This window comes from Pyrgilauda ruficollis, unplaced genomic scaffold (assembly GCF_017590135.1).
Source record: "Pyrgilauda ruficollis isolate IOZ18807 unplaced genomic scaffold, ASM1759013v1 scaffold55, whole genome shotgun sequence".
NCBI classification, from domain to species: Eukaryota; Metazoa; Chordata; class Aves; order Passeriformes; family Passeridae; genus Pyrgilauda; species Pyrgilauda ruficollis.
In genome coordinates, this window is record NW_024527155.1 from 6929565 (window position 1) to 7073743 (window position 144179).

A 144179-nucleotide genomic window follows, 5' to 3' on the forward strand; every position below is an offset into this window, starting at 1 on the left:
GTTAGATCAGAAGACAAGGTAGTTATTAGATGAGAAACCCCTACCTTGTATTATTTTGGGAAGAATTCTTCTTGGTTTGCATGCGGTTTTTCCCCTCTTTCTGAATCCCATCTGCCTCACCTCAGATAGCAGCAGTGATTTTTCCATATTGCTAACAAGTATTTTCCTTTCTGTCTCTGGTGTTCTCAAAACACATACCCAGTAATGCTTCATAAAACAACTGTGCTCTCTTTATGAGGAAATCCTCTGTGAACTCCTTTTTAACTGCAGATGGAGGTTCTCACTGTGTTGCTGAAGGGTCCTATGAACAACATTGAATTTCCAGTGCATCTCTAGGTAGCTACAAGGAAATTGAGATTCCATCTATCTGGGATGAGAAGACTACAAGTGGGAATGAAACCCATGTGATCTTGGACAGCAGGACCTGGGACCCTGGGTTTTGGTGCCTTCAAAGCCTGTGTGATTGGAAGTCCTACTTGCCTTCCAAGAACGCTTCCCCATTTTCCAAGACAAAACTGAAACTGTTAAGTACTGGGAGAGGAAGAAAAAGAAACATAACAAAGAGAAACCCCTCACCACCAATGAAAGTGGGAGGCTAGATAGAAAGTCTGGAGGAGATGAACACAGAACTCAGGCAAAGAGACAAGACATGGGCTCTTGCTACTGCTTTCTTTTTGCTAGACTCCAGAAGACAAGGCAGCACCTGGAGAATGGTGTCATTCTTTGAGGACAGAGAGAGTCAAGCCCACTCCCTTCCAGCACTAATGCTTTGTATGAAGTTGCCAGGGTCCTTTGTCGTAGATCCTGCCTGGAAGACAATGGGATCAGAAGGCTCCACAATCTCCTGAGTTCCTAATGTGCTGATATCACCCTTTCAGAGGGGGTGATGAGAGACATTTCCTCAGGATTTTTTCTGGGTTTTCCAGAAGAATCTCTTCTTGTGGCCTGCAGACCAAACAGCTCTTGCTTAAGAAACAAAATGGTTCCTGGGATCAGATAATACAGATCTCAATTTACTTCCAAGAGGGGTGTGGAAGGAAGCAAAAGTGCTGCTCACTGTCACTACTACTCTTTGTAGGGATACACAGTTAAAAGTTTCTTTCCTTCCTTTCTCTCCCAAGTACTATCAGTGGATTTCTCCACTGGAGAAAGTTTAATCTGTTCAACTCTGTCATCCAGTTCCACTGGATCTGCACTGCAGGCGCAAACTGAACCACAAAGTTCTAAGGTGACTAAGAATGCAGAAGGGGGTGGAAGTTTGACATGTGCAGTGTGACCTGGAATTGCCAAGAACTTTTAAGTAAGAATTCTCTGACAGTGTGTGCTTGTGAGCCTGCTTATGGGCAGCACTGACCCAGCACCAAAACTCAGAGCACTGTGACAAACAACACCTTGCATGTAAATTCCTGTCAGAATAATTGTCTTTCCAGTGCTTACTAAGAGCATATAAATATCTGCGGGGAGAGATCAGTATTCATTCTTCTCAGAAATAAAACCCTCTGTGTGATGAAATAAAAACTCCCTTTCGAGGCAGCTTGCTTTTTTGGTATGAAGTGACTTTAGATTCTCAGCCATAGACTGCCCTACAGTGGTGAAGCCGAAATCTGCAGCCTTACTGACTTTTATCCAGGATCTTTAGAATTCCTCATTAAGAAATAGTTTGCCCATCACTAGAAGGGACAGAAAGAGCCTGTGCAAACTACAGACCAAATGAAAAATAAATGAAACAAGGAAGATTTTATAGTTCAATGTAAATACAGTGTGCAGCAAAACGCCACTACTGACTAGTAATATTTTATCTCTTTTTCATAGGAAACAAGGCAGATTTGACCATACCTTGTATCTGTCTCCAGAAGTTATTTGCTGACTTCAGTCAAATTTAACTGCAAAAATAAAAATCTCAAAGACAGCTAAATGTCAACAGATTTTGAGAAAAGCAGTTTTTGTAAAAAGCTCAAGGAAACGTATGGTTCTAGTGTCAACATAGAAATTGTTGGATAACAAAGAATCCACAGAGGAGAGTGGCTTTGTATGTGCCCTGGGAGAAAACTCTCAGACACATCTTACAACGAACGTAGAGATAGAAATCCTTAGAAACCTGTACTAAAGCAGAAACTGGGGTTCATTTAATCTGCAGCTTGCTCTGTAAACTGACAAAACTTCCTTCTTGTTAGATCAGCTACCTCTCCAACTCCAGAGAAATCTGCTTTCCAATCAGAGTTTTGTAATGCTGAAAAAAAAAAACGGGGTTTCATTTTCTGCACATCCTTATCAGTCTAATAAAAAGGCAGAAATCTTATCTGCCTTTTAAGCTGCAGTACATTTGACAGTAACAAAAAATAGTGCCACCAATCCTTCAGGTAGCAAATATGACAGAACTGAGGTTGGCTATTGCCAATAAAGATTTCATTAATGGAGATAAAATAAACCAAAAGCTTTTTTTTTCACTACAACAGGTATGCTTTACCCTCATTGTACTCTAAGATGATTCAAGAGAAATTAACATCTTCCAGTTACCTGTTTCAGCTCCCCTTACAATACGATAAACAGGCACTCCTTTAGATTTGTCCTTTGTTGAGAGACAAATTAATATCAAAAATGGCTATTGCTTTTCATTTTCTGCAGAGGAAGCCTAGGATTACTAGCAAAGTGATGGGCATCTGTTTTGCAAATGTTGGAATTTGGAGAGCTCTTACTATGGTAGTAACTGTACATCCTGAAAGCACTGTGAGTGATCTTCATATAGCTGAGGGACTATTCTTTAGTGAAAATACATAATTGCAATGAACTGAGACAGTTCTAACATACAGAGCCCTGCTAAAGTAAGTTCTGGTGCTGAATTAGAAGTTTCTCCAAGTCATCTGAATAATTTCATGATCATCATTCACCTTTGCCTTTGTTCTGGCAGACAACAATCATCTTCCCTCCCACCTTATAGACTGGGTCTTCTGAACAGCACAATCTGATCAGATTTTAAGGAGCCAGGAGCAGATACTCCAAAAATTTAGGAAACCACATGACTTCCTATAAATTGAAAAAGAACTTTTCTTCTTTCTTCAAACTCAAACTCATCAAGACTGTATAAGAATAAGTACAAAAGCCGTGCTTTTTGAGATGTGCTTTTAATCATTCAGAGCAAAATAAGAGGATTTGGAAAGGACTCAAGAGGTTGTGCACTTGTAAGAATACAAATTTGTGTTCTTATTTTGCACACAAATAAATAGGACATAGTTAATTAATTAGAGAACAAACAGGATGCAGTTACTGGGAAAAGTAAAGTTCAAAAGATCCAAGGAAGCTAAGAACGGTTCACAGTCCTTTTAGTTAATAATGCCAGGGGGTTTTTCTGCCTTCATTTTGATGTTAAGCTGATGGCTCTCTTGATCCGGTTCAGAGTGGTCGCCTTGTCATTTTCTTCATTGTTCTGCAGCTCCTTGGACTCAGGCCTCTTGCATTCAGTGTCTTGACAGCTGCAGCTCTCCACGTAGATGTACTTGTGTGACACTGCATGCCCACCAGGGCATTTCAGAACCACTTGCTTCTCAGTGGTGCTTGTTTCTCTGCAGCAGGAGCAGCTGTGGTCCATAGAGTTGGCCTCAGCAGAGTATCTGTCAACATGCGAAATGGCAATGTTATTCAGTGCCAGGAGAGGGGGAAATCAGGCACAGAACTCCTGCGAGAAGAGCCACAGTTGTGGCTAATGGAATTGCTAAGCTCATCTGACAGAGCAGTGATTATAAAATGCCTAACTCAATCAGGGCAGTGTTAACACGAAGGGGAAGCAGCAGCTTTCTGTTCCCATCTCACTGCAAAGTATTTTTTGCAGTCTTGTGTTCATCAGCTTCCTAAGCACCATTCCTAACCTGAAGAATCTGTCAATATCAGGCTATAAAGAGTAACAAGATCCATCTTTTTCTTGTATTTGGTAGAAGCAACCACAGCAAGACCCTAAGATGATCAGGAATTTCGAAATACTAATAAAATCCCTGGCTTCTCAGAGTTCCATGTGATACTAAAGATCAGTTTTCATCCATGTAAGATGCACTGTGACAGACTCAGTGGTAGGCAATAAGTGACAGTTTCTTTGGAGAGTTAGAGTCGTTTTTCCAGTGTTTTAGTAGCTCACTACCAGGTGTCCTACTAACCATTTCCTTATAGCCAGTTTTTAGTATATTCTCTCATTTCAGAGAAAAATGTACAGTCAACTTACTCTACTAACACCACACTAAAGCATTCATTTTCTCATTTCTTCACTGTATAAAAATTGTGCATATTTGAATCTTCCTTTGAAAGATGTATGTGTATTTCATTTTAGCTGTTGACTGTTGAGAAGCAGCTTTTCCACTTCTAGTTGTCAAGTCTGGCTGCTCTCTGGGCTCCTTCTCATTACAGGAAATAATCCATGTTCTTTTGTGACAATTTCTAGCCTAGGTGGTCTGACTCAAAGCCGGCTCTTAATGGATGAATAGGCCTTATCAGAGCTGTCTGAATCCCAAGACAATTGAATACACTTTTCTGCTTTGTATTATGACAAATCAGCTCGTCAGTCACAGATTCCATGATTTTATGTTCGTGATTCATGAAGCAGATAGTTCCAGGTCTTCTATACCATTGTGTAGTCTACTATTTATTGTTCCTTTTATATAAACAAGCTCAGTGCCACCAGGACTTAAATCTCATTGTCTGGTGAGTTTACTTACAGCGAGAAGGTTCCACATGTTCCTTCACATTCAGTCAAGTCAACTCTGTCCACGGAGCGGCAGCCATCGTAGACGATAAAGTCTTTTCTGTGGCGCACAGAGCACGGTGTGCTGCTGTCCAGAGGGGCACCTACAGGGAAAGAGCAGAAAATACTTTCAGTGAAATAGCTCCAGAAGTCCCTCGCACTTCAGCATTCCCTGGGCTTCACTAGTGCACTCCAAGAATTGCCTCAAGTGGTCTCTCTGCTTCTGCTTAAACTTCTCCAGAGAGATAGGACAGTGAAGACTTGGAATGACAAATATAAACATAGAAGTATCTATTTAAATACAAATTTATCTGGAAAATGGGCTGATTTAAGACAATTCATTCTCTGTATTGTTGATTCAGATACACTGGCATACTTACATGTTTTGCAACAACCATTAGGTAAGAACGAAATAGTTCCCTAAAATAAAAAAGAAACAAAAAATTTCTATTATATTATTTTTCTATATTAAAAAGCCATTAAGGCAAAAAACTGGGGAGAGCAATTATTCAGTTGGCTGGAAATAACCAATGAAAACTAGTTATTGTATTGTAACATTGATCTAAATAAGCAGAGATAACAGCCTCTTCCCAACTTGAAATTTATCAACCTACAAAGGATTGTGAAAATACAAACAATTATTTGAAGAAAGTCTACAGTTACCATCATGAAATTTTTGCTCAGAAGCAGTTCCAATAAATGGTTTCTCAGAGACCTCTGTATTTGAATGGGGACTACACACAGTGTTACTGGCAGCCTACTTACTGACTGAACAGCTTGTGTTTTAACATTCAAGGAAACCTGGTTCTTGTTGAGACAGAACCCGAAACAAAGCAGTCAGCTAATATTCAGTATCTTGGTGCTGACCAGTATTTTGGCTACTGAGAGACAGCTACCAATTATAAACCTTGAATTCTCACCCAGGTATCTTATTTTATATACTCTATAGGGCTGTGCATGGATGCATCTAGAACTTCTGCCCTTAGGACTGAGAAATTATGATGAAAGGCCATCAGAGCTAGATTTTACTTTTGTTGTTAGTTAGATGGCTGAAATAAAATTAAGTAATCTATGCATGGAGTAGAGGGTAAATTTTCTGTTTTTACTTACAGGTTTGCAGCTGTCCTCATTGAATGCTGGACAGGTAATCTCAGATGTGGAAGCGATAAGCTGGTCGTGGATATCTACACAGCTATAAATGGTGCAGTTGTCGTGAGGATCATTTTTAAAGTCTCCAGGCTGCAAGTGAAATGCAAAATGTAATAAGGAAAGCTGAAGGGAGCTCAGACAGAAATTTTCTTGCCCTCTGATAATAACTTTCATCTTGTTTCCCAGTCAATTATTTTTAGGTTAATAGCCATTTGGGATACAGATCATGACATGTATTGCAATATGCCATACATGGAGAGAATTTCAGTTTTATATGGTATTTTCCTTGAGAAAGAAAGAAAAATGTCTCTAAAGTACTTGGAGTACTTCAGCAAAATCATCCATGCCAATGGATTTTGCCTTCAAAAAGCTAGATGTTTTAAGTTAATTAAGAAACACTCTAAACCGTCATCCTACTAGGGTAATAGAATTGTTTCAGATGCAGGCTTTAATAGTGTTTTTCAGTGTCAAATAACATAGAAAAGCCCAAGCTTCCAGACACTGGAAGAAAACCTCTTCCAATGGTATTGTTTTTCTCATTCCAGAAGGGTCTTACAGATAATTTTATTTCATGAGACATACCTTCTGGTCAAAAGGTTTTGCTTTAGATGAGATTTTGATCTTTCAGGTGCAAACTTATACTAAAGCCTTGTCTCTGGCAAGGAGATGTTTTCTTTCTGGAACTGGGAACTTTACAGATTTGGTGGAGAACTAAGACAAAGAGCATACTTACACTCAAGATGAGTTCAGAATTGTCTGCTGTGTGTATAATACACTTGGTCTGCACACATTTTCCACAGCATTCACCTTTCACTGGTTTAAGTTCATATCCCTAGAAATTAAAATTAAAAACAATAGCACTATGATTTTTGAGAAATAAATGAAAATATATTAATCCATTAATTGATTAGGCTTTGAAGTGCACTCAAGATTTGTGCCTTTTGTGTTCCAAACCAACAGGAGACAAGTAATAGAAGCAGGTTATAAATGGAATAAATCAAAGCACTAGAATAAATATGCATAATAATTAAATATTACTCCACAAGGTGGTCTACAGAAATTTCCCAGCTAATTCTGCCAGTGTGAACTGAATGCTGACAGTTACACAGTCAATCTCAGGCAGCAGATTGCTGAAAGAACAGTTGATATCCATGCTGGAGTTGGTCTCTGTGATTCAACTCCCTGTCCTTTGCTTAATACCACTCATTGATCAAACTGCTGTTCACATATATGGGTATTTTGGGGTCTTTGTTTTCTTTAAGTTTGCCACTTACTGGTTGACAGTATGTGTTGCAGGGGACATGTTCACAGGAGATGATATTCAGTTGAGTGCTGACGTTAACATCATTTGTGCAGACGCAATTCTGACACTTGTCAACAAAGACTGAGGAGTTGGGCTACACATTTTAAGGAAAAAAAATCACAAATCACATATTAATGAGTTACTACATGTTTAAACAGACATTTATAATTTTTTAAAATATCTGTAAATGAAGCAATGGAGAAGGAAAAAAAAATCATAAAGACAACTGGATAGCTATTTGGCTAGCCATTTAAGAAGACAACATTTTAAAGACTGAATATAATTTAATGTGTCTTTATTGAAGACCTCTATAGCAATGACAAACTCTGACATTAAAAGAAAGGTACAATTACTAGACCCAAGACAATTAGAAATCTAAATTTGGTTAGAATAATACTTATTTATATGTCTTTTAATATTTGAAAACAGAGTCTTAAAACTGCAATAATGTGCTGACAGTAAATGTGGACTGACTTTTTAAAATGCCAGTCCACTTAACCCAAATTCCTCTATGACACTGACATATATGCAGCTCTTCAATTTCTTTCCTACAAAGGAAACTTTTCAGAAAATATTTAGGCTTTGTGAAACTGATAAACTTCTGGTAGAAATCTGAAAATTTCTAAAATATTTGTTGTACTGGATAAACCTTTTCATAGCACTTCTGATCAAGTATACTAACTGGTCTTTTAAGCATTTTTAAAGACTGTTGAAATAGGAACTTACCAAGAACTCGGCATTCTCGTGTACGCAAACCCCCTTGGGAACTGTTAATAAGCAAAGAGTCAGAAGTTTAGATAGGAAAAATTAATAAAAAAATGTCTTCAACCCACTCTAATCCAGCTCATTTCTTCCACAATGAATCACAATTCATATGGTTATTCCCCAATTCTGGTAGCAGATAGGAGATGTATAAAGTATAAAAACTAATACTGCATGTGCAAGAAGGGAAAAAGATTTGTCCCAAAATACACAGTCCCGTTCATATCCAAGAATATCCACTTAACAGATACAAGTACTTCCTTGTTTCAGTTAGCAAGAACTGTAAATTTGCTAGATTAAGCTGAGACCATCATCCCAGTTAATTCTGTAGCTGTTCTTATGTGTACTTATAAGCAGGAAATTGAACTTGGGTCACCAGAACTGTATCTGATTTCCTAGTTTCATAATTACAACACTAATAGCCAATTTTAATAATAGTGAATTAGTAGAATCTGGCTGTGTTTAACACCTCTTTCAAAAGGCTATTGCATACAGTCTTATTAAGTGTAATGCTAAATTATGTAATAAATCAAACTATAAGGCTAATCATTGTAATATATTTCCAAGGGACTTACCACATTGGTATACAGGACAGCACTGACCACTGGGAATATAAGAATGAACTTCAAATCCCAGTGAGCACTTGGGGGCTTTAGCTGTGCACAAGCTTGTGTTGCATTCTGAGGAAAAAAAAAAAAAAAAAAAAAAGAATAAGCCAGAAAATACACTAAATCACAGCTACTAGAAATAAGCACCTATCAAAGCACTTAGGATGAACTTTCCATTGCTAGGAAACAGTCCAGATCCTCTTAAAAAAAACCCCCCAATTGCAGATAGGGAACACATTTTTCCTCATAAATTCAGGCACTGGATATGTGGTACTGTATTAGTTTATGAATTTTTTTCTACTATGCAATTATGCTGTGTTAATAAAGTATCACCATTCTATGCAAAGAAGTAGAGAACAACTCCTATTCTCTCCATGATTTTAGGCAGTTACTGGAAAATGAAAATCCACAGAGAATTCCATAATCTGTCTGCATTTTGCTTAAATAAAATGTGGCCCTGAACACAATAACTATAGCTTTAGTTATGTTGAGTCCCATAACTGTAAATTCAGTTATACTGAAACATTGCAACATTAAAATGTATTTTCCCTAGCACTGGGCAAGTTGATTTGAAAAAGCATGAGAAAAGATACTATTTTGTGACTCCCTGCTGTAGATCTCTGGTACTAAGGTAGTTCAGTCTCTTTTCCTTTCTATTTCCAAGAGGTATAGAAAGACTAGAAATAAGAGTATAAACTCACTGCAAGTGAAAAGAGGGCAGCAGGAGTCTTTAGGATTGACTTCAGTGACCTCATAGAAGCCTTCTCCATCACAAGTGACCTTCTTTTGATCACATACATGAGGCTCACATACAATGCCATGTTCACCTTCCAGGCAAATACAGTCCTGACAGTCCACTGTAAACTTTTCTCCAAACTGCCATTGAAAAACAATAAAATGAGTGCTTGCATAGTAACCAATTAAAAGGAACAGAAGTAAAACAAGGAATACAAAGTACAGAGATGACAAAACAAGGTTGTACCAGTGGAAACCACTCTCCTCTCCCCCCCCAAACTTCTACTTGAAATCCAAAAGCATATAGCATCATACCTCTCTTGGTATCATATCCACTCCAACACAGCCTGGAAAATACCAAAATAAATTTCCATTACCAGTCATATAATAGGAGGAATCTCTATTATACATTGTATGAGCACTGCATACAGTCAAATCTTTCTTGTGTGCATGGAAGGTAACAAAGAGGAAACAAACATGCATCCAAGTGAAGCAGTAAAACTCACCACAGGTTTTCACGCAGACATCCACACCAGAGTCATACAGCATGGTTCCATTAGGACAGAAACAGCCTTCCACTTGTTTAGTTGATGTCTCATTCTGTCCTCTGTGAGACAAAATGTTCAGAGGAAGATCATTAATGTCATAGGTACATACAGGAGGATTATGCCAAATAACCTTTCACTGAAAATACAGTGGCAAATGATCTGCACATTTGTGACTGGGGTTTGCAGTGTCTGTGTTTGATAAAGCCAATCAACAGAAACAGAAACAGTTCAGGCACCCAGATTTAGGGTCAATAAAATAGTGCTAATAAATTAGGCAGCTAGTTTAAGACATGAGAGGAGGTTGATTTTGCTCATTCACCTGTGCATTAGATACGACTGAATAGTTGTACAAGCTATAACTAACTGTGAAGGAATTTTTTACCTTGATTTGCAGGTCATCTCTTTAATAGGACCACATGCTCTGTATTCTTTACCTGAAGGACATTCATGAGCTGGAATGGAAGAACAAAATGGAGGAACAGCTCAGTAACAATATCGTGTAAAAGCCGCATGATCTTATGCCAAAAACTTAAACACTGTTTACTCATTTTCCTATGTACCTATGACAATCTTGAGAAGCAAAGAGGAAAAATTCCAGATAGACTTATGTCTCTAAATGGAATAATTTTGTGTAATTTAACCATAGAGATATTATACTGTACTTTACACTAAGGTGATAAAGCCAAGAGTCTACACCTTGACTACAATTTTTTTGCATAATTTTAGTCTCTTTTGCAAAAGTTCTCAAAGGGGAGTGTCATCCTTCCCTGTGTGCTCTTACTACAGATGAAAACTAATGTACATGTCACCAAATAGAGAGTGATCTGCTGATGCCTGCAAAGCTTATAACTTATGCAGGAGCATACAAAAAAAGTATGTACTGATACAGATGTTTCTGGCACAGTCAATACATGTATATTTTTGCAGGCCGATTTATCATTTCCATTGTTAAAAATGTTACCAGCAAAATTACTTAGGGAGAGCAGCTGCTGTGATTTATTGGTGTCTTCATTACTCTGAAAGCAGTATGACATTACTGCTGAAACAGTTCCACATAATCTTCCTTAATAATTCAAGATGAATTATTATGGCCAGATACTTACAGCATACTCCATTGGTGTGTTTTCTCCAGTCAATGCATGCGCCTTGATCAGCACAGGTGGCAGCATAGATCTGCAGACTTGAGCATTCCAGGTCTAGGTTGGGTAGTACACAGCTATCAAAAACACAGGCTGCATAGTACTTCTCAGGCTGGACAAATGCATGGCATGGCTTGAACACACTAAAACCAGAAATATTTATCATTATTTGTTACTGAATGATTCATATCTTTTTCAACGTGCTTAACAAGTTATGATGTGGCAACAGTGGGCATGGGAGATTAAGAAGGTGTGGATGTGGACTATTGATGAGATTTGTGCTAAGAGCACTTATCCAGATAGCAACGTTCCAACACATCTTAAAATATTCTTCCCTCACCTACAAAACACTTTGACACCAACATTTTGAGTCCAGGAGTTGTATATTATTGGGTGCAACCATGTGCTATCTCTTTAAAGCTATTTTGATTTTTTTTCTTTTTCAGTTCTGACATAGTGTTCTAAAAATTAAGATCTCTGTTTTCACTTCGACTCTGTTTTCTGCTAAGTAAATGTGGGAAAAGGCAAGAACATGGGACAGGGGAGGGCAGAGAGTGTAGAAGAATGTGGGAACATCAGCAATGGTTAATGTGGCAGCCAGAGGGTTGAAAGAAACTGTCAGCAAAAAATAACAACCAGAAAGAGAGAAAGGAGTAGAAGCAAAACATAAAGATACAAGAAATGGAGAAATAGTTAGAAACACCTTCCACTGGTAAATTAATCCTAAAATTTCCATTTAAATCAAAGACCAAAGGCCTGTAAAACCAAGAGGATTGTTACCTTCCCAAAAGAAGCTCGCAGATGGAAGATTCTTTGCAAGGCTGTGTTGGCGTTGTGCTAGGTGAACTTGTAGGAACTAGGCCTGGAGAGCACTGTGGTTTGGAAGGATCAACAACTTGCCAGTGGTCTGCCATGGTTTCACAGTTTTCTGCAATGTTTCCATTTGGCAGCATGCAGTCATCTGCTGTGTTGTTATTGCAAGTACCTAAGGGTGGTACAGGGAGAAATAATTCACTCACAGATTTGTTAGGAAACACTATTCATCTTTGCAGCAGGGCTGTCACTGTGGTTTTTTGAGAGTGTAAAAATTGGAAGAGTAAGCCTTACCACACTGTCCCTGGGTATTGTTGCCAAACAGGCTGTAGGGCATTCTGATAGAAAAGGACAAGCCATTGTAGGTCACATTCATTTTCAGCTCAGGAATTTCCACAACACGATTTATGCCTGACTCGTAGATGCTCACACCAAACTTCTTATAAGGCAAAGCCACGAGCTGGTTGTTTACTGTCACCTAACAAATAAAGGAAAACAGAAAAGAGGCATAAATTTAGTTTGACTTTTCAAAACAATCGACTGTTCCTTTGTTTTGCAGAGAGAATGTAAAGGTAAATAATACCCTTTTAATTTGTAACAAATGTTCCTGTGTTTCCTTTGTTATTGAAAAGTCAAACTTTTCTTCTCTGAGCCACAAAAAGCCCATTAACCTCTGACAAATGAGGTTATTCAAAGTTTAAACCAGATAAATCCCAACACTCAACAGACTTATTAGAGTGACTATGGCATCAAGGACTCCTTATGAAAGTGGAATATAAAATTCTCCTAAATTCATATGGCATAAAGTTTTTATAGGAAAATTAAATAATGGAAATAAGACTAAAACTGTATTATTTATTTAAATACAGTAGCCATGATATACCTGTGAAACTAATACTACTACTTTCACTCAGCAATCAGAGATTGCTTTAGAGAAAAAAATAGAGGTCTAAATGTTGTAAATTTTCAACAATATGTTGCAACATAACTTGTAATATTCTCACACAGTAATGTACAAAAATAAACCAAACAAACAGTAAAAAGCTAAGAAGAGCCCCACAAAAGCTTTGACATCCCATTTATAAATGGAATAAAAATATAAGTGCCCTACTCTGAAAAATTAAAAAGGTGACACAAGTCAAAGCTACTAATGGTGCTTTTAAAAAATGCTTCAGGCCAGCACTTTATTGTTATGTCTACCTTACATTATCTCCTTCTATTCCATGTTGTTTTCCTTTTTTATGTTATTGTTAATTATAAATTAACTTATTTTATATACTAAACTCTTAGCAATTTGTCCACATTTGTGTATTTAGGAGAGATCTGCAAAGATTTGAAATTAAAAAGACAAGAAGTTGTAGAATTTTTTCTCCCCCACATTCAGCATAAAAAATGCTTTGAAGCAGTTCTTTGAAGCCCTTTGAAGCAGTCTAATTTTATAAACTAAACTGTTACCGAATCTAAAGCACAGATTATTTTTTTTTCCCAAACCTTGTGAATATAATTATCCTGTTGATGCAGTATTAACACCTGAATCAAGAAATCAATGGTAACATTCTTTAGTACCTCTACTTGTAGAGTATTTGGTTGTGCTGTTGTTAGCCTCACTTCCTGGGTCTCATGTCTCACAATGAGTGTTCGAGGACAGGACACTACATCCCGTACATCACAGTGGTAGTTATCAATGTAGACACCAAAGTTGTCAACTTTCTTATTGATCTCTTCCACAAGGACATATGTACAATTTCCTTGATAGCTGTAGTACAGTCCATCAAAAGTCATGTAATGTGGATCTCCCCAGCCAGTGCAGTAGCCTAAAAAACATACAGTTAAGTTAGGCTCTTATGGAAACATACAAAATCATATCAGACTACAAGGAATATCTGTAGATGTGGGAAACATCTCAGTGAACTTTGCGCATTTTACTTTTAATGAAGTGTATATGTCAATGCATGAGCTCATTAGCTAGAAGTCATCAATAAAAAACAGGCACTTTCAATGCACAGTTCATCTGACATTAATGACAGACAACTGGGAATAGGATTAACTGTACCATAGATTTATCTTTACCAATAGTCTGAACAAGTAACAAGATATAAATATGCTTCTAGCCTATAAATGTCGGCATCTGCATTTAAATCCTTCTTTGGGAGACCGATTTACTCTACTAACACAACAGTTATGTAGAGATAATGGCAACTTAAGCCAAAAATTCAATTAGCTAAAAAGAATCAACAGAGCATTCTAACCAACACTAGAAGACTGAGTCACAGCTTTGCACAATACTTGTTCCCTGATAAATATTGTTGGTCTTGACATCAGTATTGTTTCCTCAGGAGATTAAATATTCAATAAAATATATACTTACAATCACACTCCCAGTGCCAACAGCATCCATCCTCATCCATGACTGGCACAGGAGACAGTCCATTGGCACAGGTGGGTTTTGGAGGTGGATTGCAGATTATTGGAATCACCTGGACAATGTTGTCTTCTATACATATAACCTTAGTGCAGTTACACAGCATCCATGAGTCACCTTGCTGTTTTTGAAGAGAGGGGGAGTGGCGAGACAGAGACAAACCTTTAGGAAGCAGTGAGACTGACAATAGTTATGCCTGAATATCTTCTGCAGGTTTCTAAAAAACCATATGTTTATTGACAAGTTTTCCCCTATCAGAAATCTGAAAATAGGATGGAAGTGCATCAGTCAGCACTATCTAGGTCTGCAATATGAGCTAGAACAACTGAGAGCTGCTAAATGGAAAGCATTACTCACAAAAATCAAGACAGTAAACCAAAATGAGAACCACCTTTTCTAGTTTCAGCTATCTAAAAGTGAGATGTCTCACCTAATCTTATCACCTTAATACCCTCTAAAGAACAGTGAAAGACACTGATCAATATGAATGACCAATATATGATCAATTCCCTTCCATGAATGCCTAGAACAGATTAACAGCTAAAGCTACAGTGAACACCAGCTGTTCAGGGAAAAATGTCCAAGGTGATTATGCTCATGCATTGTGACTGCATGAGTTATGAGTTTTCTTCTATCTTCTACCAGTTTCGCAGACATGTATAATTTTTATTCCTGCAGATCTACTGAGCAAGTTGGTAGGCATCTAAACTATGATGAGGCTTTAGAAATGTACAAGACACAAACTTGTCTGTGTCAAAGGCGGAGGGTTCAAAAAAAAAAAAAAAAAAAAAAAAAAAAAACTGAGTCAAACTTCACAAGCAGTGAATGCAGCGATCTGTTTCACAGCCCTCCTCTGAAACCAGACTGTGAACAAGTATGACTCATTCCAAATTCAGCCCTGTGGATTTTTGTTAGGCTGCAATGTAAACACACAAACAACTTTTACCCACTCTGGACTTATTCAAAAGCAGAAATGGAAAAGATAGCTTAGGACCACTCTGCTCTTGGTTTCCTCTTCATCAGAGCTATCCTACAACAAAGACAAACACTGAACTGTGATCTAGCTCCTTGCAGAAAGCTTTTTAAAAATTATCCTTGAAGAGCTAATTGCAATATGTAAGCTACCAATCCAAGTATTGTTGGAAGTCCTGCTGATGCCCGAGAAAACTAAAGAAATAGAAGAGACTGATACTTCCTTTCCTATCCAGATTAATGCCTACTCTTTATGTTACTAATATTGAAGCTATATGTCTGGTCTCCATCCAAAGCATAATGAAAGCATGAAATCTACTCACCTCATAAGATTCATTAGGGAAAATAGTACAAGTTTTTTTAGGAGTGGTTGGTGTTAGACCTGTAGTTGAACTTGAGCCATTAACTGGAGGAGTTGTGCTGTGTGTAGAACTTCCTGTAGTGGTGACTGCAGTTGATGTTGCAGTAGGCCCAGATGTAGTAGTTGAGACAGGGGGAAGAGTTTTGAAGGTGGTGGAGATGCTGGTTGTTGCATTGATTGTGATAAAACTACTAGAGGTGGTTCCTGAAGTGATGGTAAAGCTTTCTGTTGGAGTAGTACCAGAGGTGGTGGTTGACACAGGGCTGGTTGATGTAGGTGATGTTGTTGGAGTAGTAACAGTTGCAGAGGTTGTTGTTGGGGTACTTGTTTCTGTTCCTGCTGTGGTGGTGGGGGGAGTGGACACTGAGGGTGTGGGGCCTGAAGTGGTGGTCTTGGTGGTTGATGTTGTTTCAGTGAATGGGGTTGTTGATACAGGTGGTTGTGTTCCTGTAGGGCTGCTTGGTCCCGAGGTTGTGGTGGTGCTAGGGGTGGAAGTGGGGGTAGAGAATCCTGTTGGAGGGGTTGGGGTCCTGGTGGTAGTAGTCTCATGGATAGTTGTTTCTGTTACTGGTGTGGTGCTGGTGGATCTTGAGGGTGTGGGGCCTGAAGTGGTGGTCTGGGTGGTTGATGTTGTTTCAGTGACTTCAGATGTGGTAGCTGTCACTGGGCTTGTTGACACTGGTGATGTTGACTGTTGACTAGTGGTGCTTGCAGTAGACACTGTACTTATTTCTGTCGTTCTTGTTGTTGGCAGTGGGGTAACTGAAGGAGTAACTGGAGTGCTTTCTGTTGTCGGCGTCTCTGGTTCAGGTGTCTCTTTAAGATAGGAAGAAAACACAGTATTTTAAGTAAGGAAATTGCATTTTCTTCCTAATGTCATCTCATTTTCCACTAAGCATACATAGTTCAACAAGCCTAAGCATAGGATCTTTATATAGAAATAAAGCAGAAGTTTTAACGGTTTTGTTAATCACTGAGAGATTATTAACAAAGTATCCTGCCTCTTGCATAGTAGACATTGATATAAACACTCTATCAACAATCAGTGTCAGAGGGGACATCTTCCACAGTATTAAAACTTTATATTGCATGGAAGAGTCCAGCAATCCAAGATCCATGTGGAATCCACTGAGTAGATCAATGAACTGTGGTTAATACTGTATTGCTATCATACTATATTCTATGGAAAGACCATTATTCCCTGCGCTGCTTCATGTGGCACGTTCATACCACCACTGATTATGGACATTATGGTCATTTGACTCTACAGAAACGGAGCTGTTGCTGGAGCAGTCTGTGTTCCATTTCTAATGCCAAGGCCTTTAAGACTACTCACACACAAGCTATTTTGGAATGCTACAAACCCAAAATACACTTTTCTGCTTTTTCACATGGCCAGTTTTCATTATGATTGTTAATGGAGACTCCTTTAAGTCTCCTTCAGTTTTTGATTAGGATGTTAAAAAGTGTTTATGACTCTCACAGGCCAGCCTCAGAGCCATCTATTTGTGCTTTTATAGCATGCTATAAGTGACACATGGTAGAGAGAGAAGCACTGTGTACATAATAAGAGTGCAGTAGTAATGCTAGAAGAATTAAGATATACTGCTTCTGCCCAGGCAGTCCACAAGGACAGTCCTTCAATGAAAACTAATTTACATTTGGGTGGGAACAGGCAAACTCCTTCATGTACTTCATGCCCTTTAACAGAGGCAGATGAACTGGGACAGTAGGGGATATAACATTGCTGCTGAAAGGTCAGATGGGATGTTTTTGGAATACAATCAACTACATTAGTGCAGAGTTTAGAAACTAAAACACACTTTAAGCTGCCAATAAATCCTGCTTTCTAAAATCAGCAAAGAACATGAAACCCTGGGAATTACTTATTGCTTCAGTGGGTGGAACCGACTGGGTTCTGGTATTAATATTTTCAGTAATTGTGGTGGTAGTTGGAACACTGGTTATTGTGCTTGGAGGGCTGGTGGTGGTGGTGGGAGTCTCCGGTGACGTAGAAGTGGTTGTTGATTTTGGCGTGCTCAGTGTGGATGGAGTAGTGCCTGTTAGAAACAGCAGGGACAGAGAAAACAGACAAAGGCATCAGTGGGACTCAGGTGAACTCAACAGAAGCTGCACATCAGGAAGCAGCCACAGAGCTGGAAAGGTCAGATTATTCTAGCACCAGCCCTTCCTTTCTGGCCCCAAAAAGCAAAATATTTGAAATCCGTGCACACACAGGGTCAGGTCCCTTCCCTCTTAGCAAAGAGATGGTGGGGGAAGGTATTTCTTACAAAATCAGAGAGACCTACCAATAGGTAAGAGATGAGAAGGAGCAATGCTTTTGATCTTGCTGGGGCTTTCTATCTCCATGTCATTATCTAGAACACCACACTAAATCCTCAGGAAAGAGCTGAGATGGGAAGCTGTGATCAGGGAAGGAAGCATCCCCAGCAGTATTTTCCTGCCTGACTGGCATGTGGTTTTCTCAATGTCATCCTGGTAAGTGTCTTCTCAGAGTACTAGTGGATCTGATCAGCTAAAAACCACAGTTCCCAGAAAGTCACAGTCTGCAGAAAGAAACTCTTTCCAAAAGCATATCCTATCCTACATCTATAACAGCTGTGAAGAATTAGCACTGACAGTGCAAAGGAACAGGAGAGTGGGAGGAAGACTTACACAGTAATGTCCAATCAGTGCCTAAAATGCCAGTACTGAAAAACCAAAGCCATGCCACAATTGCACATATGTCCAGTGAATATGTTCTGGCCAGCTGAGGGACAAGGTCCAGCAGCAAAAAAAGGCAAGGTATCCCATCAGTTCAAGACCTGTATAAGCTGAGCATCAGTATGAAACACCTCCTCTGAGCCTTTTCGAATGAGGGAAGACCAGATCTTTTGCCCGGAACCACAAAACCTTTTTCCTTCTTCAATAGCCAGATGAAAGGCAAGTTTTAAGCAATGGTTCTTCCAGTGTTGCCCTGAAGTTATACCCATCCCTGATCCATCTGAGACGAACAATTTGAGGTGCTCATGTACCTTCAGGGCAACAGGACAGTAGCAAGCAACAGCACAGGACAGAGAAGTACCTGGAGTTGGTGTGGTGGTGGTGTATGTTGGTGTTGGTGAGGATGTGCTTGAAGTAGTTGAGGTGGGCGTTGGTGGTCCAGTAACAGTGGTTGTTGTGCTCGGAGGGCTGGTGGTGGTGGTGGGAGTCTCCGGTGACGTAGAAGTGGTTGTCGATTTTGGTGTGCTTGGTGTGGATGGAGTTGGGACTGTTAGAAAAAGCAGGGACAGAGAAAACAAAGGCACAAAGGCATTAGTGGGACTAATTAGTGGGACTCAATGTGAACTGAAAAGTAGCTGCAGCTGGCAGAGAGCTAGAGAGCTCAGCTTAGCACAGCAATGGTCCCTAGCACCAGCCCTGGATTTCTGTGTGTAGAAAGAAGAATATTTGAAATCAATGCACAGAAAGTATCATGGCTCTCCTCTCCTAGCAGAGACTGGGCATAGTGCTGGAAGGTGATTCTCACAAAATCAGAGAGACCTACCAATAGGTAAGAGATGAGGAGAAGTAACGCTGTGGTCTGGCTGGGGCTTTCTATCTCTGCCTCATTACCTGACTACTAACTCATTGAGTAAGAGCTGAGATGGGAATCTGTGATCAGGGAAGGAAGTATGTACAGCACATGCTCCTGACTGATTGGCATGTGGTTTTCTCAATGTCGCACTGAGAAGTGGCTTCTCAGAGTACTAGTGGATCTGATCAGCCAAAGATGCAGGTCAAAGAATGTCACAGTCTGCAGAATGAAACTGTTCTGAAAGGAAGGCAGAGGAATCTGTCTTCCTACATCTATAACCACTAAAACATTTTTGCACTAACAGGACAAAGGAACAGGAGAGAGGGAAGACTGTCTACATTCTGCAAGTTATGTACAAATAGTGCCTAAAATTCCAGTGTCAAAAAACCCAAAGCCATACAGTGACTAAATTCTGGCCAGCTGAAGGACAATGTCGAGCAGCAAAAAAAACAAGATTTCCCATCAGTTCAGCATCTGTGTAACAAAGGTCCAGCAGCAGCACAAAATTTTTCATAGCAGGCTCTCTGTCAGGGAAGCCAAGACCATTTCCCCAGAATGACAAAACATTTTTCTTTCTTCAATAGCCAGATGAAAGGCAAGTTTTAAGCAATGGTTCTTCCAGTGTTGCCCTGAAGTTATACCCATCCCTGATCCATCTGAGACGAACAATTTGAGGTGCTCATGTACCTTCAGGGCAACAGGACAGTAGCAAGCAACAGCACAGGACAGAGAAGTACCTGGAGTTGGTGTGGTGGTGGTGTATGTTGGTGTTGGTGAGGATGTGCTTGAAGTAGTTGAGGTGGACGTTGGTGGTCCAGTAACAGTGGTTGTTGTACTTGGAGGGCTGGTGGTGGTGGTGGGAGTCTCCGGTGACGTAGAAGTGGTTGTCGATTTTGGTGTGCTTGGTGTGGGTGGAGGTGGGGCTGTTAGAAAAAGCAGGGACAGAGAAAACAAAGGCACAAAGGCATCAGTGGGACTCAACAGAAACTCAAAAGAAGCTGCACATGAGGCAGCTGCCACAGAGCTAGAGAGGTTAGCCCACCCTTAGCACAGCAATCATCCCCAAAACCCGCCCTTCCTTTCTGGCCATATTAAGCAGAATCCTCGACATCCATGCACAGAGAGGGTCATGGCTCTCCTCTCCTAGTGAAGAGATTAAAGATGGTGCTGGAAGGTGCTTCTCACAAAATCAGACAGACCAACCAATAGGTAAGAGATGAGGGGAAGCAATGCTTTGTATCCAGCTAGGGCTTTCTGTCCCTGCCTCATTATCTGAACACTTTGCTAAATCCTGGTGTAAGAGCTGAAATGGGAAGCTGTAATCAAGGACAGAAGCATGCACATGATTGGCATGTGATTCCTTCTGTGTTGCAATGTCAGTCTGATGCAGGGCTTCCCTGGGCACTAGTGGAACTCATCACCCAAAAATTACAGTTCACAACAAGAGGCAGTCTGCAAAGTTCCCAAAAAGGCTGGCAGGAGAATCATTCCTTCTTACATGTTAAACAGCTGACAAGCACTAACACACAGTGGGTGCAGAAGGAGGAGAAAAGGAGGAAAGTCTACACAACTGAACCCAAACAGAGCCTGAAATGCACTTCCACAAGACCAAGTCCCTCTGCAATTGCACTCCATGGGTCCAGTGACTACATTCTGGACAGCTGAAGGACACGGTCCAAAAGCTGCAAATGCAATGTTACCCATTCGTTCAGCATCTGTCTAAGCTGGGCACCAACATGAAATACCTCCTTGAAGGGCTGTTGAGTCAGGAAAGACAAGACCTTCCCCCAAGAACCCCCTAAATCCTTGTTCCTTATGAAATAGCCAGCCCAAGGGCCAGATTTGGCCACAGGACTTTTCCTGGGACTCCCAGAAGTTACACCCATCCCTGATCCCACCTAGAGACACATATGGAGGTGTTTCATGGACCTTCACTACTCCCAAAGCAAGGCCAGACATGACAATAGAACTAGAGAATTATTTGTTGATTCTGTTCCTGGGGGCATAGGGGTTTTGATGAGAATTACTGCTTGTGGAACATACTTTGAGGAGTTGAGATGGTTGTTGTTGATCCAGAAACAGTGGTGGTGGTGCTCAGAGGGCTGGTAGTGGTAGTGGGAGTCTCCGTTGATGTGGAAGTGGTTGTCGGTTTTGGTGTGCTCGGTGTGGATGGAGTTGGGGCTGTTAGAAAGAGCAGGGAGAGAGAAAACAGACAAAGGCACAAAGGCATCAGTGGCACTCAGCTGGATCTGAACAGAAGCTGCGCATGAGGCAGCTGCCACAGAGCAAGAGAGGTCAGCCGACCTTTGCACAGCAAAGGTCCCTAGCACCAGCCCTTCCTTTTTCAGCCCAGAAAGAAAACTCATTGACATCCATCTAAAGAGATGGTCATGGCCCTCCTTTCATAGTGAAGAGACTAGGGCTGGTGCTGGAAGGTGCTTCTCACAAAATTAGGGAGACCTACCAGTAGGTAAGAGATGAGAAGGAGTAATGCTTTGGATCTGGCTGGGGCTTTCTATCTCTGGCTCATTACCTAAGCAACTTGCTAACTCATGGAGTAAGAACTCAGGGGAATCTGTGCTCCAGAAATGGATCATGCAGCAGAACACGTTTCTGCCTCATAGTCATGTCATTTTCCCAACGACACCCTGATAAAGGACATCACAGAGTACTAGTGGATTTGATTAGCCAAAGACCAGAGTTCACCGCAAGAGGTAGCATGTAGCCAAAAGCATGGGAGAGGAATCATTCCTTTCTACATCTATAACCAAAGATTAGCACAGACATGGCCAAGAAGGAGAAGAGAGGGAAAAAAGTCTATACAGCTGAGCCTAAAACAGTGCCTAAATGCCAGTGTCAAGAACCAAAGTAATTGTCCAACTGCACATCATGGGTTCTGTGACTATATTCTGCCCAGCGGAAGCACATGGCCCAACAGCTGCAAAAGCAGCTGAACATGTGTCTCAGCTGGGCAGGAAGATGAAATACCTCTTCAGAGCACTGTTGCATCAAGAAAGACAAGAACTTCTTCCTGGGACCCCTGCATCTTCATCACTTTTAAAAGAGCCCAAATGAACTTTGGGCACAACTCATTACCTGGAATGCCCAGAAGTTACATCCTTGATCCCACACAGAGCCACAAATGGATATACTCACAGACATTCATTACTGCCACAGCCAGGCCAGACATGACAACAGAACCAGAGAATTATTTGTTGATTCTGTTCCTGGGGGCAGAGGGGTTTTTATGGGAATTACTAGCACTGGGAACATACTTTGAGGAGTTGAGATGGTTGTTGTTGATCCAGAAACAGTGGTGGTTGTGCTCGGAGGGCTGGTGGTGGTGGTGGGAGTCTCCGTCGGTGAGGTAGTGGTTGTCGATTTTAGTGTGCTCAGTGTGGATGGAATTGTGCCTGTTAGAAACAACAGGGACAGAGAAAACAAAGACACAAATACATGAGTGGGACTCAATAGCAGCTGAACAGAAGCTGTACATGAGACAGTTACCACAGAACTAGAGAGGCGAGCCCACCCTTAGTACAGCAAAGATCCCTAGCATGAGCCCATCCTTTCTGCCCCAGAAAGCAAACTCCTTGAAATTTGTGCACACACAGGGTCATAGCCCTCCTCTCCTAGTAAGAGACTGGGGATGGTGCTGGAAGGTGCTTTGCACAAAATCAGAAAGACCTACCAACAGGTAAGAGATGAGAAGGAGCAATGCTTTTGATCTTGCTGGGGTTTTATATCTCTGCCTCATTATCTAGAACACCACACTAAATCCTCAGGAAAGAGCTGAGATGGGAAGCTGTGATCAGGGAAGGAAGCATGCACAGGAATATGTTCCTGGCTGATTGGCATGTGGTTTTCTGATGTCAGGAGTTCTCAGAGTACCAGTGAATTTTGTCAGGCAAAGACCATAGTTCACAGAAAGTCACAGTCTGTAGAGTGAAACTGTTTGCAAAAGTGTGGCAGAGGAATGCTTTCTTCCTGCGTCTATAATAGTTGAGAAGCAATCGTATTGACAAGGGAAACGAGCAGGAGAGAAGGAAGAAAGACCACACATCTGTGCCTAAAGAGACCTTGAAAAGCAAGTGTTACAAAATCAAGCCCCTCTTCATTAAACTCCAGGGACACCACTCTGGCTGGCTGAAAGACAAAGTCCAACAGCAGCAAAAGCTACTAAGTCCTTGTTGTTTCTGAAACAGAGATGAAGGGACAGCTATGGGCAAAGGCTGTTTCAGGGGCTGTCCAGAAGTTAATTCATTCTTGATACCATACAGAGGCAAAAAAATAGGTGTTCACAGACACTCAGTACTCCCAAAGGCAAAGAACATATGAGACTACAAAATCTAAAAGTACCTGGAGTGGTGGTGGTGGTGTATGTTGGTGTGGGAGAGGATGTGCTTGAAGTAGTTGAGGTGGGCGTTGGTGGTCCAGTAACAGTGGTTGTTGTGCTTGGAGGGCTGCTGGTAGTGGTGCCGGTGGTGCTGCCAGAGCTGGTGGTGGTGCTGGGAGTCTCCAGTGACGTGGTGGGCAATTCAGATGTAGGGGATGCCGTGCTTGGTGTGGATGGAGTTGGAGCTGTTAGAAAGAGCAGGGACAGAGAAAATGAAGCAGCTGCCCCAGACATAGAGGGGTCAGCCCATTCTTAGAACAAGAAAGGTATCTAGCACCAGCCCCATCTATTTCTTGCCCAAAAAAGCAGAATCCTTGAAATCCATGCACAGAGATGATCATGTCCTTCCTTTCTTTTTGAAGAGACTGGGGGTGGTTCTGGAAGGTGCTTCTCACAAAATCAGAAAGACCAAGCAAGAGACGAGGAGAAGTAATGCTTTGGATCTGGCTGGGGCCTTCTATCTCTGCCTCATTACCTGTACACCTCACCAAATCCTAGGGCATGAGCTGAGATGGGAATGTGTGCTTTAAGAATGAAGCACACACAGGAATATGTTCCTGCCTCGTTGTCATAAGAGTTCCACTGATTGGATGTCAGCCCAGTCAAGGGCTTCCCAGAGGATTAGTGAATCTCATCAGCCAAAGACCACACTTCAGAGGTAGTGACAGTCTGCAGAGTGCAACTGTTCCCAAAAGCCTGCCACAGAAATCCTTGGTTTCTACATCTATAAACACTGGCATCCACTAGTGCTGACATTGCAAAGGCAGAGAAGATAGTGAATAAAGTCTGCAAAATTTTTCCCAGAAAGCACCTGAAATTGCAGTACCACAAGAGTAATCCCCACTGTAATTTCACACCTTAAGTCCACTGACTACATTCTCAACAAATAAAGGACAAGGTCTGACAAGAACTCAAGGTTCCCCATCAAGTTAGCATCTAAGCCCAGCAGGAGTGCCAGCCTGAAATACCTTCTTAGATACTTGTTGAGTAATGGAAGCCAAGAGCTTCTCACAAGGAACCCTGAATTCTCATCACTTCTGAAACATCCAACCCAAGTTCCAGCTTCAGGCAAAGAACCTTTCATGGCATGCACAGCAGTTACAGCCATCCCCAGTTCCATACTGAGGCACAAATGGAGGTGCTAACAGATCTTCATTACTCCCAAAGCAAGGGGATACAAGATCAGGCAAGGCAGAAGTACCTGGAGTTGATAGGGTGGTTGAATATTCCCATATGGCTGTGGATGTGCTTGAAGTAGTTGAGAATGTTGTTGATGAGCCAGTAACAGTTGTTGTTGTTGTCTTGGGAGTGCTGATGCTGGTGGTGCTGCTGGGGATGCTGCTGGGGGGCATCGTGGTGCTGGAAGTGATGATGGGAGTTTCAGATGCTGTTGGAGTGGGAGTAGTTGGTGTTTCTGGTGGAGTAGTTGGGCTCGGTGTCTTCGTAGGTGGGGCTGTTAGAAACAGCAGAGACAGAGAAAACAGACAAAGGCACAAAGGCATCAGTGGGACTCAACAGAAACTCAACAGAAGCTGCACATGAGGCAGCTGCCACAGAGCTAGAGAGACCCTTAGCACAGCAATCATCCCCAGAACCAGCCCTTCCTTTCTGGCCATATTAAGCAGAATCCTCGACATCTATGCACAGAGAGGGTCATGGCCTTCCTCTCCTAGTGAAGAGAACCAAGATGGTGCTGGAAGGTGCTTCTCACAAAATCAGACAGACCAACCAATAGGTAAGAGATGAGGGGAAGCAATGCTTTGGATCTGGCTGGAGCTTCCTATCTCTGCTTCATTACTGGAACACCTCACTAATTCATAGGAGATAAGGAGAAATAGGAGATAAGAGTGGAAGCTGGGAAGGAAAGCATGCCCAGGAGTATGTTCATGCCTGATTGGCATATGATTCCCCCTGTATTTCAATGTCAGACTCATGAAGGGCTTCCCTGGGCACTAGTGGGTCTCACCAGGTGAGGTGTCAGCCAAAGACCAAAACTTCACAGCAATAGGTACTCTGCAGAGGGAAAATATTCCCTCAAGGGCTGGCAGGAGAATCATTCCTTCTTACATGTTAAACAGCTGACAAGCACTAACACTGAGAGGGCATAGGAGGAGGAGAAAGGGTTGAGCCCAAACAGAGCCTGAAATGCACTTCCACAAGACCAAGTCCCTCTGCAATTGCACTCCATGGGTCCAGTGACTACATTCTGGACAGCTGAAGGACACGGTCCAAAAGCTGCAAATGCAATGTTACCCATTCGTTCAGCATCTGTCTAAGCTGGGCACCAACATGAAATACCTCCTTGAAGGGCTGTTGAGTCAGGAAAGACAAGACCTTCCCCCAAGAACCCCCTAAATCCTTGTTCCTTATGAAATAGCCAGCCCAAGGGCCAGATTTGGCCACAGGACTTTTCCTGGGACTCCCAGAAGTTACACCCATCCCTGATCCCACCTAGAGACACATATGGAGGTGTTTCATGGACCTTCACTACTCCCAAAGCAAGGCCAGACATGACAATAGAACTAGAGAATTATTTGTTGATTCTGTTCCTGGGGGCATAGGGGTTTTGATGAGAATTACTGCTTGTGGAACATACTTTGAGGAGTTGAGATGGTTGTTGTTGATCCAGAAACAGTGGTGGTGGTGCTCAGAGGGCTGGTAGTGGTAGTGGGAGTCTCCGTTGATGTGGAAGTGGTTGTCGGTTTTGGTGTGCTCGGTGTGGATGGAGTTGGGGCTGTTAGGAACAGCAGGGAGAGAGAAAACAGACAAAGGCACAAAGGCATCAGTGGGACTCAATGTGAACTCAACAGAAGCTGTGCATGAGGCAGTTGTGCTGGGGGAGGTTTAAGTTGGATGTTAGGAGGAATTTCTCCAGAGAACAAATGATTAGACACTGCAATGGACTGCCCAAGGAAGTGGCAGAGCCACAGTGTCTGGTGGCTTTTAAGACAAAAGTGGATGTGGCACTTAGCGCCATCATCTAAGTGACATTGTGGTGTTCAGGCAAAGGTTGGACATGATGATCTCAGAGATTTTTTCTGACCTAACTGATTCTGTGAATATATTCCTGCCTGATCATCATGTGATATCCCTGTGGTGCAATGAAGGCGTGATGAATGACTTCCCTGGGCACTAGTGAATCTCATGAAAGGCCACAGTTCACAACAAGGGGCAGTCTGCAGAGAGAAATTGTTCCCAAATGTCTCGCAGGGGAATCCTTCATTCCAACACCTATTACAACTGACAACTGTTAGCACTGAGAAGGCGAAGGGGAAAAAACTTGGCACAGCTGTGCCCAAACAGAACTTGATACGCCACTGCCAGTAGACCAAGCCCTACTTCAATTGAACTCCATGGATCCAGTCGTTCCATTCTGGCCAGCAGAAGGATGGCCCAAAACCAGCCAAAGCAACATTTCTCATCAGTTTAACATCTCTCTAAGCTGGGCACCAGCATGCTCTACCTCCTTAGAGCCTTGTTGAGTCAGGTAAGCCAAGACCTTCTTCCCGTGACCCCTATATTCTTGTTCCTTATGAAAAAGCCAGCCCAGAACACCAGGTTAGGAACAGCCCATTTCCTGGAATACCTGGGAATTATACCCATCCCCGATTCCATACAGGGGCAGAAAGGTGATTAGGGACCTTCAATACTCCAATAGCAGGGAAACGTGTGAGAGCACAAAATGTAGAAGTACCTGGAGTTGGTGTGGTGGTGGTGTATGTTGGTGTGGGCGTGGATGTGCTTGGAGCAGTTGAGGTGGGTGTTGGAGGTCGAGTAATGGTTGTCGTGCTCGGGGTGCTGATGCTGGTGGTGCTGCTGGGGGGCATCGTGGTGCTGGCAGTGGTGGTGGGAGTCTCCGGTGACGTGGAAGTGGTTGTCGATTTTGGTGTGCTTGGTGGGGATGGAGTTGGGGCTGTTAGAAAGAGCAGGGACAGAGAAAACAGACAAAGGCACAAAGGCATCAGTGAGACTCAATGCCAACTCAACAGAAGCTGCACATCAGGCAGTGGCCACAGACCTAGACAGATCAGCCCACCCTTAGAACAACAAAGGTCCCCAGAATCAGTCATCCTGCTCTGGCCCCTGAAAGCAGAATCCTTGACATGCATGCACACAGAGGGTGATGGCCCTCCTCTCCTAGGTAGGAGACTGGGAATAGTGCTGGAAGGTGCTTCTTACAAAGTCAGAATGACCTACCAATAGGTAAGAAATGAGGAGCAGTAATGCTTCTGAACTTGCTGGAGCTTTCTAGCTCTGCCTCATTACCTGAACACCTCACTAAACACGGGAGTAAGACCTGAGATGGGAACGTGTGGTGAGGGAAGGAAGCATGCACAGGGATATCTTGCTGCCTGTTTGTCCTGTGATTTTCCAGTATCAGCCTGATAAAGGGCTCCCCAGTGTACTAGTGGATCTGATCAGCCAAAGACCACAGTTCACAGCAAAGGGTAGTATGTAGACTGAAACTGTTCCCAAAATCCTGCCAAAAGAATCCTTCCTTCTTACACCTAGAGTAGCTGAACACCATTAACAGTACAAGGGTAAAGGAGGAGTAGAAAGGTGGGAAACTATACACAGCTGTGCCCAAATAGAGCCTGAAATGCAAGCGCCACAAGACCAAGTCCCACTCCAATTGCACTCCATGGGTCTAGTGACTACATTCTGGCCAGCTGAAGGATTAGGACCAACAGAGGTAAAAGCAAGGTTTCCATTACTTCAGAATCTGTACAAGATGAGGCACCAGGATGAAATACCTCCTGGGAGCACTGCTGAGTCAGGGAAGTCAAAACCTACTCCCCAAGACCCCTAAATAATTGCTCCTCCTGAAACAGCCAGACCAAGAGACCTGCTTTGGGCACATGACATTTCCTAAGACATCCAGAAGTTACACCCATTCCCAATGCCATCCAGAGCCACAAATGGAGGTTCTCTCAGACCTTCAGTACTCCCAGGACAAGGTCAGAAATTACAGAAGAACCAGATCATTATTTGTTGGTTGTGTTGTTAGATACAGAGGAATTTGGTGGGAATTACGACTGCTGGGAACATACTTTCAGGAGTTGAGATGGTGGTTGATGATCCAGTAACCGTTGTTGTTGTTGTTGTTGTTGTGCTTGGAGGGCTGGTGGTGATGGTGGGAGTCTCCGGTGACGTGGAAGTGGTTGTCGATTTTGGTGTGGATGGAGTTGGGGCTGTTAGAAAGAGCAGGGACAGAGAAAACAGACAAAGGCACAAAGGCATCAGTGAGACTCAATGCCAACTCAACAGAAGCTGCACATCAGGCAGTGGCCACAGACCTAGACAGATCAGCCCACCCTTAGAACAACAAAGGTCCCCAGAACCAGTCCTCCCTTTCCGGCCATAGAAAGCAGAATCCTTGACATGCATGCACACACAGGATGGGTCACAGCCCTCCTTGCCTTGTGAAGACACTGGGAATAGTGCTGGAAGGTACTTCTCACAAAATCAGAGGGATCTACCTATAAGCAAGAGAGGAGGAGCAGTAATGCTTTTCATCTACTGGGGGCTTTCTATCTCTGCCTCATTACCTGAACACCTCATTAACTCATGAAGTAAGAGCTGAGACAGGAATAGGTGTTCAAGGATGGATGTATGCACAAGAGGATCAAGATCACCACCGCAGAGGAGGACATAGAGCCCTGTATTCTTGCTCCTTACGAAACAACCAGCCCAAGGGCCACCTCTGGGCAAAGGCCATTTCAGGAGATATGCAACAATTAGCCCAATCTCAGATCCCAGAGAGAGGCACAAATGGAGGTGCTCACAGACCTTCAGTTCCCCACAGCAAGGAAACACATGAGTGCACAGATCAGAGAAGTACCTGAAGTTGACGTGGTGGTGGTGGTGTATGTTGGTGTGGGCGTGGATGTGCTTGAAGTAGTTGAAATGGGTGTTGTTGAGACAGGAGGAGCTGTGGTTGTCTGTGAGGTGCTGCCACTAGTGGTGGTGCTGCTGGGGGGCACCGTGGTGGTGGTGGTGGTGGTGGTGGTAGGGCTGGGAGTCTCCACTGCTGTTGACGTTGGAGCGGTGGTTGATATTGGAGGGGACACACTGCTTGTTGTGGGGGAAGATGTCGAAGTTGTGGTGCTCGTGGTGCTTGGAGTTGGAAGACACTCTGGTTTGTTGGGGGTGCAGCAGACACTGATCTCGTAGTTGAGGCAGACTGGCATTGGTATTATACCTCCTATCTGCTGATCTTTATTGTTGCAGATGAGCCCTACATTAACGTTACATTCCACTTTCTGCCCTAAATCTGCAATGGAATAGCTAGGGAATTTCTCTGCTCGGCATGAAATATTCTCAACTTTCGCACACTCCCAGGAGGGGTATTTCTTCAAAATGTTCTCAAAGGTTTCGTAGTCACCACCATTCCTGTCAGAACCATCTGGATAGCTCACATCGATCCAGTCCGTCCAGATGCACTCACACGCTGAGAGGAGACAACAAGACGGACAGTTAGAAACAGACAGAAGAGAGACAACAATACAGGGCACCAGCAGCACACACAGGTGGTGCTCTGGGCATCCCCAGGCAGTGCCCCTCAGGCTGCTACTGCACTAGCCAACATGGGCATAAGAAAGCTCAGTGGTGTGGCCAGGTCTCTCCTTCTTGGCCCTAAAAACCACTCCTGGCCCGCGTCAGGACACAGGCAACGCATGAGTTACGTGTGTGTGCCCCACAGCTGGGGCACACTGCTTTGTATGGACACTCGTCTGCAAAAAAACATGCACATAAGACCCATACAGGAGGCAGAGTGGGTCTAAGCAGAGACTCCTGCCACTCTCTCAGCTTCTTGGGCCATGCACATCACCTCAGTATCTCATGGAGAAACCAACCACTGGGAAGGCACCTGATGACAGGGAAAGCAGGCACAGGACACAGGTTGCTGACAAAACCTCAGCTGCTTCCCAGCAGTGCTTCCCAGTGCTTCCCAGCACCACACAGATTGCCACAGACAAGCACCAACGGGAACGCTGGTAGAATCCAGCCGCCCAGAGCTTGTGTCTGTCAGAAGTGGCAATCTGAGCTCTGAAACCAATCCTCAAACTCTGCCAGCAAAAGCCGTGGAAGCATCGTACAGCCCAAACAGCTGGTAAATAGCAGCAATGGCCACAGAAACAAAACAGGAGAGAAAGGAAAGTAGGTCTGCACAGCTGTGCCCAAACAGAGCCTGAAATGCCACGGCCACGAACTTCACCCCCACTCCAGCTGCACACCTTGGGTCCAGTGACTACATTCTGGACAGCTGAAGGACAAAGTCCAATAGCAGCAAAAGCAACATTCCCATCACTTCAGTATCTGGGCACATGTGTGAAATACCTCCATGGAGCACTGTTGAGTCAGGGAAGACAAGACCTTCTCCCAAGGTCCCCTAAATCTTTCCTCCTTTTAAACAGCCAGAACAAGGGTCAGGTTTAGCCACAGGTTGCCCAGAAATTACACCCATCCCTGATCCCTTCCAGAGCCACATATGGAGGTGCTCATGGATCTTCACTACTCCCATAGCAAGGCCAGAAATTACAACAGAGCCAGAGAATTATTTGTTGGTACTGCAGCTGGAGGCACAGGGCTTTGGGCGGGAATTATTTGGTTTTGGAACATACGTGCAGGAGTTCTGATGGTTGTTGTAGTAGTTGTTGTTGTTGTTGTTGGTGTTCTGGTGGTGGTGGTGCTGGTGCCGGTAGTGGTGGTGGTCGTGGTGCTGCTGAGAGTCTCCGCTGATGTGGAAGTGCTTGTCAATTCCGATGTAGGGGATGCTGTGCTCGGTGTGACTGTTGGAAACAGCAGGGACAGAGAAAACAGACAAAGGCACAAAGGCATCAGTGGGACTCAGTGTGAACTGAACAGAAGCTGTGCATGAAGCAGCTGCCCCAGACATAGAGGAGTCAGCGCACCGTTAGCTGAGCAGAGATCCCTAGCACCAACCCTTCCATTCTTGCCCCAGAGAGAAAAATCCTTGAAATCCATGCACATAAGTGGTGATGGCCCTTCTTTCCTAGCTAGGAGACTGGGGATGTTGCTGGAAGGTGCTTCTCACCAAATCAGAGAGACCTACCAAGAGGTAAGTGATGAGGAGCTGTAATGCCTTTTATGTCGCTGGCACTTTCTATCTCTGACTCACTACCTGAACACCTCACAAATCCTTGCAGCATTCACCTTTGTGGTGAATTCATTGTCAGAGATGAAGGTGGGAAGAGGAGTAAGTTCATGCCTGACTGTCACAAAATTTCCTTCTGGTGGTATGTCAGCCTGATGAAGGGCTTCCCAGAGTTCTAGAGTCATCAGTTATCTACAGCTTCCCAGAGTTGCAGATGTCATCAGCAAAAGGCTACAGTTCACAAGAAGTGGCATTTTTTAGTGTAAAACTGTTTCCAAAAGTCTCCCAGTGTAATCCTTGTTTCTAAGATCTAGAACCATTTTCATGCACTTGTACTGACATGCCAAATAAGGAGAAGAAAGGGAAGAAAGTCTGCCCAGCTGTTCCTAGAATGAGAGTGTTGCAGAATAAAGCCCCACTCCAATACCCCTCCATGTGTGGGTCCAGTGCCTATGTTCTGGCCAGCTGAAGGACAAGGTCCAACAGCAGGAAAATCAAGAATTTCCATCAGTTCAGCACCTGTCTAAGCTGGGCACCAGCATGAAATTTTACCTCGGAGTCTTTTGAATCAGGGAAGCCAAGACCTTCACCCTAGGATCCCTAAATCCTTGTTCTTCTTAACCAGCTGGCCAAAAGGCCACCTTTGACCACAGGGCACTTGAGGGGATGAACAGTAATTCCTCCAATCTGCAATCCCATGGAGACACACTAAAGGAGGGGCCAAGGCACCTTCATTTCTCCCATAGCAAAGGAACACATCAGAGAACAGTCCAGAGAAGTACCTGGAGTTGGTGTGGTGGTGGTGTATGTTGGTGTTGGTGAGGATGTGCTTGAAGTAGTTGAGGTGGGTGTTGGTGATCCAATGGTGGTTGTTGTCGGGGTGCTGGTAGTGGTGGGAGTCTCCGGCGTGGAGGGAGTGGTTGTCGATTTTGGTGTGCTTGGTGTGGGTGGAGATGGGGCTGTTAGACAGAGCAGGGACAGAGAAAACAGACAAAGGTACAGAGGCATGAGTGGGACTGAAGAGGAAGTGAACAGAAGCTGTGCATGAGGCAGTGGCCACAGAGCTAGAGAGGTCAGCTCACCCTTAGCACTGCAAAGTCCCTAGCACCAGCCCTCCCTTTCTGTCCCCAGAAAGCAGAATCCTTGACATTCATGCACAGAGAGGGTCATGACCCTCTTTTCCTAGTGAAGATATTAGGCATAATGCTGGAAAGTGCTTCTCATAAAATCAGCAAGACAATGTCAGCCTGAAGAAGGAAGCCTGTGCAGTCCACCCAGATAATGCCTCTAGCAACAGGAGTTTGAAGCATGGCCTACTCTTTTCTCACACAGCAGGTCCTTTTGGGAATATTCTCTCCAGCAGAAACTTAAAAGTCGAAACTCTCCTAAGTAAGGCTTCCTTGCAGACCAACATTTTCTATGATTGTGACCTGCCTTCAGTAGCCAATAGCCCTATATTTCTCCAAAGGCAAAGATCATGGAGTATTTTTCAGTTAAATATCTGGAGATGTTGAAGTTAACAGGGTGAGGACTGATGGTGTATACTCACGTGTTGTGGAATGGACGTGTATGGGTGTGGTGGTAATTTCTGTTGTAGTCCTGGTTGTAGTGGTGCTGCCTATTGTTGTCTTGGTGGTGGTTGCAGTTGAAGCTATAGTAGGTGTAACTGTAGGCCCACAAGGAACTTCCTGCCACTCACAACAGTTTACCCTGATTTCATAATTATAGCAGAGTGGCCACATAGTTACATCTTGCTCATCATTTTTACAGATTAGCCCATATTTAACATTACACTCTACTTTCTGACCAAGTTCTTCTAAGCTCACATCAGGTTTATCCTTAGCCCTGCATTCAATTTTTTCAGGAGCTGTACATATTTTGTTTCCATGTTTTCTTATTTCATCGTATGTTTCATAGTCACCACCACCTTCTTCAGGTTTACTAACATCAAACCACTCAGTCCAATCACAGATTAGTTCTGTGACTACGCATGGAGCTGCAAGAAAAGACAGAGGTTTCAGTCTTTGGAGAGAACATCCTGAGAAGATGCATTTTTTATTTTCTTCCATTAAGGACTAGAGGACTGCATTGCAATTTGTAATCTTTCCAAAGAAAACAGTTCTAAAATCAGTTCTTTATTACTCAGTCTTTGAAGCGGAAGTTGTGCATCAAAATAAAATCACCAAGCTGAAGCCTTTAAAGGTCCTTCTTCTCTCTATACTAATGGCACTTTTGAAATTATTTTTTAAAAATTATTCATTTTTGTTTAAAATATATTTTTTTCTGTATTGATTGTCTTTAATTTACTCTTCCTTTAAATATTCCTTTGACATTTTTAACAACATTGTTTTGTATTTATAACTTACTTGTAGTGACTGGGCGGCTTGCAGTGGAAACTGAAATACAACAAAAAGAGATTATCATTTCAAAAGAAATATAATAGTATTTTTTTTGCTGACACTCCTAACATTATTTCTCCTATCCCATTAGGATATTGAAAATCTAACAATTTTTTTTCAAAAATAGGAAGACACCCTATACATTTATACTTACAATTTTTTTCACGAGAAGTAAATCAACTCAAAATGCTAAAAGTCTTTCTTAGTGTGGTGTGATAAAACAATCCATAAATATTGCTCTGTGTCAACTACAATCCCAGATAATTGTACATTCTATATTTAAAATATTTTCCTTAAAGAAAACAATTTTTTAGATCTCATCTGTATTGATGATTTACCTGCGGTGGTGGTGGTAAGAGTACTGTGAGGGGAGGAGGTTGAGATGGTTGTAGGTGAAGATGTTGGACAAGGATAGACTTCACCAGGAACTACAGAGCCATTTGCTGCACAAATGTATGTTATACATATGTCGCCGTCCTGTACGTGTCCCACAGTAGCACCCTCTTCATAACTCGTTCCATTGATGACACAAGGACACCCTGCAAGAAAGAGCTTTACTGTGCAATTTTTCTACCACCATGTAAGAGGCAGAGGCAAAATACTTATGGACAAGAGAGCATTTACATGAGTCATGCATGTTTTTCAGACCTGTACCTGGAGCTTAGATCTACTATATTGTGCAAATTTATCTTTACATTGAAAGCAATGTTAGAACATATTTAATCAACTCCTGAATAAAATGCCTGGTGGTACAACTTAGAAAGCAGGTTTTAAAATGTTCTAAGAGAAGTAATAATTGAAATTTACTACCTGAACACTTTTATATTAATAACTACATGTTCAGGAAGTGCAAACTCATAATGAAATCCATTAGTTTGGATATGGGACATGGGGAGAAAGACTGAAAGGGCATGAGAAAAAGGTTTAACCAGGAGTACTAACAGCAAGGTTCAACAAAAGTGCTGCCAAATTTTCTTTAGTCACAACTTTGACTGCACTGGAAAGAATTATTCTAAATCAATACTAAGCCTTTGTAAAGTCAGACAGAGCAGTTCTGTGCATTTTCTTTTCTTTTTGTTTCCAGAAGAACCCAAACGTTATTTACCTGGGACTGGTTTACACTCTATGGATCCTGATGGGACACAGACACTAAAAGAAAAATTTTCAAAAATTAAAATGTTGCTGATGTTTTATGACACCTGTTAGCAGAGTGAAGAGCACAGAAACATAGATATTTGTCACTTGATCTTCATTCACACTACTAGATATTTTTCTGGGTATATTTTCTAGTATTGCTTACCATTTTTCTTTCAAAGTCACCACTTGCAGTTTAATTGCAAGTTGCAATACTGCAATAACAACTGTTTTGCAGAGTGAACTTTCAGCTAAATCAGATTATTTTCTGGTCACCATGTGGAGCCAGAGGTGTAAGTGCTGTCATTGCTAACACTCTAAGCATGAACAGTTAGGACTCAACTATCTCTTTCAGGGCAAGAGTATTGCAGACTACAGTTTTAAGTGAGAATGCAAGGCAGAGCAGCCCCTCTCTTCCCAAAGAGCAGTGAGAATTGAAAGGTTGTTTTAGAAGTTCATTGAGGTTTCATTATATAATTGATGACAGTTGACAGGTATAATTAATTAATTTGCTGATACACTTATTATAATAACACTACCAACCTGAAATCTGGCTTATTAAGGGTTTGGAAAATTATGAAATGCAAGAATATACCAGCTCTTCAGCTGAAGCTGCATCTCTGTTTGAGGCCCAGTAAAGTAAATTAAGGACTCTGTATACACTAATTATTTTGTGAATTACTGCAAATAATTTTTATATACCATATTGTACAGTTTTCTTTTGTAACTTCTTGCCCAGGGAGTACATGGGTTCCATCCTCGAGGTAACATCCACATTGATCTTCAGTCACACATTGCTTTGTCTCTTCATTATAAATAGGCTTGTCCTTAGGGCATCTGGGGTAGCAACCTATTGATGACAGGTAGAACAGAATAAAGATGAAGAAAAAGTACAAAAAGTTAACTCAGTGATATGTTAACTTCTGAAGGTAAACTATTCTCACTGAATCAAGCATAGTGAAAAAAATCTAAAACTTCCCATTCAAATCAAACTGCGGACAATTAGTCCTTCCAAAAGACTTCAACAGTTCTCATTGATAATACTGGTGTGAGGAGGATTAAATAAGTTTTTTTATGAACACTAGTGAAGTTTCTTTCTCTTAGTTCAATACCTTGGAGAAACCCCTAATTCATTAATTTCTATGGGCAACTAGTAATTTTAAGACAAAGAAACACCCCAATTTTTGTATAGATCACTTTATCAATAATACTTTTGTGCAGAATATGGAAGCAGATTCACTAACAAAGAGGTTTTTCACTACATTTCTTGGAATATTAGGCCTTGTTTATATGCCTAGAACACACCAGGTATCTCTACCTCAAACAGATAATTTATCTGTGTTTTTCTTTACCCACAGGTACTGATCCAAACTTCACTGCAAGGGATTAATTGACTGTCAATTGTCATTCCATTTTTTATGTAAATCTACTTAAAAATATTATTCTGTTGTTATTATTATTGTATCTCCTTCCTCCAAATAACCTCTTATTAAGTCCAATTATTAATGACATGAAGTTCTGTTTTTACTGTACTGGAGTTCTAAATAGCCTTTAAACTGAAGCACCATGTAATTAACTGGTACTTAAAAGTCACTTTACACTGCCAGACTGTGTGCCAGACTGTGACTTAAGATGTCATAACAAAAATAGGTGTGTTCTATATTACTATTGAAATTAAGCAACGAAAATAATTCAGAAATATAATTGGATATATAATAATCTGCCTTCTGACACTTCCCAAATCTTATCTATCTAATAATATAAGATAATTTATTTTAAAATTCAAAGGCTTGTTGGGTTTTTTAAAAATATTTTAGTTAGGGATTTTAGTTGATTTTTTAAGTAGGGTTTTTTGGCGTTTTTTTAGGGTTTGTTTGTTTGTTTGTTTGTTTGTTTGTTTTTTGTGGTGGTGGTGGTGTTTTTGGTTTTTTTTTTTGTTTTGCTTTGTTTGGTTTGGTTTGTTCTGTTTTGTTTCTCTTGAGTTTTGGTTTGTTTGATTTGTTTCTTTTAATTTTTTTACTAGCAGTTCAAAGAAAATTCAAACTCAAGGCATTTTGTGCCGATCCCTAAACTGGAGATAAGTGCTTCCAATACAGACCAAAAAGACTTTATGGCTAAAAATACAGCTTCTTTCTCCAGCTTTACCATGTGGTAAACCAGAAGATACTTGTAAAGTCTTTCACATTCTTGGATCATTGCAGTCCTTTTAATGTGAAGTTCCTGTTCCATTATTAACCACAAGGACTGTCGCCTACTAATATCTCATCTACAAAGGAAACAGAATCTCCAGTACAAATTCAATATAAAGCAGCATCAGTGTGTCTGCTATGAAAGATATTTTCCAGTGTAAAGGTAGTTGAATATTGCAGACTAATCTAGTAAAGGAAAGATGATCTGGTACATGAAAAATTATAAGGTTAAAAACACCCAACTATCAGTGACTTGATTCTTTGCCATATCAAAGATTTTCCTGCTTTTGAAATACTTTCGCATGGAATTCAAAATAACTATGATGTAATAATAAGGCTTGTTTCAGGATATTATTCATTATAATAATAATGCATGTTTCAGGATATTATCCAAGCAGAGAACTAGTTTTGTGGCTGACAGCAATGTAACTATCACCCATTGATGTTCATAAATAATAGATTACATTATAGGAAACACTTATCTAAGACTGGAGGCAAACTCAACATAGAAGATATAGGAATATCTCATCAAGTTGACTGACTAGTCCATAATTATTAAAAGACATCTGAAAAAAGTTATACAACACACAATATAAAATGGCAAGGAATTTATTACCTTCCAGTAGTGGTACTGTAAAGTTGGTGCTGACATTATTGATCATCCTGCAGGTTGTGATATTACTGCCACAAGGCTCGTAGTGCCAGTCACACTCATTGCGAGGGTTGTAGTAGTCACAGAATATCGCTGATGAGAAAAGAGAGAAGGTGATTAAATACTTGGTTGCCAGAATGCACTTCTGAGTAGGCATTTAAAGGTACAAACTACATTTGGCCAAATTCCTCTTGAGGTACAAGACCTGGACTTTCTGCTACTCTGCTTAAATTTAGGATACATCAAAATACTGGTGCTCAAGACTGAAATTTTAAATATTCAGGCCACTGGGTAACAATGCTTCAAATCATAAAGAACTATTTTTTAAAAATTATTTTAGTTTAAAATTAAAGATATATTTCTGAGAGTATTTTTTTCTTCAATAGCTACAAGCAAACTCCTAAATATTTTTCAGTTTCATACAAAATAGTTCCATCTTGCTGTATCACACAGGCTGAAAGTCCAAGAGGAAGCATATGAGCCATTATGAATACAACTTAAATTCAGCTTAGATGACTACAGACAGAGGAAGGAGCTTCTATTAACTTATATATCAAAGCTGAATTAAACTTACAATTTTTTGTTTCACTGGCTTCTTACACTTAAAAGCTCCAATTAGTCCAAATTCTGAATCTGAATGAATTTTCAAAATTAAAAAAAATATATATTTCTGCTACTTAAAATCTCAAAATTTTGATTTGAGCACTTTTTGGGTAATATTAATTTAAATACTATTTTACATTAATTTATGATGTATTGGTATGAGTAGCACCACTAATGGACACTGCTTAATATACATAACACTGATTAGGTTCAGTGCTAAAGCATGGGAGTTCTATATACTTTTTGGTAAAATCAAATTCTGAGTAATTTTAACAACTGAAAGAGGAAAGAGGAGAGAAGGGAAGAGAAGAGAAGAGAAGAGAAGAGAAGAGAAGAGAAGAGAAGAGAAGAGAAGAGAAGAGAAGAGAAGAGAAGAGAAGAGAAGAGGAGCCAGGCTGAACAGAAGACAGTTGAAATATACAAATTTACTAGCCTGTTTGTTCCCTGATATGCTGAGAAAAGGTTTCACCAAGCAGCCAGCATGACATTGCAGTGACAGTACTAATGATTTATTTGACTGGCTTTTTGACAGCAGCTAGAAAGAGACAGTTGTGTTTATCTGTTACTCACGGCAGATATCAGGAGTTCTCCAGAAAACACAGGCCTCAGCCTTGATGCACTCCTGGGCATACGCTGCAACTGCAGAGCAGAAGCACTCGCAGTCCCCACCGCTGTCACAGGAGCAGGCATCATGAACACAAGCCTCATAGTAAGGAAGTGGGTCCACCTGTCAGGGGTAAAAATGATGCTCCAATTCATCTGCAAATTAGTTTTCAAACAAATATGTTTGAGAGCTCTTGATATATGGGAATTGAACTAGGAAGGAATGAGACTGTGTCTAAGAGTTAGTTACCAAATCACAAACACTTACAGGCTTGAAGCTGCTCAATATGTTTTGGGGAATAATAGACTTAAAATAATATAGTTCCTTCATAAGTTGCTATGACTGAAAAAAACAGAGTCCCTAGCAGTGCTCATATTTTCTAATAGAGTTCCATTTTAGCGCTCCCAAAACCAAGCTGAATTGATGCCAGTGAAGTCTTATCTTCCAGCATGCTTTGCCAACCAAATGGTGAACAATGTCAGAAAGGCTGCATTCACAGCAAATACGAAGCATGCAATTTTGTGCCTATCAGTTTTTGGAGTTAATCCAATGACATGTTAAAAAAAACTTTTTTTAATTTTTTTTTTATTTGAGACTGCAAGAGGAGAAACTTAGACTGGATTTTTGCTGCTGAAGTAAACCACATGGAAATATATAACAAATTAATTAAATTAATAATTGTTTGTGACTTTTCCACTGTGACTTAAGAACAAATTGTTGTTCATATTACCATGCATCAGGAAAGAGATGGGAAATAAAGAGGAGTGCCCTCTGTGCACTGTACTCTGGAAACTGTGGGCTGGCAGTGTTTGCTGTGACAATTTGGAGGCACAGTACCAGCAGCTGTCTGTCTAAACAACATGATGTCAGTGGTGTCTAAAAAGATCCTTTTGTGGATTAAATACTACAAGAAGTAGTAGCCTCTTCAACAGCCACCTTTCATGTTTAATATGAATTTCCATCAGGAGATGGATCTGATGACTGTAAGGTCCTTCAGTACTTGTAATGCTGACTGTCTCTCAACAAGAGATGGTGCAACTGCAGCAAACATAACCTGTTCAGGATACATTTCTGAAGCTAACTTGCAGAGTAGTAGCAGTGAAACTGTAGTGATGAATATGGGTTTGTACAGCTGGGGCTGCCACCACCACTGACACAGTCCCATTGCCACAGAGACTCAGACTACTCTGACTAAGGCCACATGAAAGTTCTGACAAGACTTAATTGAAGATCAAGCTATTTAACCATCTCTTCATTCATTTCATTTCTGACAGTCTTTTTGGTTCTGCATTATCAGAAATGCACTGTGCTGTCCCATCACCTACTGTCTTCTACAAACCTTGGAGTGACAAATTTTGAAGACTTCACTCTGGATGATGCTGCATTCTTTCTCTGCCCAAGACTTCCGGTGTGGTTTCAGATCACAAGGCTTAATCTCTTCTGTGACATCTGGGCACATGGGAGATTGTTTCCAGGAATTTCCAAAATTCAGAGGATTATTGTCCTGCAGTCCACTCCTTGTTGTAAAGTCATTGTTTGCCTTGTCATCAAAGTTGCCACACAGACCACACACTTTGCCCTGGAAAAGAAAATTGAGTTTTTAAATATACCATGGAAATGAGAAACAGGCTCTGGCAAAGTAAGAGCAAAACACTGACATGAAAAATGACAGATGACTGTCTGTGTAAATGATGACTTTCTTCTTTACTGTCAAATCATTTGTACAGAAAATAAATTTTTATTTGTCTGTCTTCTGCAAATTACTCAGCTGCCATATCTTTCCTCCTTGAAATCCTTAATATCTAGTGTATTTCCGTATCTGTCTCCATATCCAACTTAAAACATTAAAGAATGCCCAAGCTTCTTACAGCTGAGAAGAATAAATTATTCTCCATTCTCAATTTAACATAACTCACCTGTTAATATAAGCCTGAGATAATTAATTTCTGCTCAAAGCTGTTTTTATTAAAAGTTTCTAACATAATGATCACCATTTCTTCATTCATGGAAAAGAAATGACAAGGACTCATTTTTCTTGAAAGAAAATGTATCAATCTGCCTTCAATGGTGAATTTTTGGTACTGTTATTTAAGGCCCACCACTCCCCTCAAGTAACAGTATGTCACTGTTTGTACAATGCCTCAGTATTCTTCAATTCAGCATGCTGAATTTCAGGAACCAGAACCATCGCCATACATTGCACAGGGAGTTTGGTTTTAACACAGGGCTGAGTTTGCATGTAGGTTTCCAAGCACATATGTCATCAGTCCACATCCCCTAAATTATCTGGCTGTCAATACTCACAAAATCAAGAGTATTGCCTGAGGTGTTTATCTCTATTGGAATAACATCCTATGCATTCTGTGCAATGCATTGTGATATACTGTAAGAAGCCCCAGAAGAACTTCTGCAAGCTGTGACTGCAATAATGCAAGCTGACCATTAGTGCACAGAGGATATAGGAATTAGACATGGAGTCAGAACAAAAGAACATTTATGTTCTTTTATGTTTCCTTGTCTATTCACAATACTACCTCAGAAGAAGACAGACAGGCACTAACCTTGTAATCAGGGCTCAGCTTGATGAAAACAGTAGTCTTCTTGTCCCAGATCAGCATCACACCATTGCTAGCCTCAATAACCAGGTACAGGCCAACTGTCCTGTTCCAATACTGCACATCATCACCAACATCTCGCTGAATTTCTTTGTACTCTTTGTTCTCCAATTTCAGTTCCGTTTTCTGAAAGACAAAAGAGAAGTATTGTAATGCTAACTTCTATGATGAGACAAAATATTAGACACTTGTAACAATGCAACTCATTCTGTAACCAGTAGCTCAGACTCTGGGATGACTTCCAAGATAGCTGGGAGTGGTGTAGCACTTCTGTTTGAGAGAGTTTTCACCACCTGAGAACCTACACCTTTACAGAATAACTTGATAGGGTCTCTAATGCTTGTTACAGCTGCTTTTAGGGGCATGACTTTAGAGCATCACATTTTTGGTAATACTGATATGTACTGACTGTCATCACTCACCCCTAGGAACATTTTGATAGCCTTAGAGCAGGTGACTCCTGTAGTTCCACAAGGGACATTCTCTGTGATGATACTGAATGAGCCGCTGGAGTTTTTGTCACCGCAGAAGTCCTATTGGAAAAAAAAAAAAAAAAAAAAAAAGAGCATAAGAAAATTAGATAGAATATTTCATTGTAGTTCAATCTCATAAGAATTGCAATCATTTAAGTCTTCACAATGTATAAATAGTTACTACTCCTTGAAATGTGAGATTTTACACACACATATTTTTACAGATGTATAGCCATATATGCATACTTCCATGCATACATATAAGCAGTTAACACAGCCTGGGAAAAAGAATGGGACTATAAAACAAAGTGAGGAATATATCTTTAAATAAAAGTTTTAAGTTTCCGAGCTTGGAATTTGGATTTATTTCACAAATTATAATTAGCTCTCACTGTAACATAGTTCTGTTGTATGTAATTTATGATATATATATCTGACAAAAAAAAAAAGAGCCACATTCACACAGTTTGCCTGCACTGAAAATACACAATTTATCCTGGCAGAATGTGTGAACCCCTTGGAAACAATGATGACAGGCAATAAGGAATGACAAAACCAAAGAGGAAAGTAGATTTTCAAGGCAATCAAATTATTTTTCAGCCCTCCTGATGAGCATTACCTGAGTAGCCACATATTCACAGCTGCCATCAAAGTCATAGAACTTCCCATCGAAAGTGTTATAATGGCCACTTCCATATATCATACAAGTCCCATAGCACACGTCATCAGTGCATTTCCAAACCCCTTTCTGGCAGGTGCTAGAAGAGAGCAGAGAAGTTCAATTTTCAGATCTCACCAAGAGTGTGTGGTTTGAAAAACTGCAGAACAAACCAAGCAACTGCCTGATATAATCTGATAATATGCAAAATATCCAAGCCTCAACTTCAATTGATAAGCCCATTTTTAAACCTATAACATGATTTTTACTCTGTTGAGCTACAATCTTTAGATCTGATAGCATTTATTTTCAAAAAATGAGGGAGTTTTCCCAATAAGAGATGCCTACTGAAAACAGAGGTAACTACCACCTCCATACTTCCAGCAGAATCTGTATTTTCTGAGATAGCAATAAATATTCCTGAAAATTAAGGATGATACTTCCGGCTTTTGCAGCTACTAGTACATAAACCTAGATATGACTATGAATATACTGCATAGAATACATCCTAGAAGAGAGTATTCATTTATAACCCACCAGGTGTTGCAGTCCACTTTTATCTTGTCTCCAGAAGAATACCACTCATTGTTGTGAATGCACGGGCAATCTTTTTGCTCAACACAGCCCCCTCTGCCATCATCAAATAGACCTTCAGGGCACACACAGCCTGAGACACACTCTGTCTGGAACTAAGGAATATAAGGAGAAATGGTTACCTTATGACAAAGTGCTGCATCTTAATTCCACTTCTTCACACTTTAAAATCTGCATTTAAAACCACACAGTCTAATACTGATTAGTTTTATAAGGTTCTTGTTTTCTAGGTTTCTAATGTTTTTCTTTTCTTTTTGGATTGTCTAAGTACTCAAATTCTTTTTTGCTTGGAAATTATGACTCTACTGAAGACACAGTAAAGAGGAGAGGGTAACCATTGTGAAAATGGCATCAGATTATTATCATGGGGGGAAAAAAAGAGGTAGATTAAACCAAAGAGAAATAAACTGCTAATTAAAACTGTATTTGCTGTGTAGCACCATGTCATTTAAGAATACAGAATAAAGAAAGACACAAAGAAAAGTTGAATACATACATGATCAGTTTGAGGAGTATGACAGCTAAGTTGCAGAGGTGTTTGCGAAGTCCACTTTGAGAATGCATTGCAGTCAAAGTATGTCTTGCTAGAAGAACATTCGTTTTCACCTGAAAGGTACATTGTTGCTTTAGATCAATCAAGGCAAAAGAAATGTTAGTGAAAGGTGGTAGTTTCTCAGACAGAAATCTCAGTCTATCCTTATGAAAAAAATAGGCTTACTGAAGAGAGAACAAAGTGAAAATCTGTTACTGTCCTACATAAAGAGGAAAAAACATGCAAAACAAGTAAATGGAGAATTCAAAAGGGAAGTAGGTTTGGGATGGGAGGTTGGCTATGGATTTTATTCTAGTTTAGTTTATAGAACGTCACTTACTTTTCATTCTTATTTTCACTGAAGTGCACTGGATCTTTGCATTTCGGCAAACACTAGAAAAGTGAAGTAAGTAGAAATTTTTTTTTTTAAAAAAAGCAAGCTCAATATCTTCAATTTATGTCTAAGGACTTATTTATATAAATTTGAGAGCATTTATTAAAGATATCCTGCATAATTTCTACTGAAATTTCAAGACACATTCTATTAAATTACGCTCATTTTTTCTAATTCAGTTACTCAAATTTTTTCGCTGGAGAAAAAGAGTAGCAAGATTTTAGGCATAATACACAGAAAGGTTTTGTTTTAAGGAATGACCGATATTCTATTAATCTTTAATACTGTGTCTTATGACAACTCAGGAATTAGATAGTAATGACACAGATAATAATTATAATTTAATTAAAAGCCTCCATTTGGATACACAGTGTATTTTCACAAGTATTGAATTTATATGCTGCAAATTTGTTGACCTATATGCTTCTGCTGGATAAGAGAAGGCATTTCAGTTTGTACTGATGACTCAGGCAGCAAGCTGTTGCCAGGGACCATGGGAAAATATAAAAGAATCATAAATGTTGTTTTCAAAAGCCTGTGTTACAGTGAATACATATCAAAGGGACCTTCCTCCAGTGAAAAACACAACCATTCTGTGTCTGCTAGAAAAGCAAACATAACACATAGTCGGCCTTTTATCTTTCTTTTACCATTCTGCTTAACAAAGCCTTATTAACACTGCAGCTTCAGAATAACATTTATCTGTGAAGGCAAATATTCATACCTCCAAAAAAAGCTGCACTTCTCAATTATTGATAAATTGCATTGCAACAGAATAATGCTTTGCTCAGCACGAAGATGTTTACAAATTACAAATACTCATTAAAGTACCAAAAAACCTAAACACCTTACATCTAACAAGCAATTTTTAAAGAGCTTTTTCCTCACACACAAGAAGCCAAAGTAAAACATACCAGCGTTCTCCATCTTTTGTGAAATACTGCCCAGGTTCCAGGTATGATCCCTTGTAATAACATGGGCACTGGGAGATGGTAACACAGTTATCCTGGTTATCCAAGTATGTATTGGATGGGCAGCCACAGCCATCCACAGGAGCAAAGTCTTGCAAGCAATACTTTTCACCATCAGCAAGGGAGCGACAGGTTTGCTGGCACATTGTAAGGTTGTAAAGGAAGACTTGATTTCCTGGGCAAGAAGATGCTTCGCTGCCTGGAGAGAAAAAAACCAAACTGATAAATAAGGGATGCAGGATAGACAATTTGGCCTTGACATTTCCATTTTGGTTTCTTTGGCTGTGCTGAATGTAGTGATAAAAACATTCCCTTAGATCTTATTAAAGTACAAAAATATCAGAAGTAACAAGTAACACTAACCTATCTTCACCAGTTGAAGACTTACTTTTAACTGCTACTAATAGTTTCTACTTTCATAGCCCTATTTGTTTCACATAATCAAATAGTGAGCACAATATAATAAATTGCTAGTCTCAAACATATTGAACTGTTGATGTAGAGCAAGCAAGATCAGAAACAATGACATTGACAAACAAATGCACAGTAAAAGCCCTGATGGCTGGGATTCCATTAGTAAATGCAATTTTATTAGCTAGACTGGAGAAAGAAGATGAAAGTTTAAAATATTGCTTTCTACTTTTAAGTATAAAAATTTCAAATTACATCTGAAGAATATAACATGAATTAGTAAACATTATCAGCATTGCCTCTTTTTGGTCCATTACACATTTCTAAGATACTCCAAATCCCTTAACAGCAGGATAGATTACTGACAACCAAATTCAGAGAGAGCCTGTTTATTTCTCATGGTTAATCATTTCCACAGGGATTACTGTTCCATTACTTACTGCAGACACTGTTTCTCCAGTCTCCCAGTATGATCCCTTTGAAAGCACAGGCTCTTGAGTAAGAGGACAGGGCAGCACACAAACATTCTTCGTTGTCTTCACAGAGGCAGGTGTCATATTTACATTTCTGAAAAAAAAGAACAAAAGGGTCAATAAGTCCACAAGGAATCAATGGGCAATTGCAACTTGATTGCTACAAAATGTCCTGTCTGCTTTTCCTGATGTTTGTATTAATTCCCATGACAGTGAAAGAGAACAATGAAAAGAATGGACAAAGATCAGAGAGTTAAAGTGCCACTTCATTTAATCCACAATGAAAATATTTGGATGCTTATTCTAACCTAAGCCAAGCCTCTTGAACCTTTAAAAAGTAGTCAGCTTGCTAAGAACACATTTTTCAAAGGATATTGATACCATTCATTCTCAGTTACTAATTAGAAATGCAGAGATCCACAAAAACTAGAATAATAAAGGCAAAATATTAACCAGGTCTATGAAGACCTTTACAACATTTGAGCTCACTCTGACTTCCAAGCAAAAGCAACGATTTTAGAATTCCTTTTCCTCAGGTGAGCCTCCGTTGCTGCTCAACAGAAATGAGCACGGGGGAAAAGAATTCATGGAGACTCCAGCATGAAAATTATTTGGTGTTACATTCCAACCAATATACTGTTAGAATTTTTCCCCCCACTTTATAGAAACTAATGCTTCTATACTTAAGCTGTGCACATCTGCAATTCTTGAGTCTTCTTTTCAGTCCAAATATCCAAGCCAATAAACATGTCACAAAAAATAAAAAAGCAAAATAAAAAATGTACATTTTTATTCAGCAGCAGCCCATAAAGATCTCATCATATGAGATACTTTGGATGCTATGTTGCTCGAATCAGTCGATTCATTAATTCAGCATCTCTTATGGACAAGTTACTCACTGATGTCTCAAATGTTCAAACAATGATAAATGTCTAAAGTTAACCATTTGAAATAATGCAGTACTAAAAGAGTGCAAAATTACAATACCTTATAGTATTCTGAAGGATCAATGGCCATGTGACATCTTGCAAAAGGACCCTTTGGGTTTCTCAGCAAAGAGCACCAATGCTCAGCATAATTTGCTGCAAAAAAAAAGAGAAATTCATCACATTTCCTTATCTTCCTTGTGCCATGCCTAGTTATGCTGATGCATAAATGCAGTGCAGAAATACAAATGAGAGAACTTGTGCATTTTGGGAAGTGGAGAAACTACATGCTATCACCACACATGTATTTCTAATCCTTGATTCAGAGACATGCAATCATAAAATCAAAAACTGCACCGTACTTTTACAATTTGTACACAAGGAATTGTGACAGCTCTTTCCATTTGGGACCATAAAGTTAAGTTAAACATAAGGATAGATAATGCTAGAAGATACAAGCTGTCTTTGCAGATAGTACAAATTAATGACTGTTTTTCCCATTCTACCACCTTAGGATTCTTTTACAATCACTCTTTAAATTTTCACTTCAGTTTGATGAAGTGCTTGTATGTATACATACATGCAGATATTAATTATTAATGTTACAGTCCTGTAAAAATCTTCAATGCCCCACTACAACTCTTACAGGCCTGTTGCAGTAATGCACAGCAGACACTGCTCATCCTGGCAGAAGCCAACACTCTGATTTATTAATGTGCTTACCACTTTCAATGCTGAGACTGCAGGGGTCTTCCAGCTTTTCTACCTGGTCTGTGCAGGTGGACTGAGCTTTCCACGTGTTAGCAAAGGCAGATCCTGTAGCCTCAATCAGCCCGCTGGTTGTTCTGAAGTCATCACCTTCCATTCCATTGAAGTTTCCACAAAGACCTATTTGAGAACAAGGTAAAAATTTCACATAAGCATTATTTATTCTCATACTGAATGATCACAGGAAAGGGACAACTGATCACAAACATTAGAAACAGCTGATTATTCCACATCAATTTAATGCATACTGAATAAATACTGAAGTTTTAGAAGCCCTGGTTTAAATCTTCAACATCTTCAAGAATAGTAATCATGAAGATATCTGTGCTTCAAGAGATTACTACTCTAACCCATATTTTTTATGCTTTCTGATGATATTGAAAGCACAAAATACACTGAAAACCTGGTTTTGTAGATAGTTTAAAATTAAACTAAATACAAAAGTAAGGAATATTCTAATACCTATGTACTGGCAACAGAGTGATATATAACTTCAATATCACAAAATAAAACACACTTCTAGTTTGCTTGAGTCGATTTTCTTTCCATTTTCTCCCCTTGAATCAACAAGTAGCATGAGTTATCACTCATATAAAGGATACATGATTATTCAGCTGTGAAACAGCATGACTTTGCTTCCCATTTGCATAGACACTTGCCTTGAAGTTTTCCTTTAAGTGATTCATCCACAGTCACAAACAGCTGCATGACTCTAAACAGCTGGATCTGCATCTGAAGCCCAAAAGGAGTTTGTACAACAAAGTAGTTGGAAGATGGCTTGAATACTGAGAAGCTGGCTGAAAAACAAAACATGAACTGTTGTAATGAATCAATGCATACAGGCTGCCAAAAGAAACACTTCTTATTAGATTCTCATGTATCACGCAGCATGAAATCTCTGAGACCAGGATCAAATTAATATCTTTTTTCCTTTAAAAATCACTGGCCAACTAGATATGATGCTGGTGCTTACAAACTTAACAAGTTGATTACTTACAAAGATGGGTCTCTGGGATTAGAAACAAATGGGCATGCCCACACCAGCCAGGTTTGGAAAATGCTAAATACCCCTCCTCCAGTTTTGCCTCTACAAAAATACATCCCTACATGAGAAGCCAGGTGTGTGACACTTGACATACAAGGCTGCGTCCCTTACTTGACACATGAGGCACATTCACTGTCATCTCGTTCAGGAGCACGCTGCCATCTGATCTGAAAACCACCACCTGTGTAACAGCAAATGGAATCAATGAGGTTCCAGGGACTGAGGAAAACGAACTAATACAAAGAAGATTAACAGCAAGGACATTTTACACATTTAGGCTCTGTCTAGAACTCCAAATTTTGAAAGGAAAAATCTGTCTGAAAACTGAACATGGCAGCAGCCCTATAGGTTACGCCTATGGTTTTGTCTTGCTACTCAGTGCTTCTCTTACATCTGCCTACAATAATTCATACCAACAATGAAAGGCAAAACTCCTTTATGTTGGGCATTTTGGTTTCAGCAAGTTGAAGAAAATATTAGGTCTTCAGGATCTGTGGGAAGTTCTCATTCCTTATTAAAGCATGTGCTACAGCTTCTGTGTGATGGTTAATATGATTCTGACATGGTAAGAAAGCAGTTTATTAAACTTCCTCAAAAAACGCTACTCTACATACACAAACATAAAACTATTGGATTTTGATTTGGTTTTCTTACATTCTAGTAATGCTGGCAAGGACATGGAAGCCCATAAATATGTGAGGAATATCATGTGTATATGTATGACAATTATGTACAGAGATAGTCCATACATTCTCATAAACAAAGAGAATACTAAAGTGAATATTTGAGAAGGTTGGATTGCATCACCATTCAAAGACAGGATTTATTCTGAAAAAGACTAAATTAGAACTATAAAATTATATCTGAATGAAGAAAAAAACTATGAGGTAGAGAAGAATAGGTACCCTTCCTTCCAGACACCTGGAATCCTGTGAGAAAAATCATATCACACAGAGCAGAGGAAAGAAGAGGGGGAAATGTCAGTTGTTTTGAATCTCATATTTTCTTAAGTTTAGGTTTACTTTGAATTCTCGAGGCAGACACCTGAGCTGTTTGTCAGCCTGTCTGAGGTTCCTAATCTATCCACAATAATGACTCCAGAAGAAAAAAGTATTCACCCACATTAAGGGAAATATGTTAATTTTCAACATATTTAGTAGAATCCACAGAACAGCACTTACATTCTTTTTGTTATCCACTAACAGCACAACAGTCTTCAAGCAGGTCTGTTTGTCTGTGGAGCCACAGGGAGCCAGCTCTGCCAGGAGAGCATAACTCTCATTTGCAGTACCCTACAATCACAGGGAAATAAATGTCCATTAGTCATATTAAAACTCTCGTGAGAGTATTTCCACAACAAAGACTAAATTCATCAGTTACAATAACTTTCCTAGCTCAACAAGATTTTCTTCATTCTCTAGAAGAATGGACACCAGATATTTTAGGTCAGCACAGCTGCCTACCTCTTTTCCCTACCTGACTTTGTCACTGTGACTTAGAAATATTACAGAAGTGGACAAGAGCTTCTAATCCTGAGACCTTTTGATTTCTTACATACAAAGGACTCCACTGGATAATGACAGCATAGGCAGTCTTCTATCTCACTGAGTTAATTACCCATTGCAATAAGTCCTCAGCTTCCCCTTAGGGCTATTATAGCTAAATCCTGACTTTTCTGGTACAACTTTCAGCATTTCGGTTTCCGTCACCCTATGGAAGTGGAATAGAACAATAACTCCCAGCTGATATACACATCAGCCCACAGACACTGTTTTACTCTACAAGAGAAACAACCCCACTGTGCACAGTACCTTGGCCAACACATAGTAGCAGTCTCCATGGAAGGTGTATTTCTTCCCATCAAAGGTGGTAAAATGGGAACCTCCTTCCACTGAGCATGTGCCTGGACAGGGTAGATCTTTGCAGGTCCATCTGCCTGAATTACAGGTGCTATAAACAGACAAATAATACAAAAAATGCTTGTAGTTATTACAGGAGCTGAGAGCACTGAAAGTATCTGCATATCTGGCAGCCAGCAAGCTATCCCCAGGTGTTTTAAAACTGTATCCTTGACCATTTCCTTGAGATTTTCCCTCTGACATATGCCATAGAATCTAACATATGCCATAGAAACTTACCAGAAATTTTGTTCTATAGACATGCAATATAAACAATAAATTCAGAGAGTTTTCAGAACACCTCCTGTGTTCAAGTGGAAATTTGAAAAATGCAGGCCCATTAACAATCATTCAAAGAAAGGTGTACAACAACCAGGATCCTTACCATTCTTCACATTCTTTGGAAATGCTTTCTCCAGGTGCATATGCCTTTCCACCAAGTTTGCAGTGGCACTGGCTAACAGGGATGCAGCCTTTTTCACTGATATCATCATACACAGTTCCTATAAAACACAACATTAACTATTCCAGCTCTTTTTCAAATAAGCAATTTCCACAGAGGAAAAACTAATTTTCCACATAGGCTGAGATTATCTAAACTTTGAAGAATACTGGCTCTACTTTTTTGTAATATAAGACAGATGGAAAGCACTTTTATTCAGCTTTGAAAATCCAAGTCTGTTCATTTATATAATTATACACAGATAAAAAGGTTATTGCAAGCATATAAGAACAATCTGAGAATGTCACATGTTTAGATTCTTAGTCTTTTTGGCTGTGAAGACTATCACTGTAATCTTCTTTTCTAAGGCTGACATCAAGCCTGAGAATTTCACTCACTGTCCCTCACTGCCACTCTCTAGGCAAGTGATGTCCACTGTCTCAGAACTATTCAATTCACTGAAAAGCATGATTTACTGTATAGTATCAAAAACCCACTTGTTGAGAATTAAAAGGTAGGTCTATTATCTGTCACTGTGTTAGTACGTTTGAACTATAAAATAATTTATTAATTAATCAATTACTACCTCCTTAGAAAATTTTACAGTTATTTTCCTCTAGGGGGGGAAATAATGAGTAGCACTACCCTTTCCCAAGATATAATTTGACTAGATGTAGTATTTTCATAAGACTTCCATAGCCAGGGCTCTTGCTTTTGTCCCCGATGCAACACCTAGAATAACACTTGCCTTCAGGGCAGAAACAGCCATCCATGTAGTGCTCCTCACAAAGGCTGCTGATCTGCAAGTGTGAGCAGGTATCCACACAGGGTGAGCTGCTTTCTCTATAGACCATGGTAGCAGGACAGGTCTTGGCTGAAAGAGTAAAAAAGACACCAGGAGTCATTTGAGTGATAAGTTCATCATTCCTGAGAAACCCCAGATCATACACCCTACTCCCTTCAAGTCAGTGGTGTCTCAAGCCAGACTCCACATGGCACAGCATGTTTATCTAAATCTGAAGTGCTTTCCCTGGTTTTTGTATTTACTTCTTTTGGTTTCAAATAGATGAAATTATTCCCATCTCCTGCAGCATCAAATCTCAGGTTTTTTAATGGGAACAGAATTTGCTGAAAAGTATTTCTTAATAGTAAAAGTAACACAAGAAGAAAGCAGAGAGACCGTAAAATTTTTAGCACTACTGGGATGAAATTTGTAATACATGCCAACAGCTTTGAAAAGAAGTAATGAATTTAAATTTCATGGCACTACAAGCATGAAACCTTTGGATGTTTGTAAAATTTGTGTAGCTGCTTACGGCAGAAGCTCTGTGTCCTCCATTCTCCCGGGCGGCCGCCTGCATGTGAGCACTGGCGGGAATACTCGGAGATGGTGCTGCAGAGGCAGAAGGAGTCGTCCTTCCCATTGCAGGCACACTTGTCCTGCATGCAGGCTTGGATGTACATTTCCAAATTAAGACGCAGCCGACAATCAGCAAACGCAGCGGAAGTCAGCAACTTCTGACACTCGTCACGCTGAGGAGGAAGAGGAATAAAGTTTAAGAGATTTACAGGTATCTGAGCTTCTGGACATTTCTTATCTTACAATAAAAACTGTTGTCTTTTGAACAGCTTTTGAACATATACCCTGGAAGGGACAGTCCCCATCTCCTTGCAACTAACTCCCTGTTGCACAAGGATGTCTCCATGTGTCCATGTGAAGGAAGTTTGCCACAAGAAGTACTTACATGCTCATTACAGCTTGGAAGAGCCTGAGTTTCATCTGGATCTTCACATTTGGAATTGGGTTTGCTGATCTTCTGCATATTCCCATATGTAATTGAGTTGTAGCTTGCATCTATGAGAAAAAAATAGAAAGAGAACTTGCTGAGCCCCAAAAATTGACAAGGAGCACCTGATTCCTGGAACTCTACTGATCAAGGGAAACAGTTACTATGGTATCAAATATGCCTGTTAGACACAGGTACCTGCTCTGAATGATGTCTAACTGTGCTTTAAAATGTAAAGGGGAAACAGGAGAAGAAGGCTAGTAAAGAACAAAAAGATTAATCTAGAACAGAATACATTTAGAATGCAGGAATTCCAGCACCGGAACTTAATGTTTAGTCTGGGGCAATCACAGAAACCTCTCAAGTGAAATTTGCTCTCCTGTGAAGTTTCTGTGCACAGGGCTTGCCAGTCTATCTCTGGGGACAACCGTCAGTATGGTGGGATGACGCACCTCCCTTGATGAACTCATTGTAGATTTGAATGCCATTGTAATCCCCACAGAGACCACAGGTATGGTTATTAAATTTGCTGTCCAGCTCCACCTAAATAACAAAAAGGAAAAACATAAAAGAATTATCTTTTTCTTCTTCCTTTTCCCCCTCCCTTTTTTCCCCTACTGAGACAGAGAAATATCCCAGGAAACCCAGTAAATACCCATTAAAAATACTTTGAGCATACATACCATCAGGGCATCCTGCTGGTTCCACATCAGAACCATGCCTAATTTGGCATAAATCTTGGTGTAAATTTCATTGCTCTCAATGAGGACACCAGAGGTGTAGTAAGGTGTCTTCACACTAGGAAGAAAATCACAGACTTTTCATTAGTTAGGAAACATAAGGGCTGACATGAATGTCTGTAATAAGCCAAATACCCAAGGAATAGAGAAACTAGTCTGACTACCTCATTCTAACTGCACAGGATGCCTTGTTTTAATGAGGCATAAAGTCTTCTCTTTCTGACACTCAGGACAATAACTCATTGCAAAAACTCATCTAAAAGGCAAAGCAATTTCAGAGGAAAAGCCTACCAAACACTTTGGGCTCTTTAACTTCAAAAATACCAAAATGTCAGATGTCTTCAAATTAATCAAAGAAAAACCATCATCATTGTGGTATTAACAGAGGTTATTCAAACACTTACTAATAATTTACATCAATGAAAGGAGCTACAACATAATTTACAGTGTTTCTTTACCAAAATATCTCATAACCATTTCAGAGAGAATTTATGTTCCATTGCAAGGAACTGCCTCCTTAAGAGAGAGTTCAGAATGCACAGGCAGTTATAGGGACTGCCAACAAAATTTGTAAAAGAAAGGAGCATGTTAAGAGGAATTCAGTAGCTCTTTCAGTAGTTAGTTACTTAGTTTTAAGTGGACAGGACTGAGCCTGTTAATGGTGACAGAAGACACTGCAGAGGGCTGAGCATAAATATTTTTGTGTGATAACAATTCATGTCCGTCTTACAAATAAACTGAACTGCTGAATTTCATTCAGCAATAAAAGAATTGTGGCAGGCAGTCTTATCCTATAAAATCCAGAGAACTAGAGTCTGCTCAAACAGAAGTAATGTAAACTGGAGTCCAGACAAAATAACTGGTTCATTTTCTACAGATTTATCAATGTAATTGTTATCCATCAAGATTCATGCATGTGTATGTACATCTGTTAACTAGTCTCTTGACTGGGAGAGCTTTATCTCCTGATTTTCTGTCACTGGGGTTTTTACAGCTATTTACCTCAGGCATTTTTTAACATGCACAAATGACTTACACATCTAGGTGCAAACTCAAGAGATCATTTTTTCTGCTTTTGACTGCATTGCTCATCAATAAACAATGAAATCTTGAGGGATTATGCTTCTTGAGGGGAAGCATAAAATGTTGGACATCTTCTCAGCTTTTAGCTTTCACTGCATGGAATATTTATCTTTTTTTCTAATAGTAGGACATTCAATCAAGCAGTGGATCAGGTACCTGAAGGCTAATCCATACACTTTTCTACTTTACAGTTTTCACTTCAGCACTGTGAAATGCTATTTTACATGACAATAGATTTACATGACAATTTATCATTTCAGGAGCAATATGGAAAATTAAGTTCTACCAAAAAATTTCTACAAGTTGCAAAAACTAGTTTGGCAGGGATCTGTTGTTTTATGACAATAAAGTCTATCTAAGACAAAAATAGCTCAATTTAAGAGAAACAGTTTTAAAAGTACTTCTAACTTGTTTTTCATGGAGTTCTTTTTAAGACTTCAGTACACAATAAAGAGCTTTTTCAATTTGAGGCAATAATGCATTTTTTTCTAAATTTCTGTCATTTTCTTATGCATTCTAGTATGATCTTTGGAAAACTGAATGTTACTTTCAATCCTTGAACATGTTTTCATTGCAGCGGCTTCCAACCTTTAGAGCAAAAGCTGAATTCTGGGCAAAAACAAGTTCTCCAATGACAATTAAAAGCTTTTTCAATTATGCTAAAACATACTAATTAACTTATTAGTTACTTCACTTGCTTCAGAGTGTAAAGGCACATACTACAAGGATAAGCTAATGATAGGAAAGACTAGGTTAAGACACTACTTAGCATCAGTAATGGTGTCAGACGAGTTTTTTGTGTAATCATGTTATAAGAGGAAAAAAATAACACTGCTTAGTCTGCAAAAGTACACAGTGGCACAGATAAATTATTGTGAATTTTGACCTGTGTTATATCTGTTAAACTCCCTTTAGGAATGCCATCAGATCTTTAAGAATTATTTATGAAGATCAGAAAAAACTACCTCTCTTCTGTCAGAAAACAAGAGGAGAAGACCCCAGAGAAATGCATTTCCTTTTCAAGAATTTGCTAGACCATCTGCTAAGGTAAACTCAAGATGATGCCATCAAACAAATGAAGCTACATCATTTTAAGCCAGTGAAAAATCTGGCTAATGAGCTGCACTATTTTCTGCACAAGTGGAAGAACAATTCACTCAAACCTATTCCTGACTTGTATTTAAATAATCCCTTTTGACAGTGTAGAAATGACAATTATTACTAAAGCCGCTCCTCAAAGCAATTTTAATGTTGAATTTCAAAAGGCTTTTTTGTTTGTTTATTTGTTTGTTTGTCCTGTGGAAATGCTTTGCAGCAGTTTCTGTAATGGTACACAGACCGTTGTGTAAAGAATCAATCCTGCTTTTATCTTCCCAGCACATTTCTCTGAATACCATTATAGTAAAGGAACTTACATCCGCCCATCCACCACAACCAGGTTGGGTTTGAGGTAGACCATTATATCCTTGACTTTCATCAGAATATACTGGATCTCAGGATGGCCATTGCTGTCGAGAGCACGCTGGATGTGGACAGAGAATTCCTTGTAAGCCTCCCGGCAGTCAGAAACAAAATTATACTCGCAAGTGCCAGGGAATTGGTAGACGTCTCCATCAAAAGTCTTGAAATGGTTGTTTCCCCAAGTGCTGCAGACATAGTGGCCATGGCTTCTTGTCCTTCCTGTTAAGTAATGAAAAAGAAAAAGAGATGAAAACAAGTGCAAGAAACGATCTAGTGTGAAAAATGGTAAATGTTCAATTTTACAGTAGGAACCACCTGCAATTTTGTTCACAGTGATTCCATGGATTTCAAGCGGGATCAAGTATCTGCCAGGTCAGCAGAAAATATGGAATGTCTCAAAAGCAGACTAAGATGTTAATAAATAATTCTGAGACCAGGGTATATCCTATAATCTTCACTGAGGTGAAGGAACTTACCTGCATGAGGTGGGGAAACTTAATACTGACCACTAACTTGGCTTCTGTGCCAAACATATGATTTTATTCTGAATCACAGTATGATTTTTGTCAATATTAACTTTTTCCAAGAACTATCTTCTTTCCTGGGGCAACATGTACTAGAAACAAAACAGGTAGGAAATCAAGAAAGTACTACCTACTCTGGAAGGCCACCAGTTTAAAGGTTATGAAAGGGCTTATGCATAACAGGAGATTTCAGTGAAATATTTATTTTCCTAAAAGCAGTAGTGATTTCTATTACTGCAAGACAGAAATTTTTCAGAAGATAGCTCAGAAATAGCCATGGTAGGAGGGAAAAAAAAGTTTTTGTAATAGCAAAATATGAAGATGATTTGTTCCTTCCCCTGCCATCTACACCAACAAAAAATATAAATTAACAACAATATCTGATCAATCTCCAGATACTGTAGATTAGGGGAGAATCATAAAAGCTGAGCATCCTTGGGAATCTTAACATTCCACAAGATTTTCTTGCAGCATTTAACATGAGAATGCAAAACTGCTAAGAAAATCCCTAGGTTACTGTATTTTGATGGTATCAGTCATTCCAGATACATCCAACCAAGCTGGAACACATCCCTCCCCAGAAGGAAGGCTGCACAGAGGTCCTCCCAGAGCTCACAGATGGAAGACCAAATGCAAGGTAAGGTTTTCCTCCCACTGCTGAATTCAAGACACAGCAGACCAAGCTCAATAGCCCAAACCTGATCACTGGACACATTTAATCACCTATTCCTCCAAAAAGCAGTTTTCAGTACGAGCACTCCATTTCATCACTTCAAATTTGATAGCAAATACAGTAAGTTAGAGCTTTTCGAAAAGGGTTAAAAATGTCCTAAATGACAAAATAAGCTTTTTTCAATGTTATTACACTCATTTTTGAGGAACAATTTATGTTGTTCCAAAGCAACAGAAGACACAATCATCCACTTCCTTCATTACTTTAACAATAAACCTCTCAAAGTCCTACAGTTTCTTTCTTGCCTTACAGTTCCTTTCTTGCCATATCTAGTAAAGATTCAATGCACAGAAAGAAAAGCAACACTGAAAATATTTTCCAAGCACATCAAACTAGAAATCAGTGCAGTAGAGATAGGCACTAATCTCTCCAAAGAAAGTAGGATAAGTAGGATCTACCAGTTTTGTTCAAGCAATGCAGCCTCAATATTTGAAAGCTTAAGTGATTTAAGGCATCCCAAAACTCCAGAGCATTATTTAAATGCACAGCCTCCCTCTAGCTCCACAGCAATATTTTAAGTCTCTCCCTCCTTTCCAGGAGGCAATCTGCAACCATTTCATCTCTAGAGCTTACCTTTTTTTATTTCATTAGCAGAGGAGAGAGCCAGCCAGAGGAGGAAGAGGCTGGCCGCTCTTAGCCCCATGGTGGCTAAGGTGGGTGAATGGGAGATCCACTGGAAACTCAGCTTTTTATAATACCCACTGAGGCAATTGATTCTGTCACAGGGGAGGAGATTCAAAGGGAGGAGGCAAGAGGAGGGGTGAAAAAACAGGTGTGATATTTGCAGAAGATAAGAAGTAAACAGACAATCATTTTTCACCATAAATGAAGGAATTCAGCATACAGGAAACTGTAATATTGATTCAGTAATCATGTAATTTTTTATTGCTCTATTTCATCTACAGGATGCTATGCTTTTAAATCCTTCAAATGCTCACACCAAGTTTAACCTTCAGCAACTCCCATAACAAATAATGAATTTTGGGGTGGCTGAACAAAGAAATCCCTTGAAGAAATTTTAAGGTGAGACCCTAAAATAAAGGCTTCAAAACCAAAAAATTTTTCATTTTTCCTCATCACATAGAATGATTTCTGTAAAAAATTAAGTGATGCTTGTGAAGTACTTTGTAATTAACAGTAACCCTTACAAATAAAATGGCACATCATGTGTTGTAAAATTATTTTGCAGGTCATTATTGGATTTCTTTAATTTTTACAGCTCTTGGGGACGTCTAAACCAAAATACTGCTCATACTGCATATTTTGCCGAAAACATGTTTGAGACTGGGTGACACAGTAGGTTCAAGGATTTTACAGCAAAAGAGGTGCTCTTTCAAGCCTTATTATGGTGTAACAGAATGTCCATCAAAGTTGTAGAGATTCTCACATAATATTAAGCTTTAGAGAAAAAGTAAAAAGAAGAAGGGTAAATGGAAAAACATTACTGTTCTTAATCCCCCTAAGCATTCTTGCTCATTCTGGCTTACTTTCTACATGAATGATAAAATTACAGTCTGCTTTCCCACATCAGATCCTACAAAAGCTATAGGGGCAGCTTTGCTTTGTGCAGAGAAAGAGGTTCCTTGGGAGAAGAAGAAAGAAAGCAGAAAACAGAACCAGGAACCAGTTCAGAATGTTGCTTCAGAAATACAGGATTTCCCCATGCACATTATATTGTGCTGAAAAGCTCCTTTTAGAAGGTCTTTCTGCAACTCTCTCCAGAAGACAAAACACAGGCTCCTTGAGGTAAAAGCACACTTCCTTCAAGACATCTTGTAACACATCTGCTTCCAGTCTCTGCATTTCCTCATCAAAAAATTTTCAATGCAGTGACCAGAAATCTGTAATCCTCTTGATCGTTTATTTCTTACTTTCATTGATCATATTATAAGTAGAACTTTTATGTTTTTCAAAACATCAAGGAAACTTTTTACTTGGCCCTTTTGACTGCTCTAGTCAACTAGAAACATCCTCTTATAATAAGAGCATATTCTTTAGCTGCTATTTTTTATTTAATAATTTTATCTCAACTATAGCCTAGACGCTATCTGAACATCTTCCTGTTTTTCCTCAATACATCTCAAAAGGTTTTAGATTTTTTCCTTTCTCTATTTCAGAATACAAATTTGCACTTCTCTTACCTGTACATAGTGTACCACTCAACAATCCTGTCTGAAATTAAGTAGGACCCCTTTTCTACCTCCTGAATCTATCACTGGAAGAATATAACTTTATTTTCCTTCTTGGAAAATAAAAATAAACCCAGTAATAACCAGCTGGAACCAAACATTCAAAGAAAACAAAGCAAAAACACAGTCTACAGAGATTTTTGCTCAGTGGTTACTTAACCATCTTACTTTACTTAACTACTTAGGATACCTCAGAGACATCTCCTCACTTGGCATTTTATGTCTTTTATGCCACCAAAACTCTTCATTTGGAAATGGTTTCTAAAATTACTGAGGAGATTCCCAAAGGACTGGATTTTGAGGTTTTCTTTACTTGCCTGTGTTTTTCTAGGTAGTCTCGTGGCTAGAACTATCACCTCAGAAGAAAAAGGGTTTCCATGACTTAAATCCTGTAACAGACTTTGCAAACTGCAACAGCAACTCCATGTACACAGCAAACCTGACCCCTTTTTAGATTAAACTGGATATGTATGCTGACAGGTGTAAGTTGGAAACTTGCATATTTTCCATTCAGCTTTCTTTGCCATAAAACTTCTACATCTCAATGGAATCAGTCTCATCCATTTCTTGTGACTGGGAAAGATAATCATCCCTCAATTACAGTTGCACCATGCCTCAGTTCAATATGCTGGTATTTTTATAATTTTAATATATTCTGTGTAGGAGAAGAGCTATTTTTAGCTAAGCACTTCCAAATTTTAGAGACTGATTTACTCTGCTCCAGCTTTGTCCTGCTTGTACAAGGAGCATGATTCCTTCTTGAGCTATGAAGTTACACAGGACAATTTTCCTTCTGCAGTCTTTGCTTGCCAGAGTGACCAGCAACTTCCCATTGTCCTTTCATCTGACATATATGGGGCTTGCTGTGACATCCCTAACTGGAGAATAAGGGACACCAGCATGCCTTTAACCACTGAGACCACTCTTACAGAATTCACACTTGAGCTTACATGGCTGTGATGATCTGAAGAGAAATAAATACAGATCCTTATCTCCAAAAGTCCTAGGCATTTGTACTTTTGCTAGCATTAGAAGGTGTCCTAAACAATACTGTCTCTGTTTCCTTATTGACAGAAGGGTAATGATCCTGTCTACCATCTGTTTTATATGTTTTTCAGAAATAATCAGTCTTTGAGTTAGACATTAGAGCCTGGTTTATTTCTTGCTCAGCTACCTTAAAGATTTTTGGACTATATATTTTAACCCAAAAGAACCTTATTGGTAATGTGCAGATAATATCTCTATATAGGTATTAATTTATTTACAATAAATTGTTTGACAACCTGAACTAACCAATCATTTTGCAACAAAGTTAACTCCACTTTATCATTACCATCTTTCCCCTAAGCTTACATAAGTTATCTATACCTGAGGTGACCTTTCTGTGGAACTTTGTGCCATTCCTGCTCCTAGTCAGCTTATTCAGAAGTCACCTTCCTCTTTCCAATACTGGTCAGGTGTTCAGGTGCTTTTACTACCAAAGATACTACTTATAATTGTGCATGCTGTCACTATGCAAGCGGCAGCAGAACTAGTGACTGAAGAAGAAGAAGGATTTTAATGTTTAGGTTCCACAGTTGAGTATTAACAGAGATTTTTTAAACAGAACTTTTAAAAAGTTCCTGAAGCCCATGAGTAGCAGTACAGCTTCCCATAAGCTTTCACTATATGCCTGACCTAGGAGCCCCAACACCAGTGCCACAAAAATCACTGCTAAAATCCAAAGCATAAAAAAGAAAAGTTGGTTGCATGGCAAGTGTGTTTGTTGTAGCAGCAGATGCAGAAGCAGAGATAAAAGATGTGTTTTGAGTCATGGTTATGTCATTGCATTGTTTCCCTACCCTTAAACTTTTATGAGACTATTTCCAATCGTTCCATCAGCATAGCTAACTTTTAATGTTCATTTACTTACAGGGTAAATTTATTTTGCAATATACTTGTTGTTAAAAAGAGAATCTACATGGAAGATTATCTTCATTCTGAATCACACTGCAGAAGAAAAGAGCCTATATGTATGATTTACATAACTTTAAAATAAAATTCAGCTGAGACCTGGCTGGTTTTATTGTTTTAGGAAGAATAAACAATTTTTCAAGAATGTGGGGTCTGTTTCTATCAGTTAACATATCAAGAAGAAATCCAATTGCAGTCTTGCCACAGGATGACCACTGTACAAATACCTCAAAAAGTACAATTACACTTGGTGACTGAGGTCTTTTCCTTATTTGCTTTTGTAGTCCTGACTTGCTAATTGCAGGCTGCCAAAACAAGCAGCAATGTTCTATCACTAATGTTGTTCTGCAGAAGTGGCCATAGGATTTTGTTCTCCTACTCTTCCACCTGCCAGAATTTCACCAGAGCACACAGAGCCTTACATATGACCATACAAGTGCACATCACTCCTTTAATTTCAAGCACAGAGATCATCTGAACTGGGTTTCTGGAACTCCCTTGGCAGCCATTCTAAAATAGCTCTGGTAAAATCTAGTCAAATTATTAATTCAGAGATATAGTGTAGCATATACAATCACTGTATTTCCTTGACTGAGGCATTTAAGCCTTCTACAGCACATCTTGACAAAAACTTAACAAGCAAGAGAGACTAGCAGCAGAAGGCTGAACAGTGCAAGTTGAATGATAAGTGTTGAACGCAATGACATAGAAGTAATGGGGCTGAATTTCAATTTGACATGCATGCTGCCAACAGATTAATCCAAAATTATCAACACAAAAGGAGCCAGCATTTAGATGGATGTAAAACTGATATAGAGTCAATTTCATCACTGTAACCTTGAGAAGCCTTTGGGTTATGTGCATTACTTTTCATTCCAACAAATACAATATTGTAAGGTATCTCCTGATGCTGGCTGCAGTGTAATGTTCTTACATGCCCTTCCTTAATTGGTTTGGCATAAAAATTTCAAGAATAGCATCCATTTTCCACTCATAGTACTTCCTTCTTTGGAAGTTAGCAGCTCATCCTCTGAGACTAAAGTTGCAAAACATTTCCTTCTCTTCCAGTCAGGTACAAGTGGGGATAAACATGTGACACACAATTAGTGAAGATTAGGAAGGGATGTAGGAAATAACTTCAATAGTAAGCTTTCCTACTAACACTCAGCTTCTGGAAAATTTTAGTCTGCAAAAAGCCTCTGCACAGCAGCTTCTACATCAATATACAAGGAAAAAATGCTTGACAATTTAAAATAACATTAGAGCAGTTCTCCTTTGCCCAAGCATCTGTGGGATTTACTACATGGAAACGGACTGTGAGATTTACTACAGGGAAAGAGCCAAGAAGAGATAGCATGGAAAAGGCACCAAGGGAACGGCACTTCACATACCTTACTCTGGTAATACACATACCACACTCTGATAATTTTACCCCAGGGGACTGGGATTTTCCAAAGCTTTTATTTTTTGTGTAGGAAAAGGTGGGAAAAAAATATTGGCGAAATGTGCTTTTTTTTTCCTCTGTCCTCTGGAGAGGATTGTTTCTGAAAATACAGTTCACTTAGATGCTAGAAAATATTCCAAACAAAACCTGAGTACCTAAACCTGTGCTCTCTCAATGGAGCTCACATATCAAGAATTTGAACAAGAAACGAAGTGAGCATATTTGTTTTAACTGCAAATTTCCTCTACTAATATTTTCTACCACCTCCTTGTCCCAAAATTCATATTGACACTGAAGGTGGAATGGAAGTAAATTTGCATTTATTTAATACTTTTATATGGGAAATCAGACTCACTGTCACAAAAATTGGAGAGCAAACCCTTGGCTCTCTCTTTGCTTTTTGCAGCAGTGTATCAATATTGCCTCCAAATCAACATTTGCTATGAATTATTTTTTAGCTTTCAATCAAGAATTTACAAAAGACATTTCAAATATTACTGCTCAACACAGTATATTCTTGTATTTTTCAGCACAGCCAGCCTAGTCACTTGGCTGATAGATTAAGCTTTTTCTGTTTTTCCCCAACTCTTAATGGAATGGCTTAGTTTATGGCCTGTAGTCAACAGCTCTACTGAAGGGACAGATTTTCATAAGTTTAAGACTTGATATCAAGTAGCTGAGATAAACAATATTCTGAGTCATTGTAAAGGTAGGGTGATGGTTCCACAGGACATTATGAAAAGTTGAGTTCATTTGAAGTAAGAATTGCTAAGAATCTTTAGTCTTCCTCTTCTTACCACCTGGTATAATTTGCTGTGCTTGCAGAACTTGCCTGAGTTATGGTAAAGTTTAACTTTTTTCCGTTATGCAAGTCAGCAGTTACGTAGTTAATAGTGCCTTCTGTCTTGTAGGATGGGGAATAACTGCGTCAAACTTGAGAATACATCTGACTCGAAACAAGTCTTCCAGCTGCCATGCACATTTCCTAACATTACTTTATAACCAACACCTGAGTCATCAAAAAGACAATATTGTCAATACAGCACATTACCAGAGCAACATTGTGAATATAACAATGTATACAGAAGAACACTTTGTGAGCTGATGAATTAGACAACCTGAGAAAATTTTTCCTTTACACACTTCCATGATATTTTGCACCATATATTGATTTTCCATGCACTTTCAAAATTTGAATCAGAATACTGTCAAGGTGTCTTCTGAAAGGGGACAAAAGGAAAGCAAAACTAAAAAATACTGTTGAGCATTCCTTCCTCCTTCTCCTTTTCAGTTGCTGCTTTTTCAAATGTCAATTCTCAGAAGACAATTATCTGCACTATACAATGCCAGTAGTAAGACTGACAGTCCATGCCGTTCAGCTCATTACATCTATGAGGTCTACCTACATTCAAATTTTCTAAGGGCTGGATAAAAAATGTTTGGAATAAAAAATCTGATTGAAACTTCAAATTGTGGACAATTAATGTTCAAAAGAACTGTTACCCACAGCGTCAGAATACCTCAGAGTTTTGATATATGCATCTCTACAAAACTCCTGTCCCAATATGTATTACACATCCAGCATTCTAAACAAGGAGATGCCGGCACCAGGTAAGAAAACTCTGGAGAGACCTTAAAGCACCTTCTTGAAAAGGGACCTACAAGAAAGCTGGAGAGTGACTTTTTATAAGAGCATGTAGATAGGATAAAAGGGAATGATTTAAAGCTGAAGGAGGGCAGATTTAGATTAGATATTAGAAAGAAATTAATTACTTTAAGGAGTGTGAAAAACTAGGTGAGAAACTGGGGCAGGTTGCCCAGATAATCTGTGGATGTCCCATCTCTGCACGTGTCCAAAGCTAGGTTAAATGGCAACCTTTGAGCAACCTGGTCTAGTGGGAGTTTTCCCTGCCCATGGTAAGGGGGTTATAAGCAAATGATCTCCAAGGTTCCTTCCGACCCAAACCATTCTATGATTCTATAATTTCCTGTGAGAATACAGTTAGACCAGATGTTTGTTTTGGATCCCTTATAACAGATCAATTCTATTTTAATACCTGAATCTTTGGGCTATAAGGCCCTCACCTAATTTTGAAACACTTCAGTTTTGCACAGAATACTTTCTTTTTTCACTTTTCCAAAGACCAGGTAAGTAGGAATGATCATGATTTTACAGAATGCAGAAATTAGAGAGAATCTAATTTCACTGATGAGAAAAGGGAGAAGAGATGTGACTGTATTTAGACATTTGATACAGGAATAAAAACTTTGGTATGGATATAAGACCAAATTTTTTAAGGCTATCTACCTTTAAAGAGCTTTCTCAGTTTATGGAAAGGAAAAGATTATAAAAAATAAACATGAATTCTTAACTTGACATGGAAAGTAAGACTTAGCTGAACATAACACAGCAGAATATTGCTGATGTGAACTAGCATGAAGAACAGGGACAACAGAGTACAATCCCCTTTCTCTGCCCAGTCTGAAGAACAGTTATTTTTCTGGCAATGCTTACGTAGGTTAGAAACATTATAGAGGAAAAGTATTTCATAAAACTCTGTAAGAGATGTTTGCTGAAGGCAAATAGCTTAATAAAAATGTTAAATCAAAAGCAAGTCCGTGAGATAAGTGATAATATCTTATCTGTACTTTCCCAAGACACAGACTGGAGAAAAGTTTCCAGTTCAGAATAGTGCTTCACCAATGTTGCATTAAGTGTTGCTGTAGTCTGGCAAATCTGTAATTAGACACAAAGAATCTTCATTTTTCCAGCTGTGATGGGTTCAGCTTGGTTGACTGCAAACCCTCAGCCAGCAGTTCTCTCACTCCCTCTCCTCAACAGAACATTTCTCCCTCCTCTCTAATTGCTACACAGCATTTTAGCCTTTCTTAAATATATTTCCAACCTTTCTTAAATGTATTTCCAAACACATAAATGTATTCCCAAGCCACCAGTGTGTCTGATGGGCTCAGCTGCATGCTGTGCTAGGTCTGGAGCCAGCTGGCCAGTCTCTGTGTCTGGCACAGGGCTGTCCAAGCCTCTTCCTACAGAGCACCCCCCTGCAGCTCCCCTGATACCAAAATCTTGCCATCTACCACACACCTGTACATAAATTATTACAGAAACATCTCTTCACCATCTCAGAGGGCCATATGATTAATAAAAGATCTTTTTCTGGTATTTTAGGCCACACTGAACATGCACACCGAACATAATGCAATTAGGCATTTACTCTGAAGGTATTGAATCCAAGCACTCTCTGACAAGAGGGGAACATTCTTCTGTAAATCATCCATCATTCAGAAAAGGTGTTTAAAACAAAAAAAAAAAATCATAAAAAAATGGTCAGATTTTAATGCAGATTTATCACAAAGTGCTCAGGATATTACAGACATTGAAAGACTGAGACAGGCACATGAGTTCCTGAAGAAGAGTATTATAATAAAATAAAATGTAAATCACACTTCTAGGCTTCACCTGAAAAATTAATGTTTTCTGTTAATGTTACGTGTATTTGGGAGTGGATTTTACCCTTTCTTTGCAAGAAATTTATGGTGATACAGATATGACAAAGAAAAGCCTGTTTTTCAACTCTTTTGTTTAATTTCCTGTATTTGGGATTTTTTGTTTTGTTTTGTCATCACAGAATGTTTCATATTGAGTCATCCAAAACAAAGCAAAAAATACTCCTGAATTGACTGATGTTATACTAGATTTTATTTTGCTACTACTTATACAAATGACAGTATTTATTATAAACAGACCTATGTCAAACACACACAATATGAATGGAAATACAGACTACAAAACATGGATTATCTGAGTTTTAATAGGAGCTACTTTGTAGCTATCCAAGAAAAAACTCCCTCTTTGGTTGGAAATGCCATTTTCATGTCGTGACCCTGGACTTGTTAGGTCACTCTCATGTAAGCTAGTTCGTGGAACAGAGCCAAAATAAACTGCAGACACAAAAAGAATAATTTTTAACTGAGCGACTGTACTTGAAAAGGGCAATTCACCTCATCTTCTATTGGGATGACTAGATGACATTTTCATGAAAGGTGCAGGCAATAATTCAGTAATTTTGAGCTAAAAGAATTTGATTTTATGAAGCTAAACAGTATTTATATAATCCTTTATGTTATCTTGACTCCCATTATATAAATAATATTAAAGTAGGCCAGCAAACAAAGCACACCTGGATGAACCTGGAAGTGATTGATGCTTAACTTACAGCATTTACCTTCATAATAAATTCTCTAATTGACTAAGGAGGTGTATCCTCTTTGTGACTCCTGAGAAACTCCCATACAATCTGGCAACTCCCATCTCACAAAGTAAATGTAAAAAATATAAAAGGAATCTGATGTGAGCAGCAGATTAGTGTATGCTACTGAGTCATGAGCATGAGTTAGGTGAGACTACATGCACACAGTCTACATGAGACTTAAGAAAAAGCTTTCTAATTTGATTAGCTTTGAAGAGCAAAATAGAGACAAGAATACATAGTTAAATTAAATACATAGTTAAAATTAAAAGAAGACTTCAGTTTCTAACTGTCTACACAATCCATGTCAGATATTTGCATTCAATCCAAGATTTGTATGTCAGAAAAAGAATTGCCTAAATACTGTCATTTGGATTCTAAAAAAATAAAAAAACCCCCCACTTTGTATCTTTCTTTGCCACCATTCATATTCTCATTTATTATTACCCCATGTAGTAATCAAATGCATCTCACAAAAATGCTTCCTGTCTGGAAGTGTCAATACAAAAATCACTAAATACCATGAGTAAATTTTGCAAAAGGACAGTAAAAAAAAAAAAAAAAGGTATTAAAAAAAAAAAAAAAAGTAAAGAAAAGTTCAGTACTTTTGTAAAATGTCGTGAACCAACAGGAAAGCAGGACTACATTATATGCAATGGTCACTTGGCAAGACAAAATGCCTGCTGCACTTTAAATGTGCCCCTCCATTTCTTCTTCTTCCCCCAACTTCACATTACTGAGCACAAAGCCATATAGTGGAATATCCCTTTGGTCAGCTGGGGTCAGCTGTCCTGGCTGTGGCCCCCACAACTCCTTGTGCACCCCAGCCTCCACGCTGATGGGGTGAAGAGCAGAAAAGACCTGGACTCTGTGGAACCCCTGCTCAGGGTTAACTAAAACATCCCTGTGTTATCAACTGTTTTCAGCACAGATCATAAACACAGCCCCATACCAGATACTATAAAGAAAATTCAGTCTATCCCAGCCAAAACCAGCAGAGTTTCCTGGGAATCTTGATTCTGTGAAAAACCTAATAAAAAGACTCACAAGATCATGAGCATTGCTAGTCACAAACATGTTTCTGTGAGACAGAGCCTGATCTCTCTATGCCTCCCCAGTTCCATGACTGAGTTTGTAATACCTCTGAAATAGCTCACAGAGACACAGTGTTAGAAAGGACAATGAGACCTAGAGCACCTACGGGCCCAACACCTCTTCTACACACCAAATTAAGGAAGCTGATACAGCTTTCTCTTACCAGAAAGGCTTATCCCTGTGGGGTGCAAATTGTTCAGCTACTGAAACAGCAGGGTCAAGGAGGCATTTTTAGCTACATTATCAACATTTTTTAGAAGTTACTTTTCTTGATGGATAGATTCTCAAATTCTACAGCAATACATTTACAGCAATGACAATTTATTTTTCTTTAATTGCTAGGGTTTGGGGTTGTTTGGGGAGATGTCTTTTGTTTTGTTTTTCTTGCCCATGGACATTAGGTAAGAACAAAATTTTCAATAAGTCAGAGACTACCAGAACTACAGTGTTGGAAGTCTGAGTATCAAGCACAGAGAACTGGATCTGAAATGTGTTTTTGTGGAGACTTGCCTGCTATATGTAGGAAAGGAGATATGAGATGCTTTAATAAAGCTTTAATGTACATAATTCTACATCTGTGGGAGTAATAAAGCCATTAATAGCAGATTAATATTTAACTTTAAAAATGGGAAATGCCCATGAATGAATCAAACAAAATAAGGAGTGATCTCGTGATCTCTGTTTACAGGAACCATACTAAAAGCTCAAATAGGTGACTAGTACAAACCAAAACAGACTTAAAAGCACTAGGAATGAAAACAAAAATCAGCATGGCCATGCACAGCAGTAATACAGACAAAATAACATATTAGTCTGAAAGAAAGAAAAAGAAGATTTTAGAATAAATTGATAAACTGAACAGTAAACAAACTTCCAAGACTGGATGTCATTCCTTAAATATTCTAAAGAAGCTCAAGTACAAAACTGCTACATTTCAACAGTAGTTAGAGGGCAAGCTCCCATGGGTAGTCACCTCCTGCATCATCAAGTTTTCTAGATATTCAAAGAAGCTGTAGGAAAGTCAGTTGTCACAACAGACAGAAGTAACTGATGGGGTCTCTCAAGGTTTAAGAGCGGTGCACTGCGAAGCCACACCATTTGTTAAGATCCAAGATTATCCAGGAGAGCCAAAACAAAACTGAAATACAACTGCAGAACTAGCTTACAATGCTAAGAGGGTTAAAAACAGCAGATAAAATTCAGTAACTACCTATATGAAGTGTAATTCTAAAGAAGAATTCCACTGTCCCCACACTGTTTTCCAATCCTTCTTTCCTTTCTAATCCTTCTATCCTTCTATAAGACTGTCTTCTTTCCTACAGACACATAAAAGGCGCAATGATATTTACCAGCTGTCAGGAAAAATATCTTGAAACCAATGTGACAAGTACCAAATAATATCATCTAAGTGACCAGTGACATTCAAAATGTTCATATAGTGGTATTAAAGGTATAGAGAATAAAGCACGAAATAACATTGTAATATTTTATATTGCATTCATGGAGGGAACACATTTTAAAATAAACCCCAAAGTTCTTATTCTGGTCATTCCATTCCAAGAAGCATATTTTCTTACTATAAAGGTCAGAATGCTTACCTATAAAGTTCTAGTTCTGTTAACCACTTATAAGGACCTTGGATATCTTCAAATGCCTCTCATTGATTGAATATGAACAGCTATTGAATATGGACACTATGGGTGACTGTATTTTCCTACACCACTTTCTCCACTGCTAAGTGTATATCTTCTATATGAAGTGCCACTGAGTGTGGGTTAAACCATTAAAAATCACTGATTTTCAGAATTAGACCCAGAAGTACATGATGGTGGTAGGAATGTGAATGTATATGAAAAAGAATGTGTATGTGTGTAAGCATTGGAAGAAGTGGCAGAACCAGGATTGAAAGAACAGCCCAAAATTATGATTAAGATCACTGTTTCCATGATGCTGCTACAACAGATAAAGTGGAATTTTGTTGTTTGCATTCAGAAAAAAAAAGGCCTGCACTCTGCTAAGACGAGAGCACAGATGACTTCTCAGTGGAAGACCTGCATCCCAAGATCACGATGGAAATAAGTAGCACCATGTCACATATTATATTCCTCTTCCATTAGTTCACCAAGAAAACTAAGAAAGCTGAAATAAGCCATATTCTATGGAAAATGGTCATGTCATAACAGCCAGAGACTACAAAAGGATCTGTACAAAGTAGTCTGTCACCACCAACCAAGGAAAACTAATAAATGCAATGAGCGTTGACAGCAATGTCTCTTGTCCTCTACTTTGCACACCAACAATCCTGGCTAAATCTGGTAAAACTTGGCAACCCAAGCTTGCAAAATGTGGCTGTGAAAGGGCAACTGAGTGAAATTCAGGAGAGAAGGAATGAAGACGATAAAATAGACTCATTTAGAAGTTTTGTAAATAAGAATCTCTCTCCTTCTCCAGAATACTCCACACATAGTTTTATTACAAATAGTTTCTTGCAGGGGATATGCCACTGAGTACTAAATGACTGGGCAGGGTGGGGAAGGACATGAGTTATGAAGATCATTTTTATATTTGATACAGAGGCAGAAAGATAAGCATAATTGTGCACATCCTTAATATTATTTATTCACTACCTAAAGCTAAACTACACCTTCAGATTCAGTTTTGAGTTTCTTGTGCTTCCTCTGTTTTTTCTCATAGTTGGAATATGCTTTCTAGAATAAACATTTAAACCCATACTTGAGGTACTAAAGTGGAAGCTAAGTAAGGCACTATTGAAGGGGATATGGCCATAGTTCCTTTCAGACATTATTATCTTTCACTTCTGATTAAGAGTTTATAAATATGGTGCAATTTACCTAATGACTGTCATCTCTGACTTACAGGAGAAACAAACATACAGTAAGTGACTGACTATCAAGAGGAGGAAATCAAGCAGTTTTATGCCTGGTAAATATCCTTAATCACATGCTTCTATATACATCTGAATATACAACCAGCAACATGCACACAGAAAGGTTCCTTGTTATTACAAGTATTTATACATTCCCCTGGTCCCTGTTACATACCCCCAACCTTTGCCCTGGCCATGGTGCTGAACACAAACACATGCTTGGGCAAATCATGGACTCACAGAATGGATGGGTTGGAAGGGACTCAAAGACCATGTACTTCTACCCTCCTGCCATGGATAGGAATACCTGCCAATAAATAAGGTTATTTAGAGCCCCATCCAGCCTGGCCTTCAGCACTCCCAGGGATGGGAAGTTCACAATGTGTCTGGGGAACCTGTTCCAGTGCCTCAGTATCCTCACAGTAAAAAATTCTTTCCTATTATCTAATTTAAACCTACCCTCCTTCAGCTTAAGGCCATTCCACCTTGCTCTATCATGACATATCCTTATGAAAAGTCCCATTCCAGTCTTCTTCTAAGGCCCCTTTACCTACTGGAAGGCTGCTATCAGGTGAGTGCAGTCCAGTTCCACAGTTGTCTGACTGGCTTGAGAACACACAGACAAGGTGAATATGTTCTGGAAATAATGTCTTGTCAGCAAATCATTTTTTCAAAAGGCCTTAAAAGGTTTTTGCATTTTGGGGGTGGGGGTGGTTTTTCTTCCCAGGTTTGTGCTTTCCAGAGTCCATTTCAGCATCTTTGAAAAAAAATTGTGAGAAAAAAAAGAACCAATTCTTTTGAAAATTGAACTGCTGTGCATCAGTACTGTTAAGCAGACACATATTCTGTTCTCAAAGCCATGTCTTCTTTCTCTCCTCTTCCTGACTACTTCCTCCACTTCCTACTTTTCCTATGAATAATCAAAAGTGCACTGAGACCTCCTCTTAACATGCAACCAACATTTTCCCTAAAGTAGGATGGGATTTTGAGTCTATAGCTACTACAGTGATTTCTATTAGCATAGTGATTTCTGCTCAGTTGTAAACACTGCTCAGTGCAGAGAAAAGTACAATCTGAATTGCTGTTTTGGATTTAAAGAAAAACAATGTATTTGTAGGAAAGGAAAAATACATCAATATTCAGCACTTTCTCCCAGGATTTGACTTGTGAAATGAAAGTCCCAGTTAGCTTCACAATTTGAACACTAGCTAATCCTCTCAGTCTGAAGGCTTGACTGTTTATTCCTGTCTCTTCCACCTTTACAGAGAGATGTTATGGAAGACATGGGTACTTGGTAGCCTTCTTCTACAGGGTTCATTTCTTAGACAAGACTTGTCCTCTCACCTCTATTTACCTGCTTTATTTAAATGCATCCTTTTTACAAACTAGACTGCTTATGTACACAATCATTTTATAGACACTGCTGCTAGATCCTTCTTACATAAGAGTTGCTTCAAATGGTTAGAAAAAAAGACTCTCTGACAAATACAAGCCACATAAAGAAAGACTGACTATAAAACTGTATTTGACCAATTAAGCACTTATTCGTAATTCCTGTCCAAGAATACAGACAAATGTGATTGAAAGGTATTCTGTAATTTATCTGAATGTGGAAGCACACAGCTCTTTTCATCATCTCTGCTTTTTGCAAACATGATTACTTTCTGAAGTATACTTTTTATTTTCTTAAACCTAGATGTGAGTTACTCAAATGATAGCATTTCCAGGAGCTTGCACTACATAGTCACCTTCTCTTACTTTTGCACTCTAGAGAAAATTTGTATTCCATTTCATGACATCTATAGGCTTTGGGAAAGTGTTACATTTCCATTGGTAAAAATCTACAGCTCTAATTTTTCCTTATTCATAAGTTATCCACAGTGATACAATGAATAGTTATGCCTTTCTTAAATGCATGCCATCTTTAGGGTGTAATAAACGCACATATTTTGACAGTAGCAAATAACATATATTGTTAACACCTGTAGTGCAATAGATTTTCAGGGACAATCTAATATTCCCTATCAAAGGGAAGAGGAAATGTGATAATGAATGAGCTACAACAGGATAATTATTATCAGAAAAAACCCCAAACATATATGACACAGAGAATGACTCATTTGGTATCACTAATACCAGGTGTCTTCTAGCACTTTGTACTGTCCTCAATTTTTAAAGTAATAATTGAGTGGGAGGCAGAGTTTAAGAGGTAATAAATAAGAATTTGTCATTACAGCATAGTCTTTTCCTCTTTCATGCCATCCTGAAGTCATAGTTAATTCATCACACACAGTTTGAAAAGAAACCTTCACAAATAACTGCAGCTTTCCTAGTGATCAGACAAAGTGAGAATGATTGGTAAAAGGGTAAAACTCTAATACTGAGAAGGGGAAAAGGTATAAAAAATATAAATACATAAGAAGCAAAAGCATGAAGACTGAAAAAGGTGTCATGGTTTGCACAGTACCACACACTTCAGACCATTAATTTTCTTAATTGTTAATGGTACTTGGATCTTTTTTTTTTTTTTTATCTTGGCCAGAAAATGAAAAACAACTGAGATAATGGTACTGAGGTTAAATCTCTACAGCTTTAGCAGTATGTATATTCTGTTGTAGAAATGAAATAGAAAGTATTGTATTCTTTCTAGTGTCTACAGGCAGGCATTCGTCTGACACAAATCATCATCAAATACCTCAATAATTCATATATTTTTTCATTAGTGCCAGTGGTCATTCTGCAACAGCAAAGCTGAGATGAGACAGTGTTGAAGCACAAACAGGCACTGACTGTGTTGTATCAGCTACGTGGTTATATCAAATGCTTTATACCCCCAAGCATCAACATTGATCCCACTCCTTAAGTACTGAAGTAATTTTTCAAATGAGAAATGCATATGCCACACCATGTTTCAGTGCACACACTTATTTTCAGAACAGTGAAAACTAGAAAATAGTTACCAACTCTGTTCACTGAGTGTTCTTTTAATCTCACAAATACAGCCTGTTGCTTGTAAAACTACCTCACCAAACACTGTAACTCTATCCTAAACAAAGGATTTCTGCCTTTTAGAAATGTACTGTAATTAGCTGCTTGAGCATGCAGCTCAAGGGAATGATATTTTATTCATCACAACATAGATACATACTTTCAGTTTATTGGACATGCTTATTTTTCATTTACTGGATCTGTGGAGTAAAGCATCTCTAAATTGGATCACTTTGGTACAGAAAACTCAGACTAGCTTTTGAGAACAACAGTGAGGAGAATCTGAATGTTCTGAAGTAGTTTTAAATTCTACAGATGCTGCAGATGCTGTAATCCTGAGATTCTGAAAATGAAAACTCTTTTTACAACACAGAAAGAGCAGCAGTCATTAACGAGCTGCCTGGCCCAAGATAAACAGCCAGTAAAGACACTCATTATTTAATCTCTGCCCAGTTTCCAAAGGAACAAACAATACACGTTCCAGGAGGAGCTGAAGAATTAACAACAGCTGCATGCCACAGCTGATAAAATAATAACAATTATGAGAGTACCTATATGTGGAGTTTGCACCCATCTTTACGTTTGTGACTTGTCTTATGGCAAGTTCCTGGTTCAAGGAAAGGAAGTTCCGGTTTTCTAAAGAAATGCTCTTCTTAAAACTCTGACTACATGACTCTATTAAGAATTCCCTAAGAAAAGCAGCCTCTTCCTGTAACTTAAATAAAGACAGTCCTCATACATGCTAATATGTCATGTTTGAATGCAGCAGAGCAGGTCAATTAATTTTGCCTGTGATTGTAGGTAAAATGCCACTTACTCTGTTGCACAGGGTATTTTGTTATGACTATCACACTGAAATGAAGTGACCGTTAAAGCATCTGGATTGAATGCAGGGCTACAAACAGAATTTTAAAACATGTAGGAAAAAAAAAAGCCCAAACAGTATTGTTTAGCTTCTGTTCAATAATATAATGCATTGACCACTTAAATATATCTTACTTTAATGCCTAAGTTAGGCAAATCCTTCAAAGAACATTCAAAGATTCAGTTCTCCCATTCTGTAGCAGTAGCACAGAAGAGTTCACCCACACATGAACCTGTTGTGCTAAGCAATGAAGAACCTCTCCTTCAATTCTTCAACTAAATCATTTTTAAACTCAATGTTAAAGTCAATGACATTATTGCAGGGGTAACATTTTCATTAGAAATGTGAATTTTTTAACCTTAAAGCAACTATCACCACTGTTTAAAAAATTATTTTATACATTCCAAATAATGGAGCAAAAATCTTATCTTTTTAGAACAAACTAACTTACCCAAATTGGAGTGAATGCTGTATTTCAGTTAGATCTAGCTAATGCAGTTTAGCTGTTGCAGCCAAGACTGACAGCTGAGAAAGTCCACAGAAGATTAAAGATGAATACAGCAAGAGAAGAAAACTGGAAATCTAAGGCCGTGTAAGAAGCTGTGGTAGAAATCTCCATAACAAAAATATAGCATGTTTTGAAACTTCTCACATTTTATACAAAAAGAGGATTTGGCATTTTGGGTAGTAACTTTTTTGGCAACAACAGATTTTCTTGACAAGAAAATTGACACTGATTCAATTCCACAGATACCATTTTGTTTCACCACATTAAAAAAAAATCAAAACTGTTTGTGTCCATTTCAAATCATTATTCAGTAGAACTTGGCTTGAGATGGCATAATAGAGAATTAAAATCCTGAGTGTTTGCATGCAATGTAATTAAATACCCATCAAAAAGAGCCAGAGTAAAATAAAATTTACTGTTCCACAGCTATAGCTCTGTTGAAGTTCCACTCAGGTGGAACACAATTGTTTTTAATCATCTGAAAATCTAATGGTAAACACAGAGATTTAATATGATTAAGAAATGCATTCAAAGTTATTTACATAGGAACTAAGTTTGCATAGAAACTCGGAGATTTATTTCAGATTAGTTTTCATCAATCACAATGTTGATGGGTTCACAGGCACAATAATCAGAAGGCATTAGATAAAATAAAAAATATAAGCCTTGTGTTCAGGGTTTCTCACTTCCAAGCTAACTGGGATCCCTCTTTCCTATGAGAGCTCCCTCTGGGGTTAACTTGCTGACTTTCTCACAGTTATTTAGCCTCAGCAGGAATGGAAGGATTTACACCACCACATTCCCACAATTTTGGTGGTGAGGACACTCTCAGGTTTATGTTTAAACCTTCTTGGGCTGCAGCAGAAAATAGGAGTATTGGCTATGCAAGGATTTTATTTTCTGTGTCAGTTCACAGAACTACAGGGTACTGTCAGCTGACCTACTGAAAACCTAAATCACAGAACGTTCATGGATAGGATTTTTAGTATCTCTTTTGATCTATCTTTAATGTGCCCAAGTCGCAAGTACTCAAACATGACATGGCAGAACAAAAGACTCTCCAAAATACAGAGAAATAAGGGGATTTGTAATTCAATAAAAGAGCAAATAAAATTATGTTAAAGGAAGTAACCTAGGTTACAGAAAAGTCTGCCCTAGAATTCAGGGTAGCCAAGCTACTGTTAGTCCCCCACTCTGTCACCTCCCAGTTCCCTCCCGCTCAAATCCCTGTTCTTTACTTTTCTGTTCACTTTACCCCACTCCTTCATCGCCCCAAATTAACTATATATGCTGTAGCTTCCTGCTTCAGCTCCAATGCATGCTCCTCTTATGGTTCTCGAACTTCAAAGACCATCCTGCAGGGCCTAGGGATGAAATGGTGGGAGACAGCTTTGTCCCTCAACTACAACCAAGGAATCTCCTCTTCCTCTTTCTCTTCCTGATAGTACAAAACTGAGCATATGAAGAAGCCATGGAAATTCTGATCCAGTTTCAACCATGTGGGCAGGGAGGATTATCTTTCGTCTTCTGCATTAATCCTCTTTTCTTCTGCAGGAGGTTTGACAAATACTTTCTCTGCAGCATACACCTGCCTAAAGACTAGTCTGTTCATTAGAAGCATGTCACATATGCCACGTGCAGCCCCAACCAGGTGCTTCTCTCTGGAGACAAGGAAGGAGGAAAGCTTTCAATTCAAACAATGTCACGCAGCAGCTGCAATCTGAGATCTCTCAAGATCTGTCCACACTGCCATCAGCATAGGCCTAAACTAGGGAGGGTTCTTTGCAAATTCTGCCATGTTTCCTTTCTCATCCTTCCTTGAACTTCAGTAGAATTTACTACAACTTGGCCTGTAATTGCCAAAACCCCAGCAAGCCAGAATGATTTCTCTCTAGACACCGGTGCTATTTACATTCACCACCTTATCATATGGATGAGATTTGTACGTTAATGAAAAGCTACAGCTTCCTCTAATCCACAGCATTTGATATTCAACACTTAACCAATGTCCAGACATCACACATAGCACTTTTTTGTGCAGAGAAGCAATTTATAATATTCCATTGCCAACCAAAACACACCATTTTTCATCCAGCAGTTAGTGAAGGTGAGCAACATCAGAAATACTGTTCTCTTTTTCTGAGTGAATGGTGTAGTATCACACACCCTTCAGAGCCCCTCTGTGGTTACTCATGAAAAATTATTCCCATAGCCTTCAAAAGGCCTGGGCTTTTAACCATCAGCCTCCTGCAACATACATGAAGTCTGCAAAATTAAGCAAGGTCAAACCAGGAAATTTTCTCCATCTGTCTCCTCAGCTTCAGCAGTTTTATGAAAAGAGGAAAAAGAGTATCATTATTTTGTGTTCAGAAGACAAAAAGCAACAAAGCCAAATGGTGCTATATTAAAGCAAAATATGTTTCAGATAAGGAGAAAAGGCTGTTTCATCAAATTTATCCATTTCTTTTGAATATAGATATTATACACTTTCCTTTCAATGTTTCTCAGCATCTGCTAGTCATCTGTGAACAGAATTTCAGATATTCTCAGGTGAAACAGTTCTCCGCTACATTCACAGTTGGTGGTGGAAGTTTGGGGACTACTTGGGGTTTTCTTTTTGTTTTGTTTTCGTTGGGGTTTTTTTTGGTTTGGAGTTTTGAGCTTTTTGTTGTTGTTGTTGTTGTTGTTTTGGTTTTTTTTTTTTTTTACTTTTCCTACATTTCCAGGAGTTGCACTGAGTTAACACTTAATATCTGGGGAAATAAGCAAAATGGGGTTATAAAACTTATCCAAGAAATGAGTTAAAGTTATTTTACATAGGGGCAGTGGATTGAGAGGAAAGATTTAAAAACTGAGTCTTGTGACTAAAGTGAAGCCAGTCTCGAGAAGTTTCCGTCAAATTAAGAAGAGGAATATGAATTGCTCTTCCAAGCTAAACTAAGAGAAGTGCTAGGAATAACCTGCCAGATATGGCATTAGACCATTAAAAGAGTCAGAGAGACATCAGTGTTTTTTCTGTATCTTTCTAGACAATGGCCCAGGTCAGGGGTATCCAAGGAGTACACATTTCAAGAGCAAAGAAGAATGTGTCAACTGGCACTGAATCAGTATCTTGTTCTGGTATCCCCACCCTTGTGAAGGAGAAACATAGTCCTAACATTCCCAGACAATATTTTAAGGCATTCATTCATGAACTAAGCATTAAAACACAGACGAGCTGGGTCTGAGGTACCAACTGTCTCTTCCTGTTGGCTCTATTGTTTAGACCTCTGACTGAGATTAGAGGACCTGAACATTTTTTTTTTTGTTGTGAAGGTGGCAATGAAAAGGAACTCCTGGTTTACAGAAAAGGCATAAATTTCTTTCCTGTTTCATAGGAAAAAAACTGTTTACTGATTTATTAAATTATAATGAGGATCACATCATTAATGTTCATTAAACTCCTTTATTAAGACAAGGCAAATGGATACTTGAAAAGAAAACTTTCTGTGTAGATGATTTTCTGATTCAAGCCTTCCTAAATAACTCATAGACCTCACACAGAAATAATTGCCTCAATGTGTTGAAGATATGGCCAAGATCAATGAATCAAGCACGGCGGGGAAGAAAGGATTTGTAACTCATCAAAGGAACACATCAGCTTCATGAAGAAAGCACCAGAAGCAGCCTGTCCTCGTCCTCTGCCAGCAGATGGCAATATTACTTCTTATTAGGGAAAGGGATCAAGGGAAAAGATCTGTGTCATCAACAAAAGCTGTGGCCACTGTGTAGATATTTTTGCTCTTTTATTTTCGCATAAAAATAGAATGCTTTGCCTAAGGTGCCATGTTGCTGTTCCAGTGGACGGATAAAAGCGGCGGATAAAAGTAACCCTCTGACCACACCAGGAGGCTGAGAGAAAGAGACAGAAAATACTGAAACTCACAGATCTGGTAGCTTATGCCTGGGAAAAAGGTTCATAGACAATGTACAGAAAGAGATCTGCATCTAATTCAGACCCTATATAAATTGATAGATACTAAGTAATTATTAATAATGCTTTTGCATACAGAAACTACCTTGATTACTTTTTTCTTTAAATTCCCCTGTGCAGATGGACTCAGGCCCTGAATCACAATACTTGTAAACAGTTCTTCTATTTCTGAAAATAGATGGCAAGTGATGAAACAATTAGTGAATAATCCTATTAGACATAACTACAATCCCTGATAATAAATAATGGTATGAAGCTGTGTCAAGGGACATTCAGATTGGATGGACATTAGGAAAAGGTTCTTCATCCAGAGGGTAGTGGGGCACTGGAACAGATTCCCCTTAATGATAGGGAAAGATTAAGAAATATACCATTATCTTTGTAACCAATGGTTAGGGAAAAACAAATTATCTGTGAGTTAGCATCCAGAAAAAAAAAATTAAGGCCCCTTTTCTTTTCTGCTCATATCTCCACAGATTTTGCATCCAGATTTTAAAATCCAGTCCCTCAGCTGCTTTATTTATTTTCAGCAACTCCCACATTTACAGAGCACCAGCTGACATTTTTTCCTTAGATCCTTAAGATTTTCAATGCTTTATCCTATATCCCAGTAATGACAACATAACTTTACCAACCCAAACACTGGGAATAACTGATGCCTTACTAGGGATGTAGCCTCACAATATTGCTGCAATACCCAGGAGTTGTTCCATAGCATTGCTTAAATACCAAACATACATTTCTGCTTCTTAGTCCACTCCATTTCCAAGAACAGAATCCAGTGGAGATTAACACCCCTTTTACTATCTTATGTTTAATTTCTCTCTATCATAGACTGAAGGGAGAAATTACTGCAATTGAGCCTGCGAAAATACCCAAAGCCATCCTGAAATGACTGATTACCAACACTGTTCTGAATTTTTTCAAATGTTTGGTGAAGAGGTGCTAAGGTCTCAGCCTTAAAAATTCTCTGAAAGATAGAATAAAAGCAAACTAGTAAGCCAAAAAAAAGGATGTGGGAGAACTCTGAATTTATGTTACACTCTTCAGAAAAGCATTTTATAATAATGCTTGTATCAGATCAAATTAGACCTGATACAAACTAACAGAGAGCTCTGTTTTTCAGCACTGAAATAACTTTCCAACTGTACAATACAAAAAAAGTCACATTCATGTGCTGCAGCTGAAGTACTGTGCTTCCACAGCTGGATGCACACAGCTGCAAAGAAGCTTTTTGTTTACTATGTCTCAACATTGGGTGGGGCCAATAAATTAGGCTAATACCAGGGAAATCATACTTTTTTTAAGATTAGCTTCTTAATTACCTTTTTTTTTCCTTTGAAAATGTGTATGTATATGTATATGCACACATATTCCTGCAGAGGTGTTCAACAAAACCCATTTACATACTTTAATGCAAAGTATCTGATTTTGTCCAATACTACATCCACTACTTTCACTCTGGCATATCAGGTAACTATCAGGAATAATTCTTGCACTCTAAAGTTATTATTTACCCACCACTGAAGCACAGTTAGACCTGGTATGAAGTGTAGAAGCTACTTAAGCAACAATACAAAACAGTTCTGGCAATTACATGAAAATGTACAGTCATATGCAGAAAATTAGCCTGATTGAAGAACATAATGCCCCAGAAGATGGAACCCTATCAGGCTTTTTTTTTTTTTTTTTTTTTTCCTTCAGTACCCTGGGACACGAATTTACTACTCAGAGAGAAAATATGTTATTTGTGATGTTTAAAGATCATCGCAGGCCTAAGGTGCTTGAGCAATCAGTTCCGTCTGTCTCCGCATACCAGATGGGGAGATCTGCAGCTCCTCAGACTCCCGGCTGCAGAGACCCTCCCAGACTCCCAGTCCGAGCTCTCCCGCAGCCAACCCTAATTTCTCTCGGCAGCCGGAGAGGACCCGCTGTGCAGGTGGCGACGGGAGCTGGGGCTTCCAGTTGTGCTGGATAGGAACTCCAGATCCCTCAGCGGCGGCGCTGAGTGCAGCGATCTCCAGGCGCAGCCCATCCCCACGGTGATTCACCGGGACGGGCTGCGCTCGGCTCCCTGACTCACTGCGGCACCGGCTCTGCTGCAGCAGCCGCTTCCAGTCCCTCTGCGACGGGGACCGCTCCACACGCAGCTCTTCAGTCACGACTTCTCCATTGTGCTCTCTCACTTGTCCCCCCCACGCCATTGGCAAAGCACAGATGCTAGATGGCAGGATAAATTGAATTGGTGAAGCTGTGGTAGCTGAATGATGGAAAGGGCAGGTAAAACACAGTAATTTATACAGTATTGTAATTTATACAGTAAATCCTACAATTTGTCTGTTATTTTATGCTAATCTCTTTTATATTGCATTGCCTAGGAACATGATTTTCAAAGATCAGCTGATGTTGGCAAATGCACTGTTGCTAAAATTATAATCTTATTTCTGAAGTGTAAAATTAGAAGAAGGAAGTTGTCCTTCTCAGCTTGGCACCCAGTCTCCAAGAACACAGGTCAAGCAGCAGCCACCTAATGCACTTCAGGACTCAGTGCTGGCAGCTCCCTACTACTTTGCTTTGTACATTTCTGTCTCAATAGATATGAAGAAAGTGAGCACATGAAGCGAATGAAGATGGATAAAAAGGTTGACTAGAAGAAAACAAATATCAAAAGCATCACCATAGGCAGAAGTCACACAGCAGAGGGTTGGCTATGTCAGCCATCTGGGGATAAAGATGGGTAGTCAGAAGAGGAGGAGCTTGAAAAGATTATTCTAAGTGACTGACCGAGTACCTCCATTTTTCTGAAGAAAAGGGAAATTCCTTTGCTAGGAACCATTTCTAGAGACAGTTTAGTACAGAGCTCTCTCTCTCTAGCAGTTATGCCAACAAACTTTGCAATCATGGATGACTCACTTCTCCATTTTCTGCTGCAGCAAAACTAACACCATTTGCCGTCCCAGCCTTGTGAGAATTTGCAAGCAGCAGACGACCTTTATACTGTGTTCCAAAGATGAAACTATTTGAATAAACATCAAGCAGTAGTATTCTGTCAAAATTCACTGGCAACATATGGCGGGGCTGAAAAAATAAAGACATTGCACAGGAAATGGAAAATAGTAAGAAGGACCTTTCCCTGGTAGGAATTCATTGACCAAAGAAAGGGGCAAAGGACATGAAGCCTGCAAACAGTAATACCAGTCTCTCTTCATTATCGTGTTTGCTCCCTTTATTCCCGGGCAAGCCCAAAGAATACAGACCAAACTTGTTCCCACAGGAGGGTGACAGTTGCCAGTCTCATGCCCTGTGTGACCTCTAATTAGATCCTCTGTCAGCCAACTGTGCTGTCCAAATTCCAGAATACAGGGCGGGGGGGGAAAAAGCAATAGACCAGTCTGTGACCTCTGAAAGTTTGCTATTTACTTTCCTACAGTAATGTGCTCTTCTACATGAGCTGCTGGTTTCCCATTGGCTTTTGACTGCATATATTCTAGCACACTTCAAAGTGGGCACTCCAAACAAGACACTGGAACTACTTCATTGTAAAGCACGCACCGTGATCCAGGTCACTCACAATAAACCAACCTGAGGGCACTGTAACTTATTAACCAACTTTCTCTCCTGGCATTGTTCGCAGTCCTTACAGCCGCAGACAGAACTGCCGGGAGCCTGTTGCAATCCCCAGCAACCTGCCTATCTCAGGAAGTTACTCATGGGTAAAGGGAAAGCTGATTTATGCAGAGTTCCTTGAAATTACTAATAAGAGAAGGGGTTCAAATATGGCCTATTACTGATCCAAAATTAAGCTTTGCAGACACTTCCCCATACAACTTATCTTTCATATTCAAGTGTCATGAGATACCTCATTGGTGTTCACTGAGAATTCACAATCTAATTTGTTTTCTCAATTTGTTTTCTTTAAACTGCAGTATTTAAGTCAATCCAGTGCATTTTTGCTCTAGAATTATGGAAGGATAATGATGACTAGAAGACTTTAAATTTCTCCTTCTACCTGACACAGCAGGCAGAAATACAGAATAACTGTTTCCCTGGAGAGGCAAATACATCTTAGGGAAAAAAAAAAAAAAAAAAAAAAAGAGCCATCAAATTTTAAAAGCTAATAAGCTAATAATCCTGGTTGTGAGAATCTTGTGATGCTACCATAATGGTTAAAGGTGAGACTGATTTTGCTCCAAAACAGGAAAGAACTGTTACTCCCAGAGGGAAGCAAGCACAGTGTTTGCTCTCTGGAATCATGACAGCAACACAATGACAATTCCAAAAGGGCAGGAACTCTACTTCCAGCCAATGAAGTTATAATTAATACCCATGAGAAAATCAGAAGCAATGTGAGCACACAAAACTGACTCAGAGAATCAGTATAGCAGGCAGCCAGACAACTGATCTTGAATGAAGATGGAAAGAAAATTACACAAAGACAATTTTCTACCACGCTTTAGCACGCGCTGCTTTCCCTGGTATGTAACAGGTGGAAGTCACAGATACCAGGACTATTTAAATAACACAGAACCAGATAATATATTACACACAACTAGCTGGAATCAGTTTTCCCTTTCTGTCAGCCAGTAAAATCTGCCATGACACAGAACTGCACTGATTTCATTACACAAGCCACTTAAAATATAACCTCACATTTCAGTTTTCTGAGGTTCAGATTTGGGAGGAAAATGCACATAGAAGTAAACACTGCCTCCATTTAGACCAGTCATTGCATAAAAAAAAATTTGTGTAAGCATATTTTTCAAGTGATTGGCTTCAGGATTTTAGCATTGAGATCTGTAAGCATTTAGCACTTTGGTTTTGCAAAGGTCTGTAATGATCACAGCATTACAGCCAAGAATCTCTTTTGAACCCTGCTCATGAACCTCCCTAGTTTGGTGCTAAGCTAAGTCCACTAGAACAGACAATTTAATCCTTTTTAAACTGCACCCAAGTATTTGTGAAATTATAATAATGCTGGTAACAATGTAACACAGCTAATTCCAGAATTACTCCTGGGTTTAAATGACAGCATAACATAAAATTACTGAGCTAGAGTTTTTGCAGGGCCTAACACAGATATATTTCAGCCTCCCAGATGAATGCCCTATCCCAGAAGCTAGAGGGCTGTGATCCTTCTCATTTGCTTTATTTCTCCTCCATGAATCTTGCTGCACTGTGTCACAGCATCAATAAGACTGTAAAAAGGAGCATTTCTGCACAGACTAGGAGGCAGTTTAATGGTGATCCGTGCACCCCGGTGAACCATAAGAGACATGGGTTTGTACTCCCACAGACTGAGGAGGGAACAGAACTGTCTGATTAGCTTATTAGAGAAGACAAGAGTTCCTCAGATTTGTTTTCAGCCACAAATCATTTGGTAGGCAGAAAATATTCAAGAAGCATACTGAGAATTTATCTAATGCCAACATATGTACAGTCTGGCAATTGCAAATGACAAATGTTCCCATCAGGAAAAAAAAAAAAAAAACAACACAGTTATTCCATGCCCCAGAACAGATTGCCTGGTATTGCTTGACACTATGAATAGTCATTCTTCTTATCTACTGGGGTAGTTAAAGTGACTACAGAAAATTAACTTTTCTGTCTGTTCCTGCATTCTCTTCATTATTCCTAAATCTTCATCACATAGAAAATAAGATAAGATGTGGATTACTGACCTTATTAAGCAACAAACAAGCATAGCAGAATATTGTTACTTCTATGATTTGGAGCTAAAATCTTGTTCAGCTGAGCTGAGGTTAGCATCAAAATGGTTTCTAGTCAATAGGCAATAGCACAGTTCTTAGCTACAGTCTACATTTTCCAGATGCTGTAAACTATCCTTTCAAAACATGCTAAAAATGCAGAGTATCTTGCTTGATTCAAAATGAAACTTCCCCATTTATTTCATGCACATGCAACAGACTGAGAAAAGTGTTAACACCCATCTGTGATCTATCTTCTAGGTGCAGTAAGACTGCTCATTAAACTGAGTTTGGGAGTTCCTTGCTTTGAATGCCTTCCCCTGCATTCCCAGCTCTGATAAATGAGCAGGTTATTTGTTGATCTGTTGTACTGCTAGGCAGGGGAGAGCCTGTTCCTTTTTTCCACAAAAGTGTGCCACAGAGAGTGTGCTCTATATGTTGTATAATCACTCCAACTCTACACACAGCAAGAGTTTGTCCATAAAACTTTATCACTATGAAAACAAATCCAGTTCTTTTATTTTCCTGGGTGTTTTTTGTTGGGTTTTTTGGTTTTTTTTTTCCCTATACATTAAATCAGACTTTGTGGGCTAGATGGCCTGGCTAGCGACGGAAAATTAAAGAATCTTATCACATTGGATTCCAAGATTACTGAATGTTTACTCTCTGTTAAAGCAACAGAAATAAACACATGAGGAAGAGGTTAAAACCCTGTCTCAATATCAGCTCCAGATACCTAGTGTTAGTGTTGTTCTTAAACTCTTGAAATGTCAAATAGAAATTACCCACCCATGAGACTACTAGCATATTTAAAACAAAAACCCCAAGCAGTATTTGTAGATGACATGCTTCATGCATTCATGTAAAAAAACCTTTAATATATGAACAAGCAGGTCCTCAATAAATATAACACTATTATTTTAATGATAAAAATATACAAAGATATTTATTTCAAATTCAATCAGATGTTGGTAGTGAAATAGACATCCCACTACTGTGTATCTTTTTAGCATTACTAGATATCAAAATACAAAATTTATATTCTGAAGTATTTTCTTATTGTTTATTGGCATTCTAGCCTCAGCATCTTGTATTTGTGGTGGCATATAATCTTGGATTGTTATTAACTGGGTTTTTCTGTATGACTGGAAGATTTTTCATTACTTTTAAAGTTACCTGTCTCATTCATGACAGCATTTTAAAGATGTTTGCTAAACATTTCAAAAGTAAAAATATCCAAGATATGAATGGAGGAAAATGTTTTTGAAGTAAGGTCATTCTCTTACCAATACCTTTGGCAAATTTGGATCCTTTGTTTCTTATACTTGCTACTTCCTCATTATGACCACCATTGTCTCATCTTTGCTATAAATTTAGTTCTCCTTCTACAGCAGTGGGAAATCACACTGGATTATATTCAGTTTGAGAAGGTATTGGATTTGTAAGAGAAAATTATGTTCATCAACAGTTGAAAAATTGTGCATCAACAGCTGGGATCTTGTCTTGGTGGGTGCCTCCTCTGGTGCACTCCAACCATGTGACCTATCTCACCACACTTTCATGACCCCAGTGAGGTGACAGCTCTGCAACTACTCTAAGACTTTTAACTTGTGCTTGTTCCCCACAATGCATTCATTAGTGTCCAGGCCTTCCAGAGCAGCGCCCAGGAATGCTGATTCCTCAGAAAAGGCAACAACCTAAGGGATCTGAGTCATCCTCAGACCCTTCCTTCAGTGACAGAACCAAGCTGAACACCACCTCCATCCCCAAAAACTTCCTCACTGCCCCAGTGCCCTTCAGCCATGCCTGATACTCCTCAGGTCACCCTTGCCCTGGCAGTATTGTGGCTGGCATCTCAGAGAATTGCCATTTGATGGCTTCCTCGTCCTTTCAGATTCCCCATAGCTCATGGACCTCCTCTCACAGCTGTTTCACTTGGAGGCACAGCTCACCAATGATTTCACAGCTTGGGCAGGCCAGACACTCCAGGCTGCCTCAGACTTCAGAAGCTGCATCCTCCTTTGGCAGTTGTCTGGATCCAAAAGTCCAATAGCAAAGAGGCAGTGACTACAAAACTTTAATTTGGATGTAAACCAAATCTTGATTCATTGCTTTTAATCTTTCTTTAAAAACACCAGATAAAGAAACATGAGGATATTAAGAAGGCTTTCAGTAAAATCATAATTAAAGGTCACACTAAATATAAGAAAGATCTTACAAAAAAAAAAAAGAAGAAGAAAAACAGTCTTTCACTGAAATTGTGTATTTGCTTTTCTTAGAAATAATTAAAGAAAAAAGAAAAAATAATTTATTTGATCTCCCTCACAGCTATTTATTTCCTTTTCCACATGATTAACAATGGATACTTTTACATTAAATGAGGCAAACTCAATTATTTCATACTGAGATTTCTGCAAGTAACTTCCTTGCTCATGTATAAGCAAGCATTCAGAAAAATCCATGCACCTATCACTAGACACACCTGCTCCTGCCAATAGCACACACAAAACCTCTTGCTTACTACTTATCGGGACTGTACCAGTCATGTTTGTGCAGTTCTTACATCAACAAATATAAATATCAACATGAATAGACATATTTTTACAAATAGATAAATGTTATTGTGTGGCACCTGTGTAAATTCAGGGAAGGATTCCTATAGAGCAGTAGATTTTGCCTATGTATGTCAGGTCGAATTTTTTCCTGTTCTGTGTAAAGCCAAAAGGGAAAACCTGTGAAGGTGTTTTGCTAAATAATTAATTTGTGTGCAGATCAAAGAAGAATTTTTCGCCTTTCAAACTCAGAAATGCCCAAATCACTTTGCACAATTGCATATAAAATATGGACTGTGCTGCTACTGTGCTGTCAAATCTGACAGCCATTCTGTACTCAGCAATATATCACACACCATCCAAATGCAACCATACAAATGTCACCTCATGCCAGTGGAACTTTATAAATGAAGCAATATTAATCAATTAAGGGACAGTGGAGTGTATGCAGAAGAAGCCAAGTCTCCCTGAGGATTACAATAGGGAGTTCTGGGTGGGCAATCAAGTTTAAACTGCAGAACTGCCAAGGCACACGGATTCTCTGTATGATATAGCGGATTTCCGGTCACACACTGAGGGAAGCCCAGAGGCTTTTGCCCATGGACAGACAAGAGTCAATTTTGCTGTTACACCACTTATCTATTATATGCTGTTATACCATTTACCAAATCTTTTTACTTCTGTTCAAATAGATTTCTGTGATTAGGTATTAGGGAGATCATCCACACATCCACAGTATGAAGGTAGCAATTCTCAAGGTAGCAATTTCATATGAAATATCATGACATGGAGTGATATCCCTCTTATAGGCTGCTTGGGAAGGGAGAGTCCTGTCCAAGCCTCTCAAGCAGAAATGGAGACCCCCAAACACACAACATAAAGAGAATCTGAAAAGTCACTAGTACCACTTTAATTACCTACTTATCTAGTAGCAAATAGACCAGAAGAGTAAAAATACATCTTGCCCTTTTATATTTTATGTGTTTGCTATGCTTAATGCAAGAATTTTCTTTCTAAATTACCTCCTTGTTCATCACATCAGATTTCCTATACCTGCAGTTTTAGGAGATTCCATTTTCACAGAGGGGAAGCAAGTGCACAGTATTGCATTCTCCTCAGAGGAGATGCTTTTCACAGGGCGCAGTGCACACTAAATCGATTTCTTTCCACCTTTGGCTTCATATACTATAGGGGTTTATACATTGTGTACTGCTCTAATGATGCCAACCTTTTGTTATAAACCAGCCCCAAAGAAACACAATAAACACTCCTAAATTTTGCTGTTCAGAATGGCTGCCATAGTCCTTAACTTCAAAGGGGCCAAAGCTCAACATGGCCAGCACTTCCTCAAAGTTGTTGCCACAGAGGAAGATGTTGCAATTACCTTCCAGGAGCACAAAGTTGTTCTCAGGAGAAATGGCTGCAGTTCTGTGGTACTTACTCAGCCTGCACAAAGGCCTGCACAGCTGAGACTGCAAAGCCACATGGAGTAGGTGACAGAAGCGGACCACTCAGAGATGTCTGAGTTTGAAGAAGATCAAGGTTTGTCTTTGGCATTGATAAAGCAGCCAGTCACTCAGATTCTGGAGGTGAACAAAACAACCATAAACCCATATCTAATTTTCTGTAGCACAGACTGATACAAAGGATGTGTCAGTTTGTGCTGGTGAATGGTTGTTAAGGGTACCCTGTTTATAGCTCCTGCTATAAACCCTTGTCAGCCAAACAATCAGTAAAGGCAGATCTAGTTCCAGTGCTATCTCTATCTCTCACAGTATCCTCATCTTTGGATTGGCATAAATAATTTTCTTCTTGCCTGGCAGAACAGTGTTTACCACACCCTTTTTAGGAAGTATAAAGGATCAGTACCAGTGGAAGTAGGCGTTAATGGAAATGGAGAATAGTACAGATTGAACAACACCTCCCTTACCCTAAAGCACAAGTCACCTTGCTCTGCAACTCAGGGAAGGGCAGAGAAACCAGATCTTGAAAATTAGTGACTGCATTTTACGCCTTGTGGGAATAGCTCACTTAAAAGAGAAACAGCCTCTGCATCCTGTGATTTCAGTCATGGAATCCACCTAGGGTCTGCAGGAGACCTTTAGATCTGAACCTTCTACAGAATGTTTACCATTTCAGAGTGCCTTGAAAGATTCTCTGTCTTGGGTTCGAGAGACACCAAAATTTCTCCTCATCGCCCCCCTGTGATTTGTCTTTCTGCCTGGAGATTACACAGCAGGCAGTAGCAGAGAGCATGGTCCAGAACTAAGGGAGGCCCTGGCACAGGAAAGCAATGAAGAGAGGAGACATCTTGGGGAGGATTGCTGGGATCATGCCAGAAGTCATGTCTTCAGACAGCAGGAAGGAAAGATCACTAGAATACAAAGCAATTAGCTTTGGCTCTTTGAATAACTAATGGTTACTAACTAAGAGTAATGATTCTATTTAAGGAACTGCTTTTGTTATACTTACTGGAGAATACAAAGATAATTGACAGGAGGCACGCAAACAATTCCGAGCAACTCCAAATAATTCCGGACATTTTCTGAATTTTGGAGATGGTGGTATTTTAAGCAATAATTAACAAATCAAAATAGTCTGCTAAGCCACAGCAAGAGATTTTTAGGATTTTCCAGTATCAAACTGACAGCAAAATTTCTTTGCAAGTAATTGGTGCAAATTATTCGGAACTATTGATAGACAAGGTGAGATCCTGGTATTTCCTCTAAGGGAAGGTCACAGGAAACTAGAGGCTGGTCAGCCTCAAGACCTGGGAAGGTGATGGAGCACCCAATCCTGGAATACATTTTAAGGGACATGAAGAACAAGGAAGTTCAATCAGGAGTAGCCAGCATTGATTTACCAGTGGGTAAATCTTCAGTAACAGATCCAACTCAAGTCTGTTTTGCTTGTGACAGCAACTGGTGATTGATCCCTTCCCATCCTTATCTCAACCCACAAGCCTTTAGCTATATTTTCTCTACCCTGTCCAGTAGAGGAGGGGGGTGATAGAGCACCTGACAGCCAAGGTCAACCCACCACAAGTTCTTATTTCAGATAGGCAACACTTTGCTCTGAAAAACTCTCCAATAATTTCAGCACTTGCCACAAAGAAATACTGCCAAAAGATGTCATGCAACCATTCCCCCCACATATGCTTTGCTTCAGACAATACAATTTTGTCCTTCAAACAAGGTCTATGGAAATATCCTTTAGATACGTAGGTACAAGATGAGATAAACTTGTCTGTTAGACCAAAGTGCAAAAAAAGCCCATATGGAATTTGCAGACATATCACAATCTGGTATCAACACCATCACTAAATGTAAATAATAAATAGTGACTCACTGACTGCTACTAATATGTAAACATATTCTATCTGTTGATTGCGTAGTTAAAGTCCTGGAAAATCAGTTAAGAGTAAACATTTTAAATGTTACTGGATTTCTTGATATAAGAATTATTGTTCTGGAGATTATTGACCTACTCAGAATCCTGTTTTTCAGAGATACCAAAGTCCCCGTTGACTCTCTTAGATTTCAAACAATAATACTTATAGTCAAGAAAAATTAAAAAAAAAAACCAAACAAGCATGTTTTCCCCACTTTTTTTTTTTAACTTTTAAAAAAATTCTCTTTGCTTAATTTCCTGCTTATGGCCTAGAACTCATGAACCGATCCTCTTAGCATGCTATAATTAAATTGCATCAAAAAGATTATGGTTTTGGTACCTCAGCGGTAACTGGATTTTAAAGCAGAGCATATATAATTTCGAATAAACTACATCAAAAAAATTGAAGAACATGAAGATCAAAATAGACCAAATCAATGAGTTCAGTTTAATACACTACATGTACATAAATGCCCTTTGTGTTTTATTAGTACTGAGACAGAAAACAGACCCAGGCTTGAAACAAACACCCATTAGGTCTACACAGGCCAGCATCACTGATCTGGTCAGCCTCAAGACCTGGGAAGGTGATGGAGCACCCAATCCTGGAATACATTTTAAGGGACATGAAGAACAAGGAAGTTCAATCAGGAGTAGCCAGCATTGATTTACCAGTGGGTAAATCTTCAGTAACAGATCCAACTCAAGTCTGTTTTGCTTGTGACAGCAACTGGTGATTGATCCCTTCCCATCCTTATCTCAACCCACAAGCCTTTAGCTATATTTTCTCTACCCTGTCCAGTAGAGGAGGGGGGTGATAGAGCACCTGACAGCCAAGGTCAACCCACCACAAGTTCTTATTTCAGATAGGCAACACTTTGCTCTGAAAAACTCTCCAATAATTTCAGCACTTGCCACAAAGAAATACTGCCAAAAGATGTCATGCAACCATTCCCCCCACATATGCTTTGCTTCAGACAATACAATTTTGTCCTTCAAACAAGGTCTATGGAAATATCCTTTAGATACGTAGGTACAAGATGAGATAAACTTGTCTGTTAGACCAAAGTGCAAAAAAAGCCCATATGGAATTTGCAGACATATCACAATCTGGTATCAACACCATCACTAAATGTAAATAATAAATAGTGACTCACTGACTGCTACTAATATGTAAACATATTCTATCTGTTGATTGCGTAGTTAAAGTCCTGGAAAATCAGTTAAGAGTAAACATTTTAAATGTTACTGGATTTCTTGATATAAGAATTATTGTTCTGGAGATTATTGACCTACTCAGAATCCTGTTTTTCAGAGATACCAAAGTCCCCGTTGACTCTCTTAGATTTCAAACAATAATACTTATAGTCAAGAAAAATTAAAAAAAAAAACCAAACAAGCATGTTTTCCCCACTTTTTTTTTTTAACTTTTAAAAAAATTCTCTTTGCTTAATTTCCTGCTTATGGCCTAGAACTCATGAACCGATCCTCTTAGCATGCTATAATTAAATTGCATCAAAAAGATTATGGTTTTGGTACCTCAGCGGTAACTGGATTTTAAAGCAGAGCATATATAATTTCGAATAAACTACATCAAAAAAATTGAAGAACATGAAGATCAAAATAGACCAAATCAATGAGTTCAGTTTAATACACTACATGTACATAAATGCCCTTTGTGTTTTATTAGTACTGAGACAGAAAACAGACCCAGGCTTGAAACAAACACCCATTAGGTCTACACAGGCCAGCATCACTGATAGACATCGATATTTTAGAATTAAAAAATGGCAGGTATTGAGCAGGCATTGCTCAATACCTGCCATTCCCAGCTTGCTGCAGACACCCCTGGGTGTACCCAGTCCCAGCACACATCCTTTGAGCCACTTTCAGTTTGAGCGCCCTGAGAGTGAAGGGTTCAGGGGGCTCTGACAGACTGAGCACAGGCATTGTGGATGACAGGAGACCACTGACCCCAAAAGAGGTGTCTGGGGGATACACTACCTATGAAATCACATCAGTCCACCTCCCTACTCAATTTTTTTTTTTCAAAGTACAAGACTCAGTACGCAGTCTGTCTAATTGTCTGCAATTGAATGTGTATTTGACAGTATTTTGCCTCAAAAAGGAGCAGTTGAGTAGTAAAGGAGGAAACTGCCTCCTTTTCACCAGCTGCCTCTTGCATTAGGGCACTTCCATGCAAGCCGCTGGGCGTCCGCAGGGAAGGTAGGGTTTTGGAAGTAGGTGGGAAGATGGGAAGAAGGTTTTAGCTGAGCTCCATGGAAAGTGAGGGGGCCTCTAGCATTAATGAGGTCAGAGTCCTGAGAACCCACAGGGGGCTGTGCACAGGCTGGCTCAGGCCGTGGCGCTTTGCTGAGGGGAAGATGCGCCCCGAGTTAAAAGGCTGTGCTGTGAGGATGTTGTGGGTTTGTGTTTACAGTCTTCTCCCATTCTTTCCCTTTTGTTTCTAAATCAAAACCATTCTGCGTCTTATCGTTTAGAATGGTATTTTTTCTAGTCTGATTTTCAGGAAAACTCACTTTTATTGAGAAGGTCGCTCTAAATCCTTCAGATAGTCGGGCTCCGCTTGCCGCAGGGCAGCGTTGAAGGCTGAGGTGCAGCTGGTTTTGGTTAAACCCTGAGGCCGGGAGATGAAAGCCCTCCAGTTGCCGAATATAGCCCTCTGCTGAGGGGCACGTTCAGTGCAGGTAGCTCGGTGAGCAGCTGCGGTGAGGGCTGAGCTCTGTGTGGAGAGAGCCCCGGGCAAGGGGCCGTGAAGCGCCGAGTCTCTGCACAACAAAGGGCCCGGGGAAGTGTGGCCCAGGTGGGGACGCTCAGAGACACAGCAGGTGCTGATGACTCTGCTGGAAGGCCTCAGACTGTCCGGGTGCACAGACCGTCTCGGTAAAAGCTCGGGAAATCTTTTGGCGGGCACCACTTCCAGCTGGTAGTTGTGTTGCTGTGCCGTGATTAAATTCTTGCAAGGATCCAGACATCTGGGACTCTGCTGAGGGAAGTGCAGGGATGAGCAGGTAAGGAACCCTTGTGTGACTGTGTAGAGTGTGCAGGGAGCTCCTGCTGAAGGGGGCCTGGGTCCCAGCTCGGGTGTGATACCGCTGGAATGGCTCCTGGATAGTGGGACAGGAAAGCTGCGTCAACAATCCTGAGTCACAAACAATTGCTGTAGGATGGGGAATGTTACAGCTGATGTTTGCAATGACACTAAATTCGTTTTCAAGTAAGACTATGCTACCAGGAAGGTGAGGCTTTCTTCTGCGGAAAGGAGCCTATGAATTGTTCAGATTAAACTGAGTATGGTGTTTGGATAATTTTCCAGGGAAATGCTGAAAAATTATGTGAGTCACTGCATCTTGAGAGCTGACTCTGTGGTTTATCATTTGTTGTGTTTTTGCAGTAGTTCTGAGTTGCTGTACACAATTTCTGCCTAACAGTTCTGTTTTGTGTGGTAGCTGGGTCTGCTGCATTTCACACAGCTGAAGTGATCAGCTATTCCCTTTCAGGAGAGCCTGCCCTAAAGGCATTTCATTTTCAATTAATGGGTTAAAATAGTTTGAGCTCACCAGATGGTTTCTTAATCAGGCGTTCCCTTCATGCCTACGTAAACCTATATTGCTGTTGGAACTTAGAGAGTCATTCTCAAGACTTGAGTCTATCTGAATATGCCAGAATAGCATAGTCATAATAGATTTTCATAGGTAATGAATGATCAATGTTCAGTATAATGTTCAATAGCATGGAAGGTTCCAAAAGGAAGAGTTTTGGAACCTAGTCATTGGAGAGAGAGATGCTCTTTAGCAGTGTATTTCACTCCATACCAACCACAAACAAGCTGCTACAGCAGTAATTACAGCTGGGTTTGGTTTGGGGAGTTGAGGTGGGGCTTTCTTTTGGTTTTGTGTTTTTTTGTATTCCACTGAGGAATTGTTGTGTGTATGCATATGCATATTTTTTTGCATTAGAGACAATGCTACTGAGTAGCAGGTTTTAATGCTTCAGGCCCATCTAGGTAGGGATGTCACACATGAAAATGTTGCAGATAGGACCACCAAAAGTCCTGGTTTGTCACATTAAAAAGGATAGAATCACATCTCAGGAGCTTACTATTTTTGGATTCTTCTTCCTATTTATGGATGGGTATTCACAGAACTTCAGTGTCACAGAGGTAGGGAAAAAATTCAGCTTTTTTCCAAAATCTGAAGTAAAAACCTGTTAAAAATTAAGGAATAAAAAAACCCCAAAAAACGAGTATACAAGTTTGTATTTTGACTCTAGGGCACTGGGAGTTGAGTTTACCTGATCTGCTCTCAGGTGAATGTTGTATAGCTGAATTCTGCTTAAAGTTGCGCAGGAGTTTTTTTCTTAGATGATCCTAAAGTAAGATTACCAACAAAGCATGGTGTCATAGTAAAGTCACAAGTCACAGATGCTTCATAACTGCCTTGTAATTTCCATGCATTCTTATGCTGTTGCTGTTTTTGTACTGCTACATTACATTCAGTGAGAACAGTACCATTTGTGTGGGGGATCAGACAAAAGTTCCTGGAATCAGTGACATTTCTACTCAGTAACAATCTTTAGCCATGTGTCTCACGGTATATTACTGGTCTTTATGTGGATTATCACTGCTGTCAGATCCAGAAAGAGTTACCTTGATGATCTTCCATGTCTCCCAGATCTGCAGAAGACAGCTGGGGAAACCATTATGTTTATTTTTAAATCTATTTTCTTTGATAATATGGACATTTTAGATGCTGATATTTAGCAGTACGTGCTTTGGTAATGGTGAGAGTTTCTTATCCTACCCTCCTTGCTGGTAGCCATGAATGGACATTTCCTTTGGTAGAACCAATAGCACAACTTCTCTAAATCCATATGCTTCAAAACTGGCAAAATGAGAAGAACAGATGATGCATCTTCAGTAAAAATAAGCAATCAAAAACCCAGAGTCATCTTCCATTTGTGTATTCTTATATTTGACTCTACTAAAGAATGTTGTAAATATTTCAAAACCTCAAATACTCAAGGATATCCTGATGTGGTGAATCATGCTTATGTCATTGTTGAGTTTGGTGCTTGCTGATGAGAATTTTAACTACTAAATTGCAATTTAACTACTTTCTGCTGATCTTTTAGGGTTTAATTAACAAGTAGGCATTATTAAAGTGCTAGATCTTGAACAACACATCTATGTTGTTATGTGTTATGTTCACATCTAGTAAAAAAAAATATTGAGAATTATAGCCTTAGCAATAGTATAATATAGTGTAGCAGTATAGACAGTGTCTGAAGCATTTTGCTGCTTTTATCTGTGACTCTGGAAAAAACTTTCATGCTGGGACAGGTTTATAACATTAAGTGTGCCTTCAGCAGTTCAGTGGATCCCCTTATTGTAAGGATACCAGTTGTGGAAGAATGATCATGTAAGTTATTAGTGTCCTCAACCCAGATTGTTAGGAGAATGGTCACAATTGTTATCTTGCTTGATCCAAGACCAAATTCTTTCCAAGTAAGGATCCGTTGTCAGGGTTTATCCCCAGCTGCTAACTAAGTACCACAAAGCTGCTCACTCACTTCCCCCTGTCTCTGCTCTGCTGTGGGATGGGTAAGAGAATCAGGGAAAGGAAAAAACCCTAAAAACTCATGGGTTAAGATAACAGTAGTTTAATAAATGAAACAAAATATAACAGTGCTAATTATAAAAATTAATACTGATGTTACATTCCATTAATTGATAACTAATAATAAAACTCAGGAAAAACCCAACCAAACAAGTGATACAGAATACAGTTGCTCAATATCCAATGATATTGTCCTCAAACAGCAACTGTACCCATCCATATAACTCACTTCAGTTTATATGCTGAATATGATGTTCTGTGGTGTGAAACATCCCCTTGGCCCCTTCAGGTCAGCTGTCCCAGCCACGTTCCCTCCAGCTTCTTGTGCACCTCCTCCCTGGCAGAGTGTGAGAAATTGGGAAGTCCTTGACCAAGGGTAAGCACTACTTAGCAACATCCAAAACACTGCTTTGTTTTCAACATTATTCTCATACTAACTCCAAAACACAGCGCTGTACCAGCTACTAAGGAGGCAACTAGCTCTATCCCAGCCAAAACCAGGACAACCATGATGCAGGTTGCCTTAGCTGAGTTTCTTGGTGTATCATGGAGTTGCCACATGCCATTGTAGAAAACAGTAGAAAGCCTCCATCTCCCAGCAGCAGCCACCCCACTGCTCTCAGTTGTGAGGAGAAAGGTCATTCAGGTTCAGCCATTATAAAAAACAAGCTGAAAAACACCATTTTCTCTCTCTCACCTGTGTTTATCATCATTGTAAACAGACAAAATAGAGGAAGAGACAATTAGCACTGACAAAACCAGCAAAAATGTTTTCACAGTTATTAATGTACTTCTGCTGAGTATAACACTTTGTAGCTTGCAGCCCTCTGCAGAAAATCTGCCTCTGTCAGTACAGGCTGTAATAAATGGGTATTCTCAGATAGCAACGAGTGGCTTCAAACAGTTCTTTCTGTTGTCTCCCATTGGATATAAGGCTGCTAAATACCTTTCCAACAAACAGCACGGTCTTTTCATTGCTTGACTGAAAGAGAGGATAATAAACTGAACACAAAATTTTCATTATATGGGAAATGATAGCCAGTGAAGAATGCTGCAGGACTCATCAGTCCATTACAAGTATATCACATATCCTTTTTTACCTGTGCTGCCTTCCCATACAGTTTCAAATCCAGAACCAGCCTTTCAGCAGATTCTCTTGTCTGAATTCTCTGTTCAGAAAGCTCTGGCCTAAGGCTGTAATCCTCAGCAATGCTCTCCTACCAAATTGGCAGCCTTTTTGATAAGCTGACATTATACCTCAATGAGCTTACCTGAGAGCAAGAGAGGACTGCTCTAATGCTCACTGCTTGTCACGCATGCTTGTGTGCCAGCATTGACCTCAGCTTTCCCAGTACATTTAATGGTGTTGATTAAGCACCAGCTCTTTAAACAAGAGCCCCACTGCTATATCTTTTGCACCTTGGGGAAGAATGAGCGATTGAACCAATACCTGGCAGATGTGTAGTCTTTTTTTGTAGCAGCTAATGGAAGAAAGCAAGATCATAAGTATGATGCAGTAGCAGTTAGTAGGAATTCAATATGATGTTTGAAACCCAATTCTCAAAATAAAGGTGTGTGGGAAGCCCACTTTTTTATATCAAGCTTAGCAGAATTCTATGAGGATGCTCCAGGAATTAAACTTCCTTACACCTGTATTTGCAGTTCATGCAGGAGAAGAAGGGACAGCACTAAGATTCTCCCATTCTTTTCTGACTGCATGAAACATCTCACATTGTGATGTCTGCTTCTTACTAAAAATCCATAGGCTGCCAAACCCCAGAGTAACCAGAAACATGCTTATCAGTGAGGGCAAGGAATACATGACATTGTCTGCACATTTATATCGGCACCACTCCATCACATCGTGAGGGGTTGTAGTAGTTGGTGAGAGCATATGTAAACACTGTAAGCTCTAACTTTTCAGGTGACATCAATGAAACACAATTAAATGAAATTCTTTCTGGAAACGTGTGGAACAAAGATAAATACAATAAAAGAATAGCTAAAGTTCCACTTTATTTATTTATTTATTTTCTTTATTGTCTTTACATTCTGGTACTTCTCAGATATGAATATTCCACTGCTTTTGAGGCCTGGAAAATATTACCCTAAAAGTACATGAGAGTTTTATCACTCATGAGCCAGCGTTCATGGGTGTATTCGTTTATTTCATTGAAGACATGTAAACAGGAGTAGCTCAGCTTGCCAGATTCCCCACAGGCAATTTCGAGTTCTTGTATTCTCAACAAGCAAGTATTCTGCTGATACTTGGTTGAGAAATTAAGGAAAGTACTCAATATAGAGCTCAGCAGCCAGAGGCCTTGGAAGTGCTGTAAGGTTAACTCAAATTGAATTACCAATGGCATACCAGAATTACATCAGTGAAACAAAACCTGCCCCTGCCATTTTTTCCCATGCTTTGGCCCATGCTAAGTACTTTGATTAGTCGAAGTTACCAGTACTGTTTACAGTTGTCAGCCTGACAGCAGCACAGTTCTCTGGACTCACTAAATAACTAATCAAATTAAGAGGATTTATAGGTATATACATATAATATGTAGACACATACCATATGTATATATATTTATATACATAGTAAATATTAACAGGTAGAAACACTGGAGTTGTTACAGCATTTAAGTCATGTAGCTTATTTCGATAAGATCTTAGATTAATTTAGCAATGTATATTTTGATTTCTTAGAAAGTATCAGCACATTGCACCTTAGAAAACACATCTGGCAAATATCTTGCTTATATTGGATTGTAGATAGGTAAGGTATGCGCATGTTTTGTGATTAGCCCCTCTGCTTGTTCTTAAACGGAACAATGAGAAACTAGAGACTTCAAGTCAGTAAGTAATGGAGTGGAACATTTACCTGAAAGGAAAGAGAGTCTAAAACAAAAAAAAAAGGTGGAGAACGACTCATAGAGAGTATCTACTACTAATTTAAGTATTATTTGGAAGAAAAATGCAAGGGAGTAGCCCTACTCACAAATGTAAGGAATAAAGTTAAGTCTGGATCCTACTGAAGCTCTGTGAAATAGTACTTTATATTTGTCCTGTACCATTTGCATATGAGACAACTACCAACTGACCCAAGGGAAGAAAATTCAAGCTTGAGATAATAAACATATAACTGTATGGCGCAGTGCAGCAATTCAGTGCTATACTGTGCTGGGTTTAAAAACTGGGCAGTATATTTGTCAAACTGAAACTGCCAAATAAAGGCAATTTAATGTTTAGTTTTTGTTTTCCAACTGATTTTTCATAATGTATTATATTTAATCTTCCTTAGGAACATCATAGTATTAAAAGTGCATGTTAACTTAATTACAAAAAACTTTCAAATAGTGGGGGATTTTATCATGAGCAAAAAATGTTCTTTCTGTACCAGTGTGACTGATAATAGCATGCAGATTTGACTACATTTAGTTACACACAGAAGCAAAGAGCTTTCAGGACAGAATTTGTAGCATTTATTTAGGTGAAAAAAGAGGGCAAAAAAATTCAAATCTTTGTGAGAAAATAAGAGTGCTGACATCTTTATTCTACATTAAGATAAACATTAACTGGCTGCCAGTCTCTCCATGCAGTGAGGTCTTAATATATTTAAATAGTCAGCTGACAGAGACATGACACAAACACAGCTGTCTGCCCTCAGAGACCAAGAAGATGTAAAGAAGAGTTGCAGGTTGCAGCTGCAACTGCAATATTTCAATAATCAAATGTAAAGACATGCAAAAGTGATGTAAGTTGTTAATTCTTGTGCTTGTATGATGTCTGTCAGTGCATTATTGTTATGATTCTCCCTACAGAGTGCTCTCTGCCTATAGGGAAAATAGCCACACTGTCCTTTGTTTTTGAAACTGCATGGAAACTGCCTCCATCAATCCATCAAAAATTTTCCACCCTTACCTTTGTTTCGTTCTTCCAATACCTTAATTTCTTTAGAAATGGAAAGAGGTTTTCAAATGTGAGATTAAGATATAAGTCATGATTTTCAAATCTGTTCCATCACAATTCAGACGTCTTTGAGATTCAGAACTTTGGCAAAGTGACTGCAGTGGCTGTTTATGTTTGTTTGGGGTTTTTTTTTGTTTGTTTTTTAAATCCAAGTCAACCAAAATGCATGAAAGAAAAAGCATCAGAATATATCAAGCAAAGAGTAAACACACGTTTGTGCTTGATTTTATTATCTTAGCAGATATGTTATATTAGCATCAGTTGGAGACTTATCTGTTCTAAAATGCACACACATTAAAGAACAAGTTAAACATGGATTGCCACTGACGTCCTGTTCCCAGCTCTTAATATTTGTGTAAATACAGGTTCTATTTTACTTCCTTACCAGTAGAGGTGAAAGCTTGTACTTAATGAATTCCTGGTTCACACAATGTATTTGCTTTTCATGCTGTATCTGGTAACAAAATCTATCAGATTATTAAATTAACAGAGCTGTGATGTAAAAAGAAGCAAATAATTTTATTTTTTCCAAGTCCGGTTTGAACATTAATTACAAACTACAGATTTAGCTCAGTTGTGTGGCAATTATGAGTACAGCAATTAAGAAGACTTAGGATATTTTAAATAACTTATGGAACTGAGTTCTAACTAAGCTAGAACCATTTGATCCACTGCTTGAATGCTTTCATGAGTAATGCTTTCCATTCTTTTTCTGGTTAATATGGAGTCAAAGTGCATGCTGCACAGAAGAAGAGCTGATGTATAATTCAGGATACTCCCTGAATTTTCCTTGGAAAAGGAATACTGATTAGTTGGTAAAGCCTAAAGGCCAAAAAAAAAAGAGAAAAAACCCTGACCCGTGCTTTCACCAATTTTTGTCCATCAGATAAATGTTCTCCATCTTAATGTAACTCAGAAGAAAAATATAGATTTGGAATTATAAAAGTAAAATTGGTTTTAACATTTTCTATTTGGAAAAAAAAAGCACTCTAAGTCTGGATTTAGTTCAGCATAAAGTCTGATCTGTCTCCAGACTTTATATGAGGTCATCATGCATCTTTTTTCTCTCTATTAGAAGTGAATGAAAATGAGAGAATCAGTCTTCCTCTGCAGATTCCTTCATCACTCAGAAATAAGTTCAGCCTGAAGAGAATCTGCACAGAATTTTGTTCATGATCACAGTGTTTGAGAGAAATTTTAGTTAATAAGTCAAAGGAGACAGACATGAATAGAGGTGACAGTCCTCCTGTGGTTTCTTTCCACAATGCTATTATTCTGTTCTCTCCTGTCAGCACTGTAGCTAAAATGACCAGAATTCAGGATTCTTATAGAACAAAGTGTGCAGCCCAGACAGCTCCAGAGATCAGAATGCAAACCAGTTTGAGTCCAGCATCAACAACACAGGATTCAGAAGTAGGAGAAGAGTGTGGGAGCTGAGGGCAAGCAGAGTTTGTCTTCCCAATGTTCCTGTGCAGGAAGGGGAACACAGTATCACAGTAGCAGGCTTTGCTTTGTTTTGTGTGGGGCTTTTTTCCCCCCAAAATGGTTTTACTCCAGAAACACTTGAAATATTTTGTCCCTGTCCTCAGGGCAGCGGATACGCTTGAGGGAACTGTGGGAGTGGCAGCTTTGTCAGCCTCTGGTGTTGGCAGGACATAAAGAGTGAACTGCACCAACCCAGGTCCTCACAGCTACAGTATCTGAGATATTCATCACAGGGAGTGCCAGAGGCATGAAGCCAACACGAGGAGGTCTCAGGCCATTGTCCCCAACAAATTATAATTGAAAGTTAAGTACTAATCAATGAAGTCTTTACCACTTTTAGAGGCATGATTTTAAGTTATTTTCTACTTTTTTTTTTCTAACAGGTGAATGGGAAAAACTTGACTCTACAGTCATTTAAGTTCAAAAGTATTTTGGAACAGTGTAAGAGTGCTACTTTTGGAACAGTGAAAGAATGCTGTTAGCTATTTCTTAGTTTGTGTTCACTTTCATCTACACACACTGTTTAAGCCAGAAATTACATACTCCCTATCACCTATGGTCACTGTGTGTCTGCATATTGCAACCAAGCATAATTTACAATGTTAAATGGAATTTTACATTTAAATATCTGTAGGCAGCTACCCGAGGACAGCAGAGATGGTTCCAACTGAATGGCAGCCTTAACAGGCTATTTGGTAGCAATTTTTTCTGGTTGTGTGTGAGGTATCTCATCTACTTGAAAGGTACAAAGAAAAGAAGTTTTCTTGATTCTGGTGACCAAAAGGAAAGCAGATAGTGTGGATTTCTACTAAAACAAATAAGGTGGATTATTTAGTGTATGGTAGCAAAATCACCCTGGGCTTCTTTTAGGTACTGTTGGGGGAAGGAGCTGAAGTGTACAAAATGCATGAAGAAAAGCAGCTGGAAAGGCACACAGCATTAAATACCAGAAGGTTCTAAAGCTGGGACATAGGATGAGGGATAAGCTGGTCATGATTTTTTTTATGAATACTTCTCAGCCAAAAAAAATTTTATTTACCACAATTGGAACATTCTCAGAATATGTATCTGTTTTACTGTCAGTTTCTTTGGAAAGCATCTTGGCAAAAGAGACAACCAGCTGGCCGTGTGGTGCCTGCCAGCTCCTCACACAACTAGACAGGAGCCCCTGGTGGGTGCCATAAGCTTAGCCCGGGGAAGCTGCACTCAATGTGATCCTCTGCTCCCTGGCTACATTACCTGAAAGACAAGGATGAGAAACGGGAAGAAAAAATGGGAGTTTGTTTTCTTCTACTTAGCATGTTAATGCCAGTTAGGCTGTGCTTTTAGTTTATTTTTAAAAAGTGGAATGGCAATGGAATTACCTTGTATAAGGTAAGCAGCACTAACAGAAAATAGTGTTACCTTGAGACAGTCTATACCAAAAAAAAAACCCTGGCTTGTCAGACTTTCCTACTGAAATTTTGCAGCCTATTGGATTGTAGATGGAAACTGAGGTTGCCCTGGCAAGTCATAGTGAATGTCTCAGTCTAAAGGATAAAAGATAACCCAGATGATTTCAAGAGCCTTATTTTATGTAATTCTGATACAGCATTTATGAGACAATAAATGTTATATTCATCATACATAAATGATTCAATCATTAATATTTTAAAACAATTACTTGAAGGCCGGGCTTATAAAATAGTTTGAAAGTTAAAGTAAAGATTATTTTAATAGTGTCATATTAAAATGGTTTATCTTAAAATCATTCAAAATTTGAATGAGACAGGAAATCAAATTTCAGAGCTCAAAGACAAAACCCACCAGCTCAGCTGTTGTGTCAGATTGCTATATCTGTAAAGCCTGTATCTTTGCATTCCACTAAGAGCAATGGAAACTTACAGGCACAAGCTTCCGAAGCTGGAAATGACTTATACACCCACAGGGACTAGGGGTAATCAAATGCTATGTTTTGGTCTGACTCTTTATAAAGATATGTAGCTATTTACCCAAGAAATATGCAAGGCTGCTAAAATAATATACAGTGAGTATATTGCAGGAAGTGGAATGTTTTCTTAGCAATCTGCATAAAAGCATCAAAATATTCTGTAATTGATATACCTAAAAATTCCTAGAGTAATTAAACTGTAGATAAGATAGTTATAACACTTTAAAGAATATACTTTCTCAATTTGCATAATATCTGGCTTACATAAATTCCTTTGACATTTCAAAAATCTTTGAGAAGTGTACATGATGCTGGAAACGAAACTGTATTTCAATTCTGAGAAATTGTTACTGGATACTAAATATGGCCACGACAATCTCTGCTCTCCTGTACAACAGCAGTTTCTGACAAATGATGTTGTTCTAAACCAATTATAACTATTAAATGGAAAAAAAACCCACATTAATTACAGGCATCATTATCTCACTACAGCTGGGCTTGCAGTTCTTCACAAAGCTCTTCCATGTAAAATAATTATCATATTACGTACTGTGGATTCAGTCACTTCTCATAGTCCCCAAGCAAATACTTTTTTTCTTGGTCTGGAGTCCTGACTTCAATGCAGTTGTAGATGGATGCTTTTGATTAACTGTGTTCACATCATCATTGGATGTCTCCTTAAATTAAAAAGTTGCTGAATCATAAGTATTTAGACTAAGTGACTGAAATTTCTTCCAGGAAAGCTGAAGGTAATATCTTTATCCTGTCTTCTCAGAGAGAATGAGTTCAGCTAAGAATGTTGCTGCAAATACGGGGAACTGAAAACAACAATATTTTGAGTAAATATTTTTAATAACTTTTGTCAGTATGTGCATTTCTTGAGAATTTCTTGAGCTTCATTTAGTAAAGATATAAAGATATTTATATTCAGTAAACATAAATGCTACAGAGAAAAGCTCATTGATGTCAGCTGTTTTAATTTATTACCGCTTGACAGAAAGATTATGAACATATATTACAAAAAAATCCCATTTGACAGCAGTGATGAATTTTTTCTGTCTCTTCCATCAGAGAAAGGTAAGTTTCTGTCTGACATTATCAGTTATCAAGTTTGAGTTACTAGGGAGCACTGCAGTCCCTTATCTTCATAAAGAAGATGCTTCTTAGAAGTCGGAAAAATGAAATTCTGTTTTGGATTTCATTAATAAGAACTTAGAGGTGATTTGCCAGAATTAATGTAATATGTACAGTTGTGAAATCTTAATTATATATTTATCATACTATCAGTCTTGATAGAGGCTGTTTTGAGGACTTACTATTTTTTCACTTTGATCATGATTTTTAGAAGTGACAAGTGATTTTGTTCATTTACTTCAGGGATTTTATAAGGCAGATGCAGAAAATCTTAAGCAGAAATTTTAAATTTAGGGTTGCAGTTCTGTTATCCACAGCCATATACTTCATCCACATTCTGTTGCTGGGGAGAGGATAGGGTAGTAGTGAGGGGGGGAAAAAACAACTGTGAAAACCAAAAAGGCTGACCTTCATGTCAATTAAAATTTAATGTTCTCATTTTAATTGCAACCACGTTGAGCTATGGCTGAAATTAGGTTAAGTCACTGTCTTTCCTGGGCTTCTTCCCACCACTCAGAAGAGGTAACTCAGAATTGCCTTTCCCCTTCCCTCCCCTGGCCTGACCTTCCCTTGCCTTCCCTTCTCTGACCATTAAAGCACTGCCCCTGGATGCTGGAAGCACAGGGAAGCGCCAGGGCGCGCACAGTGTTGGCAGCTGTGAGCATGGCTTGTGATCTGGTTGTTGTGATGTTGGTGGGGATGACAGGGCAGGCGCCTCTTGTGCAGGCAGATTGCCAAGGAAAAGGCCCCATCTATTCCCACTTTCTTCACGGGCTCACCTCAGTATTGCATAGGTGAAAACAGGAAAGGCTGAAGAAATTCATATGGAGAGATAACCCATGCATTTTATATTATATAAGGAAAGTTTTCTTATATTGAGACTGTTTTCCACAAGCAATTATTTTGCTAATGAAAAAATGACAGGATTAAGCAAGTTCTTGTTTTACTGTCAAATTAGTGGTGGCAGTGATGTTTTGAACATATCCAGTGCATTGAACATTTCAACTCTAATGTGAAGAGATTCAGGTGTAACAGAAGTGGAATTGACCTGTGATGTTGGCGGGAGGGTGGAAATTAATTTGTGAAAGTTCCAAAGTACCACAGTGCAATAGTGGTACATTACTCTGCCCCGTTTTGGAACAGAGATTGTCCTCTGCCCTTGGCAGTGCTAAGGTGATGAGCAAGGGCTTACTTAGCTCCCTTGCATAGTCAGGAAATCAGCTGTGCCATGGACAGACCTCTTTACCCAGGCAAAGTTTATCAGCTTGCTTAAAAAGTCACACAAGGGCAAGATGAACACAATCAACCCGGAGAGTAAATGGAAGTTAATGAAAAAAGAGCTAATACAAAAATCTGAGATCTGTATCTCTGTTCATTCATGTCTTACCATCTTTTATTCACACAGTCTTTTCAGTGGTTCCAAAACTCCTGCACTTCATTCTTCTACTTTGTGTGCTGGTCCAATATTATTCCTTTTCTTATCATCTAGTGATCATAATTTGTGTATTATTTGTCTTTTTGCTTTTGGTTATAATACCAAATTTGTTCAGTGAAGGCAGGTAAAAGTGTTTGAGCTGCTACAAATAGAAGCCATTATAAAAACCTTGTAAGAATGATAATGAACTGGAGGAGGTTTGCATTTTCTTTTTTCTTCTTTTTCTAAGTAGCTTTTAGGTGTGTTGAACTTGATAAAGAGGAGATCCTGTTTGGCGGGTACTCTGCTGTTACAATTTCTGCAGGCTGTGGGAATGAGGGAGGGCATTGCAATTCTATATATAAAGCATCCAAGCTTGAAGAGGGCAGCCTAGAAAGTGGCAGCATTAGCACTGCCCTCTTGGAACGGAGGGGAGCGCTGAGAACACTGCCCAGGCAGGGCGTGCATCATGCTCCCAACACTGGTACTGCTCATCTTCTGCAGTTTCCTGCACTCTGCCGGTAAGTCCAAGGTGCCTGGGCTCCTCTTGGTCCATGGCTTGAAGAAAAATTGTAGAATGGCATCACTTGAGGTTCAGGTTTTGTTCTCATTTCCCACAAACAGCAGAATTCAGTTTACACATTTTCTTCTCTTTTGCTTCATCTTAAAACACAACAGGTTATTTAATAAATACATGGCTGAAATAAAATAATTAATTCTTCACTATTTTAGAAAGTTGATGACTGTTTTGTTGGATTCTTCCCTAAAACTCATTCCCTAGTTACAGGGAATATTTTTAATGGACTTCTGTTGTATTTCCCAGTTGCCAAGTGCATTCATCTTTCAGATGTTCATGATCTGGTGTCCTAGTGATGTCATTGCAGATATATATTGTATATCTTCTGTGTAGAGTGATAATCAAAATAATTTTTCTTTGTTATGTGAACTGCAAAAAGCATTAAGTATGAGCTATGTGATGACATTTCTTTTTTGAAGAATGATGTGATAGAAAGAATCCTGTGCTGGAAAACAAGCAAATGGTTCTAGTCTAAAAATTTTACATGATTCTCAACGTATTCCTCCATATATTATTCAATACAATCCTTCAGTCTTTCTAAGAAGTCTGTCTTACTTTTTTGATCCAACCCACCTGTATACCAGATGAATGTGTAATTTCTGAAAGAAGATTTCATAGGTAAGTTCATTGGCTCTGTAGCTACTCAACTGCCTTACTCATTATTCCTCCTGTCCTTTTATCAGTGGATTTTTTGAGGATAAGTCTTTTTTGCCATGGTTTGGCACAGCTTCAGATTTTTTTTTTTATCTCTTCTATGTATTCTCTTTAATAACCAATTATTACAGTTAGAATTTCAAGAAAATATTTCAAGCTGCTAAAAAGCATACTTCACTTGCTTTAGGTGAAACAAAGTTAAATTTATTTCTTCTGTGTTGTGTTTACAACATTTAATGAATCATGTAGTTCAAATTGCATGGGGACATTTATTGCTCTTAAATCACCGACTTAAACTGTAGCATGAAAATAATTAAAATATAAGCAACTCAATCCTTTAGTAGACTCTCAGAGCCAATTTCTAACCTCAGCTGTATTGTTATAAATCAGGTGTAACTTCATTCACTGTATCAGCACCATTGCAACCAATATCAAGTCAAGTACCTGAACGTGGGTCCTAACCCCAAGTTTTGCTGCCTGCAAGAGCAAAATCTTCATCTGCATGACTTCCTCTTTTAGATAATAGATGTATTGATATAAATACTTGCAATCAAATGGAAAATTGCTGTAGAGACTTACACAGACACAAGCTTTATATGTAAACTTGGCAATCCCAAATCAGAATTTTTTCTACAAAGGACTAAGTTGAATTTAAAGATAAAAACCCTAGAAGCAGGATCTGGAAAATTCTTACAGAGCAGTTTTCTTCTTTGGGATGTGTCAATATTTCAGGTCCTTGGAATGCCTCACAAGATTGGAGACTGTGAAAACAGATTTCATTCTGTCAAGGAAACATTTGAAATCAGGCAATTTTTGGATGTTGATTTGTACATTCTTAAATTGAGCAACATGCAGGGTGCTCATTATTTTGATTCTAGATCCAAGTGCTGTATCCTTAGAATGAGTCAGACCAAAGCTAGGATTTAATTCTCTTCTTCATGGATCTGCATCCAAATTCTGTACCTTGAGTCTGTCTCTAGGTAGAAATGTAAATATTGATTGTAAGGACATATATTTGATTATTTGATGTGAAATCTGATGGAAAGTGATAACAAGAAAATCAGTAAACATGCTTGAGTAAAAAAAAATCTGAAGAAGCTTGAAACCTGATGGAAACTGTTAATTCTAGCCTTTTCTTAATAAGAGGTGCTGATTCATTGGTTAAATCAAGGCTTCACCCCTTTAGCTATTTCAATAATCAAAACTGCATGGATCCTTTTGAGATGCTTGTGTACAGTTGTACTTTTTCTTATGAAGTATGTAACTACATACTTTTGATTTATGCTGTTCACATATCTATGTTTGCAAGAAACAAAGGGAGGTAAAAATTTCATACTGAAGAGAAATCATCATGTGCAACTGATAACTCATGTTACAGCTACAGCTTTACCAGTACCCTCAGTGTTAAGTTTAATTTTAGGCTTTTATCATTTGTTTTAAAGCTCTTGTCCTTTCCAGAACATCTGACATTTCAACATTTCTGTTTGTCTCCAATTAGAAGAGAAAAACTGAACTCTTTACAAAACAGAGATTTTAAATTATTTCTGCAAGTTGGAAGTACAAAGATTTCATTTCAATGTTTTGTTTTAATTTGTTTATCTGATGTGAAATACTTTGACTGAAGCCATTACAACATAAAATTGTATTTTCCCATAGGGATGTTTAATAGTAACCAGAGTATAGGAACACAATTACTTATTTCTTCATAGTAAATCATGTTCCCTGGTTTGTACTGCTGCCATGAACTAGACAGGCTGACCACACAGTCACTGCACTTCAATAGATATCGTTCTCAAGGAAGTTGGCCAGCTGGAGAAGAGTGGGAATTGGAAGTAAAACCTTCCTTTATCCAAGAAAAGCGAAACTCTGGTTAAAGTTCTACTGAGGTAATTCAAAATAAGTATTTCTGTTGAGATAATTCAAAATAATTATTTAATGTTATTTCTCAAAGGAAAACAGAATACTTGCAGTAATAGTAAAATGTCAGAAGAGAAGATTTCAGTACTTTAGAAATTTCATTTGACATTAGGACAGACTTTTAAATGAAAAAATCTTAAATGATTGCAAAATACAACTTCTGCATAGCCATAGTACTTGCTACTTTAGAGTTAAGTGTGAGAAAAAGAATGTACATACTGAGAATAATTACAGTACTGTAATTAGTATAATAGTTTGATCTGACAGGATACTGATTGGCAGATAGTCAGCAAATGGCTCTGTATTTGTTTTATTAGCTAGTCTTTGGGCAAAAAGTTAAAGTGGATTTCATATCCATAGTTATTTTCAATCTAACCCTTCTACACCTCCATAAAATCCAGGATGATTATTATGCTCAAATTTAATCTAAAAACCAAACCTAAATTTTGTTTGCTGTGCTTAGATGCTTGAGTTTTAAAAGCTACCAAATGAGCTTTGTATACTGATTTGTCTGTTCTAATCGAAAATATTTGTCCATTAGACATTTTGCTTTACTTCAAGTCATGTAAACATGACTTGAAGTAATGTTTTAGGCATATTTTCAGTTCCTGAAAATCTAGTATCCTTTGAAGGCAGCTGTTACACACTTCTAAATCCCATTCATGTAGTGTTTGAAGTTTAGGATTAAGCTGTAACGATTGGAAAACTGTAAAGCCAACAATAACAGATTATTGAACAAATGGAGGTAGCAAAATCCAGGCATTCAAAAAAGGCAGCAGGAACTCTGGGCATGAAGAGTGTTAGCTGGAAAGCCACAAACTGACCGTTCCTTTTTGTGGTGTACTTACTGTGATGCACAGATCATTAGGAACTTGGAAGGAGCATGCTGGATTTTGGAAATACCTACTGAGTTGCAGGCCAGCCCTGGAGGTTTTCTAAAACACTGGCAAAATCTCAAACAATTATTGGGCAGTGCTGACCAGTTCTAGACAGCAAGGCAGTGTGAGTAGGATTAAAATGATTTTGTGATGAGTGTGTCAGACAGCTTGGGAGTGGCTGAGATAAATGCCATTTTATGCTATTAGAACAATTATGATGGGAGCACTTCTGTCACTGAATTTGCATCCTTGATTTATTTCCCTTATGCCTAAATATTCATTGTATACAATTCTACCAGTGTATTATTTTAGCTCTTAGAAACTTACATTAGTTTATTCAAATAACATCTTCTTTCTGCAAGTACTGTTTCATAGAAGAATTGAGGTATAGACTGATGTGAATCTTGGAGATGTCTGGATCTGAGATCCAAAGCAAAAGGATGTGCTGAAACACTCAGTTCCAGAATTCCCTCTTGTGCTTTAACCTAGCCTGACATAAAAGGCAGAGCCTCACCTGTTTTCCTGCAGCCCTTGAGGGAGCACATGGCAAATACTACCTCACCTTCAGCAGCACAGCATCGAATTGGCTGAGAGTTTGCTACAGCTGGTGAGCTCCCTGGAGGCTTCCACTCACTGCAGCATCCAAGGAAGCAACAGCACCCTGCAGAGCTGTAGTGTATATATAGATATTTATGTGGATTTGGCCTGGCTTATTTGATGAAAAAACCTTCTGCCACAACATTTTCTATGTTGCAAAAGATCCTAAACATGTAGTAGAGAATTACATGGGTTCTACAAGATACTTGCTCCTGCTATCTAAGAAATAGCAGACATGAGAAATTTAAAAATGAGTAGCACATTATTTGAAGCACCTCAGGTCTTTATTCCTGCATCTTGTTTTTACCATCCAGCTGTTGACTCTGAGAGCTCACTCCAGCAGTGCTGGAGGAAACGCTGGGTGAAAGCCTTTGGGTATGTGTGAGAACGTGGAGCAGTTCTGCTCATGCAGCAGGTCTGTGTTTGACATGGAAAAGGAACCACACTGCACTCAGCATTTGCTCAACACTCCTGGGCTTCTCCTAACCAAACCAGGCTTTGTGGAGAGGTGCGTGGAAGGGAGCAGGTGACAGCTTGCATCATTCTGCCTTAATGTGAACAGAAAAGCAGAAACTATGCCTGGGATTTCCTGCTCTTCCGCTCCACATCCCACGGCTCTTGTGAAGAGCGCACAGGACAATACTTTCCCCATATTTTCACACTTTTGGCTATTCCTTCCATTACTTCTACCCAGATGGTGAAACAAGAACTCAAAATCATGAGGAAAGATTTATCCAACTTCTTTAACAGGAACATGGGATTTGAGTATGAAGTATAGGAGCTCTCATATTACATAGGATTTCTGGCAAATTTTGGAAACATTTGTCTGATGCAGAAGAATTTTCTATTATCTAATTATGTAATTGGAATTATGTGATTTTCCATTATAATTGTCATTATTATTTGCGTAACAGAGCACAATTCCTATGTGCTGACCCTGCTTTAACCTGTAGCATGGTTAAAAGTAAATAAATATACAAATATTCAACTGCTTTTGCTCAGAGGATAACTTCATTGTGTTGTCTTTTTCCTTTCACAGCTTTTGAAGGAAATTATTGGTCCCCCATTCTTCTCCAAAAACAGAAAGAATCTCTGCAAAGAAGTAAGTGTCTGACCTGGTTTTTAATGTTTGCAGTCAAGTGTGAGTGACAACTCTATTCAGTATCAAGTCCATATTGCAGAAGGCACTGTACAAACCACATAATAAAAATAAGTCTTTGCCTCAAGGACCATATGTTTTGAAGCATTAAAATTTAAAAATTCTGAAAGAAGACTTCGCATGTAAAAATATTGTAAAATGCGTTGTCTCACTGTGGTAAGTTTTAAACTAAATGGAAAGTGCTTTAGTGTGCCATGCTGAGGTTTTGATGCCTAAGGATAGAAACTGTGAGCAGTTTAATAGCCTTCCATATTTAGAAATATGCTATTGGGGTAATTTGTGTGATATGTTTGATTTTCATTCCTACGTATTACTGCCTAATACTATCTAAAAATTTGGGATAAGGATTCTTTTGATATTGCAAAATCCAGGAAACTAAATAAAGCTCATTCTCCATATAGATTAGGTCTGTGAATGATTTTAAAGATTTCAGGTTAAAACAAACTTATATGCAAATGGGCAATCAGAGTGTGGAATACTTCTTTCTCACCTTTATAGCCAGCAGCCAGAGAGGGGTCAGAGCAGGACAGATCTCTGCTGCAGTGTTCAGTTGTGCCAGCTGCTGCCACTCTTCTGGTAATTTACCAGCAGTTTTCCCTTAACTCCAAAGAATGGCTTGTGTGCATCCATCCAAATCTGTATGCAAAATTAACTCCAGCCACCTACTTACTGTAAATTTGTGCTAGTCCTTCTGAGTCTGAGAAATACAAATAGTGAGGTACTGCTATCTTACTTGTGTAAAACAATGTGCAATGCCAAAACAAACCAAAAAAAAAGCATAGCTTTAAAATATATAAAATATTAGATATCAGAAGTATGGTTGGAAAGGCAGGTATCCTTAAAACGTTAACTCAAAATTTAATGGTAAATGTTGACTGCAGTTATTGTGGAATTTTCTGCTACAAAGAAATTTTGGTTCTGTTCAAAATGATGGTGGATAAGGACTTGCAAGACAGAGCACAAGGGAGGGGTAAGCAGAAAAATCTCAATAGCCTCACATAATTCCCTAAACTGAAAATAACTGGAGACTGAGAGAATGTCTCTGGAAGTATATATGCCTGATCTGATGGTAGTCTTCCCTTGGGCAGGCTATTAATGGTCACTGCTGGAAATAAAATGCAGAGCTACAGCAGCCTTTAGGCAGAACCAACACATTTTTTCACATGTCCTTTTTGAAGAAATGTGAGGCACTGACTTCTAAATTTGAAGTTAATTCAATAGTCATCTAGTTTTCCATGTCCATGGCAAGAAGGAATGAATGTCATGATGCTAACATGATATATGTTACGGGGTATGATGTTACTCTGCTACAGGAATACAGAAGCCTATGGCCCTTCTGAAAGCATAAGATTTTCACAAGACCCTTTCTAAAATAAGTAAAAATATCAGTCCTAATATTCTGATTTTTTTTTCTATCTTATTCTGTTTACAGACAATCTTCCTAGTAATTCATAATTTTAATGTTTTACACTAAAATATTGTGCTTTACTTCTGCATACCATTCGAAAGCAATCCTCTGTACTCCAAAGCTTTTTGCATGTCAGTGGTTGAATGAAATTCTTTATCCAGTTTGGGGAAAATGGGAGGTGTAGAACAAAAATAATTATATAAAATAAAAGTGTACTGGAATAATAATTTCTTTAGGTAGAAGAAACAGAGTGCCTTGAATTAGAATTCTTATTCAGTATAAGCATGGAAAAGCTACATGAAGTTCATCCTTAAAGTAAAAAATAGTTGAAAGACTTTTAATCTGACAAAAAATTCTCAAATATTCAGGAACTCATTGCTGTCTGCTGTCTGCTCTTACAACAAGAGAAATAGTAGAGCATGGATATAGACTAATTAAAAGAAAATCCCTAGATATTATTTAGTAAAAGCTGAACTCAAAAGACAAACACATTATCTGGATTTAAACTTCCTTGAGTTATTGACATTCCCATTTGTTGTTTTTCTTTGATAAGATTTAAATAAAAACAAATACAGTGACCGTGCTCCTGTATTTATTGAAAGGGGCACCTCTTGCACTCTGACCATTGTGCAGCCCTTGGCAATCATTCCTTGGCACACTCTGGGGTTTGGTGGTCAGTGTCATTCAGGCACAGTATATTAAACTAGCTGGACTTGGGCATGAAGGATCAATGATAACACTCAGCCAATTCCTATTTTCTAGTCAGACCTTCAGGACAGAACAGAAGTGTGGAGGAGGAGTACTTTTTGCCAACAGGTAACCGCTCATTGGGAAGCAGTATTTTCTGCATGACCTGGATAAAACCAGTAGCATTCTGCAATTACTTGCTCTCTCCTTTACAGTTAAAAGAGATGTTTTGGCTTTAAAACAATAAATGTAAATTGCATGTAGACTTTGATAAACTTATCTGATACTTTGTAACTCTAAGATATATGCTAAGATATCTGAGCTTCGTATGATACCATAAGCAAAAATAATTAAAAAATGAAAGCAACAATCTAAGTGTGGAAATACAAAACTGAGGACATGATTTTAGGTACTTCAATAAAATTATCAGCTTCAGAGGGACTGTTCAAATGGTGTAAGTAGATGCAGAACTATTTAACAGCAAGTGCTGGGGTTGTATCTCTTCTTTTTGGTCTCATTTCCACATCTGAAAATCTGTCTATTCAGATGAACATTCCAGACTTCTTAAAAGTCTGAATATTCTTTACTTCTTAAAAATTAAAACTTTTTAAAATAATCCATATATTTGTAAAAATGGCTGGAACTTTGTCACATGAATACACAGCTGAGAGAGTGTGGAATTACAAGTTGGGCTTTGAAGACTGTCTTTGGCTATCTGGTGATTGACTGTGCAGTTAATCATGATACAGTAATGCCATAGCTTGGTAAATGCTGTGCCTGTGATCTTACAGCTCTGTCCGGTAGCAAACTGCCACCTTTGCAAACTTAGTCAGATTTCTTCTTATTTCAGTAAAATCTTTTTATTACCCATAGGAGTTGAAAGGGCTATTACCAAGCTAGGAAGTTAGGGAATTCTCCTCTGCTTAAAGTAAATGAGAATATTGCTCTCACTCCTAATATTGTTTCACTTCCTGATTTGAGATAAAATTTTGATATTACAAAAGAAAAAAAAACCAAACAGAGAGCTAGAATGTTGTTTACAGAATTTATCTGAGCAGAAGCTTAATAGCTTGTCCTAGTATTTATATTTGAAATGCTAATCAGAATGAGCAAATATGCTAAATTCTTGTTTCTTTTCTCTTTTATAGTTTTGAGCAAGGATTCCTGTTCTACCTGGGGAGGAGGGCATTTTTCAACCTTTGATAAATACCAGTATGACTTCACTGGGACTTGTAACTACATCTTTGCAACTGTTTGTGATGAGACCAGCCCAGACTTCAACATTCAGTTCCGTCGTGGGCTGGACAAAAAAATTGCAAGGATCATTATTGAGCTTGGACCTTCTGTTGTCATTGTTGAGAAAGGCAGCATTTCTGTCAGGAGTGTTGGGTAAGATTCTGCCATGACTGGGGCATGAAGTGTTTAGAGAAGGCAGGGAGTTAGATATAACAGGTGCAGGGAGTCATATAGCAGGTGCACTGACAACTGGTTTGTGTCAGAAATGAATTAACATATTACTAAAGGTAACACACCTAACTGGACTCTACTCCCATTGCTCCCCATTGAGCACTCACACTCCACAACATTCTCTTTATGGGTTTCTCTGATCTTGTCAGTTTGCAGTCATAATTCTTATATTAAAACACCACAGACTCTCCTTGGGATAATCAATGTTAGTTTCACTACACCAACTTCATGGTTCTGGAAACATATTAACGCATATAACTCTGCTCTCATGAAACCAAACTGACTGAAGATGCCGAGTCCTGCAGATATTGTCAGTAGTAGAATCACTATGCATTTTTTGTGATCCTGCTATGAAACTGATCATGTGGATTTTCAATCAACAGAAACTTTCATGTGTTTTGAAATGTCACAGTTAAAAAGGAAAAAAATTCTGTTTCATGTTGCTGCAAGTACTCAGACTGGGTGTATATCATATCCAAAATAAATAACTAATACCTGCATAATCTTGCTACAAGGTTGGTTTCTCACCTTATTTCAGTGTCGTTCAGTTGCCTTACACCAGCAATGGAGTCCAAATAGCGCCTTATGGACGCAACATCCGCCTGGTAGCCAAGCTGATGGAGATGGAACTGGTGGTCATGTGGAACAATGATGACTACCTCATGGTTAGTAAAATGTTCTCATAGAGCAGAGAAGAAAATTCTCAATGATTTACTGGAATGGCAAGGACTCTCTGAATTTAATGGATGCTTTTGCATGTATTTAATATTTTGATATTTAATCTTTTCCTGTTTTATCCATTTCTCTTGAAATAAACAGCTTTGCATATTACTTTCACTTGCAGCATTGGTAGTTAGCTAAAGCCATGAGTGCTGAGATTTGTGGATCACATATTTTAATCTTTCCTTAGGGTGTTCCAGCAGCTGCAATCTTTTTCTTAAGATATGTTTTTTTAAGTTGTGTAGAACTTAATACTGTATGCCATAGTTTAGTCTTTGTTATTGGGCTTCCCTGGGACTTCTTTTTGTTTCAGATATTGAGTTCTTCTAGCAGTTTATTTTTTCTTCCCTATTTCGGAATCTTTTCAGGTTTTCCCTTCAAAATCCCTAATACATTTTCTCAGTGTGACCTGTGATGATATTGCCACAAAAGACACTGAATTCTAAGTTGTTTGATAAAACAAGGAGATGTAATAAATTGTCTGGGAGATTTATCAACATTATTATCACATATATAAGAGAAAATGCTACTCTGATGGGTAAATCTGACTATACAAAGAATATTATTTTATTTCTCTGATCTAAGATTTTCATAATAATTCATTGTAGCCAGTAGTAGTATTGCCATTTTAGTTTCCAGAATTAATAGAGAACTGAGTAACCTTCTTCTGAAAATAGATTTTCTTACTGTAACGTTAAATTTCTTAAGAAACCTGAAATTCATACTCTGTCAACAAAGATATTAGTAAGGCTTCAGCATTATTTTCTTTTTTCCTGGCTCCTTAGAATGTTATCCCCCCTCAATTCGCTGTGTCTTCAAGTCTTACCCTTTTTATTAAATACTAATTTTTTTAAAAAAATCATTATTTGCCTATTGGGAAAAGACTTCACTGCTTAAAAAATTCTTCTTCCAAAACACTCACTGAAATTAATGAGAAGAATCACTTTTAATTGGGTGCTTGAACTGAATGTGTTTGAGGAAGTTATTGCTGTATAAATAATTTTACTTAGGGTGATCCTTTAAAATTTTTTATTGTATTTTATTTTAGGTTTTGGCTGAAAAAAAATACATGGGGAAAACATGTGGAATGTGTGGGAACTATGATGGTTATGAATTGAATGAATTTGTCCGTGAAGGTAAGAGACAAGGGCATTTCAGAAAGGAGGAGAACGAGTTAAAGTGAATCAAGGTGAAAATTGAATACTGTGATAGCATTGCTGTGTTTCAGAATTGAGTAAAGCAGTCCCATGGGGCACCAACATACCTCATATGCTTATGCTACACTCTGTTATCTGCCATGAGCATAATATAATGGGTTCCTCACACAAGTGATAAAGACTCTTATCTTTTAGAAACAGGTGGTAAGGATCACACTCTCCTGACTTCCACAAGTGGCAGTGGTTATCATTGGGAAAATTAACTAGTAGGACATTTAACAGTCAAAGAGTAAAATCTGAGTTTTGCTACATCACAACAACAAGTCAACAAATCAATGCAGTCTTTTTCCTGACAAATTATAACCCTTTATTTTCCAGGTAAATTGCTGGATACATATAAATTTGCTGCATTACAAAAAATGGATGATCCATCAGAAATCTGCCTGTCCGAGGAGATACCAATTTCTGCTGTTCCTCACAAAAAATATGTAAGAAAGATCTTGGCTTCTCTGCAGCATGATTCTTAGCAGGGGGCAAAACAGATAGAAATCAACTACAGAGAGGCAGAGGTTTCATAGAAATTACTTCCATGAAAACGCGTACAGTCAACATCTGTATAGCATGATATGAGAAAGAAAAGGAGTTCTTTGCATAAAAAACACATTTGAAAATAAGGCTAGAGGCGATTTTAAGGGTAGATTTAAATCACTCATAAAAATCAGCCTGCATTTAGCTCAGAACTTTCTGGAATTCCAGGCAGATCATCACAGGAAGTTCACAGAAACTAGTGAAGCTTTAAGAATTTTTTATCTCATACCTGGAGACGTGACACTATAAGCTGTACAGATTTGAAGGTATTCACAATGCCTACGACATATTGCCAGACAGCAGCACTGATAACAGGGACAACCACCATAAACTGCTACCACTTACAGTACTAAATGAAAAGAAAATCAGTGTGCCTGAGAACCTTGGAGACTTTATACTGCAGAAGGCACCATGATAGGCAACACAAACTTACAGGGAACAGAAATGCACCAAGTGTGTGCTCAAAGAAGAATGAATTTTGTCATCTTCATATCTGGGATGTTTTTCATGGAACATGTTGTCTTATGTTTGCCATGAGACAACACATTTCCTGTGTGTAATGTTCTCAGCCATTTTTAGAGGGGCTGGTGGCACAGAAAGTGACTTAATTTTCAACATAATGAGAAGTGGAATTATTTCAATATATCAAGTTCTTTCTATTGTGCAAGGAATTTATATTCCCTTCTACCTATGAATTTCTCATGCATTTTAAGTCAAATATCCATTATAAAACTCTAGGGGGAAAAGCAAACAAACCAACAAGGAAATCATAATTAACAGTGTTGTTCCACTGTAGTTTTCATATGAAGGAAACACCACCGGGAACAATATTATTTTTCTTTTTATTCAGGCCATGATCTGCTCTCAGCTACTTAATTTGGTGTCACCAGCCTGCAGTGTGCCCAAGGATAGGTTTGTCATTCGTTGCCAGCTTGATATGCAGGACTGCAGTGAGCCAGGACAAAACAACTGCACTTGCTCTACACTGTCAGAGTATTCCAGGCAATGTGCCATGTCCCACCAAATAGTGTTCAACTGGAGAACTGAAAACTTCTGCTGTAAGTTTAAATGGTTTATTTATGAGAGACTGTGCTTAACTTTTCTGTGCCTTAAATAGAGAAGTAATGATGATAACTGGAGTATTTTAAAAAGTCTCTACTGTCTTTAATCAAACAAATTATTTTCTGCAGAGAGCAGTGTTCTTTGATAAAACTGTAAGGAGAGCAGGGAAACTTCAAAGAAGAAAGAAGCTCAAAACAGAGCTTCTATGTCTAGATCAGTGCAATAAAACAGATAAACATCCACCAAGTGAAAACTGTTAAACTTCTCAAACTTCCTACAGGAGGCTGCTTGCTCTAAGAACAGTTATCTTATTACTGTACTTGGAAAATTAGCCATTGAAGAGAGAGCACTTTTAAATAGCCCCTGAATTCTTGGAACCTTTTTGCTAATAATTGCCATAGCTCCCTTTATTCAAAGATGATTTTCAGTAGTCCGTTTTCAGATATTCAACCTTCTTATTTATAATGACTGATTGGAAGTAAAACCTTGAAGTACTACAGAAAATCTGATTTTTGGTACTTCATTAGGCTGCAGTATGGCCTGTTTGCCATTCTCCAAGCTTCTGAAAAAGTGTTTCCAGTTTTTTGGGCAACAAAAATGAAAGAAAGCCAGAGTAAATATACGATGGTAACAAATACTGAAATGATTAAATGAATATTGAGGCAGGATAAATGAATGTTGGTATCAGAAATCAGAAGGTCTTTTCCTTGCTAGGTATTAGATTAAATATTCTGTTTTTAAAAATCTTAACACTCCCACTGTTTGTTGCAGCTGTGGGAAAATGTTCTGCAAACCAAATCTATGAGGAATGTGGTTCTCCGTGTATTAAAACCTGTTCCAACCCAGAGTACAGCTGTTCCAGTCACTGTACCTATGGCTGCTTTTGTCCAGAAGGTATCATTTCATCATATTCTTAATGGATCACACAAATGTTTTTTGCACATATCCAGTCAAGTGGAATGGACTGCTTAATAATGAACTAGCTGTGCATTTCAAGGCATTGTGCTGCTAGAACTGCTCTTTCTCAGGTAACATAATGTAACTGGAGTCTTGAGTAATTGTGGTCCTTCTAGATGATTGGTCACTCTTCACAAGAACTGAGCTATGAATACATTTTCCTCACTATACCATGGTTTTTGATGGGATAAAGATATGCCATCTGCTTAAAGTTCTTTACTTAAATATACATTGATCAGGCACTGGCAAGAGGTAGCATACCTCAGAGGATTTCTGCAATATTATGGGAATTTTGTAAATCCCTTTAAAAATAATTCAAGATTAACTCATTACAGAAATTGTGATTATTACTATCATTTGTATTTTAAAATAGGACAATTGACTGCGCTTTCATATGACAAAGTAGTCAAAAGCTGTTGTCATTTGTGAATATTCAGTTTCGTTTTAATTAGGAGAAAATTTCCTGCATGTTACATCTCTGAGTATGGGCACTGGCAGTGCAAGAATAGCATTCTCAGGCTAATTTCAGAAAGCACTCAAGCTATAATAACTGTAGTGCCAAGTGAGGATGGGGAAAAATGTTTTATCTTTTTTGGCAGGAACGATTCTTGATGATATCTCGAAGAATCGGACATGTGTTCACATTAGCCAGTGTCCATGTACACTGAATGGGAAAACATATGCTCCTGGTGAGACAATGAAAGCAGCTTGTAGGACCTGGTGAGTAGCAACAGGAACTTTCTTGAGAGAATAAAAAGTACCTTTACCAGACAATTGGAAAATTTTGCCTAACCTTTCAAAGGGCAGCACCTTTCATGTTTCAGGAAAGTTTACTGACAATCCATACAAGAGTTCAGCAACTTTGAATTAAGATGAGCAGCTTCAACTGATACATGTAGACAAAGAAAATCAAAGCATAGAAAACATAAGGAGAAAAGTGATAAAAACAACCTATTTCATTGCTAGGAAGTAGCCGAGCTTTTAGAGCATGAAGAAAAGAATGACCTTGCACAGAATTTCTTGTTTTCCGCAGTAAATGTGTGATGGGTCAGTGGAACTGCAAAGACTTGCCCTGCCCTGGAAGGTGTTCACTGGAAGGAGGCTCCTTTGTTACCACATTTGATTCGAGGCCATATCGATTCCATGGGGTTTGCACTTATGTTCTTATGAAGGTAATTTCAACAGAATATCAAATGGATATATTTTACTCAGTCTTTGGTTTCCTATTGGAACACAAACTGAGGACTTCATAAGATACACATTTATTCTACAAATCATTGTTACACTGACATAGGCTTCTCTTTTTACTTCTCTTTTCCGTTTCCCTCTAGAGTTCCAGCCTGCCACACAATGGAACCCTAATGGCTGTTTATGAAAAGACTGGTTATTCTCATTCTGAGACCTCACTTAGTGCTATAATTTACCAATCTACAAAGGTAGGTATTCCCTCCACAGGTTCCATCCAGCATTTTATCACTAGATTAGCAAAATATGTGCTCAAAGTCATTGCTGGTAGCTTGAACTTAAAAACTATGGACAATAAATACTGAAGACATGTTTCTGCTCATGTATACACAGTAAAGATCTCAGCTGCTACATCAACTCAGGAAGGTATTTTCAAAGGGAAAGCTAAAGGCAGCATGTTATAGTGTGAGAAAATGCTTGAATTAATTTTTTCTTTTACAGAGATCATCGACAGTATAGTTGCTTAACTTAACATATGAATAGCATCTGTAAAGATAGTTACTTCTGCTTCCATGTCCTCTTCTTATAGGACAAAATTGTGATTTCTCAGAATGATCTCCTTACTGATGATGATGAACTCAAGCGGCTGCCTTACAGATCAGGTAAAAAAAAAGGGGGAATATAAGTTATATCCAAATTAAATGTCTGTTTTTACACAGCCCAGCATCTTTCACAATCCTTCAATTGCTAATACCAGGGGTTTTAGAGGAAGGTTAAAGTCTCTCCTGCTGCATCTGTTCCTCTGTGGAGAGTTGTGTGTGGGAGAAGAGGTGTAGACAGAGTGCTAGAACATTTATATATGTGTTAAAATCGTTACCTTGCAGTATCATCAACATCTCTATTTTTAAACGTGCTTGTTCCTTCAGGAGACATCACCGTTTTCAGACAGTCCTCCATGTACGTTCAGATGCATACAAACTTTGGGCTGGAACTTGCAGTTCAAACATCACCTGTGTTCCAGGCCTATGTGAAAGTTGGATCACAATTCAAAGGCAGAACACTAGGTAAGTAAACAAGTCCCCTTGCAAAGGAGAAAATGTAGAGAGTATAATTTTGATAACGTACTATTAATCTTTTAGGAAATCAATTTTCTTCTTCAGATTCAAAGGGAAAAAAACACACTGGAAACTGAATTGATTTTTCGCTAATAACTTTAAAATGAATCAAAGAAGCTAGAGGTGTCACATTTTTCATGCATAACACAATGCTGTTCTGTATTTTATGTGTGCTTTTTTCAATATATGCTATACTGCACAATGAAGGAGCAACAAATAAGTCTCTGTGGTCTCTGCATCTTGGAGCACAAAGTTCTTTGAACGTAGTGCACGACCACTGTAAACACAATGAGCCTAAGAATCTAAAAGCTTTTGAGCTGGTAATCACCAGATGGAGGTGTTTATTGCACAGCAACATTAGCCACATAAGCATATTTTGCATTCTGATTATGGGGAATTACAGAGAGGCTTTGGCTTTTAAAAAAGCCTAAATGCATATTCTTTGTCATTATGCATTTAATATACATAAGAAAACATGCAACTTCAAAAGTGTTTCATGGCCTTTTTCTTTTACACTATTTAAAACTACTTTTTTCTAAAAAAAAGACAAAATCTTCTCTATGATTTTGTCATTGGTTAGAAGCTGACACTCTTAACTTGAGGAGGCAGAGGCTCAGTGACTGAATGTGTACATTATCAAGGTTCTTTGGATACTTGACCTGAGTAGTCATTGACACTATGTAGAGCTTTTGAATCAATTGTCTCACTGTTACAGAATGAAACATAGGCCATTGTGCACACATTCTTTAATTTCCGCTGTCCCTTGCATTTCTGATGTTGTCAGGTTTGTGTGGCAATTACAATGGAGACACTACAGATGACTTCATGACTAGCATGGATATCACTGAAGGGACAGCCTCCCTGTTTGTAGATTCCTGGAGGGCAGGAAATTGCCATCCTGCCTTAGAGAGAGAGACTGACCCTTGCGCTTTGAGCCAGCTGAACAGTAAGTAGATGATGCTGTGGTAACGGATCTCTCTGCCTGGCTTTGTCTGACACTTCCATAAGCCCATACCAGGGAAATGGGAGAGCTGCACAGAAACAGACTGAGAGGACTGAACATCACAAATTCCGTCATCAAGAAGCCATTTCTGCTTTCTAGAATACATATTGAGTGAAAGCTCATCAGATTCTGTTCTAGAGATCTGGATTGAGATGATGAATGAGAGTGGTTTGATCTGTCTAGTGAAACTGCAGTGTCTGCGAGTGTCTCACGTTTGCTCAGCAGTACTGAGACTGAAATCCAGGTTTTGTCTTCCCAAATCTCGATTGCTATTGGTCTTTTTAAAAAATGGTGAAAAAGAAAAAAAAAAAGCTCTACTGAGCTGCTTGTAAAAGAATAGTGTCTGAAAGCTAACAAGCTGGGAATTGTTCTATTGTTTAGCACATCATTGCCGAAAGTTCATGTTAAACTCGAAATTTTTTGAAAATTTCCTTCTCCATTTTTCCCCCTAACTTTCCCTTTTTAATGTTTATTGTTTACTTTTATTAGAAATATCTGCTGAGACTCATTGCTCCATTCTGACCAAGAAGGGTACAGTGTTTGAGAAATGCCATGCTGTGGTGAACCCTATTCCTTTCTACAAGGTATGAAGTTGTTATGATGGATTTTGTACAGAGGACGTCCAAATATAAACCAGATTGGACTCATGTGTGGTGTCCCACGCATTGAATCAGCAATGCAGAGAAGCTTAGGAACAGGTGTGGTTTTGAAAATCATGTCTCCACCATACTGAAAGTCTGGTCACAGGCACCAGTCCATCCTTGTGAATCAGATAATATTTTTGCTCATGCTGCAGTTGTCCGTGACAACAACTTTAACTGTACAAAGTGTTGATTTCACCATGTGCATAATTGAGTTTCGTATACTTGCCAATCTACACAAAACAATTTGAATATTAAAAATGAGAAGCAGCAAATAAACAAAGGCATTTTTTAGGGTACTAAGTATATTTTATTTACATCAGCAATGCAATTACTCAGTTATTTTCCATCAGTTTTAGTTATGCAGCAATATGTATCTTGTGTGACTTAGTTCTGTAATTCAGCATAGAATCATATTGTTTGGGAAAGATTTTTGAGATCGAGTCCAACCATAAATACAACAATGCCAAGTCTACCACTACACCATGTCCCTAAATGTCACTTCCACACATCTTTCAAATACCTTCAGGGTTTAGCACTTCCAAATTACTGGTCCCCAGTAACAAAGTACTCTCTGTGTATTGGGTTTCAGAGATGTGTCTACCAAGCCTGTAATTATGAAGAGACCTTTCCTTATATTTGTTCTGCTCTGGGATCATATGCACGAGCATGCAGCTCCATGGGTTTAATCCTTGAGAACTGGAGGAGCAGTATGGACAATTGCAGTGAGTACCTGAACCAACTCTTAGTGGTCTGCCATCAGATGAGTAATGAGGAAATAGTGATCAGAAAGAAGAGCTGCAGTTGTGTAACAAATATCCAACTGTTGGATACCCTTCTAGTGTCTGTCTCAACAGGGCTGTTATTTCAAGACTATATGAAAAAGATTATTCATATGCTTTAAGGTGAGCATGTGGATGCTTCCAGGACTTGATGATTAAGGTACAGAATAGCCAGAAAAATAAAGCTATCCTGTAAAATAAGAAAGAACTAGGGTAAGCTGACTACAGATTTTATCTTATTTTTTTGCAACTCAGACATAGGCACGGATTTCACTGTTACTGAAAAATACATTGATATTTCTGCTGAGATTCCCTTTGCATTATTAAAATCCAAGATTCACAAAAAAAGCTGTAAGGTATTTTACCTGCATGAAACTTCTGAACAGCTGCATAGTTTGCTGTTAAGTCTTGGTCTGCAACATGTTTTGCTAGAGCTCCACATCCACAGGAAGAGAAGCAACAGGAAGCATTAAGCATTGAAACAGTTGACACAAAATAAGCAGCACATAGTAAGCAAAAGGACATTATCTTTCACAAGGAAGATGATCAGTAAATGAAGTTTAACATACACTCTTGTCTTGTTTTATAGCCATTACTTGCACTGGCAATCAAACATTCAGCTACAACACTCAGGCATGTGACAGGACATGTTTGTCACTCTCCAACCGAGCCCTGGAATGCCATCCAACTGATATTCCTATTGAAGGCTGCCAGTGTCCTAAAGGAATGTACCTGAACCACAAGAACGAGTGTGTTCGTAAATCTCATTGTCCCTGCTACTTAGAGGACAGAAAGTACATCCTGCCTGACCAGTCAACAATGACTGGTGGGATCACCTGGTAAGTGTGTCAAGTTTAAAGGTGAACAAACTGAAAATGGAGGTGAGGGGTCTTCATGTCTCTGTCAAGGGTCAACTGCAGTAAGCAGACAAGCACCACACAGCTACTTACTCACTCCAGCAGGGTGTGGAGGAGAAGCAGAAGGACAACAGCAAAAAACCTTATGGGTAGATATATAGACAGTTTACTAAATTTCTTTATTAATAATAAGCAAAAAGCCTATTTAATAAGCAAAGCAGCATGAACAATCAAAGCTAAGTAAGGAATTGATTCAGAACTTCCCATCAGCAGGCAGCCATTCAGACATTTCCAGGAAAGCATGAATTTGCCATGCATAATGGTTTGTTGGGAAGACGAGTGCTGTAACTCAGAACAGCCCTCCTCCTTCCTTCTTTACCTGAGCTTTTATTGCTGAACTTGATGTGGTGTAGTATGGAATCTTGCTTTGGTCAGTGGGGTCAGCTGTCTTGGCTGTGTCCCCTTCCAGCTTTCACTTAGAATGAAAATACTTTGCTTCTCAGCCTCTTCCCTGGCAGGGCAACTTGAGGAGCAAGAGTGCTGGGACACTGTTCAGCACCAGCTAAAACAACATTGTGTTATCAACAATGTTTTGGTCACAAATCCAAAACATAGCACCACTGAGCTTCTACAAAGAAAATTAATTCCATTCCAGCCCAAATCAGTACAGTCTCCTTTATTTTTAATAGCATAAATGTATTTTTCAAGACTTTTTTTGCCCTTTTCTAAACTACAAATATTCCCACCTGAACAGAAAACATTTTACTTACCTTCAGCTTGGAAATTTTACAGAGAAAAATAAAAAATACTAGCTGAGATCTGGTTATTCATATTAGGAGATTTTCTCAACAGCTCATAGTGACAATTGCCTACTGGTGATAATAGGCATTCGTTTTCCAAACTGATGTTACTGTATAATACAAAAAGTGAAGAGACATGTTGACTCATATTCCACTTCAAATGATGGGAAGGAGGTAGTAACATGAGTGAAACGTTTTAATAAAACAATTTTGCAAAAAATCAAAATTTCTTTCTTAGAAGAGATTTTCATTCATTTTTCTTTTTCTTCCTAGCTACTGTGTTAATGGGAGACTAAGTTGCACAGGCAAACCTCAAAATCCTGCAGGTATGAGTCTGATACTGTTTACTTAGAAACATTTTTTGTCCTTTATAAAATTACTACTTTGCTGTTCTCTTCTGTGTTAATTTCTCCTTAATGTTAATTTTTCTTCCTTTTTCCTAGAAAACTGCAAAGCTCCTAAGAAATACATATCATGTTCTGACAATTTAGAAAGCAAGTATGGAGCTGCATGTGCTCCTACCTGTCAGATGCTGGCTACTGGAATTGAATGTGTGAGTTTCACACCTCTGGGATATTTATCCTTTTGAGAGAGATAGAATGTTCTAGTTGTTACTTAGAACTAGACTACATTGCTTCTAGTCAAATTAAAGGAATTATTTTTTCTTACATGATGCAGTTAAATATCAGTCTTTGGACAAAAAAATTGCACACATATTTAAGAAGTGATTAAAGAAATTAATTGCATGAATTAATGAATGAAATTCTATTAGAATAAAAATACATTAAGGATTCTTAACTACATGGCTATAATCTCTGGCTCCATAAGCTGTGACTCCATGTCAACGGAAATATGGGGTTTATGCTTCCTGTTCTATTTTTTCTGAACTCTCTGCTGCTGTTGGTCACAGAATGCAGGAGACCTAGTCTAGGTGAAGGTCTGGGCTGTCCTGATAGGGTTTTCTTACATTAAGGAAACAGATTAATTGGAAGAATTGTAATAAGTTTCCTTGATATGAAGAATATTCTGTTGTACTGTTTCTGAAAGACTGGTAGTGATGGAAGATATATTTTTCAGAGTCTTCAGGTATGTTTGGTATCTCAGACCAAAAGTATATGTTACAGCTTCAGTGAAACTAGTTCAACTGACAGCATATTAATACAAGGAACATCACAAAACTAAAATCAAGCCCAAACAGGACTTAGCACGGGTTCACTCTTGACACCATTCACATCCAGGATAAAATGCATCTCACGTACTTTTCTTTTTGTTTTGCAATCTGTTGGCCTTTCCCAGATACCCACAAAGTGTGAATCAGGCTGTGTCTGTGCTGATGGCCTCTATGAAAATCTCGATGGCAGGTGTGTGCCAGCTGAGGAGTGTCCATGTGAATATGGTGGCCTTGCTTATGGGAGCGATGAACAAATCCAGACGGAATGTGAGATCTGGTAAGCATCACAGAGTATTTCATTGCAGATCCTCTGTTTCACTGAAGTGTACAGTCACATAAAAATAAGTGTATAACCGACTGGAGAGTAGGAAATGGCAACAGCTGTAAAGAAGAAATACTATGACAGAGTACAGGGATTAACAAGAGAGAGAAGCTTAACATTGAACAATATACGTATGGATAAGAGTCATTGCACCAGCTTCATGGACAATTTCTGCCTTTTGTATGTTCAGGAATAAAGGCATCCAGTAAAGCCTGTGACTGTAAATGATACAAAGTCAAGTATTATTAGCAACCCACTTAAGTAAAGATGAGGGCAAAATTTTTCTTCTTTTCTGTATAATATATATATATATTCTTCTTTTCTGTATATATATATATATATATTTTCTTCTTTTCTGTATTGTAAAAGCAATCACACCCAAAAAGATTCCCATCTCTTTAGCAGCATTCTCAGAGTACTTTATTCCCTTTCCAGTTACTAATCTATTATTAAAAAAAACAAACCAAAACACTTCCCAAACTACACAGCGCAGTGACTTCTGATCTCGTTAAGAGCAAAAATAAATGGGTTTTATGTACTATTTCTTTCATGAAAAAAGCACAAAAATTATTTAATGTTTCTTCTTTATTATTATTTCATTTTCTAGGCAGTCCATAAATTTTAATTATGGTTCTTATATTAACTGTAACTTGGTCTCAGTGTCCGTAAGTTAATTGATCGAACATGTTATCAATAAAAGTGAACATATATAAAAATAAGCAGGTGAAGATGGCATTTCTTTGAAATCTGAGTGTGGTTTCTCTTCTCACTCCCAGCACTTGCACAAAAGGCAAATGGAAATGTGTTCAGAAAACAAGGTGCTCCTCCACCTGTAATCTGTATGGAGAAGGCCACATCACCACCTTTGATGGACAGCGTTTTGTGTTTGATGGCAACTGTGAATACATATTAGCTATGGTAACCTGCTTCTGGTTATTTCAGCAGCATCTCAGCATCAAGAAATAGCTGAATTTAAAAGACTAATAAAAATATGCTGGGATGCATCAATAAACAGTACAGCACTTTGAATCTTTATAATCACTTACTAAGTTTATATATATTATTTCAATGTTTAGAATGAAAATATTTCACTTCTAAAAAACCAAAATTTTCATGCAATTATAACCAATTTTCTATTTTTAAAAAATATAATAGTTTAAATAGTCATTGCATTCTGTACCAGATAAATATGTCTTTTAGGGAAGTTACATCGGTTTGACCAACAAAGCAGAAGTCATCACCTCCCAAAACAGAATTACTCATGACATTTTAAGCATCCTGTATTTTCTCATACTTTTATGTTTTAAGTTGGAAGACTTCAGGCACAGTTTATTGAACCTTTGTGTTTCTTGTGGTTTGTTTTGGGTTTTTTTAGGATGGCTGCAGTGTTAACAGACCCATTTCCTCTTTCAAAATTGTCACTGAGAATGTCATCTGTGGGAAATCAGGAGTTACGTGCTCCAGATCCATCAGCATTTACCTTGGGGTAAGCTCTTCTTTCTGCCATTATCCAGCTGAATTGATTTTAAGACCAGGTTTTTCTTCATTTTTTTGGAAGCTTTGGCTGTATCTTAAGAGAAAGGTTTTGTAAGTGAAATTGTGTGCTAATCCTAGAGCCTTGGTTTCAGTAGGAAATGCCATAGCTGTGTGTTTGGGTTTTTTAAATTCTCATGTTGTTTCATTCTCCAAGAATCTTGTCTATTTAGAAGCCAGGAAATTTTGAACTTCACTTTGCAGTGAATTGCTCAATCAAAAAATACTATTTTCCTACTGCAGTATTACAGCAGCTGAACTTCAGCAACAAAAATACTGAAACTTGATAAGTTGTAACTTTCAGATAAATTTTCTTCCAGAATCTGACAATCATACTGAGAGATGAAACCTTCGCTATTTCTGGGGAGAATCCTGATACAAGATACAAAGTGAAAAAGAATGCCCTTCACCTGATGTTTGATATCATTATCCCAGGAAAATACAACATGACCCTTATTTGGAATAAGCACATGAACTTCTTCATCAAGATCTCCAGAGAAACACAGGTATTGCAGAATAACTTCCTTAAAGTGTCCTTCCATTCAGATTGAACTGCACATTTGATCATGGTTGCCTTGAATCTCTGCGATGGCAAAGGTTTTCCAGAAATGCTATCAGCAATTAATTTTTAACATTATCTCCAAAACAGCAGAGATCTTCACAAGAGGCTAACTTCTAAGGGATTTCTGTACTGCATTCAGGAAATTTTTGAGCTAAATGTTTGTAATTTATGCAATTGCACATTTGAATTTGATCTCTAAATGGTGACAGTTTACAGTTTAGAGGAGAAACCCATTCACAAGTATGTTATGAGAGTATTTGTAGATGACATTCTCTCCTAAAGCACAGGAAGCAATCAGTGATCAAAAGGGAAGGTGGGAATTGTAACTTGCTGAACTGATATTGGTGCTTTCATTGAATCTAGGAAACGATCTGTGGTTTGTGTGGTAACTATAACGGCAACATGAAGGATGACTTTGAAACTCGAAGCAAGTACGTGGCATCAAACGAGCTGGAATTTGTCAACTCTTGGAAAGAGAATCCTCTCTGTGGGGATGTGTACTTTGTAGTGGACCCCTGTAGCAAGAACCCTTATCGTAAAGCATGGGCAGAAAAGACATGTTCCATCATCAACAGCCATGTTTTTTCTGCCTGTCACAATAAGGTAAGAATTATTTGCTCTTTTTTTTATTTATAGGCATAATCTGTATTCATTCAAATGCTCACGCTCCAACAGGTGATTTTCTGTTTGGCAAAATGTTTCAATAAAATACATTTTAAAATGTTTATGGCTAACATTTATGTTAATTTTCTTTTTTTTTTTTTAATTTACACTTCACCAGCCCTTTTGTGAACACAAATGCTAAGTATGCTATTAACTGATTAGTTAAAACTAAGAATGAAAAAAGAGTGAAGACTTAAGAATCAGGAATTAGTCAGTCTGTGGTGATGCCTCATATTGATCAATGCATTTTCAGGTGATGAAAACCAGTGAGAAGTGTGGATAATGCTGCAGTGGCTATGCATACACATAGAGTATAATCTTGGAAAATGAATCACTACCTTTTGCCATGCAGGTGAATCGGATGCCCTACTATGAGGCCTGTGTCCGAGACTCCTGTGGGTGTGACATTGGAGGGGACTGTCAGTGCATGTGTGACGCCATCGCAGTCTATGCCATGGCATGCTTGGAAAAAGGCATCTGCATTGACTGGAGGACCCCTGAGTTCTGTCGTGAGTTTCCTTAAGCTCTCCTTAAACAGGTTTAAGAGATTTTTATTGTCAGTATATTCATTTGGCAACATAGGAAACTTAGTAATAACTACCTCAAAGTCTGCATTTTGTCTGTGGGCGAAGAGTTAACCTCAGACACGTGGGTTTCGAAATCTGTACTTTACCAAAATATTTTAACTCTTTTTGCCATGGAGTAATGAGAGAGAAAATAATGTGGTCACAGAAAGCAGATTGTTTTCTTCTGCTATCAGTATATAGTGCACTGTGAGTTTGCCAGCAGAGAAAGCATGAAATTGTAAAAAAAATGTTTCATTTGAGCTATGATGAAATCAATTTCTGTGTGGATGTCAAGGGAATGTAGACAGCTGTGTTGGCTGGAACACTGTAAAACAGGAAAAGGACATCAAGGTGTTCCAAAACAGCAAATACAAAGGAAAAAAGAGGATGAACATGCTATAAATCAATGTTAGAGTTGTCATCTTTGATAGATTTCTTTCCACATTTCAATATATTGTGTATGAAAAGTTGTGGAAATGTCTGCATACTGTACTTGCAAAAAAGAAACTGACTTCCACAAATTAAAATACATATTTACATCACAAGCTAATCACTGCAGTGGGGTTTTTTTTTATTCCAACTGTTAACTAATTTTGTCTTCCTTCTAGTACTTTGGAAGTATCATGCCATTAATTTGAAAAAGAAAAATCTTCTCTCTTGCTTGTCCTTTTTTTAGCTGTCTATTGTGAGTATTACAATTCTCATAAAAGAAAAGGAATTGATGGTGCTTTTTCGTATGGCTACAACGATGACAAATGCACCTGGCACTACAGGCCTTGTAACTGTCCAAATCAAAACTACAAATACGTCAATATTGAAGGTAATAACCTCTACTACTGTAAACCAGGAAACAGTAACATAATTATTTTCAGTGCTGTTTTTTTTTTTTTAAATCAGTCATATTACAGTTAAATAATAATCTAATTGATGTTATTTTGGAAGAAGTTTTGCTGATATTTCCCTTACCAGTAGTGTTTTAAATACATAATCAACTCAGTAGATGTAGTATATTTAGCTTTATATCAGGCTCAGCCTGTTTGGAAGAGAAATTTTAACTTGCACCAAATCAAAAGAATGCACTGTACTTAGGAAAGAAAACATGGAGAGAGAAATTAATATTTTTATTAAACAAATGGATATAGCTGGAGAAACTAAAAAAAATCCTACATAGACAAAACCTCCTTCTGAGGATAACATTGGAAATACTTACCTGAATAGATGATGTTGAACTTTATACTATTTTTTAATAACATATATATAATATATTCAATTATAAATAGTGTAAATTAAATGCCTTTCTCTGAGAAATGTAAAACAAACTTCTCTTCCTCTTTCTTCAGGCTGTTACAACTGCTCTCATGATGAATACTTTGACCATGAAGAAGAAAGGTGCATGCCATGTGGTAAGCAGCATTTCTTTCTCCACAGTAACTTGAAAATCATACTACAACTTTTGCACAGACTCAGAGAAGATCTTTTTCTAGTATCTCTCCATAAATGAGTGTTCATCTAAACACAACTTCCTTTCAAAATAAACCCATTACTATTCTGCTTGTGAAATACAGTATTGATGTTCTAATCTGTGTGAGGCACGGGCCCAGCAGAGCTGTGAGTCTCAGAGGTATTCAACGCATTTCATAGAAAAAAAGGGAAATGTGTAGCAGAAAAGCAGATTTAGCTACTGGACTCAATAAATATCTTTCTAGATTTTTTTTTTTATTAACTTGAGGTTTATTACCATATGGCTTGTTTCCATGAAAACCTATCTTAATAAATAAGGTTTTGGATAGACTCTAGCTGGACAGTTTGGATTTTCATGCAGATGTAAAAAAACCTTAAAAATAAAATTCCCATTATAAAATTCTGTCTTGTGTAACCAGGATCTCAGCTAGTGATCTCCCTTGCATACAAAATCATGTTCCACTATCCCTGAAAACTGAGGTGCCCTTAGCCATAAAAGTCATAACAAAGATAGGAAAAACTTACTAGTGTTCATTATAATAATGAGATGTATTGATTTCTTTGTAAGTCCTTTGATGTGAATTTGACCACTGAAATATGTAAAATTAAATACATTCAGGAATACCTCAGTAATTAGCAGAATTCTTGGAATCCAATCAGAGGAGATTTGCCTTATCTGGGATATTTTAATATGTTTTTATTCACAAATATAACCTGTTTTGCCTTTATGTAACAGGACATGTAAATGTCACCACCACATCCGAACCATCTTCACCTTCTCCAGGTTAGTTTACACAGTTGACCAACTGTGTAACTTAGACACCGATATTATGTCCTGATAAGTGTTTATGAAATCAATAATGTCATTTTCTGTGTGATATAGCAGCATTATCAGTTTCACATGCATAAGATGAAATTATGAAAAATACCCTGGTACCATAATATCCTGGGCTGCATCAAAAGCTGCATAGCCAGCAGGGCAAGAGAGGGCCTCTGCTCTGGTGAGAGCCCACCTGGAATGCTCTGTCCAGCTCTGCAGTCTTTAATTCAAGAAAGACAAGAGGAGGGCCACAAAAATGACCAGAGGGCTGGAACACCTCTCCTGTGAGACAGAGCTGAGATCTGGGGTTGTTCAGCATGAGGAGGAGAAGGCTCCATGGAGACCTCTTTGTGGCTTTTCAATACTAGAATGGGGCTTATAAGAAAGATGGAGACAGACTTTTTAAGTAGGGCCTATTGTGATGGGACAAGGGGTAATGGTTTTAAATCAGAAGAGAATAAATTCTGATTAGATGTAAGGAAGAAATTGTTATGATGAGGCTGGAAAACACTGGAAGATGTTCCAGCCAGGAGGGACTGTTGAATCCCCTTACCCGGAAGCATTCAATTAAGGCTGGAGAGGCATTTGAGCAAGCTGATCTAGTTGAAGACATCTCTGCTCATTGTAGAGGGAGTGGATTCAATTATCTTTAATGGTCTAAGCCAGCCCAAGTCATTCAATGATTCCATGATGAAAAGGATCTCACATAATTTATGCCATATCTTACTAGGGAGTGGCCATATAACACTTCAACAATTGTAGAAAGTCTTGATGGAAATGTGTGACTGACTAAACCAAATCCCTATAGCCTGATACAGGAAAGGAATCTACATATCTTGATCTTAAATTTGTTAGAAATTCCATTAATTTCCCTGAAGACAGATGGTATTGGAAAACTTAATACTGTGGGTTGTGTGAATAATAAAATTATGGATACTATTTGGTACAGGGTTGGAATATTGTTCCATCTCTGCTGATACGAACAAGTGTTTATGCCAAATTCACTTTAAAGTAAAGAAAAAGGTATAAAGCATCTCCAAGAATACCTGTTTAATGTATTCACAGCACATAATAGCAAAGGAAGCAATGGATAACAGCTCTTCAAGGTTTAACCTAAAAGGTAATGGGTTTTAATAGTAGCTACTGCTAATAGCTATAAAAACACTTGTTTTACTTTAGAAAAATTCCATTAATATTGATATGTTATCAATAGATTATTGAGGACTATTTCTCATCTTTTAATTTTGATTTTTTTCTCTCAGTAACAACAGTGCAGCCTAAAGTAACAAGAAGCTCTACCACAAGCACACTTCTAACAGAACCCAGTACTTCTTCTGCAACAACTGCATCACCTGAGACTAGAAATCCAACAATAACTGCAAAAATTACAGTTCCAAGAACTTCACAACCTCTTGTCACAATAAAGTCAACTACTGGTAGGTTTTTAGTGTTATTGTCTAAAATAAATTATTATAAGCTTGTTCTAAACCTCTGTTCATTGTTGAGATACCATTCATAGGAATGCATTTCAAATTCACACAACATCCAAGCATTAGACTCCAAATCGTGAAGCAGGCAAAGCAAGCTTCCAGAAAGGAGTGTGTAAACTAGAAATGTTCAGAAGTGTAGATTGAAAGTGCAGAAAAAGATATAGGATATAGGCATTAGGTTAAAAATGCAACCAAAAAGTGAGTCATCTGAGAAACACAATTAGAAGTTCTATAAGCAGTGAACATAATAAAAGCCAATGGACAAAGCCCATATAGACTTTAGCCAAAGTGCCAACAAAGCTAACTACTTATATATTAAACAAATCTAATACAGAAAATGAGAACAAAGACAGACATGAGAAAATAGAAAAATATAAGCTCAGAAATATTTGGTAAGTTTATGAGAACATGAATACAACAATCATACTGAAAATATTTGAAAAATAAAAAATTATCTCTAAAATATGAATATCTTCTTTATAATTCATCTGGTTTTAATTTTTCTATTAATTGGTTATTCACATATTTTTACCTTTTACTCCAATAAGAACATACAACATCAATTTTTACCGCATCAAACACGACTACAACCATCACTATCCCTTCCGTGACCACCTCAGTGAAAAGAACCATGGCCACTACACCAAAGTCTGTTCCCTCACCACCTTCTGCCTCAACAAACACTGCTTCATCTGAGACAGAACAAGTAGGGGTCACCTCACCACCCTTCAAGACAACCACCAAAAGGGAAATGGCATCCTCCTCAATACCTACTCAAACCACAACTCGGAGCATAACTTTCAGCCAACCTAAACTAACAACAGCAGGTAAATAGCACTTTCTTACATCTGTCAGGTGAAGCCATCACTCACAAGGCATATGTCAATATACTCCTTATAAAAAAAGCCAAGCATTCTTACCAGTGGTCTTAACATTGCTAACAGAAAGGAAAGAACATGGATAAGAAGTGTGATTAAATTGGAAATTTGTCTAGCCAACAGAACAAGCATCTGACCTCCAAATATGATGTTAAAGCTAAGATTTCTCTTCCAACACTTCCTCCAAATTTAGACAAAATCTCTCTATGCCTCAAAGCAAGTTCTTTATAACTCACAGACCACAGAATATATATTCCCCCTACCCATTGTAAGAAATACTCCCACCAAAAATATTAACCTTTTTGAGTGTCTGACACTCAATAAACAAACAGGGATGGTCTCCTCTGAGGCTGTTTGACAAGATGAATTGCTACATTAGCAACTGACAGGCTGGGACAGTGTGTGGTGGGAAGTCTACTGTAGTGGGAGGGCAGCTGTACACTGTGTTTCCCAAATCCAGGTCTCTCCCACAAAGTACTGTTGGGATGCATATATTTGGGTTTTCTTGTGCAAGCAATTACAGCTTCCTCTAGGAAGCTCACCAGCTCCCAGCCATTACTAATATTCATTATTTCACCACAGAGAGTGAGGGAACCGAAGCAACCACTCTGCACTACCCAGAAGGTGAGTAAAAGGGACTAGAGAGATGCCCTTGGCCTAAGACTCTGCTTCACTCAGCTTTTACAAATGATGGTCTTGCCCAGTTTGGAATACTTGGGGAAGGGAAACATGTGCATCCAAACAAGACTCTTCTTTCCTCAGGAGCTTCAGAAAAAGGCAGGGAGTGTCACATTGTCCGAGGCACCCTTCAGACCCACTCTCGATCAACTTGTGCTTTTCTCTCTGCAGTTGTCACCCGCGTAAGAACAACACTGACACATCCTGCGCAGCATCTTATGACACAGACACAGACCACCCCTGCCACATCCACCAGCAGCACCTCCGTCCCAGGAGAGACTAGCCCTGCCACCAGCCCAGAAGTTCCAGTGACAAAGATATTTCCAAGCTCCAGCTCTTTGCCTGTCACTTCAGTCTCATCTGCTTTTTCCCTCTCCTCAACCCAGCTGGGAACGTCATATTCTGGTAAGGCTCCCTCCTGCCCTTCTTGCTGCTCTGCCTGCTTTTTCCAGCTCCCACCCTTCTCTTCTAAGAAGCACGTCCCACAAAGGCTTCAGTTTTGGTACTTGTTCTCAATTCCCCCTGCTATTGCCACAGGACACCAGCAGGTCCTGGGCCTGACCCACATGTGATGCTGACTGTATCCTTCTCCCTGCAACTTCAGGGCTTTGGCTCTGGGGCAGTGGTCTCTATTGAGGGTTCAGGCATCCATGAGTTCCTGCCCTATAGCTACCAATCAGATACAAGCTGAAACACCTCTCTCTTCTTACAGTGCTGCCCTGAGAATGCACAGTGGGGCAGTGGTGAACAAAAGGCAGGGAAACTGGAAACACATCTCCAATTTCCAGCTCAGGATAGTTTTGAGTGAGAGGCATAACCCAAGGCATCATCTCCAGCCAAAGAATGCCTAGGCCCTGGCATATCCATGAAAAGTGCCATTCAACAAATATGACTTCATGGACCAATGCTGACACCAAGTGCAAGAGTCACCAGTAGAGGGTGGGCAAGAAGGTGTGCACTCAACTCCAGGCTGAAGTTCTTTCACTTAGACCCACATGCCAGATTTGTATTAGTGTTGACCTCCTTTGGGGAGATGCCACAACATGCTTTGCCTAGAATCTTTCCCAAGACTCAATCATTCTTTTCTCTCATCCCTTTCTTTGTAGCAAGGGAGCCAACCAGAGCTAAGACACCAACTACTAAAGTAGTAACAGGTGAGTGCTCTGGTCATGAAGGAGATGAGAGTCATCCCGGCCAATGCATCCATATCCCTTCAGTAGCCAGCTCTCCCATGGATCTCTCCCAGACAAGTCTGCAGCAAGCCAGTTTTAAACTACCAGTAAATAAGTGCTACCACTTCCCCACTCAGCTGTTCCAGGAAGAAGGAGATGAGATAAATTGCTAGAGGTCAACCTTCAAAACAGTCAACAGCAAGGACTTACGAAAGAGAAGCAGGACAGGATGGAACATATTTAGGATAATGGGCACCATTAGAAACTGAAAAAAGAAACCAAGCCCAAACCCAAAACCAACTAGATTTAGTGGGAGCTAGGACTCCCATGCTGGGCCAAGACTGAGCACAATACCTCCAAAACAGAAGAGTCAATATCACCCAACTAACCATAAGCCAGCAACGTATGACTGACCTGTGCTTCCCTCCTGGCAGCCTTCACCCATGAAAAGTCAAACTGTGTCCTCAACATGGATCAGCTCCCCACAGCCAGGTGAGGCTCCTTTCTGAACTCCATTTTTGATTCTTTCTGTCCAGCCACACAGGCTGCATGCAGAGTTGTTTTAGTTTTTGCACTCGGTCCCCTATGTTTATACATTGGAACACTGGTATGGCCTTATTTAGTTAGGCTCTGGGACACTGATCTCGCCCATGGAGGCAGAGCTGCCAGTCTCAGAGGGGACTGTCCTTAAGCCCTGACTGTTCCTTGAAGGGACACATGCATATCCAGACAGGGTCCTCTTCTAGGAACAGGTAGTGGGATGTTGCCTGTTGGAAGGCACTGTATCCATTTCCTCCCTTTTTAAGACAGAAACCAGACAGCTTTAGACAGGACCCACAGTCTCAGTGCTTCCTTTTTCCCAGGGAATACTCAGTACAGCACAGCCCTGCTGTTTTTGTTTATATCCTAATTCTCAGGCAGCTAACCACCTCCATTTCCAGCTTTTGCTGTGCTCATCCTCAAAAGCTCTGTGCTTTACTTCCAGCAGCCTTCACCCATGAACAGTCAACTGCTCACAGCCTGGTAAGGCTCCCTCCTACTCGTCCTGGTACTTCCTTCTCCTCTCCCTCTTCCACTCATCCTTTCCAGCCACACAGGTTCTTGGCAGAATTGTTTTAGTTATTGCTCTGCACAACCTTTATTTCTGCATTGGAACAGAGGTATGGCATTAGTTTGTTATGGCTCTGGGGCACTGGTTTCTGCCATGTAGTCCTGGCCTGCCAATCTCAGAGGGGCACTCTCCTTAAGCTCTGCCTACTCCTTGAAGGGACAGACACATGCATATTCACACAGGGTCCTCTTCCAGGACGAGGTAGTTGGATCTTGCCTGTTGGAAGGCACTGTTTCATTTCCTCGGTGTTTCTGAAAGAATCCAGACAGCACCTTGTAGACAGGGCCCACAGTGGAGGTGTTCCCTTGTTCCCACGAATACTCAGTAGGGCACAGCATTGCTGTTTTTGTTACCATCAGCAATCTAAGGCTTCTGAATATAAACTTTTTTTTTTCTTGTCCTCATCCTCAACTGACCTCTGCTTTCTTCCTGGCAGCCTTCACCCATAAAATGTTTACCATGCCACATGCTATGACACCTGTGACCACACACAAGACCTCGGCTGCCACATCCATCAGCAGCACCTCCAGGACCTCTGTCTCCACAGGAGCCAACCCTCCAAGCAGCACAGAAGTGCCTCTGGAAACAGCCTCTCCACATCCCAGCTCTCCACCTGCTCCCAGCAGCCCGCTCAGCACCCGGCTGCCATCCACTGCCACCACTTCCACAGCCGCCTCCACAGCAGCTCCCAGCACCAGCCCCAGGCCCACACCTACAACCCTGAGGCCCAAGGCCTCTTCCCCAACAACCAGTGCTGCAAAGGAGTCTCCTGTCACAGAGTCCTCTGCACCCACCACAGCCAAAACCAGCACGCTGCCATGGCCTGCTTCTTCTCCCTTCTCAACTGTGTCCTCAACATGGCTCAGCTCCTCACAGCCTGGTAAGGCTCCCTCCTATCCATCCTGGTACTTCCTGCTGCTCTCCCTTTTCCTCCCTTCATTTCTGTCAGAGCAGGTTGCTTGCATGTTTTTTTTTATTTTTTGCTCTCCATTCCCATTTCTTTTTGCACCAGCACGGTGGTATAACAATTTTTCATTATGGGCCTGGGAAAAGGTCACTCCCATTTAGCCCAGCCTGCCAGTCTTGGATGGGCAGTCCTTACACACTTCCTATTCCTTGAAAGGACATTAACATTCAGAAAGAGCTATCTTCCAGGAAGAGTGATCATGCCCCTAGGAGGGCACCCTGTCCATTTCATGCCATTCAAGGGGTATGTAAAGAGCAGCTTCTGGACAGGATGCAGTCCTGGTTCTCCCTCAGACTTGGGAATACTCACTGCAGTACAGGAATTCTGATTTTCTTTGTGCTCACAATCTGAAGATTCAATCAACCATCTTTGGTTTCCCCTTCTGCCCTCATCGATGACTGACTTGTTTTCCTCCTGGCAGCCTTCACCCATGAACAGTCAACTGTGCCACACATTGGGCCACCTGTGACCACACACAAGACCTCGGCTGCCACATCCATCAGCAGCACCTCCAGGACCTCTGTCTCCACAGGAGCCAGCCCACCGATCAGCACAGAAGTGCCTCTGGAAGCAGCCTCTGCACATCCCAGCTCTGCATCTGCCCCCAGCAGCCCGCTCAGCACCCGGCTGCCATCCACTGCCACCACTTCCACAGCTGCCTCCACAGCAGTTCCCAGCACCAGCCCCAGGCCCACACCTACAACCCTGAGGCCCAAGGCCTCTTCCCCAACAACCAGTGCTGCAAAGGAGTCTCCTGTCACAGAGTCCTCTGCACCCACCATAGCCAAAACCAGCACGCTGCCATGGCCTGCTTCTTCTCCCTCCTCAACTGTGTCCTCAACAAGGCTCAGCTCCTCACAGCCTGGTAAGGCTCTCTCTTACCTGTCCTGCTACTTCTGCCTGCTCTCCCTTTTCTCTTTCATTTTACCAATGCAGACCACTTGCACATTTTCTTTAACATTGCTCTCCATTCCCACTTCTTTTTGAATCAGCAGTGTAATGTGGTTTTCATTTGGTGTCACCCTTGGGCTCCAGTCACTCCTACACTGGCCACCATGTCAGTTCTGAAGTGGGCAAACTTTAATGTGCTCCTTCTCCTTGGGAGACTTGCGCATCCACACAGGGTCCGCTTCCAGAAAGAGGAAGAGGCATCATGCCTGTATGAAAGCAGCATGTCATTTTCCTCCCTTTTTATGGGAAAAAAGAGGGCAGGTATAGGGCGGAGCCCTTGGTCTCACCTCCCTCTTTCTGATAAATACTCAGTGCAGCATGTTGAAGTTGTTGATGTTTGTGCTCCCAGTCCAGTGCTACAGCGACCACATTTGCCTTTTCCTTATGCCTTCCCTCATCCTCATGGGCATGGGGTGGTCACAAGTCCATCAGGGACACAGCAGCATGGCTGGCCCAAAGCCAGTGTCCAGGGAAGACACTGCATACCACAGAATATCAGGCTGAGCTGTACAGTGGGAGTGTAGGGCATTTACTGCCAAGTAGCTATTGCTTGGAGACTGACTGGAAATTGGCAAGCGTGCAGTTTGGTGAGTGAGTGCCTTTGCATCTCGCAGGTGGATCCTCATTTGGTTTTTAATTTCTTCATTTCTGAAAAGTGTCTCTCTCTGGACATGTGTGTGTGTTCCTGCTTTGGCTTTTCTGATTCTCTTCTCGTATCTGAGCATGGGGAGATAAGAAGTGTCCAGGTGAGCATCCTCAATTTTACCTGTGCCTTCCTCCTGGCAGCCTTCACCCATGAAAAGTCAACTGTGCCGCACATTGCACCGCCTGTGACCATGTACCAGACCACAGCCACCACCTCCATCAGCAGCACCTCCAAGACCTCTGTATCAATGGAAGTGCCTCTGGAAACCTCTCCAAATCCCAGCTCCCTGCCTGCCCCCAGCAGCCCGCTCAGCACCCAGCTACCGTCCACTGCCACGTCTCCATTCTCTTCTGTTTTGGCCTCAACTGTCAGCACAATGTCTGTGCCTACATCCCTGACTACTTCCACATTTAGGTCTGCTGAGAGCACTACACATCCTTACTTCCAAAACACCACATCTACTCCACATGGCAAAACATCTTCATTAGCTGTTCCTACCAGTATCGCTGCCCAGTCTAGGCCAGCACTGATCCCCACTGTTTTGTCTACAACTATTGCCTTTGCTCCCCATGTTCTCACGACGGCTTCTACAGAGTCAGTTGAACAGAGTTCCTTGCGAACAACAACTCTGACCACTGCCCACACGACATCATCTCCTCTCACCCCTGGACTTTCAACATCCCTGTCCTCTGTTGTGCCATCAACGGTGCCACATGGTAATGTATCTCCATATTATTTCCTTTATCATGGATTTGCTTTGAATGCATTTTTTTTTTTAATGAGTGTATGAATTATCCTTTGGCTATGATCCTGTTTGTACCCATTGGCTCCATCTTTTCTTTTTGCCCTTTCTGCAGTTACTTTTCTAAAGCTATTGTCTGACATCTTAGATTCATACAGATTCCCTGCTATTCAATATTTTAAACATTAAGAAGTGTGAGTTAAAAAGTCTGACAGGATGCACTTCAGGAGAGCCACAGACCCTTCATTCTGTCATCTTAAAAAGCAGAAACTTCTTATTGGAACAGGCTATCCCTTCATTACCCTGCAGCCTTCCTGTTAGCTCAAACATGCTTTGGGCGTATAGATACAGCATCTTAGTCTACTGCCCAGTTAATAGTTGTCTCAGTTTCCAATAAAAAAATCCCAAAGTCATACTACAGCATTAACTGAGCCTTCCCTGCAATAATGTTCAATAATCTATAACCTTTCTCTCAACAGGGGACCTGACTGTGCTTAAAAGATCATTGTGCAGGATCAGGTGTGAGCGGTGTATGAACTGCCTTCATAGTTTTCAACATCTTTGTCTCCTTAATACAAACTTCAAACACCATCTTTGAACTCCTTGGAAAACTTGTGTTTTCAGTCAGATTTCTGCTTCATAAAGTGCTTAGTGTGGTGCTTCAAGGCAGGGGAAAATATAACACTGACACACAGAATTGTTACCTAACATGTAGCATTACACATTCTCCCTAGCAAGGCAAGTTGTGAACTTCTGTCTACCTATAAATATATCCTTAAAATGAGTAAATTAAGCAATTTTCAAGTAAGTAAAGTCTGTGAACGAGAAATCTACCAGAATGAGCCAATGGTTGGCCCCTTTGCATATTTGTGTTCTCAGCATAGGATTAGTTTTTCCATGCTGAACTGAATGTGTACTATATTCTTAACAGGATTTTTTTTGCTCGTTTGTAATTCCAACAACTTCTGTTTTCTTAAAAAAGAACTTTATTCTATTCTTTTGTTGTCCTCCAGGGTAAGCCTCTCCTGAAACTTTAATGCCCAGTTTCAAACCTTCTCTTACTGTGTAACTCAGTTGTGACTTGTTAATTATCTCATGCAGTAAGAATGGT

The 144179-nt window shown here is 39.1% G+C and overlaps 2 protein-coding genes across 2 annotated transcripts in view; one reads left to right on the top strand and one right to left on the bottom strand.

Moving 5' to 3' along the window:
* Positions 1 to 3352: 3352 nt before the first annotated feature.
* Positions 3353 to 58382, bottom strand: MUC2 (mucin 2, oligomeric mucus/gel-forming). Its single transcript, XM_041481117.1, has 61 exons — positions 58313 to 58382; positions 56437 to 56701; positions 53882 to 53996; positions 53651 to 53741; positions 53157 to 53266; positions 52728 to 52944; positions 52160 to 52285; positions 51355 to 51472; positions 50883 to 51021; positions 50253 to 50363; positions 49183 to 49252; positions 48686 to 48823; positions 47982 to 48146; positions 47320 to 47414; positions 46296 to 46426; positions 45392 to 45643; positions 44424 to 44476; positions 44048 to 44157; positions 43495 to 43646; positions 42919 to 43057; positions 42249 to 42359; positions 41773 to 41952; positions 40551 to 40790; positions 39178 to 39334; positions 37969 to 38097; positions 35866 to 36013; positions 35135 to 35178; positions 34368 to 34568; positions 33997 to 34026; positions 33180 to 33626; positions 32413 to 32589; positions 31137 to 31304; positions 29339 to 29962; positions 28563 to 28703; positions 27206 to 27424; positions 26108 to 26245; positions 24713 to 24964; positions 23475 to 23696; positions 22391 to 22528; positions 21159 to 21296; positions 19853 to 20038; positions 18624 to 18809; positions 17425 to 17598; positions 15501 to 16354; positions 14152 to 14326; positions 13350 to 13597; positions 12078 to 12261; positions 11751 to 11955; positions 10929 to 11113; positions 10214 to 10280; positions 9790 to 9890; positions 9599 to 9630; positions 9250 to 9424; positions 8516 to 8620; positions 7905 to 7945; positions 7150 to 7272; positions 6609 to 6707; positions 5837 to 5965; positions 5107 to 5146; positions 4701 to 4830; positions 3353 to 3608 (listed from the first exon to the last, which is right to left on the bottom strand). The coding sequence occupies exons 1-61, from the start codon at positions 58380 to 58382 to the stop codon at positions 3353 to 3355; spliced, it is 10266 nt and encodes a 3421-aa protein (XP_041337051.1).
* A 49211-nt stretch (positions 58383 to 107593) lies between these two features.
* MUC6 (mucin 6, oligomeric mucus/gel-forming) overlaps positions 107594 to 144179 on the top strand; it is a 38715-nt gene continuing 2129 nt past the window's right edge. The window contains exons 1-35 of the mRNA XM_041481118.1: positions 107594 to 107645; positions 112787 to 112849; positions 116150 to 116390; positions 117007 to 117133; positions 118237 to 118324; positions 118724 to 118833; positions 119784 to 119991; positions 120767 to 120889; positions 121552 to 121672; positions 121986 to 122124; positions 122284 to 122388; positions 122727 to 122799; positions 123064 to 123201; positions 124037 to 124198; positions 124745 to 124839; positions 125489 to 125621; positions 126268 to 126517; positions 127609 to 127661; positions 127779 to 127888; positions 128632 to 128783; positions 129605 to 129746; positions 130204 to 130314; positions 130682 to 130867; positions 131287 to 131526; positions 131939 to 132095; positions 132829 to 132972; positions 133493 to 133555; positions 134350 to 134397; positions 135696 to 135869; positions 137384 to 137425; positions 137651 to 137884; positions 138586 to 138633; positions 140199 to 140637; positions 141143 to 141594; positions 142467 to 143042. Coding sequence (XP_041337052.1) covers positions 107594 to 107645; positions 112787 to 112849; positions 116150 to 116390; positions 117007 to 117133; positions 118237 to 118324; positions 118724 to 118833; positions 119784 to 119991; positions 120767 to 120889; positions 121552 to 121672; positions 121986 to 122124; positions 122284 to 122388; positions 122727 to 122799; positions 123064 to 123201; positions 124037 to 124198; positions 124745 to 124839; positions 125489 to 125621; positions 126268 to 126517; positions 127609 to 127661; positions 127779 to 127888; positions 128632 to 128783; positions 129605 to 129746; positions 130204 to 130314; positions 130682 to 130867; positions 131287 to 131526; positions 131939 to 132095; positions 132829 to 132972; positions 133493 to 133555; positions 134350 to 134397; positions 135696 to 135869; positions 137384 to 137425; positions 137651 to 137884; positions 138586 to 138633; positions 140199 to 140637; positions 141143 to 141594; positions 142467 to 143042 — 5599 coding nt within the window. The remainder of the gene's footprint in view (positions 107646 to 112786; positions 112850 to 116149; positions 116391 to 117006; positions 117134 to 118236; positions 118325 to 118723; positions 118834 to 119783; positions 119992 to 120766; positions 120890 to 121551; positions 121673 to 121985; positions 122125 to 122283; positions 122389 to 122726; positions 122800 to 123063; positions 123202 to 124036; positions 124199 to 124744; positions 124840 to 125488; positions 125622 to 126267; positions 126518 to 127608; positions 127662 to 127778; positions 127889 to 128631; positions 128784 to 129604; positions 129747 to 130203; positions 130315 to 130681; positions 130868 to 131286; positions 131527 to 131938; positions 132096 to 132828; positions 132973 to 133492; positions 133556 to 134349; positions 134398 to 135695; positions 135870 to 137383; positions 137426 to 137650; positions 137885 to 138585; positions 138634 to 140198; positions 140638 to 141142; positions 141595 to 142466; positions 143043 to 144179) is intronic.

What these genes read in the sequence shown, in the direction of transcription:
- MUC2 (XM_041481117.1), bottom strand. Translation starts at nt 58,382, where the DNA reads ATGGGGCTAAGAGCGGCCAGCCTCTTCCTCCTCTGGCTGGCTCTCTCC. An exon ending in TGGCTGTTTCTGCCCTGAAG is followed by an intron (nt 51,473 to 52,159) that starts GCAAGTGTTATT and finishes TGTGTTTTATAG; the next exon opens with GAACTGTGTATGATGATATC. An exon ending in TAGTGGATAACAAAAAGAAT is followed by an intron (nt 49,253 to 50,252) that starts GTAAGTGCTGTT and finishes GCTGTTACACAG; the next exon opens with GTGGTGGTTTTCAGATCAGA.